Source organism: Myotis daubentonii, chromosome 14, assembly GCF_963259705.1.
Source record: "Myotis daubentonii chromosome 14, mMyoDau2.1, whole genome shotgun sequence".
Classification (NCBI taxonomy): Eukaryota; Metazoa; Chordata; class Mammalia; order Chiroptera; family Vespertilionidae; genus Myotis; species Myotis daubentonii.
The window spans coordinates 37573974-37718152 of record NC_081853.1 but is presented as its reverse complement, the minus strand read 5'-3'; the positions used below and the strand labels follow the sequence as shown (position 1 = coordinate 37718152).

General features: G+C 38.6%; 1 protein-coding gene and 1 long non-coding RNA gene across 7 annotated transcripts; one reads left to right on the top strand and one right to left on the bottom strand.

Moving 5' to 3' along the window:
* Positions 1 to 29188: 29188 nt before the first annotated feature.
* Positions 29189 to 31093, bottom strand: LOC132215153 (uncharacterized). Its single transcript, XR_009448460.1, has 2 exons — positions 30615 to 31093; positions 29189 to 30205 (listed from the first exon to the last, which is right to left on the bottom strand). It is a non-coding gene; the product is annotated as an uncharacterized LOC132215153 (long non-coding RNA).
* A 96-nt stretch (positions 31094 to 31189) lies between these two features.
* On the top strand, positions 31190 to 132918 carry SATB1 (SATB homeobox 1). 6 transcript variants are annotated; one of them, XM_059664057.1, is made up of 12 exons: positions 31190 to 31424; positions 54860 to 55094; positions 58806 to 58982; positions 59755 to 59881; positions 60643 to 60766; positions 79457 to 79568; positions 81895 to 82349; positions 90012 to 90224; positions 98422 to 98577; positions 127541 to 127744; positions 128562 to 128657; positions 130253 to 132918. In XM_059664057.1, the coding sequence occupies exons 2-12, from the start codon at positions 54884 to 54886 to the stop codon at positions 130748 to 130750; spliced, it is 2373 nt and encodes a 790-aa protein (XP_059520040.1). In that variant the 5' UTR covers positions 31190 to 31424; positions 54860 to 54883; the 3' UTR covers positions 130751 to 132918. The 6 variants fall into 6 exon arrangements, with proteins under 6 accessions (XP_059520040.1, XP_059520042.1, XP_059520039.1 ...); XM_059664056.1 differs by lacking the exon at positions 31190 to 31424 and adding an exon at positions 50343 to 52194; XM_059664055.1 differs by lacking the exon at positions 31190 to 31424 and adding an exon at positions 50344 to 52183.
* Positions 132919 to 144179: the final 11261 nt, after the last annotated feature.

The window sequence follows — 144179 nt, the reverse complement described above, 5'->3', positions numbered from 1 at the left end:
ATCACCTATTGCCAACTTAGGCATTTTGCGTTTTTATTTTCAAACAAGAAATTCAGAGTTTGGTTACTAAACAATTTGTTATTCTTATCAAAAACAGTGGTAAGTTTTCACACAGAAATGCTGCTTGCAATGCTTCAATACTAAATTTCAACACTGTGAAATGGTCCCAAATTAAAAAAAAATGACTTCTGTGGGAAAGGAAAGAAGATATTTGCTTGCTATTGCTCCAGTTGCTGTATACATGCAAATAAATTGCAATCTACCGAGGAAAAGATCAAGATGATGGTTGCAGATGATTTTATTGTGTAGACACAGCTATATTCTTCAAATTAATTGTAATGACAGTAACTTTTATTGTTCATGCTCGTATAAAAATTGCCAAAATGCTACATGCTGAAAAAAAGAGTAGTTGAGGGAGATCAAAGAAGATCAAAAACAATTGAAACCTCTGGTGTCTTAACAGTTATCAAAGGAAATCACAAAGCCCTCAAGACATCCAATACTTATTTATTTCATTAAAAAGCATACAGATGAAGTCAGACTAGAGCAAATAAAGATTCCACAGTAAAATATTGTTTTTCTCTGTAGTTTCACCCAGGATCATTTCAAACATGTGAAGACCTGCATATCTTATTTACAAAACAATTACAAATCCTAAAACTAACCTTTGGATTTATCTATGGCTTCCCTAGCCACTGACCTATACCTTTCTTTCATTGCCAAGCTCCAATGACAAATATCCACATGAACTGTGTCTATTTCATTTATTCCCAGCCCAACTTTTTGTAATATATCAGCTCTATCAAAATATTAAGTTAGTAGTTTCAGTTGAGTTACCACATTAGAGCAAGGCCCTTTGACAAAGCGGTGCCAGACCGTATGAGAATTACAAAAGAGCCGTGCTGAACCATGGTGACACATTTCCTGGAACCCCTCACCCATCCCAAGGTTATAAAGGGGCCAGGTTTCGGAGATGAAGGAGGAATTCACGAAGGGGTCAACTTCATTTTTTAAAATATATTTTTATTGATTTTAGAGAGGAAGGGAGAGGGAGAGAAAGATAGAAACACTGGGGATTGATTCCATATCCCAGACCAGGAATCAAACTGTGACCTCGTGGTTCATAGGTCGATGCTCAACCGCTGAGCCACGCCAGCTGGGCAGGGAATAACTTTAAAGAGGTCACAAAGGAGAAGGGGAGACTCCACTGCTAACCCTTTCTCCAAACCCGATGAGAGGGGCTTCAATGGGACCCTTAGCTGCTACTTGACATGTGTTCCTTGCGGAAGACCCTTGCTTAACTCCCTTATGAGAAAGCTGTCGGAACCTGGGCAGCACAGTGGGAGGGGACAACAGGTAAAAGGTGCCTAAATCCCAGAGGAGGAGAGCCAGACTGGAGTAAAATTCTAGCCAAGAGGACCCCAGAGAGAGTCTGTGGGGAGCCTGGGAAGCAGATTGTCAGAGAACCAAGGGCTGCAGGCGGTGTGGCTGCCAAAAGAGACCTTGCCACATCAAGGGAGTTTGAGTGAGGAGGCCCAGCAGAGGAAACTCTAAGGCACCCAACGCAGTGTCTGTGAGAGAGTCAGTTGGAAATAAATGTCTGCCAGCCACACAGACATTGGGGCCTGTCCAGTGGGTTTTCTGCTTCTCTTCCTCCGCTGCCTCTGTTCTTCAGCCGCTGGCGGGTCCTGTGCTGCAATCAGCAAGCTGGAGGGAGAAGAGTGGGGAAAAGAAGTCATTTTAATCAGGTTGGACCCATATCAGAGCTGCACACGCTGATTTCTGATAGGAGATTGGGACTGAAAGTGACCAGGGGACTCTCAGATGTAGGAGAAGAACCAGAAGGGTCAATGAGCCCCTCCAGGGCTTCCACCAGGAGCGAGGGAAGCCGACACCTGAGCAGGTGTAAAGGGCACCTGAGAAACAAACATTGTTTATTGTCATTTTTATTCAATGAATCCTAAATGCTCCATTGCTCTTTGGGACCATTTTCTTAAAAAAAAAATTGCCAGTGATATTTAAAAGGTAACCTAATATAGTAAAAAAAAAATGAATGGATTTGTAGTCAAGAGAACTGAAATTGAATTCTGAATTCACAGCTTAAGAGGTGAGTGGCTTTGGCTAAGTCATATAACCTCTCTGAATCTCACTGTTTAATCTCTAAATTTAAGTGGTTGGAATAGTTAATCTCTAAACGACTTTTTTTTCTTAGGTTCTTAATGCTATTTGTCTTGGTTTGGGTTATCTGGAGACAAACCATGAGACAAGAATTCTAATGCAACCTAGGAGGTAATCCCAGGAAACTGAGAAGCAGGAAAATGAGACAGAGACGGAAGCCGATAAAGTGTGTTATCCAGCCAGTTAGCACCATGGGCAGCAGGAGTTCAATTCCTCCGCGGAACCCAGGGAGGCTGCGCAGCCCAGCACTGTCTGCCAGAAATACCATGTAAGCTAAACCAGTGGCTTTACATTTTCTAGTATACACAGTAAAAAAGGTAAAAAGAAACAGGTGATATAACGTTAATAATTTATTCAACCCAGTAAACCCAAAATATTACACGTCAATATGTAAAAATTATTCATGAGATATTTAAAAAAATTTTTTAACTAAGTTTTCAAAATCCGGTGGGTTTTTAACACTGAAAAGACAATTCCATTTGGGAACTAAACTGTCACCTTTAGATGTGTGTTTCGATTTTGTAAAATTTACAGTTGGAAGAGTAGGTTTGCATAGTCAAGCTTTTCCACATATGATTAAAGATTTTCCAATGACTAAAGAGTATCATTTTTTAAAATAATTTTTAAGATCCTCACCAGAGGATATGTTTTCATTGATTTTTTTTTAGAGAGAGAAGAAGTTAAGAGAGAGAGAGAGAAACTTCTATGTGAGATAAACATTGAACGGTTGCCTCCCATAAACACCCTGACTGGGGATTGAACCCCCAACCTTTTGGTGTACAGGACAACGCACCCACCAATTGATCTGAGGCTGAAGAATATCATTTTTAACTATTAAAATAAAATCAAGCTGAAAATTTAGTTCCTCAGTCACAATGCTACATTCTATATGCTCAATAGCTACGTAGCTTGTGGCTGTGGTAGTGGACAGCACAGATGTTGAACACGCCTCACAGTTAGTCTACCTGAGGGACAAACAAGCCGGGGCCTTAACCCACCTCGTGGGCCATCATTGGTTAATGGCTGCTTCTGGGCCGTTGACAGCTGTGCTCATGACTGAGCTTGCTTACCACCAGAGCAGAGCTTCTTGCCCAAGTGCAGGTGTTCACAGTAGGAACCCTTCTGAATGTAGAGATGAATGCCAAGGGGATGTGGGCAGAGCCCTGCCGGTGCCTGCTGCACTAGCAAACCCCCATGTTGTCATAGATTGTCATTTGTATCAAGTTTCTTCTTGATTTCTTAGACCAATTTGACAAATCATTTGTTTCAAATATCTCTCACCATCAACTCTTTCCTTCCATTGCCAGTGATGGTGTTCTGTCTGTCAGAGGCCCTACATTACCTAGCAGAGTTCGCCACGTTTTCAGCAATTTGTAGCATATGTTCAGTAATTCAGGCATGAAGGTGGATGCTGCATGTTTGGGGAGCTTATGTGGCCATCCCTATTCTACTTCCTAGAAGTAAATCTGATTTGGGGTAGAAAAAACTTAAGACCTAACATAACACTCTAGATGAAGCACTTAAATACTGCTACACCTAGTTCTGCGAAAAACTTGATCCTGAGACCCTTGTACCCATATGACCCATTCAAACTTGATAGTTTAAATACTTGATTCTCTAGTTTCTCCCCCGAAACCCAAGCTTGGCTAATGTCTCTATTTCTTAACCTCAGGTATGCAGTCCAGCCAGCTGATGTCCCTGCTAACTGTGCCCTCCCCGCTTGCCCTGTGGGCCTCTAGATGCCTTGTGGCTTTGTCTCCTTCCCCTTTAATCTTCAGTACTCTTTGGCCTCTGTTGCCCAATGCTTTCAGGGTTATGTGAGGCTAAAGCCTCTGGAAACTATGTTCTGTCTGCCAGACTGAATCTCCTCTCATTTTCTCCCTCCTGGCCTGTGCCACCTAATTGGCAGGATTTTATTCCAGATCCCTGCCTCTACCAACCTACTCCATACACTGCACTTACCCAGGGCACATAATACCACAACCCCCAACTAGGACAACATCTGCCTTCAAGTCTAAACATTAGCTATTATTGTTCCTCTTTCTTTCGAATCTATTCTGCACTACGAAGTCACATTCATCTCTTAAAATCCTGCACATGACATGCCAAAATTCGCTAAAGAAAATCCATAACTATCCTAGATGGAATCAGATGTTGGGGAGACAAAAGAATATATGACAATGTTCCTAACTTAAGTAGTTTCCAGGTAAACTTGAGAGGCAAGATTTTTATGTATGATAGAATTAGGAAATCATGTAGAACAGAGATTGGCAAACTTCATCTGTTTTAAAGGTCAGAAAGTTAACAATTCAGTTCATTCATTGTGGGCTCTATGTTCTTTGTGGCAACTACTCTGTCTTAGCATCATGGAAACAGCTACAGACAATACATAAATTAAAGGGCATGGCTGTGTCCCAATACAAATTTATTGGGATACTAAAAGGAACACTAAAATTTGCACTGTCTATATTCTGTGAAACATTCATGTTTGGATTTTTCCCCAACCATTCTTAGCTTTCAGACTATCAAAAGCAAGCAGTGGGCAAAATGTCCTTAGCTGTCATAGTTTCCCAACCCATAGTGCAGAGCATAACTGATTACTTAGGTCATTCAAATCCAATGATGTAGAAGTTTAAGGAAGAGAGAGTAATCATTGAGATTCCTTTATAGAAAAATCAAAACAAATTGAACCTAGGAGGTAGTAAAATAATTTGGATGATGGAGAAAAGGAAGAAAATATTTTCACTCAGCAATGCATAATTTAAGAGAGATAAGTTGAGTATGGGACTAAATTACAAACTGAATTCAGATTTTAAATTTTCCTTCTAATGTCCTTTTTCTGTTCCAAGGTCCAACCCAGGATTCCACAGGGTATTTAGTGGGTGTGTCTTTTTAGTCTTCTCCAATCTGCAACCGTTCTTTAGTTTACCATTGTCTTTCCTGACCTTGACACTCTCGATGAGTACTGGTCAGATAATCTGTAAAATGTTCCTCAGTGTTCATTTGTTTGGTGATTTCTCATGATCAGATAGAGGCTGTGCATTAATGGGAATGACATCACAGAGGTGAGGCGACTTCTCAGTGCGTGATATCAAAGGTACATGTCTTATTCCAGTGACATTACCCTTGATCCCTTAGTTAAGGTGATGTCTAGGTGTATTTCCTTATTTCTTGAAATTAAGATCCTCCAGGCTCAAGAAGAGAAGGGTCAGGAGACAGAGAAGGAACCACCAAGTAGTGGTTCAGCATGGTGTCAGAGAAACTAAGAAAAAACAACCCTCAGCTTTAAATGGAGGGTCCCCCATAAAGCATCCTACCTGTTCCCTGCCACCTTACCTCAACAGTCCCTCTTCAGAAACACAGGAATCTCTCAGCCAGATAGCCTTATTGCCCTGGTCCACCCAAATCCCTAACGTACCACACTGCACTGAACACAGCTACAACTAAAAAGCTCAGCCCCATGGATGTTAGACCTGCATTCCTCTAACTGCAATGTTTCCCCACTCTGATGAACAAAATAGGTTCAGAGCCCAGTCAGCATGGCTCAGTGGCTGAGCATCGACCTACGAACCAGGAGGTCATGGTTCAATTCCAACTGGGGCACAAGCCTGGGTTACAGGCTCAACCCCCAGTGTGGGGCATGCAGGAGGCAGCCAATCAATGATTATCTCTCATTATTGATGTTTCTATCTCTCTTTCCCTTTCCCTTCCTCTCTGAAATCAATAAAAATATACTTTAAAAAATAGGTCTAGAGACATGGAAGCATAGAGGAAACTGACAGATCTCAGAGGGAAGGGGGAACAGGAGCGGGAAGAGATTAACCAGAGAACTTATATGCACACATGTATAAGCCGAGGTCACAGACAATAGTGCCTTAAAGACCTGGGGTGAGCAGGAGCCCTGTGGAGGGGAGCAAAGGGGGGAAATGGGAGATCTGTAATACTCTCAATAAGAAAGGTACATTTAAAAAAATCTTTTCCCCCTCCCCTCTCAGGCCCAAATCCCACTCAACTTTCTCAAGTCAGGGCAAGTCTTATCTTTTCCTTAAACCTTTTCCCAAACTCTCAGCCTACATTTCTCATGGTATTGGTTTTTATCAATACCATGCATGGTTTTTTATCCCTTCAGTTAATTTAGTGTTTGGATTATATTCTTTAAATTTTTTTCTGTTTCTTTCATATCATTTGTTCCCTAGCAATACTGTAGCCCCTTTAGGTCAGAGGCCATATCTCATACTCTGGTATGCTCAGTAGTTAGTAATATCTAAACACCTAATAGACATTTAATAAATGTATGTCAGTTTAACATTCATATCAACAAATCAACCACTATAGTGAGTCATCAAAGAAATAGTTGAGCACTGGGAAGATTCCAGGAGATATCTTATCTAAGCAGGAATGTTAAAAAACTACTTCTTACAATACAAAGTTAGGATAGCTGTGCAAATTGCTTATGACTTTGATGGTATTCCAATAAAATGTAACCCTGAACCAGGGCAATCTTATATCTCACCCAGAAATAATTCATCAGAATATTTGTGGTTTAACTATTAATAAAGTAAGTCACTATAATATTTTATACCACCCTTTCGGGCTTTGTTTTAGAGAAACTATCTGATCTATTTCCATTTTAAAAATTAACTTCCTTTTACAGAATTATTAATATATAAAGTTATCAGATTTTCAAAAGTTAAATGGGAGAGTATTAATAGAATTTATTGATTTTTTTAAATAAAGAAAATATAGATAAAAAAGAAAATAATCCCATAAGCCCAACACACAGAAATAGATGCTTTTAACATGTTTTCAGCTTTATTGAGATATAACATTTTATTGTATAAAATATCATATATATATGTGCATATATATATATATATATATATATATATATATATATACACACAACACACACATACAGGGGTAAGTGGACTTACTTTTTTCATTTAATGTTTCATATTTCTCATACCATTAAATATTTTCTGCATTTCTTTGTGACAGTAAATTAATTTCTTTGTGACAAATATAATTTATTAAATTAGTGTCTATGTTTGGACATCAGGGTATTTCTAATTTTCCCTCAATAAATGCCATGCCACCATGAATATTCTTGTATTTAATTGTAAACATAAAATTTTTCAGCATAAGTTTCTAAAAGTCACTGTCTCTATATGAATCACTATGTACATTTTAAGGGTTTTATTTCTGTGTTTCAAAACTCAAAGTCCATTGCCCAACTGTTGTGTCAATTTACTATCTCAATTAGTAGTAATCAAAACAACTTTCAAACAATCATTTTATGTTTTTAAAGGTACCATGCTCACCTTTAGAGATGATAAAGCTATATTTTCTCTTCGTTAGTACTCTTTTTTTCTGCAACATTGGTCAATTTTTAAATATTGTGCTTCCTGATATAAAAAATGCAAAACAACACACTTATTTAGTGTGAGTTGTAAAAAAAGCACATTTGAAAATGAAAAAGTCCAAGAGAACATAGCTGAAGCTAATAAAATAATAGTAATAAATAACAAAGTTTATTAATTAGGATCCTCTTTAAAAATTTCTTGTCAAAAACAAATATTTTAAGTACATTTACTTGCTTTCTTTAGTATTATTAATATATGTGCATGAAAGATAATTTTTGCACTTTATTCAGATTCACCAGGTTTTTTTTTTATAAAAAAGACTCAGACTCAGCCAAAATTTGTACATGCATAAACAATTGAGAAATAGTTGCCACATGTAAAATAAGAAATTTCCCCATAGAAATCTGATCATTAGTTATTTAAATGGACTTACCTGTACACTCACCTCTGCACAAAAAAATATGAGATAAATATATTTATATTTTAAATGACAACAATAACAAATAAAATTAAAAACAGACCAGTAGGGCCAAGGAAAGACATGAACATAACAGCCCTGTTTGAACTTCAAGTTTGCTTTCATGACTTGTTCTTTCCTGTTTGAGACAGAAGTCTTTGTTGTCAATACACATATCAGATTTATTTCATGTGAAACATTAAAATGACAATCCAATAATTTCTAATGATTAATATTCATTTCAAGACAAAAATGAACACAAGTACTTAAAAAGGTAGCTGATATGTACGCTTTCTCATTTCTGTAGATACACATCAGGAGAGCAATGTAGGCTAAGATTACTTTCAAACAATTGAACAGTTTTAAAAACCATTTTTCTTTCCCTTTCAAAGATCTGAAAGGCAGAGGATAAAATCAACATACTTTTTATTTTCTACTCGCCTAACATCAATCAGGGGTGACTAAATCTCTACAAGGTTGCTTTAAACAACGGAATAGTCCTTTAAGCTAAGACTGTATTATTGAAGTATTCTTCAACTAATACTGTATTCTTAAAGTATGAAGAGGTGAAGTTGGCATCCAGGAAAAAAGAAACACTCTATTGATCCCCAAAGAGATATTTAAAAAGCCAGAGATCGCATAAGCAGTTTGGTTGGCAGTGGTGATAGTGCAAGAAAAATGCTATCACTACACAGGACTGTGGCCGCCAGGATGCAGGGATCACAGAGGATTTCATTTTGCTAGTTGCCATATTATTTATATATTTTTTGCAAGTTGGATAATATATATCAGCAAGATAAGCAATGTTGCTACTGAAATAGTGGGTAAAAGAACTAATTAAGAGATTAGCAAAGTCAGGTCTACTTCGGTCAATTATATCACAGAGTTTATAAATCACATATAGGATTGCCAGCGTGCCTCTGGGATTACTGAGCCAAGTCTAGAAAAATGCCTCAAGGTTTAAACTCTAAGAAAGGTGGTTCTGCAGTTACAATTTGGAAGCTCCTAATAATGTGGGTGTAAAGACATGCACATATTCATGCATGATGCTTTATTCTCATTGTAATGTTCGAAATTCTAAAAAACTATGTCCCCCCCCCCCCCCCCCCGCATGAATTGTCTCTATGGTACAAGCAAATTAGCTGTTTTTCTAGTTTAAAATTTTGGAAGTGCTTTTTTTTTTTTTTTTTTTTTTTTTTTTTTAGGCCAAGGGTATGCAATGAAAACATAATATATTGTTTTCCAGAAACCATAATTATTAGAAACTTTAGAAGAAGGGAAGAGATTCATGTAAATTAGCCCTGTACAGCTCAGAAATTCTGAGAGCTTTAGCTCCTCCTTAATAGAAAATGCTGATGTTTTCCTCTCTAGTGAAAGGGTGTGACTAGTTACAATGACTCTTATTTGAGGCTTTAAATTAAACTTCAAAAGCAGCTTCACTTATATCCAGTGAATGCTTGGAGAGTCCATCCTTCACTCCATCTCAATGTGTAGAATAATGTCATATTTTGATTAATGTGTTTCTTTGTTTAACTTGTTTATTTGATTTCTACTGTGCATTTCCCATGTCTGTAAGCCCCTGGCCGAGAAGAGGCAATACCTAAGAAAGTGCCCTCTGCTCTAAGAATAGCAGCAAGACATCATTGGGGAACTTGTTAGAAAAATCAGAATATGGTCCTCGCCCCAAACCTACTGAATCGGAATCTGCATTTTATTTTATTTTATTATTTATTTTATTATTTATTTTATTATTTATTTTATTTTATTATTGAAAATATTGGGGTGACACTGGTTCACAAAACCATGCCGGTTTCAAGTGTACCACTCAATAAAACATCATTTGCACACCACATCCTGCACCCATAGCCCCAAGCAAAGTCTCTTTCCATCCCCATTCCCTCCCCCTCCCCCCACCTCCACCTCCATTTCCCCCGGGCTCTTTCCCTCTGGCTATCATCTAGTCCCCCAAACCCCTCCCTCTGACATCTGTCAGTCTCTTTTCATGCATCCATGCTTCTGTTTCTATTTTGTTCATCAGTTTATTTTGTTCATTAGATTCCATTTTATAAGTGAGATGGTATGGTACTTGTCTTTCTCTGACTGGCTTATTTCACTTAGCATAATACTCTCCAGGTTCATCCATGGACTCTGCACTTGAACAGGCTCCCCCAAGAGATGCAAAAACCAATGAAAGGTTAAGAAGCATTGCCCTAGAGCACATTTGCTCTTTCTTATTCAGGGATTCTACTTCCTGGCTGTTTTTCCATTTAGAAAAAGGCATAGCTCTCAGAACAGCCCATTTTCAGATAGACATGAAGTAAAGGTAACATTTTAAATTTATATTAATCTACTTTCTATGTATATGACCTCTTTCATGTGTGAAGACATTCACTCTCAGGGTAGGGGATTCATTTTGTTAAACAAGACTGTAAAGATGCCCTAACTGGTTTGGCTCAGTAGATAGAGGGTCAGCCTGAGGACTCAAGGATCCCAGGTTCGATTCCGGTCAAGGGCATGTACCTTGGTTGCGGGCACATCCCCAGTAGGGAGCAGCTGATTGATGTTTCTCTCTCATCGATGTTTCTAATTCTCTATCCCTCTCCCTTCCTCTCTGTAAAAACAAAAATCAATAAAATATATTTTTTTTAAAAAAAGACTGTAAAGAAAGAGTTAATGTTCAGACTAAAACATCCAAAATAAAAGTTTTTATTCTGTAAAAGATAAAAGACTTGGAAGTCAAGTTCTGTTAAGAGAAAATGGTTTCCCACCAGTTCTGGAGGCTGGGAAATTCAAGATCAAGGTCCCAGTAGTTTCTGTTCTCGGTGAGGGTGCTCTCCTTGGCCACCTTCTCACTGTATCTTCACATGGAGAGAGGAAGTACTGGTATCTCTTACTATCCTTGTAAGGCAGTGGTTCTCAACCTTGGTTGCACATTAGAATCACCTGGTAATCTTTTTAAAATCCTGATTTCCGGGTTTATATACTTCATCAAACTTTTTTTAAAGACCAACAGGACTGGCTTTTTCAAGTGTTCTCATGAAGTTTATGATATGATGGAGGAGATAAAAAATATATCCTTTTCATTTACAGTTTGTCTTCATGGTCTTTAAAGGGCTTCCATATTCAAGCTCCCATTTGATCTTCTCCAGAGCCCTGAAAGAAAAGATTGAAGGCCAGGTGGAAGTGGTTCATCCAAGGAAATGCTGACCCAGGTCGTTTCAGTTCCAGGTCAATGTTTTTGTCCATCCAATCATGCTACTTCGGTCTTGGCTCTCTTTCTGCTGTCCAAATTGTATCCCTTCTTTAAAACCCAATCCAATAATACCTCCTCCATAAAGCCTTCCCTGATAATCCTAGTTAAAATAATTCCTACTTCTTTATAAATGACTGTCATACTTTATTTTGCCTCTCTACTGGCATATAAAAATATATAACCTCCCTTTTTAGACCCCAATCTCTTTGAGAATAGGATCAATATTTCACTCTCCTTTTTTTCTCCCAGTACTACTCAGTACTTAGCTCATAGTAGATGCTCATCGAAGCACCAAGATTGAATAAAGATGGAGGAATGAACATTTCACCTAATCTGAGTCAATGATTATATTCATAAGATAATCAATGAAGAATATAATGAAGATGAAAGCAGAGTTGTGTTTTATCTCTTTGCTTTTGATATCCATGAAAAGGGGTGGGGAGAACTAACATTAATTAAAGTGATTGCTGGGTACCAGATGTTTTATGTTATGGCATTTTGCCTTCATAGGTTATAGAAAAATACTGTTCCTCCCATTTTTAAGTGGAGACACTGAAGCCGAGAATTGTTTAGACACTTGCCCAACTTCAGAAATTGATGGTATGTTAGAGAGGCGACTAAACCCAATTTCATTTAACTTCATGTGGCAACATGAACACATGAAATCATCTCCAATTATACTATTATAATAAGTAATTGTCCAGCATTTGTCTACATAAAAATTAGTTAATTGTGTAGTAATAATCTTGAGATGATCATTGCACAGTAATAATCTTGAGATTATCTTTTAGTAACATAGTTTCTCACTTTATTATTGATTTGTCATTGATTCACCATTTCCTGGTTGAATCGTTTGACTCATTTTTCCAAAAGGAGAAAGGAATTTCACTATTACCATACTCTTTCCGTATTCTTCATGTGACTAGTCATCACTAATTGTGAAATGCTAGCCTGTAACATAGATACTAAGTCTTGTCTTAACAAGTGGTATTGTGTTAGAACAAGGCTATTAGAAAAGAAAGTGTGAACGGTTGGAGCTAAATCCTGGAACAAAGGAGGGTTGAGAGTGGGTAAACCCAGAGATGTTTTCATGAATAACCTCAAAAGAAATAACAGCTTTAGCAAAAAAGGAAAACTCAGGCATGAAAGCAATTAGTTAGACATCTACCCTATTACAGAGCTGAGAATTATTAGGGAGTTTAACCAAAAAAACATTGGAAATGAATGTCATAGAATTATTTTTTATTTTAATTCTTTATTGTTAATGTATTACATATGTCTCTTCCCCCCCCCAACATTGACCTCTTCCCAGCTACTCCCACCCCCAGCACATGCTCTCACCCCCTTACTCTCTGTGTCCATTGATTATGCTTATATGCATGCATACAAGTCCTTTGGTTGATCTCTTACCCACTCCCCCCTCAATCTTCATAGAGGCAGATACCAGATAGACAGCATTAAAGAAATGGCAAACTCATGTAGGAGGGTTCATGTCTTGTTTCTGCAGCTGAAGCCTTACCAGAGCAGGGTCCTGCAGCATCCTGAAAGCCAAATAGATTCATCAAAGGTGACTGTTCTCACCCGTTTATAAAATACCGATTTGTATCCTTTCCTCTTTCAGGGACTGCAATATTCTACCTGGTAAACATCTGTCAGTTTAATTGGCAGGCGTTTTTACAAGGTAGTTATCATTTCATTAGCAATTAAGACAGCTAACAATAAATCTTGGCATATTAACAGATTTTTTTGTTGTGGTGGTGGTGGTTATTGTTGTTTACAATTTCAATGAAACTGTTTCAAGTAATTAGAAAATTCTACCAAAATCTTCCCAAACTCTTTGGATTGGCCAGGTTGGGGGAAAAGAAATCTGAAAGCTCTTTTTCCGGCCTCCAGAGGTGTTTAGTTCAGAAAAATCAAGTCACAATAAAAGTCCTATTTCTTGAACAGCTTTCTATTGTTCCTAACCTGCCAGATCAGGGAGCTGGTAAAAAAAAATCATGCATCTGGAGAAGGGTGAAAATTGGGAAAGTAGATAAGTATTTTTCTAATTTAGTGCTGATGATGTTAATGTGACATAGGCTTCTATGGGCATTTTCAATCACTCATGGGCATGTCCTCAGAGATGTGACACAAACAGAGAGACTGAGTTTCCTAAAAATAAAAACATATCAGACATTTGATTTTTGTCATTGCTACTTGGAATGAGTTCAGAAGTGCCTACAACCAATGGTAAGTAGGTTCCTAGAAATCTCTGCATGGGGGAATTCATAGTTAGAACAAAAGAAGACCTATATATAGCAACAAAACTTGTTAGTAATGGATGGACCTGCTGGAGGGCATTGCCTTTTTTTTTTCTCTAGTCACTAAGGGGCTCTAAAATAATGAGATTTGTTTGTAAAATAACAATACTAAATCATGTTTACCTATTTTCTAAGTTACAGACACTGTTCTAATACACTTTAAACATATTTAATCCTTACAATGACCCTATGAAGTAGGTCTTATGTTATCCTCATTTTACAGAATAAACTTAGAAACAGACATTCAACAACTTGTTCAAAGCCATACACTAATAAGTGGAGATACAAGCATTCTGGTTCTGGAATCCATGCTCTTACCCAATATACTCTACTGTTTGTTTTTTTTCATATATAGATAATGGTATATTTTTTTCAATATAAGAAACACATATTCAGTTTGGGAAAATGAGAAAGAGAAGAAATGATACCATATTATTTATAACCTCAAATAACTGTTAGCCTTTGAGGATATTTGCTTTCAATCATATTTACTTGTATATTTTTAAATTTATTATAGTTCTATGATTTTGATTTCTTTCTCTTCACTTTGTATCTGAAGTATTTCCTATGTTAGGAAAACTGTTCATGATGCTCACTTTTAATACCTGCATAATATTAAATGGACTCAGTATACATTAGCAAGTCTCCAGTTGTTAGCTGTCCAGGTTACTTCCAACAGCCTAGAGCAGGTTCAGGCTCCTCTACTCACTAGCTATAGAATCTTGAGTTAAGTTATTTGACCTCTCAATATTTCAGTTTTCTCATATGTTGTTGGGTTTTTGAGAGAATTCACTGAAATAATTGAAGTAAAACACTTAAAATTGTCTACAAATAGTTATTACTATCATAAATAAGTCTGTAGTGAACATCTTTATACATAAAGAAATTCACATTTTTTAAAAAGAGTGTTTTCTTATCATATATATGCCCAGAGAGAATATTATTGGGTCAAAAGATATAAACCATTTTTGTCTAGTTTCTGATTGATGTTACCAAAGTATTTCCAAATAGTGTTATATAGATTTATATGCCACCACTTATGTAAGAAGAAACCATTTTTTTTTATCTACCCTTGATGACTTTGGGTATTAACATTAAATGTTCTTTAGCTTTGTCTTCCATTTCATTAATTTGTTCTTCAACTTTTCTAATCTGTTCTTAAACCATCTACTGAGGAGGGGTTGTTTTTTAATTTCTATCAGTTCATTTCTCAGTTCTGGAATTTCCATTTGATTTTTATCATAGTTTCCAGTAATCTGCTGAAATTCTCTATCTTCTCATCTAAAGCCTGTTACTTCTATACCTGGATCTCCTGAGGGTCTGTGTTTGGTCATTTTATCTTGTCTGCTGTATGCCTGGTCATTACTGAATGCCAGACATGCCTACAAAAAATGATAGACCTAATTTGGGCCTTTGTATGATCACATCCCTGTCAAGTGATGTTTTACTTTAACTCTTGACAGGCATGTGAGGAGTTAGGGAAGTGAGATCTCTCTCGAATTTTCTGCTCTCTGGGTTCTTGGCATCTCAAGCCCTCTCCACCTTGAAGCCCTCTAATTCCTTTGAACCAATATTTGTTAGATATTTTATTCAGCTTTTCTATCCACTCTTGGAGGATGAATTGATCTAAATGAAAATAAACTGTAACAGCTGGAGTATAAGTCATTGACACTAATTTAAAAATAATGAATTCAACCTAAATATAACTTATATTTGTGTTAATGGATATTCACTTGATTATTAGTAAGGCTAAATGTTTTTATATGTTTGCAAATGTGTTATACTTCATCTTTTGTAAAATGTGATTTTAGTCTTATCTCATATATCAGATAAATGTTATTCTATTCTTATTTCCTGTATTAGTTTTCAGTTGCAGTGTTATTATGAGTTTGTATGAGCATCTGTGATAATCCTATTAACCCTTTCTGTTACTACATCCAAATAATTATACTTAGGCTACTGTTTGCTTATTTTATTGTTGTTTTAATATAATCAAGCCTATTTTATCTTTCACCATGCAATTATAGTATTCTAAGCCTATAAAAACAAGTCCCTTTACATACCTATGGTTTGAATTTTGATAATTTATTACGTGTACAATAAGTTCTTACTGATTTTTTTCAAACTGTTAATCAGTCTATGTATTGCAAAGATTTTCCATTTCCATTGATTTATGTCCTGCTATTACCAAACATTTCATTCTTATATAAAATATAATTTATTTTGATCACATATTTGCCTCGTTAATCTATGTGGTGCCAGTATCACATGGTTTTAATTATTATAACTTTATAATGTATTTTAATATTTGATAAGACTAGTCTCTTCTCATTATTCTTTTTTCTTAAAACTGATTTTTGCTTGCTACTCATATTTATTTTATTTTACAGATTTATGTCAAAATCAAGTTCCCCTCACCCTAACTTCAAAATGTGGAAAACAAAAGAACAATTGATATTAGCCTTTCATTAAATCTGTATGCTGGAAAGAAATAACAATTAAAATTATATGTTATGTTTTAAAGCAGAAGCCAGTCTTTTAACTATTTAACCTAATATTTTTGTAGCTCCCAAAAAGTATTTTAGGAGAACTTCAGCTACATTAAAAGAATCAAGTAAAAAAGCACACAGTCTTTTGATTATTGAATTTAATAATTTTTGGCTCCCAATAATTTTTGTTCAAAATCAATCATAGAGCTTAATATATTTTGCCGCTCTTATAAAATGAATCTTTTAAAAGTTTATGTTGAGTTAGTGGCTTATAATATTTAGAAATACTACTAATTTACATAAATTTTTATCTGACTGCTAACATTTTAATAATTTGTTAAGTCTATTCAAATTTTCATTGACCTTTTTGGATTTTCAAGGTATGAAACCATTTTTCAGTATATAATGATAATGTTGTATCTTTTTTACTCTTTATAACTCTACTTTCTTTAATATGTTTTATTAGATTAATCAGGTCTTTTAATATAACATTTAATGACATTATTATGGCAAACTATTATACCAACTTCTTTCCCCACCCCTGGTTTTAAACAAGTACATTTCTAGTATTTTTGCATTAATTTTACTGTTGACTATTGTTTAAAAATATTCATCATCATGTTGAGGAAATATTTTATTTCTCCTTTTCTTGTTTACCATTTTATCAAGAACAGGTATTAAATTTTATCCAATGCTTTTAAAAATAATCCATTAAAATAACAACTGTTTTTTATTTAACTTACTAATACCACATATTTTATTAGTATAATTCCTAACTTTATAAACTTTTGCTTTGCTTAATATACATAATTTTAATTATTTTGCTGTAGTGAGTTTTAATGCATTTAAAGTATATCATTATAAATTATGTTTTGTTTAGAGTTTACTGCATAATCTTTCAATACCATTGTTTCTTCACTAACATTACACTGTTAATGATTATAAAGTACTCCCTTTGTCTTATTTACTATTTTTGACAAAAATTCCTTTTTGTTTAATATTCATATTGCTTTATTTGATCTAGATATGTGAGCAGATTAGGTCAGAAAAAAATCTTTGCCATTTAAAAACATACTTCTATGGTATTTTTTTAAAGCATGACTCTTGTAAGCACCTCCAAATCATAAGGTTTTTATCTTAATTTAATGTGAAGATATTTCTATTTGAATAGGGAAATTTAAGGCATTTATAGTTTTCGTAATTTTTAGGCTTAATTGGAAATATTTTACACTTTGTTCTTTTCAATAGTTCCTTATTGTTTCCTTTCTACTTGGTCTTTTACATGAACTATGCTTTTTTATTTTTATCTTCTACAATTATTTATAAAATATATATTTTGTTTCCAATTCATCCAGTGCCTACATTAAATTGTTCACAACTATCTTTAACTGTGTTCTTACCTAACAATTTAAAAATAGCCCTAACCGGTTTGGCTCAGTGGATAGAGTGTTGGCCTGCGGACTGAAGTGTCCCAAGTTCGATTCTGGTCAAGGGCATGTACCTTAGTTGCAGGCACATCCCCAGTAGGAGGTGTGCAGGAGGCAGCTGATCCGTGGTTCTCACTCATCGATGTTTCTAACTCTCTATCCCTCTCCCTTCCTCTCTGAAAAAATCAATAAAATATATAAAAAAATAAAAATAAAGCAACAACTTGTAATGTTTTTGTTTTCTCCAATCTTCTTTCCACATTGTGAACATGAGTTATAGACTCTTCCTTTAAAAATTTAAAACACTCCTTTTCAAAATTATTTTATTGAAAACATTGCTCCATTAGTAAAAAAAATATCTAGCTGTCAGCATCAATTCTTAATTCACTTCAGTTTTCATTACACTTCATTCATGTATTACTTTGTCTTTATTTTCAATGCTTAGCACTAGTCTTTTTTCCCCAGAAATTTCCTTTTCTTGAGTTTTTATATTGCCTCACCTCTCAGTGATCAGGAAACTATCTCTGCAACTTTTGCAAAAAATATTCGTAGCTGCCGAAACCGGTTTGGCTCAGTGGATAGAGCGTCGGCCTGCGGACTGAGGGGTCCCAGGTTCGATTCCGGTCAAAGGCATGTACCTGGGTTGCGGGCACATCCCCAGTGGGAGATGTGCAGGAGGCGGCTGATCGATGTTTCTCTCCCATCGATGTTTCTAACTCTCTATCTCTCTCCCTTCCTCTCTGTAAAAAATCAATAAAATATATTAAAAAAAATATTCGTAGCTATTATATGTTCTGGAATCTTGCATATTTTACGATAGTCTTCTGTTGCTTTTACACAGAAGTCAATAATTAAGTAGGCATAAAACTTGCAAAAATCAAACTTGTTTCTCATAAACTTATGTAGAAATTTACCTGTGGTCTTAAAAAAGTTCCTGTTCAATATAAGAATATAAGGATAATCTACAAAAATATATATATTTTTTTCTCAACTAATTGCAAGATTGTTTGTCCTAGAAATATTAAAATTGATCAGCCTATGACTAAGCATTTAGTTCTCCTCCTAAATTTTGCTCAAAAGAAAACGTATAATGTTGGTTCAACTTTTTCTTCAGAAAGTTTCCCTATGTTATAACTTTAATTTTTACTTCTGATTCATATGCTTTATATTCAGGGGAACACTAATTATTTTATTCATAAATTTAAGAAATGTTTATTTAATACCAGTAGAATATATTATGGGTTAAGCACTCTGTTAGGAATAGGGTTACAATAATAGATGTTTATTGTTCTCAAAGAGATTATATTCTAAGTGAGAACTCCATAATTTGTCTTTCAAATTTCCTGTCCTCTTTTAATATTTACTCATTTTCTCCGGATGTTTAGACTATTTATAAACTTTTTCTTTTGTGTCCCTGTTTTTGTTTCTGCAAAACAAAATTTTTACCTACTGAATTTTTTATTTAGTCACAATTTTTCTTATTTGTACCTGTTCTTGTTTAATTAAAAACAATATAGTCTCTCCTACTATATTGTTATAATTGCATTTCTAAGAAACCTCATATTATCAAAAGGTTATTATAAAAACAATTATTTCAAGAAGAGAAGGGACTAGAGGCTAAAAAGTTTCAAATACACAATACAATAATATTTACTATAGTAATTTCAATAATAAATGTTTTTATATCTGTTTTTAATTCAAATTACCGCTAATCAATTAGCCTATCAAAACCAGTAAGTATAATTCTTAACATTACTGATCAAGTAATGTAAGACTTACAGTGTAAAGTAAGACCAGATCTTAGACAAGGAGTTTCTAGGATCATAAAATAAATAAAATTACAATTTTCAACTATCCAAGGTAAAGAAAAGACTATAACAGCAATTGAGCAACCAACCAGCCATTCAAACAAATTTATTCCAAATATTTTTATAGAATAACTTCATTTCTGCATGATTAACTTTAGTCCTAAATGTGCCATTATGTTGAAACTACTAATAGCCAGTACAATGCAAATGATGTATCTTAATGTATCAAGGATGTTATTTCCAACTCCATCTATAGAATCATGGGAAGTAAGAGAAATGATTGATGTCTTATATGGAAACAATCAGGGTTTCTGGTGCACTTCATGCACTGGGATATGTTCCTTGCTCCATCTCCAAAAACTGAAGACCCAAGAGGAAAAACACCTATGCCTTCATTGTGCTTCCACAAAATCCCCTTTTCCTGTAAGCTTGCAGAGTCAGCTTCTAGCACTTACAAGGAGAGCAAAGGAAAAAAAAAACCCAGAAAACAAAGGAGAACATTTTTGTGTTGCTAATATATTTCAAGTTCTGATGCACAAGGCCCAAGAAGTCATCAAAGGGAAGATTTTTATGTTTGAACACTAAAATGCAGAAATGCAATTCTGGCCAGGATTAACTTTCACTCTGCTAAGCATAGGAAATGCCCAAGGTATGTCAGGGCCAGCAACACAGAAGGCCACAGGAGCATGTTAGAGAACCAGTTGGAATTCTAGAAGCAGACCCTTCGTTCCTTTCAATATTGAGAATATGCTTATTTCCTATGTTCTTATTGTTGATGTATAAAATTCTTTTTCAGGTGTTTCTAAAGCTTTTCAAAAACAAATTCAGTAGAAGAGTGTTCATATACTGCAACTCATTTGGTGTCTTCCCAGAAGTTGCCCAAATTGGAATCTTAAAATATGCACATTGGGATGAAAACACAGCTTAAAAGCAGTTTTGTTAAATGTCTGTGTTTTTAATTCAATGAATGATTTTAAAAATTAGCTTCATTGTTTTTTAATTCACCATCTGTTAACTCAATAAATATGAGTTCTTAAAGTTAACCTAATTGTCTTGGAATTTGCTGTTTTCGAAGCTGATTAAAGTTATTTAAATTAATTTTATTGTATATTCAGATTAGGACAAAGCTTGTCTGCATTTGGATAGATCTTGGCTAATAATTTACAAATAAATATGCCCATTTTTAAAATGGACTAATTTTCTTTTTATGGCTCCTACTACATATCAGTCAACTTATAAAGAGTCAGAGATGCTGATATGAGATAATTAAAGAGATAGTGTATCAATACACTAAAACTTATAGCCTTTATAAACTGTGACCATGTACAAAATTTTTATCTACTCTGTCTCTTGTCTAATGAAGATAAATGTAGAGTAAATATTAAAGGGAATGCAAGTACTTTTATTCTACACTCCCATGGTTAAAAGGAGCTGCTATGTTTTTTTAAAAATATTGTCCTGCCTCTGGTCATAGTGTATTGGACTAAGAGTGGTCTCTGGACTCAAGTGAGCCAATTAGTCTCTTCCGTGAGGGTTGTGAAAGACAGAAGGATGGGTCTTTCTCTGGGTGGCTTGACCAGAACATCTATGGCTCAAGAACAACTGGCAACCATGATCTGCTATGTAACTGAGGAGAGGAAGGAGCTGGGCTGCTTTGAAAAAGAAACACAAAGAAGACATATAGAGAGAGAAGATTGATGGATTTCCTATAGCACTTTATATACTTTTTCTACTCCTGAGGCCCCATTGCATTGACTATGAATTCCATAAAAAGCCCCAGTGTGCTTTTCCTTTTTTGTTTAAACTCAGAGTCAGCTTCTATCACTCACATGTCAAAATAACAAACTACTGCACTAGAGAGGAAATCCCCCTGGTGGTAATGATTTGTTTAATCAGGGATTTCTAGATTTTACTCCTCCCCCTGCTCTTCTTTAGATGAGAAGTTGTTAAATATTAATACATATTTAATTTTTTGTTTTATAGTTATTGCTTTTATGGTTTATCTTAGAATCTTTTGTCTATCTTCAAGTTACATTATGTTTTCTTCTAAAAGCTGTATGGTTTTAGCTTTTGCATTTAGATCTACAATCCTTTGCAAATGAATTTTGAATATGGTGTGAGGTAGGGATCAGTTTTTTTTGTTGTTGTTCTGTTTTGTTTCTATATGATATCTAGTTATTCTAGCACCATTTGTTGAAAATGCTTTATTTTTCACATTGGGTTGCTATGTTGGTGAAAGTGGGAGCACAAATGGAGAGGCCATCTGAAACTAAACTAATGACAATACTAAAATGAAGAAGTAGACACATTTTATTTTATTCATTGTACTAATGAATTTAAGAAAATGACAGTAACTTTTTTACTTAACAAAGGAATGGGTTAATAATTCTTTCATCAGAATGCACTTCTTCCATGAATTCACATGTAATGTACCTAAAACATATCACATGACTAAATATTCCACTCTGTTTTCTGTTCCATGCTGTTACCAGCTCACCCCTTCCCATTATCTGTGTAATGTGCATCCACTTTTGCTCCAAACATTAAAAGGGGACCAGACATGCTGAGATCCAGACTGGGACTGTATCCATTAGATGGAACAGACTACATTTGCCCCCAAACATCAAATAAAACCATAGTGATATCCAAGTCAAAATAGGATTCCACTGTTGGCCCTGTTTATTTGTTCTACTTCTTTGTACCATAATTGGAGTTTTTGTTATCCTTTCAATTGCTTAAACCAGCTTCCAAGTTATCTCCTGAAGATCCCAGAATACATCATTACATGTTTGAGATGACCTCAAAGTGTGAATGATTCTCAAAATCCAGTGATTCCCAATGTGCAAGTCACATAACCTGCATATTTATCTCTGTCATGGCACACATAGCAAATGCTTAATACGTGCCAAGAACATTGGGGGAAGTGAATGAGGTAACTGGCTCAGGGACTCTGACCACCCTAGGCCCTTTCCAGGCCCTGCTGAGTCACCTTGAAGATTAAAGGCCTTAATATCTTGGCATACTGGTTATCCTTTTGTAACATAGAAGTTGGCTCAATCATATGTAAATATTTCTTTAAAAATATATAGTAGTTGAGTGAAAATATATAGTCTTGGCTAATAAGGCCCCATTTTTCCTATTTCTGGAAAAATTATTCCCCAATTTATCTGGAAGGACCATACCTTCCCCACTCCCAAACTACATGATTTTTGTAGGGTGGCTGCACTTCACATCCAAGGTGGACATTTGACCAAGGCTGGTGAGTTAAACAACCACAGCCCTTGACCAGAGTGATGAGGGCAAGTATGGGTAGATGATACAATTTGATCTAGTGTCAGTCAGTGGTAACAGCTAGATCTCATTATGACTAAAGCAGTCCTTACACTGTATTTTCCAGTTTATAAGTATGTTTGGTTAGGGGTGGAGGAATAAAAATGAAATAAAGCCAAAAACAAAACTTTTAGTTTTGAGTTGGATTACTACCCCTCACAAACCAAATCCCCTAAATCCACAGGGATTTCTGGATCCCAGCTTATTTCTATCAAATCTGAATTTATGGACATGCAGCCAGTATTCTGTATTGTTTTTTAAAAAAAATTTTTTTAGAGAGAGTGAGGAAGGAAGGAGAGAAAATATAGGTGCAAGAGCAACACATCTATCAGCTGCCTCCTGCTCGCCCCGCTACCTGGGATCAAGTCCACAACCCAGTCATGTGTTCTGACCAGGAATTGAACCAGCAACCCTTCAGTGCACAGGAAGATACCCAACCAACTGAGCCACACTGGTCAGGACTAGCATCTCTATTTTTAATATGCATTCCGTTTCATTCCTATTCACACTAATGGTTGAGATCTACTGATTTAACCCCTTTACTTTATGGCTCTGGAAACTGACACTAATGAAGACTAGGTATTTTTCCCAAGATCATTCCACAATATGTATTTATTCTAGGTATGTGGGAATTAAGAGTGAAAAGAACAAAGACCTTGGCAATGTCCTTCAAGGACATTGGCAAACTAGCTGGTTAGTTCCAGAATCAGAACTAGAATTCAGTTCCACTGTTTTCTTCCTGGTGACTTGATTTCCCCAAGGTCTTGCTCTCATACTGTCCTTCCCTACTCCAGCACATTTTTGATCTAAAATGTGCACTTTTATTAAAAGCAATGATTCTACATTTGGGCAGCATTCATAGCATATAAAATAATTGGAGGTGCTTTAACAAGTTTAAGGTAAATGTTACTACTGTGTATGGTCTGGAATTTGCAAACATTTTCACCAAAGCAACAGAAAACAGAAAGCAGCAGAAGGAAACATATGAAGTACCCACCCTTCCCCTCAAAGGCACAGGTAGCCCAAAAGTCTTTGAAGACTTGTGTGTGTTTTTTGTTAAAAAATCATGCAAAATGCTGCATTCAATCCCATTGTATGTGTAAATGTTTTAATAGAAAAATAATTTCTTCCAAAATCTTTAAGTAGAAAATAAATATTCCAGAAATAGAGACCATAATTGTTCTCTGGCTTTGTGTACCCCTGGCACACCAGCAAGTCACCCAGGAGGGACTTGTTCCTACTCCATTTACATTCCAGTCATTTCATTTTCTATTCTTGTTTAGATTCCAGAATTTCTTCTCTATTAGAATACTAATGACAACAATAACATTAACACAATAAGCAATTGTTAGTTTGTATTGCACATTAACTGTGTTGAAGCACTGTGCATCTATTAGCTCCAGGAGGTGGGCACAATTATCACCCCCATAATATGGATGAGTAAATTGAGGCAGAAAATTAGGAGACATGCTCAAGGTCATGCAGGTAGTAACTAGTTGAATCAGGATTACAATTCAGGCAGGCTGACACCCAAGGTGTCTTTGCCTATATATATTAATTTACTCTGAAATTCACTTAAAATATTATAATTTGCTCACACTGCTCCTTTGTACTCAAAATCCCTGGAACATAGAAAATGGGTGAATTTTATAGTATATAAATTATACCTCAACACAGTTGAATTAAAAAAAAGTATAATTTGTAGAGCCGAGTTGTTAAGACTTTAAAGTCTTGCTTGTTCAGTGAATTGAGTAGCTTTAAGAATATGGATGTGTCCATGGGAGCATAACCTACAAGAAACCAATCAGCAGCAAACCTTATGAAAGAACACCTAGTATTTTGACTATTTTATGGGAGCTGATGGTAGAATGTGGGGTGTTCTTACAGGTCACAGGCTGTGGAGTGGCTGGCAAATATGGTTTCAAAACAAGAGAGGAGCTGAGAAGAATTGTCTCCTGAACTCAGTTTTGTGAGAAATTGAAAAATTAAACCTTGTAAAGACAGTCTTAGGCCCATGGCTATGGGACAGACTGTGCTATAATATATTCTGATTGGTAGCAATAAAGAGGTTAGCCTTCACTAGAAACATACATGAACTATACAAATGGGTTTAGTATAGCCCTAGCCGGTTTGGCTCAGTGGATAGAGTGTCAGCCTGTGGACTGAAGGGTCCCAGGTTCAATTCTGGTCAAGGGCACATGCCCAGGTTACAGGCTTGATCCCTAGGAGGGGGCTTGCAGGGGGCAGCTGATCAAAGATTCACTCTCATCATTGACGTTTCTCTCTCTCTCTCCCTCTCCCTTCCTCTCTGAAATCAATTAAAAATATATTAAAGAACAAAACAAACAAACAAATGGGTCTAGTGTAGTGGTACAGAGCCTGAGAGTTCAGGGTTTTAGGGCCTGGTACAAGGACCATCTGGTTAGCCAGCATTCCTCATGGCAGGCCCAGTAAGCTTAGTCCTAGAGTCTAGGGACCTAGACAATAGGTTTTCTGATGCTGTGCAGATCTTTGTGTCCTGTACTGAATGACTTATGCATTTCTTAGAACCAATAATCTTTATCATAGACACAGAAAAGTACATTGATCAATATTAAGATCATTGTGCTCTTGAAAAATAAACAATCTAGCAAAGGAAGCGTATGGCATAAGGAACACTCAAAAATGTGTCCTTTTCTTTCATTCATTAGCTCTACAAATATTTGACACCCCCTATATACTATATGGAGAGTTGTGTACTATAAAAAGGGCAGTATTATAAAGGGTGTTGCCTTATCCTTCAAATGAGTAGAGTATCAACTATAGCCTCCCAGGATTGGCTTTTTAAAAAATATATTTTTATTGATTTCAGAGAGGAAGGGAAAGGGAGAGACAGAAACATCAATGATGAGAAAATCATCGATTGGCTGCCTCCTGCACATCCCACCCTAGGGGTTGGGCCCACCACCAGGACATGTGCCCTGACCAGGAATTGAACCAGGACCTCCTTGTTCATAGGTTGATGCTCAACCCCTGAACCATGCTGGCTGGGCAGGATTGACTTTTCCTGTCTACTTTGCCACCAGAGTTATCTTCTTTCTGGAGAGATTTGATGGTATTGCTCTCATCCTTACAATCTTTAATGACTCTCTATCTCATCGTGAGACACCTAATATCTCCAGTAGGACATATTGACCGGTAGTGCTTAACCTCTATTTGACCATTAGACATGCCTCCTTCCCCAATCTGTACTTTGAAATATGAGTAAGTTCTCAACATTTAATATTTCAATTTTCCATATAAGCTGAATTTCTAGCATCTCTGTAGAAGTTGAAGAATGGACATTCCACATCATTGGCATTGACTACCCCATTTTGGCAGAGAATATATTCTCCAGGTTGCCACAGCTCCCACCACTGCTCATGGTCGCAACTTGGTCTGCTTTGCTCCCTTAGATCCATGCTTGGCCCAAGGTATACATAATCGTTTGCAGTCCTTCATGGATCGGATCATGACTAAACTCAAGAGCATGTCTGCAAGGCCCTTCATAATTTGGAACTGCTTGGTTTCATCCTTCACAAAGACTCCATGTTCTAGCCACCCTGAATTCCTAAACAAGCTTTGTCCTCCTTAGTGCCTTTTCTTGTGCTGGTCTCTCTGCTTGGCATATCCTTCTTCCATCTTCTATTTCTGCCTAGAGGAGTCTCACTTATTCCCAAGACTTAGTTCAATCCTCTATGGAACTTTTCGGAATCCTGCCAGAGGGTTATTTGCTTCTTCCTAAGTGTTCTCATAGCACTTTGTGCCTCTATTAGCATTGCAATGACTTTTTCTGTCTGTCCAATTGGAAAATGTGTTTCTAGAAGAGAACTCTTAATCATCTCCATATCACCCTTACGAGAGTGCCTACATCTAGTAGATACACAGGAATATTTATTGAATGAACAAAAAGATGGATAAATGAATGAATGAATGAATACTTCCAGGAGAAACTTTTTGTTGTAAGGTTTTCAGGTTTACAATAAGAAAACTAACTACTCAAGCCGAGACCGGTTTGGCTCAGTGGATGGAGCGTCGGCTTGCGGACTGAAGGGTCCCAGGTTCGATTCCGGTCAAGGGCGTGTGCCTGGGTTGCGGGCACATCCCCAGTGGGAAGTGTGCAGGGGGCAGCTGGTTGATGTTTCTCTCTCATTGATGTTTCTGGCTCTCTATCTCTCTCCCTTCCTCTCTGTAAAAAATCAATAAAATATATTTAAAAAAAGAAAAGAAAAGTAACTACTCAAGATTAAATCTCAAATTTTGATAATGATAATGACATCTTCAGATAACAGTTCTTAAAAGCTCCTGTTCATTGTATCCTTTCCAGAAAGTAAGTCTAGAGAAAATAAAAAAATATATATATAGTATTAGTAAATATATAGTGACTTAAAATTGTTAATAGCATCACTGTGGGAGTGATTAGGGTGGTGCTGCAAAGAGAGAATAGATGGTGAAAAGACATCACAACATATCTCCCTATAAGGCTAGTGGTCTCTCTGGCAATGTTCACCTGGAAGAATGGCACATTTGGGCCACAAAGTGGCAGAAAATGATCATGTAGCTGCAGGCTATCCTGTGGAAAAGGGTCAGCATGGTAGTCCTTAGAGATGTGCACCATAGCTCTCTCTGGGCACAAGGGACGCTACACTATCTGGCCTTATTGTAATGATTCCATGGAGCCAATGCAACTAGTCCTTGTCAATAGTTATGAGTCCAAATAACACACACAGGTCACTTCTGGCCATAGCATTTAAATGTCAACATGAGCCTCTTCAGAGTGATCTTTATTGTCATAGCCACATGAAACATTCAAGAGGGCAATTGTCCCATCAGCCTGGGTCCCTGAATAAGGAGACGCGGAACAGTTCAGCTGATGTGCAATGGACTAATAGTATGACCAAGAAAACAACTTTGGCTGCTATAGGCCACTAGAACTTGGAATTGTTTGTTACTCTGGCATAATATAGCCTATCCTAATTAATAAAATAGATTTGCTCTGTTTTCCTGCAAATGACAGAAAAAGACTAATGGTTGTATGTTTTAGGAAGACGAATTCTGTGCAATTTAAGAAAATGTAATATTGAAGTGTGCAAAAATGAAATAAATTGCTTAGGATTTTATGCTTTAATTCACACAATATACGTTGAACTCTACAGTGTGTTAAATATTCTCTACCTAAAACCTCTGCCTTTATGGAAGTAAGTGGTGAGCTCCTTTTCACCTAAGATGTTTGCATTGATGGCCCCTAAAGTTTTGCCTGGACAAATTAATTTAAAAAATACCCTCCAATCCAGAGTTTCAGGATGTCTATGTCCTCTGGTCTAAAAAAGAAAAAAAAATCTATTTTCTCTAGCATTCCTTTGATTCAAACCATTTATTGATTTATCGAGTTGTCTTTTCAAATTTTAATGTCATTTTCCCAGCAAATAAGTTCTTTGAAGGCCAATACTGTTTTATCTCTCCTTTGCATCTTTCTCATACTATTTAGTAGGCAATATTTTATTGTCTATTCTCTGAGGAATATAATCAGCTTTTGATACTAGTTATTATTTGATCGGTTTCAGATTTGTCTTTCAACTATTTGTTAGATTTGGACTTATAAAAAAAAGTCTAGGAATACAAATGTATTACCTTAATAACTTTCAGGAAAAAATGCCTTCTTTTTCTGAAAAAAGAAAAAAAAAAAGCCTTAGCTCAGTACTATTGAATTTGTGGCCAATTAGAATATTTCATTAACATCTTAATTCAGTAAGCATTTAATGTATTCCTACTATGTGCCAGGGGGCAAGGTTTATTCAAGATTATCAAGATAATGTTACTTAATACCCTTTACCCATCATTACACACTTCTATATTTTAATAGAGTCTATGATCTCTCTGTACAAAGCCATTTGGAGGGAAGCAAATGCAAAAGGTTGGGACAAAATATTCCCTTGGTTTAATTCAGGGGAGCACCTTGAATTCTGAGGGCTTAATGGATAACTTGGGGGGATAGACCAATATAATATGTAAGTGTGTGCAAGGGAGAAAAAAAAACCCTTTTATTTTTTTGTATTTCAGTTTCTGTTAAGGTTCATTTCAGGCTTTTAAAATTGGAGAATCAGCTGCCTGCTACAAGAAATTGCTAATAAGCAGTAATTAAAGACTGAGGATTTATTTATTCTTTCCATTCCAAACCTGATGTCATTCCCAGATGGAAATATTGGTACTGGTTAGGCAATTCAGCATTTTCGGAAACTAAGGCAGGATTTGGTGTCTCCTGGGCCCTGCAGGGGAAGAAAGTGATCCAGGAAAGAAAACTTGTGTTTTATTTTGTTTTTTCGCATCACAATCATTTTACACATTTTTTTTTTTTTGCCATGCTTTACAGAACCAGGAACTGCAGTGGGCACCTGTGTCTTAAAAAAAAAAGAGGGCTATTTCTCTAAAATAAACTTTTCATATTCTTATGTCTTTGGAATTGTTGCCTCCACCTAAAATGACAATCAGCTGGAAAAAAGACGGATACATTCCAGTGAATTCAATACCCATTGATAGAAAAGAACTGGCAGATGAGAAAGCAGCATGAATACATGGGCGACTCTCCTTTATTTAGAAAACCCACACCAAAATACAGCACAGTTGACGTATTTGTTACCAGGGCTTGAAAGTAGAATCCGCCACTGTGTAAGATAAAATAAGACTGCACGGATGTCAGGATTTTCCCAGTGTGCTTTATTCATAGACATTTGACAGGGAGGACCTAACAGAGCTTTTAGGAAAAAGCTGAATTCTCAGCCCACAGTCACTTTCCAGGAACTTCACTGTAAAGTGTGTTCCAGGCTAGCGAGATGGAGATCTTAGCAATCGCCCTCCTGCTACCATAGTTCCCTTCTTTGTAAATACAATTATTTATGGGGGCTTAATGAGAGAGCAAGCCTTGTGTGAAAGGAACTCAAGAAAGTGCAGCTTCTAAAAATACACCGAGGCGGCTCTGCAATTCTTATTGTTACAAACGGAGGTTTTGCAGTTCAAGCCCTGAACCTAACAACTACACACACACACACACACACACACACACACACACACACACACACACACGAGGAGAAAAAGTAAAGACTATATTGTTGTTGGTTTTTTTTCCCTTTCTGCAGTCCCCTTACACTTTGAGTAAACAGTAGTAATTTTCTGTTGTCATACTCAATGCAAATTTTCCAAAGGCGACACAACACAAAAACAAAAGACCTGTTAGCTTCCTTAGAGTTGGGGGTGGGGGTGGGGACGGATGGCAAGAGGAGAGGGGCAAAGTTGAATTTCCGTTTCACCTTAGCTGGGGTCCTGAACCTCCAGTCACCCCTGTTCTTGCAGAGGTTTTTCGAGTTTCAGGCCCCTTTGGGGTACATCCCCTCGCCCCCTCATCACTGGCCCTCTTTGCTTCCAGCTTTTGGAGAAATTGGACCTCAGCTTAGGCGTCTTGCTTCCAGCGAGTAGAAAAGTACAGCTGCCGATGGGAGGATAAATAGTAAACAAATGGCCAGGGGTCCACTCCTCTTCCTTCCGCCACGTGCTCCTCAGTTGGGGTGCAGCGCTCCTGTATGGGCTCCTAAGAGGGGCGAGGGTGGGGTGAAGGGAGATGGACAGAACAGGATGTGAAGGAAGGAGGCCCTCTAGGAAAAGATCGTCTTCACTGAACATCGAAGAGAAAAAAATTGGCCCACATGCCCCTAGTGGGGAGTGATACATCCCACGCAGGCTGGGGGGGGGGGGCGGCGGCGAGCGTCGGGGCCTCTCACCTGACTTCCTCCTCCGCTGGCACACTCTGCAATCACCCCCCTGTTCCCCCTCAAAAAAAAAAAAAAAAAAAAAAAGCCCAGCCAAACAACGAACAACAAGAGGAAGCCGCAGGCGGCAAGAGGAGGGGGTGCGCGAGGTGGGGGCCCGGGAGAGGTGAGAGGGGAGGGTTGGCGGGCGTCGAGAACCGCGCCGCGCCCCCCCAAGGCGCCCACACTTACCCCTCGCGGCTGAGGGTCCGATCTTCGGTGCCAATCCCCGTGCGCGCCCCTCGCCCGCCCTCGCCCCTCCGGCCCGCCGCCCCCCGACACCCCGGCCGGCGCGCAGGGAGGGAGCCTGGGAGCCGCGCGCGGCGGCAGCGGCTCGGGCTCGGCTCGGCTCGGGCTCCAGCGCGCCCGGTGTGGCCGGCGGCCGCCGAGGCTCCGCCGCCAGGGGGAGAAGCCGGGGCGGGCGCAGGGGAGGCGGGCCGGGCCCTCGCCTCGCCGCCCCGCCGGCCAGCCCGCGCTGCACCAGCTCCGAATCAGCGGCGACGCAGGGTCCGCGGAGCCCCGGGGCGCAGCGTGCGGGGCGGAGGAGCGCGGCTGGATGCGCGCGGCGGGTGGCTGCGGGCTCCCGCGGGGGGCGCCCGGCCGCTCCTGGGCGCCTCCAGACTGCGGGCGCGGCGACCGCCGAGCCCAGAGCAGCTCCCGCCGGCCCCTTCCCCCTCCCGCCCCCGCCCCCGCCCCCTCCCCCCCCCCCCCCGTTAACATCTCCTCCCTCCCCCCTTCCCTTCCTTCCCTCGGCCCCGCGCGCTCGCTAGCTCGCTCCTCGCCTCGCTCTCCCCTTTAAACGCCCACTTCGGATGGGGAAAGAAGACAACTTGAAGTCAAGTTGCAATTAACTTCCGCGGCAGCCGCAGCTCCGGCGGCGGCGGCACCAGAGGCAGAAGCCGCCGCCTCGGAAGTCCGACGCCGGTGCGCCTGCCCGGGGAGCCGTTCCCGGTCTCCGGCCCGCACTCGACAGCCACCGCCGCCCCCAGCGCCCATGCCTGAGTGAGTTCTGCTCCTTTGCCTCTCTTCTCCTCCCGACTCTTGCTCTTTCATCTCTGTCTCTTTTTTTTTTTTCCGGGATCGATCCAAACTTCTTTGTAGCACCCACTCATGGCGCCCCTGGTTGGGGCGGCTCGGCTCCCCTCTCGTGGGCGCTGGCGGCAGGGGTCTGTCGAGCCCCTTCTCGCCCGCGCTGCCGGATCCAGGCGTGGGCCGGTAGAGTGGGGGAGAGCACGCGGGATGGGGGACTCGGGGATGCCCGTCGTCCTCTCCCAGGGTGTGGGCACACCTGCCCGACAGACCCTGGCTGAACAAACTCCTTCGGGTCATCAGCGCGACCCCTTTTGGAAGAGGAAAGGGGAGTAGAAAAGACCGAAGGAAGCCTGCGGAGACAGGGAGAGCCTCCCGGTGCCCCTCCGAGCCCGGCTGGCAGAAAGGTGCCCCGAGGAGGACGCTGGGGAGTGGGAACGCTCCCCGCCGGCTCGCCCGTCAGCTCAGCATCCTTCCCCGGTCCCTCTCCGCCTTCCTCCGCCCCCCGCCCGCGCGGCTGGCCGGGAGCGGCGGCGGCGGACAGGGACCTGGGAAGTTTGTGGCAACTTCTCCTTCCCGGGAACCACCCGGGCGCCGGGGCGCTCAAGTTGGAGCCGGGAGTTTGAAAGCCGCGGCACTCGGCGTTGGCAGCCCTCGCTGGCTGTAGTGAGGCCGGTCCTGAAGAGACTCCTGGAGTGAACGTGGGCTTGGAGACGGGCTGGAGGAAGGGAGAGGTGCTGCCCTCCCTGCAGGGACGGAGACATCACTGAGCAGCCACCACGGGGTCTCCCTCCTGCGGTCCCGACCCGAGCGTGGCGGCTCTCTCGGTGCGCCCCGCTGCCGAGGCTCCCCGGGCGGCGGAACGTGGGTTTGGGCAGCCACCGTGAGAGGGACGATGCAGGCAGGTGGCAGGTCCAGGAGTGACACGCGCGTAGCGGGGAAACGCACAGAGCAGGACTCTTGGGTGACTCCAGAATACCGAGAGGGAGGAGGGCTCTTGCTGGAGGTTTTGGCACGGACCTCCGCTAGGGCATTGCAAATTCCACTTCCAAGTGTCAACCACAGGGCCCCTTCCCAAAGTGCCCTCGCTGGCAACTTTGACCTCTGGGCCCTAACTCCGTGAACTTTCTCAGCGGCATTCCGCATTTCCAGGCGAACGGTGTAACGCTTGGACTTCACGTGGTTGTAAAAGAGGGAAAACAGAAAGACGTCCGGTTTTCAGGACCGAACCTGGGGTTCCATGCGTGCATCCTTGGAGGCCAGGCCACCTGACTTTCCCTAGAGGACAGAGTAGGGGGTAAGAATGAGTAAAACTACACTGCTTGGTGCCAGGTTCTGTTCGGAGCAGTTCCTGAAACCTACAGGGTTTGTGCTGATGACCCAGTCACTCATCCCGCCGAAACTTTATTGAAATTTACACCCTGTCTAAAGTGGATTTTTCTGCGATATCAGGAATGGAAGATTTATTCTATAGTCAAATGTAGCTGCAACACCCCCCCCCCTCCCTCCCTACTAAGACTGGAGAAAACCAAGGTTGAGGTGTTTGCTCTACAAACCTTTAATCTGCTATGTGGTACTGGTGCTATGATTTAGTAGCAGTTCTTTATTTCTATTGCATATTATTTTAGTAGAACAGTAGTACATTCATATACTGGCTGCTCCAGTCTGCTGGCAAACATTAGCATTCAAGCTTACATTTTTGACAAATGTGCAGACAGGAATAGCATGAATAGGCATCTTAAATATTAACAACCTAAGCATCTGTTGTGAAACAAATTTAATATATTTACTCTGTTTTTCTCACATTGTTAGAAAAGGTTATAATAAGTGCATAATTTCAACTTTAGTTTGCAGAAGTAACTGGCTGCATCTTTCACTACCTCTCCAAGTGTTTAACACAATCACCAGACATAAATACTTTAATTAACTTGGTTAGGCACATTATTAAATAGACTTTAAACAATGTGCATACTATGTAACAGTAGCAAAATATGTATCGCATTTCTGCATATTTTAAATGACTATGCATTTTATAAATATACCAGGCATGTTTATTCTTCATCTCCATTTGACACTTATTACTTCATGTTTTTTTCTAATGGAAACAATATTTTAAATGTAGAGTTGTTCAGTCATATGCAATACATAATATGTAAACAGTAGCTATAAAATACAAAGCACTGTTAAATTTGAGCATGGCTACATGTAACAAGATCGTACAAGAGAAATAAAAATCACTGCTCAATTTTGTATTCCTTTCTGAATAATGAATACAAATGATGTCTAATAAAGAACAAATAGGGATTTCCCTCCTAAAGTACTAGTGCCTTAAAATGTGTGGGGGGTAGGAGGGATGGAAGGGAGGGGGAAGATAAAGAAAACATAAAGAACTTCCCAAAGTCTGAATAGTTATTTCCAGAATCAATGCATTCCTCATTTTCCCACAAGCTGAAATATGTAATAAATAATAGTTCTTTGTATGTAAAAGTATTCAAAAGGAATGCCTTTTGTTTAGTTGTTGTAATAAATTAATATATTCTTTGGTTGATAATCTACAAAAGTGGGTCTTTTGTTTCTCAGCATCTTAAACAAGAACAACCACAAAATGAATATTGCCTTATTTCTGCAAAGAAGTCTGTTGCCAGCTATGTGAACCTGCGAATTAATAAGATATGGTATGCTGAGTGATGGTTAAGAAAGACTACATTAAGTTGGCAAAGACGGAACTATCTGGAGGAGGTTTTGAATTATTTTTTTCAGGTGACAGGTTGTGGATTGTAAATTAGGCCTAAAAGGTCAGGTGACAGGCACCTGTTCCTCATTATTGTAAAAATCTTCTGGTTACAAACTCTATTAAGCTAAAGACAACATGGATATACAGTAGGGACTCTATAAAGCACTCTAGTGGCTTGTCATCTGCTCTGTAAATTTCCAAAAGGGCCATACATAGATATGCCCTGTACACAAACACATCATTTCTTTCAAGATGTGTTGTCTTGGATGACTCTTACTAGTACTTGGGATTGGCGAAGTATGTAAAATAAATACATGTCACTGAATCAATCTTCAGACCATATCTAGACATGTTGTAGTCCAATGCAAACATATTTTTAAACCCTTCTTTTCTCTTTACAGTCCATTGATGAATTATCAGAATTTCTTCATGTTTTAAAGAACAGCCTCCCCAAATTGCCTTGTATAGTTTTTAGATCAGATGTGTTCCCATTTTAAATGATGCCATGAAATATTTTGCTCAGTACTTGTATGTAAGGAGAAAATTAGTTGCTATCTACTGTCATAGCGTTGTGGCATATAGAAAATGGGAAGAAAACCACATTTTACATGAATGCTGTTAGGAAGCGCATTGTCATCGGATCCTCAAGCTTGCCACTCCTCTCAGTCGAGCTCAGTAATGTTTCTGTTAGAATTAAAGAGTACGGTCTGATTTGCATGAATGGCTTACCTTTAGATATTTCAGGGGGCAGAAGAAGCATACATATTGGATGGACCTAAATAGCACAAGGTGACGACAAAAGTAAAGGTGCCAGTTGCTTTTAATGAGCCAAGGAGGAGGATTTTGAGTAAATTCTGTAATTCAGATGATTAAATTCTATATTTAATTTTGTTCTTTTCTCTCTCTTTTTTGGTTTTGTACAGTTACTGCTTATTCTATTAAGTATTTGGCTTTAGTATTTGTGGTCAGATTACAGAGCAGTCATTACCCTTGCTTTTCAAATTGATTTGGTTTCCAAACTCCAAAAGTCTGGGATGATTTTAACAAATTGGTTTACATTTTGACAGAACAGAGTTAAGTTAATTAATAGATCAGGCACGAAAAATCCTCCATGGTAGGGTGTATTTTCTGGTAAAATGAAAGTTATGTTTCAGTATGATGAGCATCAGGCTTCAGTAATCTGTTCCTCGTGTGGAATGAACACTTCCTACTTCGAGCTAGCAGGCACCTACTGTTTATTTACGCTGCATTAAACTGACAGCTCAGCAATCAGAGGAAAAATATTACTTACCTTCCTGAAGTAAGTACCAGTTTATAGGTTAGTGCACGTATTTATATTCCTGTCACCACTAAATAACGGCTCTGTCTCCATTTTAATATCTACCTGTGCTCTAATCCAGGGCCTCAGACTCTTCCCGGTTGGGGGTAGGGGTCGAAAGCAGGTTTTCTTATCATTTCCCAATGGTATAACCTTACAGAAAAGTATTTTCATCTCTGTCGTGTGAGAACCAGCTGGAAGAAATGTTACTTTACATACCTCAGCTATAACATCAGAACCCCCAAAGAATCTGCATGCCACTTAAAATAGTCATCTGTTAGAGCAACCTCAGGACAAATACGTTCAAACACATTCAAGTGTGTGTTTTCTAAATTGACTTTCTACCAAGTTCCAAATAGGTTACTTAAACGCTTTGATTACTTAGATAATAACTTTGATAAAGTGTCTTCCCTCCCAAGTCTTAGATGGAATGTCTCAGTTTTTACTGGAAATCTTCAAATATAAGTACAAAGTAGGGCTCATTGATTGCTCGATACTGTTGGCTTCTCTCTGAGAATATTCTTGCCTCCTTTCTTGTTATTCTGTCAATCTTAAGATATGGGTGATTTCAACTTCCTTGTAATAGTAAATGAATTTGTTGTTTTCTTTTACAATTAAAATCCCTTCTCTTTCAAACTCCTGGAAACATCAAAACACTGCTAAAGTTGAATTCTAAAACTTATGGTTAACTTGAGAAAATGCTTATTTTCACTTATATTCTATTAAGTCCCTCTTATACTCATCGTCTACACATTGTCAATCTCTCATCACATATCTCATTGACATCAGAGCAGAATGTGGTCTTAATACAGCATATAAATCAAATTTGTTACACAAGGTTCTTCTGCTTCTATATACCAAAGAAAGAGTGTCTACTATGGTAATTTATATATCGTTCCTAAGTGCTATTCTCAATGGTAAGTCTATTTAAACTTGTTTTCATAGAATGTGATCAGCACATTAACACACATTATTTAATACTTTTGAACTTATGCCCGTGGTACCTTTTGCTGTTTATTTCTTTTAAAGTCTTTTTAAGATCAGATATTTCATTTCAGAGTAAATAGATAAAGATTGCGTGTCTATATATTCAGGGTGAGATTTAGTAGCATAGCATTTCTCCAGCATATTGGCCTATTTTTTAATTCTTTCAAGTTATTCTTTATCACTTCCACTGATGTTGCTGTCTGAGGCTTGGTTCGTAATAGCAATTCTAATCATCTCTTTCAATGGACTTTCAAACATGTAGTTCAGCTGAGGCAGTGATCTAGTTAGGTTATGCGAGATGGAAATGAGTTAGCTGCTACCCTGGCACTTATGTCCCTAGATTCTCCTGAAATTTCAGTCCCGTTATTTGACTTTGGGTTGTGAAGTGTCTTGTAATCGAAAATTAAGACGTGGTTCAGTTTCCAGTGGAGGGAAGATCTTTGCTGGATAAAACGTTGAACTGTGCAATCTTTTATGATGCTCGCCACTTGTCCTAGAACCTGCCTGTGATTGCACACATTTTGAGTACCTCTGGCTGCAGGTACTCAAATGAAGCTGAAATGCTTGTAGAAGAAGCGCATGCCAGGCTGCACCTGGTTGTGCCTTTATAAGAATGTCTGTAGATCTGCATCGCCACCCCCCCTTTCTCTACCCCTCCCCCCCAGGTGTGCAGGAAGTGGAGGGCGTTGTACAGGGTGAAGTGGGTGGACTCTACCCAGAGCTATGACCTGATTTGTGACGCACCCTCAGAACTGCAGTTAATGGTCCAACTGCTTCACAGGCAACTGGTAACCATCTCATTTGGGGATGCTTCTGCCTTGCTAGCACTGCCAGACAGAACTTCCCTCACTGGTCACCTCACCAGAGCCTATTTTTTGACAGCTCTCTTGTAGGGCTAGATTCAGAGAGCAGCTTCTGATACCTGGAGGGTAAGTGCCAGAAACGTTCGGTCCATTCCATGTGGAGAAGCAGGGCTACAGGCGTTGAGTGTCTCGGGGGAGGTCTCTGTGTTGGATTGTCGCTTTTTCTCAGCTAGAGATGATTTGAGACCAGATACCAACACAAATTTTTCAGTGGGCTTTTTTTGGGGGGGTGGTGGTGGGGGTGGCAAAATAGGGTAGGAAGCTCCCACGGGAAGTTGCTAGACTGATCTTTCCTTGAGATATTTAAAGAAAAGGGAATTCTTGAGATGCAGTTTTTTCCAGGAAGCCAGGCATAGAGTAAACTCGATTGCTAGATGTTCCTTTCTAAGTCTTCCTCAATGGTTTCTGTAATGCTGTTAAGAGCATGTAAATGAGAATTTGGCCTTTTAACGTTTATAATGTTAAGGACTTTAAGGTAAAAGAGGTTTTATGTTATGAATATTTTATTGTAATAATTATTATAAATAAAATAGAACCCCGTGTACACGGATATCCTTTGACATGGAGATAGTCTTGAATATAGCAAATCCATAATTAGCTGTTTGATGTTGGATGCAATTGAGTTTTCCTGTTCCAGTGAACCAGACAATGGAAATCATTGGGAATTAACAACGCGGCTATGTGATTCTTGATAAAGCTAACCTTCTGTCCCCATTCAAGTATTTTATCAGTGAATGAGGGGGCTAAACTAAAATGCTTATTATACTTGTAAATTTTAAGAGGATGTACGGAATTGGTAAAAGAATCCCAGTGTTTCCCATTGTGTCTTTGCCCACTGAAGTGATGCCTAGGTATCCTATTTAACGTTAGTTAGACAGATTTCTCCAGACTCTGGGAGGAAATAACAATATTGCAATCGCTGTGCTTTATAAAACAAATCTTAGAGGTGGGCTCTTTTGGGCGGTTGAAAAAGACTCAAAAACAATTTAGAACATTATCTCAAAAGTCAAAAAATGACAGCCTTACTTTGTATGCAGTCATTGTATTTTAATAATACTGTACGCTTATTAGTGTTATTAGAGCAGTAGACAGTTAATTACAGCCTTTTCTGAGACATGTTAACTCTATATTAACAGCCATGTAAAAAAAAAGAAAGAATGATGTATATATGCTTACCTACAAGCTGCTGCTTGCTAAACTCTTGAAAATATCCTTTGAGAATGTATGCAGTCACATTGTGGTCCAGAATCATCAAAATGGTTTCTACTAAAACAACTGAATTTTAGAACTTTTCACTGGGATACAAAATTTTCTCCCCTTCCCCCCCCCCCCTTTTCTTGTAATGGGTATTGGTTGGATCACTTTTGCCAGTAGCAGAAATTGCTGTCCCTCAGCAGTTTTTATCTTTCCCACATTATATTTTGAGATGCCTGTGTTTTCTTGTTTTCTGATGACTTTGGCCAGCCCACACCATGAAAAGCTTATGGAGTTGATTGAGTCCCTCTTAATACTTGTATTTTGTGGAATCATTTTAGTCACTGTTCCTTGATCCAAGTTACGTTTGCTTCAAATGCTCCAAAACCTGATACTTAAGATACATGTGAGCAGTTGATCACAGCAGTAGTTCTAAGACTATTTTATTTTCCAGATTTCAAACCTGGGTTTTTGCTTTGGCTTTTGGCATGGCAGAACAATGGGGGACTACCCAGAGGAGTTTGAAGCGGAACTTCGCCTTACTTAGACAATTGTATCAAATTGGTTAACTCTGTGAATTCCCTTGGTTAATCTGGAAACGTAGACCTTGTAGCCATGTAAGATAGCACTTAAAATGGCACTAGTATTCCCACCTTGGTGATTTTTTAGGTGCTGCTTATATTTACTTCAAGAAGACATTAAACTACAAAAAAGAAATTCTCTGTAAGGTGTATGTCTCTGTTATATAAAATAGGAAAAAGTTCACAGTCAGTGTCCTGTGCCTTGCATAGTGAGCACTCATTAAATATTTGCTAAATTAATAATAAAACAGAGAATTTAGCTTGTGCTGCAATAATGATTTAATGGGGGAGGGACCTTTCTCTGTAATTTTCTGTTTTTACTGGGGTTATCTGAACACTTAATCTGCACATGTCCGGCTTTCTGGATAATTGAATGTTTTTCTTCTTTAACTATGTGCTCTGTCATTTTTTTTGACAGTAGCACTGGGGTCTGTTTCATCCTCATTGTCTGACCTCAAGGATTAGGAGAAGTATCTCTGTTCAGGTCTGTGGTCCCTTGGTGTTTGGTTGTGGTAACAAATTGTATTAGAGTCAACACAGAGCCATCCCCTAGGTGTATACAGTTAGGCCACAATGGACTTGCTGATATTCTGGGGCCCAAAATACTATTTACCAGTGGCCCGAGGCTGACGGGCCTCTCCCTAATCTTTCCTACAATAATGATTTTGTCCAGGGTCCCATTGCAAAAATATGAGCCATGGTTGCTGCATACAAATATATTTTTCATTGTAACTCTATGTATTGCACTTTTAAATGTTTTAAGATTTAGGGTATTTATATTAATGGAAATTTCACTCTATTCCTTTAAATTGATACTAGAGTTCCAATGGGGTTGTATTAGCTGCATCTAAAACATTCTGAAAAGTTCTGGGCATTCTAAGAAAGTTATCTAAAAAACACACTTCCTCTTTAAATTTATTTTCTTTTAAAAACGTGTGGGGCTATTTTGCAAGACAGTCCTATTTAGTTACAGAAAGGAAAGTATTCTTAAGCGGTACACTGCTGTGTGACCTATTCCATTATCATGCACATTCTGTCTCTTTAAAAACAGTCTCCTCTATTTGCCCTATTAATTGTTGATATGTTGCCATCCACGAGACAAAAATTAGAGCTGTAATTAAATAATCATGTGATGCTCCTTAGTGCCAGTGAGAGCAAACTCATTTTTCCAGGCCCTGATGGTCACTGATTATTGTATTACTACTGGCTTGCCTTATTTTTTTCTTCATGATTCTCTATCTGTAGATTACCTAACTGCTGTCCTTCTCTTCAAAATTAAAGAAAGTAGAGAACATGCAGCCAGTTAATTGGCTAGACGTCCTCAGAGATGTAAGGTAGACATACCTTTTTTTTTTGCTTTTGGTCACCTGGCAGGTTCTTTTGGGAGGCTACATCAGTGGTGTGGTTGCCTGCCATTTAATTTACACTGGTGTTTTGGCTGGGATGGAGGCATATGGGGAATGCCAGGAGAATTACAAAAGGAGCTGGGTATTAAAATTCAGAAATGATTAAAATTGAAATAAAAGGATGCTGCTTCTTTGCCAGTACTCTGGCAGTCATAATGACACATAGAGATTAGTTTCCACCTTCATCTTTTCCTTCTTTCTCATTTCCTCTTGTTTATTGTTGACACATTTTCCTTATGTCTGCCTCCCGTCTCTGTATCTTTTCGCACCATTATGCATTCCTACTTCTCTCTCTTTCCTTAAGCAGGGAGAAGCCTACTTAACCTTATTATAACAATAACAGAATAGGTTATTAATATTTAATATGCACATGATTAAAATTTCTCTCCCTTAAACATAGGTCAGCTGTATTATTATTAACCAGCATGTAATTTTTCATTTAAAATATTCTTCTTCTGCCCTTGCTGTTTCTGAAATGTGGTCTACTTTAGTAGTGATTTAATACCTAATGTTTGGAAAACTGTGGTGGGCTAGTGAGAAAAGAACTTACCAGTCATGGACAATCAATTATGCATGAATTCAAATGTAACAGATGGAATCTGGTGAGTTAAAGTTTCTCTTTGCCTTAATGTGTTTTTTTTTTATTTGTTTGTTTGACACCTGTCTCCTATATAGCTAAACATCTCATGTAACAAGTGCGAAATTTTCTTATATATTTATATTCTCTTTAAAGTGAACTTGATTTTTTAAAGAGCAGAGAATTTTTTATGTGGCCTTAAAGATGATCAGATTCTTCTCCATCATTTTATAGGTACAGAACCTGATCCTGTTTGACCTATGAAGGTTCACTCAGCTAGCTAGTAGAGGAAGGAGCAAGCCCCAGTCCAGGCTCTCTGCCTTCTGTCCACTACTTTGCCCACTGTCACTTAACCTCTTTTGTGGGAGTTGCTCAATAATAGAGGAGCTACACTAACTCTGGGTCTTAAAGAATTTCTAATGAAGACTGTGGTAGACTAATTTCAAATTGTGTAATCTTCTGTCTGAAGACACGCAAACAGTACCTGTGAACATATATCATATTATGTTCAATGCATGTTATATCCACATTTATTCATACCTGGATATTGGCCAAACAATTGAATTTCCCAAATCTATAGAGAATGCCCCAACATTTGGTTTATATCCTAACCTGCCGCACATGCCTTTACACTTGTAATGTTGTAAATTTTTAGTGACAAAACCCCTTTGTGCAAAGCAAACTAATTTTTGAAGCCTTGTATCTTCATAGAGATATAAATTTAATTTTAAGTATAGTGTGAATGTATAGTGTTTTTTTTTTTTCAGTTGTAGAAATAATACAACGATAGGGATCGTCCATCTTTAAAGCAATACAGTCACAAAACAGTTTCAAGCTGGTCCCCATCAAGATTTTTTTCATAAATATGCTGTTTGTTTCTCTCAAGTGTATTCATGTGTATATATTTTTAAAATACAAATGAAAATAGTCTTTACAGAATAAAAATAAATGATTAAAAAATAGCCTAAAGGCTCACTTGTTCTGTTTTTATAGTTATACAGAAGCATTATTTATCAACTTTTTGCTTCATATCAGCTGGAAATTTGCATATTTATAGTTCGTGTTAGTTACTTAATGAATTAAATTCCACAATAAACACACTAATAAATAGACACCTGAAAAATAGGTAACTTGATATGTCTAGCTACAGCTATACTGTGAAACTATGTTTGTAGTATTTTATTTATGCTTTTATACATAATAAATAATTTTAGTTTGGCTTTCCTATGTATTAATGTCTCTTAATCTTGAATCAAAAATATATAAGTAGGTATGAACTTCTATAAGATATAATTTACATATGAATTTCCAATACATTAAAAACTCATTCATAAAGAAGTTCCCTAATGTAAAATAAATATGAAATCAGTAAGAATAGATGATAGGAAACAGAATACAGGACAATATGTTATAGAAAAAGATAATATAAATTATTGCATGCTGAATACTTTAATCCTAATTATCATCACTAAAAAGTGACTGGAAATTAAATGTGAAAGACTTTTAGGCTTTTTTTTAAAAACAAAATCATATTCTTATTTAAAATTTGAATTTAAAGTCTTTATACAGAGACCTTTTATAAATTATTACATAGACTAAATTCATACAATTGTTACACATCTGGGGCTGTACTGCATAGAAATGTTCATCACTCTTAAGTACTGTTAATTGGAAGGGTCTACTATTTTAGGAATATAGTTAATTTTTACTCATTTGAAAAACATCCAAAAAGAATTTTTGGACTTTAGGTACTCTTGTTTGTTTATGTTTCATTCTCATCTTTTGCAAAAATACAATAGTACAGAATAAAATCTGAAAAGAGAACAGTTTTCTTGCATTATAGGACCATCAAATTACCTACTTTGGGTGGGATCTTGGTCTCTAATTACAAATCCATGTTAATTATCCTTGGGTCAGGTATTCATCATAGGAATTAATTATCTTGCATAGGCTGGACTGTGGCTGTTGGCGGGTAAGGACAAAGCAATGGAAGGTTGTCGGTGAACACAGGGTTGTTTAGTATGTTGTAGCTCGTTGTTCTCCTTGGCATGATATTTTCATGATAATATATATATCTGCCAAACTTAGGAATAGGTAAAAGATTGGTTTGTTTTAGTTTTTTTGTTAACGTTTTCTAAATTGGGGTAAGAGATGTATAACATAAAATATGCCATTTTGACAATTTTTAAGTGCACAATTCAGTGGCATTAATTCTATTCGCACTGTTGTGGAACCATCAACACAATCTGCTTCCAAATCTTTTCCATCATCCCCAATAGAATGTGCTTTACTTCTGAATTAACGTCTCCCTTGCTTCAACAAATTTCAAGTATTGCGGTGGAAGGTAGTCCCAGTCCAGGTGTGATACAGTTGTTTCTGGTGGTGGCTTTGCTTCCTGATGGACAACTCCTGTCCATTGCCTTGTGGTGACGGGCACAGCAGTACAATATCAGAAACTCCCTTTGACTGATACTCCTCCCACAGATCTGAACTAGGATTCAGGTGCATCAGATCCTCAAACTGTTTCTCCTCCAGTTAAGCCAGGAAAGATTAGTGATGACATTCGCCTCACTAAGAAGATTTGGTTATGTCTTGGCTAAACCAGTTGATTGGGAATAGGCTGCTGTTTGACTTTGTTGGAATTAAAATCCCCTGAGCTTCCCCAGAGTATTACATGGCAGCTAGCGCTGTGAGGACCTGTCACTGGCTCTTGGGAATGGACGACGTGAATACTTCAGTTCTGCTTAAGTGCAGCGACTTAGTCTGGAAATAAGTGGAACAGTTTTCAGCTGTTCCAGGAGAATCTCACTCCAGGTTGAAGTTTTTTTCGGGAGAAAACTCATGCTCAACTATGTTGACAAAAGAAATAGAGGAAACTGGGATGCTTCTGGCTCCAGTAAATAATAGGCTGGTTTTAGAACTTTACTTCCATGTGTAATTTTGTGGTTAGTCACTTCTGTCTGTGATGGTAAATCACATACTCTTACAGGATTTCTGGCACCTTAGTAAATCTCAAGCAAGTGCAAAATGCTAATTTATCTTGGTTCCTCAAATGGCATTTCTTTAATTGACAAATCAATGACCTAATAGCTTGCCCCCCTCCACTCCTTTTTTTTAATTTAGTGGCTTGCCTACACATATATTTCTTAAATTTTGGAGAGAGTGCTGGTTCCTAGCACAACTTTAACTTTTCCAAGTGAACTCAGGTTGGGTTAAAAACTTCACTTGAGGATGCCCTAGCAGGTATATTTGATTTTCTATCTTCAAAATATTACCTAACCCAGTGGATGCCAATCTGGGCTGTAATTGGAATCACCCTGGGAGCTCTCAACAACTGAATGCCTGGCCATTGCAGTGGGGTGGAGCGTGGACATCTGGCTTATGGAAGGAGCTCCTCAGGTGATGTTAACCTGAAGCCCATTTTGGGAGCCACTGAGCTAACTTCTGATCCTGGCACCTGGCTTTACTTTCTAAGACAGGCAAGACTCTTCCTAAGACTGCATAGGAGGTGTAGACATGTAAATATGGAATGTCACACTGAAGGACAGGTGGTATGATGGAACATCAAGAAGGATGTAAGGAAAGCTGGAGAAGGCTTTGGACAGAAGAGTGGAATCAAGCTTCATACTAAGAATATGGCAGAAGGGAGGCCCCAGGTGAGAAGCGGGAGGAAGGGCACTCCAGCAGCAATTCGGGGGGGGGGGAAAATGAGGCAAGATGAAACTGTAAGCATTCTGGTGGTGACATCTCCACTAGAGGACTCAACGGCCCTCACAGGAATCCTTCCCTCTACCTACTCAATTTTCGGATCTAAGTCTAGATAGAGATACCAGTTTTGATGGAGTTATTACCGTTGTGTCTTAAGGTTATGATCCATACTGATATCTATGGAAAGGAAGATAGCTTTCAAAAATTTTTCCCAATACATTTTTGCTAAAAAAAAAATAAAAAAATTGGGAGTGAGGGTTGTAATATTTCTGGGTAAAAGGCCCAAATAGTTTGTCAGGTTCTAGAAGCCAACTACAATGGTTGTTCTTTTCCCTTACCCAGTTTTCCTAAAATTAGCATTAAACATTGGCCTCCCTTTGCTCGGCTTTCATAATGACCTTTTTCTATTAAAACCATATCACAAATTACCGGTGGGTATTTACATCCACCCCAATGTAATTAGGAAACAACTCTTGATCACTATCAGTCTGGCTATAATGGAAACCCCACCTATTAGGGGAAAAAACACAAAGAAAAAAACCTTGCCCCATATTTAGAGTTGATTATCATTGCTCTGTTATCTCCCCTGAAACATATTCAAGCTTCTTGCTGTTATTTTCTGCGGTATACCATTATTTGTTTGGTATCTGGATGCCTCCCAGTTTGAGTAGGTACCTACATTAAAGCTTCCAAAAGACCCATTTCTAATGGCAACTATGCTTATGTAATGTGGGGGTAGAAGCGAGGAAGGGGAATGACTTTGTGACTTTTTTACTTCGCCTATGAGCTGTTGAAATGCTCATGGAAAGCAGCATTTAGGGTAAATGCATATTATTCCAAATGTACTACAGGACCCTTTCAAGTACAGACGGGTCGACTTAAATTCATGTGCAGTGGCACACAAACCTCATTGCATGCAACTTTACAGATCTATGGGCTAATTCTAAAATGGAAAATGATTTCCATTTGGACATTATAGGAGGTCTAAAAGCCACTCAGCACCTCTGAGACTCCTGACCAGGCCCTGGATTTACTTCGTCATCTTTAGAGAAGTTCACTAGGTAAGTGCTGTCCAATAGATCCTTCCGCAATGGTGGAAGTGTTTTATATCCTACACTGCCCAAGACCCACCTAGAGCTATTAAACACTTGAAATGTGGGACTCAAACTGTCAGTTTTGTTTCATCTCAGGGAATTCAAATTTAAGTGATATAGCCACCTTCCCCACCATTACTTCCTTTTGCAATTCTCTAGAAGGAATTGTGACTGCAATTAGCAGCAGGAGTTGGTTGCTAGTGACACTGAGCTTTTTGCTCTCATTTATTTATTCACAATGTAAATATTGCAAGGGCCGTCTATGAGTTCCTGGTAATGTGGCAGTGAGCAAGACGCATGGTCTCTGTTCTCAGAGGGCTTACAGTCTAGTGTGGGAGACATTTATTAACCCAATAACTACCCAGCTCGTTAATTGATTAAGACTGTGATGACTTACAAGAGAGAAATGCTAGAGGCTATGAGAGTATAAAATGGGGGCTATACTTTCTTGTCAGATTAGTCAGAAAGTTTAATCAGAGTTTCGTTTGTTCACTAAAACAAGAAAAGCATGAGACAGCTTCCCTTCCCCAAGTTCAAGGCTGGGTCAAGCTGGCTGCAGGAACCAGGGCTCTCAGAGTAGAAATGTGCCTTGCCATGTGGGCCACACCTTCAAAGATGTGGGGTCTGTCTGATTAAGCTGCGTGCATAGCCACACTGCAAACTTCTGAACTTGAGCAAGCAGAGTCTGTCTTAAACTATGCAGTTGTGATGATGTCAGTCACAGATAAGATGTGAGAAGAAGGGTGCAAATGTTTACAGGATATTGCATTTCCTCTCTAATATATGTTTTGACAGTGCTGTTTGGGCTCCAGCCCCAGCTTTTTCCTCTCTGCTCTTACAAATTTGTATTTGGTCTATTCAAGCAACGGTGTGGAAATCAGTCCTGACATCCCAGACAGACAAAATGAGACACATGACAGCAAAACATATGGCTCAAATAGACATCCCTATATGGCCAACACAGACCATATTCCCAGAAATTCATAGATGGAAAACACCACCTGCAGCTAATGCCAAAAAACAAAGAGTTGACACGACAAAAAGAGCAATATGCTACGTAAATGGTGCTGCTTTAAAAATGTAGGGAGATAGCCAACTGTATTTGAATTTAAAAAGATGGGGGAAAAATGTCCTTAGAAAGTGCTATGGCGGTAAGCATTGCTTTGCTAACACAGTCACTGGCGGAGTTGCCATATCTTAAAAGCGTTCAAATTCTAAATGCTTTCTCTGTTTATTACAAATGTATGTGCTATTCAGAACTCTGAATGTGTTTTAATGCTTTCGGATATCTGCCTGCATATTTATCTTAATACGGTGCCATCTGAAAACATGCAGTAGTCCTTTCATTATTAAGTTAAAAGAATCTTGTATATCTGTTACAATATTTTATCTTTGCTACTGTTTTTGTAGCCAGTCTGAATGCCTTCTTTACGGGATAAAAAATTGATGTGCTGTTTTACCTGTACATCACACATGAAATAGTTCATGTATTGCGCTTGTACTATTTCATGTTCCTGAGGTTGACTGTTTTGATATCTAGATTTATAAAGTTTACTTTGTTTTAACTTCTTCCAATACTTGCTTGCATCTTTATCTCCAGATATAAGATGCCTGTGTAGAATCAAATGTTTTCCCCCTAGGTAATTTATCCTCATACATGTCCTGAGTAGTGTCATTTTTCGAACTTTCTTTTTTTCTTCTTTTATTTAAACCTGGATTTACACTGACCAGTGTTCAGTGGCTATAATGAGTATTCTAAGGGGAAGATAATTTATAGTAATTAAGTTTATCATTGTCCTATTTGACTTGGAGGGCATAAACCTTTGTGTATCACTTATGTCATTTCTTACAATCATACAGTTCTAATATAAAGGATGGGCTTGAGGGGAAATGAGTATGTATTTGTGAATAATAGATTCATAATTGTACTACATCATTATTCTTTATAATAAAGTCATTATTAGATATTTTATGCTCATTTATTCTGTTTATCATTTTCCAAGTCCATGTTCTTCCTTATTACACACTTTTGTTTTGTGTTTGAGAATTACTTTGTAATTCACGAATAAAAGATGCTATTCAAGTTTAAAGATTACTGTTTTAATTCCCACATTTCATTAGCATTGGCCAAGTCATTAGGAGCCTAAGGCAATCAGGAAGCAGTTTCTGTCTTATTTACTGTGTAAATGATGGGATAAACTTATTTACAATATTTTATTCTAATGTGTCTTCATATTGATATTTTCAGTAACCATTTTTTGGTCTTCTCTTTGCTCAAATTTTGTTTTTGCTCAAAAACTATTTTTCTTCTTTTTAAAACACTCAACTTCAGATGAAGTTGCATGGATAATTTTTTTTGTAGTCTAGAATTTTTCTTAGTTTTTTTTTATGTTGCTATTTTTGTAAATTTGTCAGTGTGACACTAGAATGCACTGTCCCTACTGAAAACCAGGCAGGAAAGCATGTCAGGCATCACCAGTTTGAAGCAACTAGTCACACATTCATCTTGGAAATTCCTAACTTAACCTATCATGTTGCAAAAATCATTATTGAAATAATTCATTGCTCTCTGCTTTTCTTTTAAATATTTCCTTATTTGTTATATTTCTTATACTTCAATTAAAATATTCTCCATATTTCCCATTTCAACTTTTAAAAATGTGATCTCATTTTTTTTTCTTGTTTTGTGATGCTGTCATTTATTATCACATGTTCTTTCTTTTGCTCAAGGCTTGGGTTTATATGTGCCAAGATTCATGGTTGCCTTCCTTGATTTTGACTAACCTTTCTGGTTTGTGGGTGAAACTTGGGGGCCATTAGAGTGATATATTTTCATTGTATCTCTCCTAAACTTGTCCTCCCCAGGAGGCCATTATTTCTTATACTTTATCTTCTACTTTACCTTCTGCTTTTCTTAGATTTCTAATGTAAACAGTGCCTCTAAGTGTGTATTGGTAGCTTTAAAGAGCTTAATTTGCATATTTCCCTCTTATCTCAGTACTTGTGTTAACTTGTTGCTTTTTTATGAGTAACAAAATGTTTATCTGACTGATTTTTTTCTCTCTTCCTTACTAGTATATACTGAAAAAATAATTCTTACATTTTTGTTTTTAATGATTAACTGCCTTCAGGGACTGAGATGTTCGTGTTCAAACCTAAGCGATAAACACTGCATCTCTATTTGGGTGAGATTGTAATGTTATTCATTTTTTTTAATAGGAATTGCATTTAATAGATTATCTCAATAAGAGGATCTTACGAATGAGCTAATGACCATTTATTTAACTGGGTAACTTACCCAGATTGCAGAAGTATTTATTGCAACAACAGATGTATTTACCCACCCAAACTTTCTTGTCTTTCGCTGGTGTGAAATTAGTTTAAGGATGGTGGCATCTTTCCCTTTTTAATAACAAGTCAGGTCTCTTTTATTAAGTGACCCAAATTTTGTTGAACGCGGCCACTACAGGCCACGTATTTCTCCCTCCAACGTGATTTCTGGCTCAGAAGCGAGGGAGTTTTGAACCTACCTCTGACTTGTGTAGAAAGCTCTTACCCTTGTGGCTTTAACGTTGGCTCAATACTTTAGGACTCGTCCTCTTTGAGGGTCAATATTCGCGAGACCGTTTTAAGGATCTTGGCCTTTATTCCTTCGCGAATGTGGCTGAACCCGCCGCGCTTCTCGGGAGAGCTCTCCCTCCGGAGGGTCCCCTCCAGTCCCTTCCTCAGTCCCCCCATCTCAGTAACCTACGCCCGTCACCTGCGGGTCCGGGCCCCTCTCCCGCGGGGCCGGTGCGCCCTCCCCTCCCCGCCTCGTCTGTGCCTGGGGTGCCCGCCTGCGGCGCTCCGGACCGACTCCTTTTTGTGGCTTTGGTGGCGCGTGGGCGGGTGGTGAGCTTTCCCCTGGCCCTCGCCCCCTCCTCCCCATCACTTTCACCCCCCCCCCCCCGCCGGCGCTGCCCCTCCTCCCTCGGCTCCCTCGCGCACACCTGCCCCTGCCGCCCGCGCGGCGCGCGCTCCCCTCCCCTCCCCGCCGGCGGCCGCTGCCAGGGAAGCCCCCCGCCTCCTCCCGCTGCGCCCGCCCTGGCGCGCCTGGCGGCGGCCGGCGCTGGCCCTCGCGCGGCGCCCTGTTATTCTGGGTATTGTGTGTAATAAATGTCGGGCCGCCTCACTCTAATCAAGCTCATTACAAATTCTTGCGCGCCCGGGGCCGGAAATCGTGCGCTCCCCCCGCCCCTTCCCTCACTCATTCACTAGTTACTTGTCTTTCTGCTTTTTAACTCGCCGCCCCCGCCCCCTCCCCCCGATCCCGGCCCTCCAGCCCGGGTTTTAATCCCCATCCCTTTTCCGCCTTCTCCTTGCACCCTACCCCCCCCCCCCCGCCGCCTTCCTCCTCCGCTCCGCACCCCCTTCCTCCTCCTCTCCCTCCCCGCTCCTCCTCCTCCTCCTCCGCCGCCGCCGCCGCCGCCACTTTCTCGCTCGCTCCCGCTCCCCGGACGCGGCGGCTGAGCCGGCCCCGCTGGGGAAGGGCTCGGGGCGGCGGCGGGCGGCCGGGAGGAGGCTGCGTGCTCGGGGCTGGGGCTGCGAGCGGGGTGATTTTGTATTAAAATGAGGAGGAGGAAGAAGAGGCAGCCACAGCGGCGGCGGCGGCGGCAGGCGCAGCAGCAGGAGCAGCGGCGTGGAGGGCTGCAGCCCGGGCGGACGCGCGGAGCCGAGCTGGGCACGGCGGCGGCGGCGACAGCGGCCGGGATGAGTCAACTAATAATTTAATGGGGGCAGAGACGGCAGCGAGGGGGAGAGCGAGAGCGAGCGAGCGAGGGGGGGCAGAGAGAGAGAGAGGAGAGGGAGAAACAGCCCCGTCCGGGGACTGGCGCTCACACGCACACAGACGCGCACACACCTCTCCCTGTGCCACCCAGCAACCACCGGCCTCGCCACCACAACAGCAGCCACGGCCGCCCTCTAGCCCGCCCGGGGACCGAGCCGAGAGCCGGGGCGACTCCCGAGGACGCTTCCCACCCCCCTCTCGCATTTTGGGAAACTCCTCCTCAGTTTTGTTGGGGTTCCTGCGTTTCTCCCCCCCGCCCCCCAAGTCCCAGTGCCATTGTGGTGCTCCTTGTTTACCTCGGACTCTGGCCGAGTGAGAGCGTGGCGACTTTTTTGGGGGGGAGGAGGGGGCGGGGAGTGTGTCGCTGCTGAGGCGGTGGAGGTGGCTGGGGGTGCCCTTCCCCTCTCTCCTGCCCCCCCAAACCCTCTCTCTCTCTCTCTCTCTCTCTCTCTCTCTCTCTCCCTCTCCCCCCCCCCCCCGCACTCACTCGGCTCCCCAGACGCTCGCAGCCCCGCGTCCCCATATGGGCAGGGAGAGGGTCCTCGGGGCTGTCGTCAGCGAGGGCCGAATCAAAAGTGGCGTTTTAGTGCCTTTCCGGGCTTTTTTCGCGACCTCCTGCCCCCCACCCTCGCTGTGCCCCGGTAGATGCCCCCGGTGAGGGTGCGAGGCGGTGGGAAGAAAGTTTAAGGTTTGTTCCTATCAGTCGCAATTGCTGGGGAGGGCGGCGGGGGCGAGGGGAAGGGAGGCGCGGTGGCCTCCCCCTCGCCGCGTTCTCCGGGGTCAGTGGGGAGCGGGGTTGCAAGTGACAGCCCGAGTGGACTTTGTGGCCTCGCACCGCGAACCCTGCGCGAGCCGAGGGAGGGGGCCCCTCGGGGGGGACCTCCTTCCCCTTCCCGGAGACCTTGTCCGCAGTGAATTCCTCCTCCTCTTTTTAAAAGACTCCTCAGCCGCCAACCTCGCCTCCCCAGCTCCACCACAGTGCGCAGGGTTTGCTTTGTTTTTACGATTCTTCCCCCCAACGAATCACTTGTCAGATCAATTTTATCTTCGCCCTCCTCCCTACTGCCCACTCTCCCCTCCTCCCCCTTCGAAAACCCCGTTCTCTGAGGTTAGACATTTTACAAACCATATATGTTGTTTTTCGAATTGTGATTTTTTTTTTTTTTTATAACACTCTCCCCCTCCACCCCTCATGGCTAATCTTCTAGGCCTTTATTTCTGCCCTTCCCCCGCTTAGGGGGGCGGGGGTAGGGGAAGAGAAAATAATACAATTTCAGGGGAAGTCGCCTTCAGGTCTGCTGCTTTTTTTTTTTTTTTAATTACAAAAAAAAAAAAAAAAAAAAAGACAGAAAACATCAGTCTTGAACTTCTCTTCAAGAACCCGGGCTGCAAAGGAAATCTCCTTTGTTTTTGTTATTTATATGCTGTCAAGTTTTGAAGTGGTGAGTTTCAGGTCGGTTTTGCTAATTTCACTCAGTAAAACTGCAGTGTTTCTGTTTCTAGATAGTACTTTGCTTCTTTGTCTCTTTAAAAGGTCACAGTGAAAGCTTGGCCTGGATCGTGCCGGCCATGTGGAATGGATAAGGGCATAATCTCTTAAAATGGGATGACGGGGTTCGGTGGGGGCGAGGGAGGCCGTTTAGCAAGGAACTCCCTGAAAGGATCCCACATTGCTAAAACAAGAAATCAGAAAAACGCAAAAAGGTTCTTGAAACCGGAATTTCGTGCTTTTCTTTTTTCGTGTAAAGGGAAATAATTGCTGGGTCTGAGTTCACTGTGTTCCTCAGTAGCGATCACATATGGCCTTAGTTGATGGACTGGGAAGTGGGGTTCTGAGAAAGTAGCCTGCTTTCTGGGTGCCAACCAAACGTTACACGAAAATGGACTTTAAAATGTGTAACTCACAAGAAACTCTTGAGCCTGGCGTCTGTTGAGACCCGAGTTAGTTCCTGGGCTGCCAGTCCAGCAGGCCCAGTGGAGACTGCTCTGTGCAATCCCAAACGGAGGTTTGGTGAACTTTAGCCTTGGGCATAGAGTTTAAATGAGTAAATTGGGTGTTTTATGTGCATGTAATTTTGCTTTATAATGTAAAGCTTTTTACAAGATGACTGAGTGTTTAATTGACGCTTATGGGTGGGTGTTGGGAGGACAATTGTGCATGACCTATATGATGTTTTGATTATCAATACATTAACTAAATTAGCATCTATCAGTTTCACTTGCTGTATACTTTATAATGCTGCTAAGCCTCAAGACTGCTGAATATGTTTTCTTAGCATTCATTCTGATGCTGATGTTCCCCTTTTTCTTAAAATTGCCCCCCGGGTGAAGTATTTTCAAATCATATGTTTTAAAATTCATTTTCTGCTCTAGGGTAAGGCAACCACTTTCAAAAAAAAAAAAAGCAGCTCTGTATTACAATCCACATGTAACATTACAAAGAGTGTTTTGAATAAGTTAATAACTATTGCTCTCTAATTTTGGCTTTAGTTTAATATAATGGAGAAGAGTAATCTTGATAAAAAGCGGTTAAAAGAGGCACATTTATTGTTAATGAACCTCATAACCAAAAACAGATGGGACCTCGATCAATGGTAAACCTTAGTTCTCAGCGTGCCACCCTGGAGTACAAGGATAAATAGCCATTATTTCTCAAACTTTAGAGTTCTTCAATTGGCATTCTTAAGGTTGCTTTTAAGCCTACAAATTACCATTGCTCCCTCCTCCCCATTCACCTCTTTTCTTGATTAAATTGGACAGAGTAATCTATGGTTAAACAGAAGAAAAACATGCCTCTAGAAAAGCCATGCTAATATAAGCTGGCTTTCAATTAATCGGATCTAAATAGCTTTTCCGGTGTAATAATTTTTTAAAAGTACAAGAGATGTTAAATTACTAGACAGCTGGAGGAAAGTAATAATTATCATATTTTGATTTTTGAAATATGATCCCTTCCCCCCTTAGTATTGGTAAGCTCAGTATTTCAAGTACTGTGAAAGTTCATAATTCCACTCACCTGTTCTTATCAATTCTAGTTGCAACTATTTTAGAAGTGACTTGGATATTGTACTCATTGTTTTATCATAAACCGTATGAAAATTAATGTGCATTGTGTAATTGAAAATAATTATAAATTTTTTTGAAGTCAACCAAGAGGTTAACTTCAATGCATACTGAGATTATTTTTGAAAACTGGCAATTGTGTTTTACCTAAATCAAGATTTTTTTTTTTAAAGCCAGTTTGGCACTTGGATCTAATGCTAATATCACAAAGTATTTTCACGTTTTTTGCTACTTAAGTTAAGAGCATTCTGTTACTAAAGTACTCCTAAATGTTAACTCTAAACACGTGAGTTGTAATGCGTCAGTACTTGGAATATTTGAAGAAATCCTCCACCTAACATCCATTTGCTTAGGGGTGAGATGATCCAATCACACATTTGAGCCAAGACTTAACTAGATATTTAACAGGACACTCTTGAAACTTTCATAGTAGAAAACTTTTTCTACAAATTTACCTGCAAAGCCAATGGGGAGTGTAAAAATTAGATGTTTGCTACCTTCTTTTGAGGTGGTATGTATATACATGTATAGTTTTTTTTTTCTCAAAAATTAAGCTATATGTAAAAATATATATACAACAGATTTAACTAATATATTGGACTGTAATTATTTTTCCATTCTTGTTTAAAGTGTTACTGTTTTATTTTGTAATGAGTTTCTAATTTTTAAAAATTGGGACTTTATAAATATAATTTATTTTTCTTTTTGGCTCTATTGTGGTGATTCTTGTTTTAGAAGTAAAGCCCATTTCCCCCCACTTAGTTTTGGTGGTAGGTCACAAATTACCTTTTATTCATGTGTGTTAATACAGTTTTCACAAATTATTCTGTTAACTTGAATGGACATATGCTGTCATCTAGAAATATAGTAACATATACATTATGTTATCTATCTAGCTGAGTAATCTTACAAATTATATTTTTGAAGAGAAATATCTAGGGGTAAAACATTTACATGATGTATGTATGTAAATACAGAGAGAGAGAGAGGGGGGGGGGAAGAAACACCCCCCACCCACCCAATTCTAACTGCATCTTCTTTTTAAATTCTGGCAGGTGATCTTTAGAGAGTAACTGAGTATGGATCATTTGAACGAGGCAACTCAGGGGAAAGAACATTCAGAAATGTCTAACAATGTGAGCGATACGAAGGGTCCACCAGCCAAGATTGCCCGCCTGGAGCAGAACGGGAGCCCACTGGGAAGAGGAAGGCTTGGGAGTACAGGTGGAAAAATGCAGGGAGTGCCTTTAAAACACTCGGGTCATCTGATGAAAACCAACCTTAGGAAAGGTAAATACTTTCAAGCCAAATCCTGGAAAGCTGTGAGCCCTGTGCCTACCCAAGGCTACTCTGTGTGGGTGTGGAGAGGCAGAGCACTCTTTGCAGGTTCTTTGCCTTGATTCTCTTTCTGCTCTGAAATTAGTTCCATCCCTGGCTGCAGTGTCAGTCACGTTTTGAACGTGGAGGCTCTGTGTTTGAGTGGAGCATCTTACTCTGCTACTACAGACTGGAATTGTTGGACATTTAGGTTGATAAGGACTGAATTCAATATAATGGTCTTTAGCTACCCAAGGCTTCCATGGATAAGGTGTAATGGAAGTAGAGGATACATGCGTGGCTATTGCTTGTACTTGCCCTGCTTAAGAATAAGACACTGGCTTTTCCATAAGATTCGCTAGTTGTAAAAGACAGGTTCAGAGGTAATGGAAATCTTGTGTGCTATGATGTAAAAGTTTTGTGATGTCATTTTTGTGGCTTGTTTTCTTAAGAGCAAATGCATTATTTAGCAATGAAAAAACCTGATAATTCTAGTTTTTATGTGTGCTATAACTGGGTATTTTTAATAAAAGGAAGGGCAGATTTAGGCACGTTTACAAGGGGAGGATGTGTAACTGACTCCTTTCTACCCATTTCATGTTAAGTTGATGAAGTTGGACAACTTTGTGTTCAACACTTGTTTATGTAAAGCAGTGCCTGTGCTGGTTACAATGTGTGTGCCTCATAATGGTCTTTATTTTGTCTCTGAATAAATGTGTATAGGATTCAGATTTCCCTTACATTTGCTAAGCAAAGGATAAAAATGCCATCTTTTAGCAACCGAGAATATTAAGTAGATAAAGTTAGAAGGCAGAGGAATTTCATTGTGTTTGATGCATAACATTTATCATACAATCATTTATTTTTTCCTTGGTTTGGCGAAAACAAAGAATATATTGATCCTGAAATGAACAGACACAGCAGACCGTATTGTTAGATCTTTATCTATTAAAAATGGAAAAACAGCACTTCAGCAAATTCTTTGGCCTCTACTCATGATTACCCTATTTATTGATTGTTTGCCAAGAATGTATGCATCTTAAGAAAGCCAGGGTAAGAGCATTAAAAATATAATTTATTACGGCTTTTCAAACAGAGTGCATTAATATTGTACTGTGAAGCACTGGGGCTCTATAAAAAAGACTTTCTGACGCCTGCAAACATATAAGTTCCATAAATTCCTAAATAGGAGATTTCAGCTGTCTCTGGTATTATGTGATATTTGCACAGCAAACTTCTAATGCCAGGACAGTTTTAGACAAGGATTCTACAGACTTCACTGCTCCTTATGGCAGACGTGCTGTTTACACAGGCTCATAAACCTTCAGCAAAAGCTTCTAAGACTGCCTCCAGGTTTAAATCATGCGGTATTTTTAGCAGTCGGCAGTGGCCAGTGCACTCCCCCTTTAATGCTGGAAGGTTATGAAGTTGCTGTAGTTGGAAGTCTCGCCAAACACTCGCACAAATAATCAGACAGTTCAGAGAAGGCTCCTGTTCAGCATTACTCCCAATAGCAGGAGGGCAACCGTGACAGTTTGCTGGAAGATTTAGCGGCTAGGCTTGTAATTAAATGATACTGTTGTCACTTTATCAGTAGCCACCTTTCATTACCTACGGGGTCCCGCTAAATAAAGCCGAAGAGATATATCCAATATATTTCAGTCGTTTGAAAAACCCACAGTGATGTCATAGGTCTAAGGAGAACAGCATGTAGTAGGACAAGTCAGTCTCCTCCTTGGAGAGGAGAAATCAATGCAAATGTTTTTGTTGTACTAACCCAACTCTTTGAAGACATCAGGACAGGGGGAGGAGAAACCAAACTACAGTAATTTCACTTCCTGCTCAAAAGATTTTTTTTCCCCTTACAGCATTGCCTTGATAGTGACTTATTTTGTTTAATTGAAGAAGGTTCTGTGCTTATTTCAAACAACAAAAATCACTGAAGTCTTTTAGTGGTGGTGGTGGTGTGTGTGTGTGTGTGTGTGTGTGTTTAATTTTATTTTTTGTGTCTGGTTTCTGTTTGACAGGTGCTAGATAAAAAATGTGGCTGAGATGTGGCTTAAGAAAAAGGGGTTGGATGTTTTTGTTTATTTGTTGAGGAGATTTTGCCAAAGTACCTCCAAGCCAAGAAAGAAATCACCAGTTTGTATATTGCTGTTTTTGCTGTGGTCTCCCCAAATCTTCTGATCCCTGGCGGATTCTCTCTCTGGTATAAAACAGCCGAATGAATGACAAGAATATTGGCAAGCTTCACGGCTTGCTTTTGTATGCCTCGCCTGTTGGATATCTCCGAATGAGTTTGTGAGCTTTTTTCTAAGTCAACCTAAAGGTTTTGGTGCGCTTTTTTTTTTTTTTTTTCTTTTTCAGAGCTAGAATCTCTTGTGAACAGTTCACTGAGGCTTTGGTGAAGAGGCATGTGTAGAAAAATGTAGCTGTTTTACTGCCAGCTTTTGTTTGCAGAATAGAGCACTTTTAAAGGGCATCTCCGGTGTCAGTAGAAAATCCCGATTTTTTAGCTCTGGTTGGCATGCGCTGGACATCTTCAGAAGTTGGTAGGATTCTGCGAGTCCAGAGGGCAGAGCTTAAAGAGGCATTAATGTTACAGGACTAATTGAGGATCCTGGGTGCCCTGTTAAAGTAACCCTTGCCATCATTTATGGTAAAGATGATACCCTCCTGGCAGTTTGCCACAGCGCAGTTCAGATGCATCTGCTTTTAACCCTTCTGCTTATCCCTGGGAGTCTGACAGCGCGCTCGCCGCGTGAACACCTTGAGTGCTACAGCATTCCCTGATTTCCGTTTCCAGAAGCCTTTTTTCTAACCCCGCGGTGGCCTGTGCCGATTCATCATCTGGCTACTGAGTTATTACGTTGGATTAAAGTAAATAGAGAGAGAACATCGAATCTACGCAGATTCCTTGATCCTAATATGTCCTGATGAGGCCAGTTTCCTTTTCCCGCTCTCATTTTCATCCCATTTACTACAACAAGACTGTTCATTTTAAAGACATACGGCTACTGTGATATCTTCTTAGGTAGATTAAATGAGGAGCCCTCAGAATAAAAATCTTATTTACCTACATTATGCACATATTGAAATCATATATTTTGAGCATCAGTTTGGTTAAGTTTTGCGTTCCTTTTATGGAAGCATTATGAAGTAAAATCTCTAAAAAGGAAGTAAAAGGCTAATCACTTTATGGCCAAAGGTAATTTGTTTGGGCACAAACAAGGGATAGTTTAATATTAACAAAAGCCTGTAGGCCACGTGAAGTTGGTTCTTGGGAAGACAACTGGAGTGAGTCAGGTTTGCACACTGTCCATATTACCACTCACAACAGATCAGACAAGACACCTACTTCTCTCTCGTCAGCAGTATCATTTGATCAGAAAGGTAATTCTGCATTCACTCATCTTCATGGCAGCAGAGCCCCACTTACCCTCGGAGCAGGTTCACATACTGTTTCCATATTTCTCTCTCAACTCTGAAACAGAAAAGGTTGTATATGTTGGTGTGTGCGTGCCTGTGTGTTTCTGTGCCCTGTCTGCCTGGGAAACAGTCTCTCCCCTTCTCTCACTGTTGTGAAGATTTATTTTCATGGCTTCGTGTGTTTTTTTTCCCTCCCCCAGACTGTATTTCTGAAGATTGTTGGTTTGCATCTCTTCCTCCCTGTCTCTTCGATAGGAACTATGCTACCGGTGTTTTGCGTGGTGGAACATTATGAAAACGCCATTGAATACGATTGCAAGGAGGAGCATGCGGAATTTGTGTTGGTGAGAAAGGACATGCTTTTCAACCAGCTGATAGAAATGGCACTGCTGTCTCTGGGTTACTCGCACAGCTCTGCTGCCCAGGCCAAAGGTAAATGACGCACGTGCGGGGCCGGGGAAATTGCTTGGCATCCTTTGTTTACCTCCCAGGGAAAGCACTGAATATTTTTTTTATTCAAAGAACTGTAAGCTGTGTATGATGACACTGGTTCCTTATAGACTGTGGCTTTAAAAAATTGGCTTAATTCAGTTTGGTTTAGTTAACACACATTTTGATCATGTGGAATGTCGAGGTAGATTTTTTTTTTTTAAATTACTTCAGCTGAATCATTAGTATGCTTATTGACCTTAATAATCTGCTCCACTGAGGACCCACAAGGAAGTGAGGAGCGTATTTGAGCAGATGGACTGTTGAGAGTCAATTTGCATTTATGACTGAATATCTAGTTCTGTTTCTTTTATTCTGTTTCTGATGGTTTTATGGGCTGTAAAGTATTTTTCAATGCTGATTCCCTTTGCAGTAGAGAATCTTATCTGAATCGTAAAGCCATTTAGAACTGGTTCAGCTATGTCTTATTAGAACTTCCTGTAAGTTAGGAAAACGTGGCCAGGGCATCGGTTTTATTGATGGGGTTTGATTTCCAAAATAATAAAACAACCCTACAGTCATTTACATAATTTCACAATTTGGAAAGCTGAGCTATGAATATTTTCACTGACCTGCCTTTTAGAGGGAAGGGAATCATTCAGACAGAAATAACAATATTGCTTGTGGTGGGGGCCATGAAAGAGAGAAAAAACCTACCAGATGCATTATCTGAAGGGTAAAACCTGTAGTGACATATTCTCTTTATCTGGAATAGGGCTAATCCAGGTTGGAAAGTGGAATCCAGTTCCACTGTCTTATGTGACAGATGCCCCTGATGCTACGGTAGCAGATATGCTTCAAGACGTGTATCATGTGGTCACGTTGAAAATTCAGTTACACAGGTGAGTCAGGACAGCGTTCTAGGGGAAAACATTCTAGTTACCTGATATTTTTAACTAAAGCATCTCTGGTCAACCTTTTTATTTCAATACTCTGTGTTTCAGATGGGTTAATTAAAATTGATTTTGTTACCTTACCCTTTCTGCTTTATTTTCCTAACTTCAGTGTAGAATTTAAAAGCATCCCCCCCCACCCCCCAAATCTGTAGGTTTGTGCAGGTTATCAAAAGACGAGACTTTTTATATTTAGTCAATGAAATGATGCATTACAAGAAGGCATTTTACATAAAGTTTACTTAAGAGAAAAATATTTTTGCATATCATGAACAGTGCCATCTGTGTACATTTTGTGAAAGAATGCCTTGTTCGCTCTTGCCGCGGCCTTGTTTATTTATATAGATTTTTACCATTTTAATTCGTATGAACGGAGTCACGAAAGGAAAATGGTTAATACATTCATGCTTCTCCCTGCTTGCTCGTGAGAAAGCAGTACACCTTAAATTGTCTTCCCAAGCGCATCAGAGCAGGAAGGTAGAAGTAACATGAAAAAATAGCCACCACAGGCAGCTGATGTATAATTCATGCATCGATACAGCAGATGTGTTGTATAAAGTAATTAACTAATCGGAACAATCAGGAGACCGAGAGCAATCTCCAGATGCATCTGTTTGATGCGCAAAATGAAATCTGTCTGTCTTAAAGGAATGTTTTGCAGCGGGATGCAATCTTGTAATAATCCCCTTTCTAATCTCTGTCTCACATAGTTGCCCCAAACTCGAAGACTTGCCTCCTGAACAATGGTCGCACACCACAGTGAGGAATGCTCTGAAGGACCTCCTGAAAGATATGAATCAGAGTTCGCTGGCCAAGGAGTGCCCCCTTTCACAGGTACTGAGCAGAGCGTGGAATAAATAATAAGACATCCCGGGCAGCCCTGATGTGAGGTTCCATGGGGCTCCGTAGTCTTAAGCAACCGATATCGGAAGCGAGAATCTGCCAGAAATGCAAAGTGGCTTGACCACTGGTGACTTTTAAAAATACGCCTGATTCATTCTGAACAGAGCCTTTACACTTTTTCTCCCTTGGGAAAAGAGCGAAGGAAAAACGGCTCAGCAGACTCTGCTGGCTTGCTTTCCCATTCCTCTTCTGAGCATGGAAGCTCCATTCTCCCCAGTGCTCTGATGTAGGGAAGAGTAAAGGCAGTAACACTTCCAGGAGCCTGCAGTGAATGGCTTTGTAAGTGTTAACGTGGAAAACTTCATCATGCTGCCTGAATTAAATAAGAGTTCAGTTGTCTAATACTTAGCTCATTATAAAAATAAAGAGCATTATAAACTACAAAGAGCATTTGTAGTAATAATTATAAAAGTAAGAATAGAAATCTCCTGTAACTAAAGGTTGAGTAGCTATAGTTCGTTAGGAGTTTCTCACTAGTTTGGGGCATTGTTGTACCTTTTTCCCCCCTCTGAGGTGCCTGTCATACCAATAGGAATTTTTGGAATAAGACAAAGATCCATTTTTATTGTGCTTGATTTTTTTAGAATGAATTTTGATGCAGAGTTACTAAAAATGTAGAGAGAGAGAGACCGCCCCTGTTTTCAAATGTAAAAACCAAACATCGTGTTGGATAGTGCTCAGCTAATTTCAGATTAAAAACAAAACAAAACAAAGATGCTATGAACCTGCTTTTCATGGGCTGCCTGTGGGGTCACTACATAAATGTGGTAGAAAGCCAGCCTTCAGTGCCCAAATGCAGCGCTAGGTCATTCTGTGACATAGCATAATTAAAGTGCTGATAGAACTAGATGTTTAAGGTTTTCTTTTAGTTCAAGTTTAAAATGTAATTCTGAATGTCAGTCTGTCAGTCATGTGAACTTGAACTATACGATTCTGCTACAAACATTTCTGCAGTTGAGGGAGCCTTTAAATGTGTGTCTAATGTGATGCTCATGAAGATACAGGGCACCTTTGGAAGGAAGCTTGTGGGCTTCTGTGCTACCTTTTCGTGGAACCTCCATGCATTGCAGGTTTGCTGCAATATAGCCCATCAGTATTCCTTTGATATTTATTAGCAGTTATAGGAGCAAAGCAAATGAATTAAGTTGATAGATAATGATGACTTGCTATGTTCTTTTAAGGTGAGCTCTAGCCACAGGTAAAATATTATCTGTGTTGTTAAATGTTAGTTTCTTGAAATTCAGAGCAACTCAAGCTCATTTCCTTCTATCCTTCCTCTTTCACCCGTGGAGTAGAAAGGATATGACTTTATACCCCTCCAAAATAATTTAAATTAATGAAACACGGAAATCTATAGGATGATAGAATGAAGCAGGTGACTCTTAACCTCTGGACTTCGGGTTTTCCAGATAACGTGCCACTTGGTTACTAGCATTTGAAAATTGGAAATGTCCTCGAAATAAACTTCACTTTTTTTTTTTAATTCAGAGGTAATACATGTAGCAACACCCAGAATAGGAACCTCAAGTATCTTCATGTTACTAAGTGTCCCATTGATTTTGGAAGTAAATTCAGGCAAAGATTTAACACATGTATTGTGAACTGGAGGAGGAGGATGCAAGTACAGTATTTATCAATATAGGCAGTGAGAACTCATTATTAAATGACATCAACATTCGGCCAGTAAACTCCACCTCACTGTAGCTTATAAATATAATTGTGAATTTACTTAATGTTATCATGGGAAATGAATTGAATACAGGCAGTTATAACATTAAACCGAATGACAAAATGAAATTCGGGACTTGGTTTTAGAGTCATATATTGGTGAATTCCTATAGAGAGGCCTTTAGAAGATCGTGCGCACACGTGTGTGTGTGTGTGTGTGTGTGTGTGTGTGTGTGTGTGTGTAGACTTTGCAGTAATCATTCAGTGGTGAAACTAGGCTGCATCTTCAACATCAGTTGTAATTACAGTCATCTTTTCTTTAAAGAAATCTATTGAAAAAATGCATAGTTGAGCAGTGGCAGCAAATATTTGAAATTAATTTAATATTTAATACTATGAAGAAAGTGCAGTCTGTTGTCTAAATGAGGGACTTATTCTATATTCTGTTACATCATCTTCTATCCTTTCTGTAAAATAAACTCCATGAATCTGATACTCAATTCAGAATGTTTTAATAATGAACTATTTTCCATTTTTCTTCTATTTTATTTGCTGTCATAAGTTATTAAAGACGAGAAATTCAGGCTCTCTAAGGAGTAAGCCAAAAATATATGCTGAGTTTGGCAAAACTGACCTTTTCTTTCTCCTGTGGCTAAGATTTGGTGATGAAGATGCTATGGTAAAATAAATAAATAAAAATAAATAAAAAAGCCGAGCAAATAAATATTGTCTCGGTCTTGTATATTACGGGACCCAACACCAAGAAATCCTGTATTAAGACCTTTTGACCCCCTGTGGAGATTTGATTCATTCACTTAAGAACTTTCAGCATACAATTCAGTGTTCATGTTTTGCTGTACAGTAAGAGTTGTTTAATATGATAAAATAACCTTGTAGCCACTTAGGGCTACAGGATCCCCTAATACTATGTTTAGCAGATGTCTACCCTGTGGGCAATAGACTCCCTTTACCGAGCAGAGGCCAGGAAGGAATGGGAAGGGGAGCCAGCAGGAATTTGCCTCCTGGTGTCTGATAAGCCTGCCTCCGATTCTCTTTGGAGGACTGTCTCAATCTTGCTAAAGCAGAAGTCCATTTGGGACTTGGAATCATAGAACTAGGACATGTTACTTTCCCAGACTTCTCCTTGGACAGATAGAGGAGCCAATGTCCCCAGAGAATAAAGTCAAAATGCTGGTTACTGACTGACCCAAAAGTCCTTTCCCAATGATACATTTTAACGTAAGTGCTGATTTTAAAATGCATACTTAACATTTTGGTGCAGTAATATTTTCTTTGATAATATTTGCAAAGTTTTCTCCAGCTGCAGAGGTTCCATAAGTGTGCATGTGGTTTCATTTATAACTCATAGCTTTCGTTATTTGCAGTACTGCTTTCCTATCATAAATCTGCCCAAATAGATTGACACCCCTTTATTAAGTTTTGGTCCCACATGTTTGTTTATTTTTGTAAAATGTTCTAAGACATAAGAAATGCCTCGCTTGTTACAGATCTGAGGTTGGGCGTTGTATCGTTACTCTTGCTTTTTTTTTCAGTGGAATGTGGTTAGATAAGTTGGATGTTGAATTCTGAACTCCCAGTAATGCAGAGAATGAAGTTTGACTCGGGGACCAGAAAACCTGTGGTCATGAGAACTTTGAGATTGTAGATTCGGGAGTTGAAAAAATAAACATTTTGCCTTTCATTTTGATTTTAGTTTTCCCTGAAGTTTTAGAAATGGAACTTAAATACTGGAGATGATATATATATATATTTTCCAATACAAGGATAGATTTATTTTGTTGAAAGTATCATAAGTAAACATCAGTTATTACTTCTACCAGCCTAATGCTTTCCTTCTGAAAATGTTTAAGTCAGATATTTCTGAGAGATTCTCATGTGATAGGAGCATTATTACCACCCATGCACACCCCACACCGGGGTGCGTGCGGGACACACACACACACACACACACACACACACACACACACAATCACCGCCTTCACATTTGAAGGCACTGCGTTATTTTCTGTTTCTCACCTGGGGAAAAGTAGCTCCAAGCTCAGGCCCTACATAACCTAAGTAGGAGTTGACATTTTTATTTTCAAGTAGCAAAGGCTATAGAAAATGAATTCAAATGTGAACATTCCATTTAGAAGTAATATTGAGAAAAAGGATTTTTGGGTTTTCATTTTCCTGCCAGCATCAGGGTCTAATATGTGTTAGATTTTTTTTTTATTATGTATTGGCAAAACAGATTTTTTTTTTTAAAAAAGGAAACTGTGCTGCCCTCCTGGAGCTTAGCATTTAAAATTTAACTCTGCTGATTCCCTGGAACTTAGACATTTAATAAACCCGTGTTCAGTTTATTTTCATTCTGTATTATAAATAACACTGGAGCAACAATTTTAAAAGCCCTGTTTGTTACATATTTTTAACTGCCCTTTGTAATTTTTTTCATAACTTTGGCACTGAAGTGACATTTTAAAATATTTTTTGGGAAACACTGATAATCACATTCTCTCAAAGGAACAGGCAGCATCAGTATTCATATATTGTATTTCATGTGAGAGCCTAACCTATGACATTCATTCACATATTTACATATTTATACACTCAGAAATTTCCAGTGAAATAATAAGGGTGACACACCTTAATAGTTGAAGTAATAATAGTTAATTTTGATTTAGTGCTTTAGTATCAAGAGCACTTCTATCATCCCTGTTTTATATTTTGCCATTTTCAGTTCGGGAACCTGAGGCATATAATGTTTAAATAAATGCCCATGGTTACATTGCTAGGTGAGGGGCAAGAATTCATACCTGGAGCTTGTGAGCTTAACCAGGATTCCTTCTTGCTCACATATATAGTAAAGGACTATTTTTAAAAAGGCGTTCTCAAATTAATTTGATGTTTTTATAAGATAGTTAGATTTCTAGGAAGTACTGATAACTACTTACAGTTTTCCAGTTGTCTTTATTCTCACTATTGAAATTTTTCTTTAACATGTGTTTTTAGATCTTTGATTTTGTTGTTTGTATAATAACTTGCTTTTTAAAAGAACCATCATCTCGTACCCCTAATTTTGAGCATGAGAGGGTGATTCAGCCCACAGGGGCTGACTTCTGGAATGATGTGGTATATTGAGGTTCCAGAAGATTTGAATGTCACAGCTCTGTGGCAGTCACTTCTCCCCCCCCATCCTCACATCCATCTTGATCAGTAGGTATAATGGAGCGAATAGCCCTTTGTTTTGAACCCCAAGACCATGTCAGACATTTCATTGGAAACAGTGAGCAGTTCTTGAGTCTATCTGAAAGTATAAACCAGTGATGGAGAACCTATGACATGCGAACTCATTTTTTGGTTGATTTTTCTTTGTTAAATGGCATTTAAATATATAAAATAAATATCAAAAATATAAGTCTTTGTTTTACTATGGTTGCAAATACCAAAAAATTTCTATATGTGACACGGCACCAGAGTTAAGTTAGGGTTTTTCAAATTGCTGACACGCCGAGCTCAAAAGGTTCGCCATCACTGGTCTAGACCTTAGTCATCCATTGGACTGACTTTAAGGATGAGGATATAACTGGCAACTCCACTTAAAACTAGAAAGTTTCCTGCCCTGGCCAGTGTTGCTCAGTCGGTGGGAGCATCATTGGTGTACTGGAAGGTCTCGGGGTTTGATTTCAGGTCAGGGCACATACCTGGGTTGCAGGCTCTATCCCAGATGCCTATGGGAGACAACCGATTGATGTAACTCTCTCTGTCTCCCCTCTCCTTCTCTCTCTCTCTCTCTCTCTCTCTCTCTCTCTCTCTCTCTCTCCCCCTCTCCCCCTCTCCCTCCCCCTCTCCCTCTCCCTCCCTCCCTCCCTCCCTCCCTCCCTCTCTCTCTCTCCTTCTCTCTCTCCTTCCTCTAAAATAATCCACACCAAACAAACTAGAAATTTCCTGTTTGAAGTGTGCTTGTAGGATTTTGTGCCTGCATCTTCCTAGGGTAATATTATAAATCTTGTTGCTAATTACCATGTATTTTGGGAAATAGCTGTATTCTTTCCTTTTTTTAAAATTAAAAAAAACATCCCAGTCCTTACCCTACTGACCATGGGAATTCCAGCTTGTGAATATCTGCTTTTCCAGGCACTGAAGTACTTGATACTAATTGGATTTTATTACCACTTTCAGCAATTGTATTAATGGCAAGGTCCATAATGGAAATAGTAACCAGTCTTATAGGCATAATTGTGTGTGAATTGCTAAACTTACACCAAATAATTTTTTCTGCCTCCTTTTTTAAACCAGTTATTACTTCATTCTCACTGTTCTTGGGAAAATATTGCAACACAACATATTTCAGACAGTGAGATACCTGCCCGTGTTAATATTATAATACATAGAGTCTACTGTAGAAGTGTCCTCTAAATTGCAAGTTTTACTTTTTGAATCTCATTTTTAGCTGCTTTAGACACATAAAATTTTTACTGTAGCTTGATGTTAGTTCTCTATAACCTTTTAGAAATATTAATCAAAACTGGCTGAACTTAATAAAGCACCTAACTTCCAGTGGATTGATCTCAAATATTTTATGGCCACTATCTTTTCACAATAGTACAACATAAAAGAGTTTAAGCCATGCCAATTTTGGGATGCTTAACAATGTGTAAGTACTTCATTTTCACTTAATAGGTTTTTTACCTCTGCTTTGTTTTAGATCTTGAACAGGTTTCCTTTGACCTCAAAATCACTAATGCAAGAAAAATTACCATATCATGAGAGGATTTCCCTTATTTTTTTTTTCTGGTTTGTAGAATAATAAATACTTCCAAGGCTTAGGAGTAGACATGGCCTGGGTGAAAGCCTATTAAATGCTATGTTCTAATTGTGTGTGTGTGTTTAAGTTAACTGGTACATGCTAATTAATCTGGTTTTCCTGCTAAAACAGAGCTAGCTTTAGAGTGCTTTTTGAGTGTCTTTTTTTTACAATTATGACTTGAAATTTCAAGCTGGGCTCTATCTGGATTTGCTTTTTAAACCTGCTTTATTTCATGTCAAATTTGGGCCCCGTACAAACTCGTACACAAACAAACAAACAAAAAACAACCCTAAGTTCAGGATAATCCAAACAAACAGATACACCCAATTTTTTGTTTTTCTTTTTCATTGGAAACCATTTGATCATCTCAGGCTCTGAGCATAGAAAACATAAGAGAGCCTTTAACATAACAGGGGAGAGCTCAGCCGGGCTCTGCAGCTCATTGCCAATTGAAGTAAGGAACGTTCTGGCTGTTGGGACTTTTAAATCTAGACTTAAAAGTTATTTGTTCTGTTTAGCATTTTTAAAATGATTCTATTAGGAATTGTATGTGCTTCAGTTTTAATTTTAACTCATAATGATTGTAAAGCACCCTGGGATGCTTGCGCGAAGGGCACCACAGAAATACAAGATTGTGTTGTGTTCTAATGTGCAGCGTTATTATGGGGTGCTGGAGTTTCATCGTGGACAATTCCTAAGGTTGCAGAATCCCTCCTCGCAGGAAGGTGGCTGACTTCCTTTAACAGCCTTTTTTTTTTTCTTTCTCTCATTCTTATTCTAAAACTTTATCCTCTTCAGTCATCCTCTTTACTTCTTTAAAAAAGAAATCTTGTATTGCAGTATTTTCCCATGAACATGCTAATCTAATTTAATTTACTCAGAGGAGTTAAAGATGCAAACCAGATGATAGGGTGAAAGTGAAGAAAGAATGAAGCTTTAATTGTTAGCATTATTTGAGATCACATTCGTATCCAGATGACAAGACAGGGAGGGTACTTCCTCATTGGGTACCACTGACTGTCCTGGGCTTGTCCTGTTTTACTGTCAATTCAGCATTTACTCCCAGGCAATTAAAAAATATGGAGCAAACGGAAACAAGTGTTAACTATTTGAAACCTCACTATTTCCCAAAACATATTAAAACTCTCCAGGATTATGTTAACCGAGGACAGAGCTTGATTGTGCTTTCTTTTTATTTCTTAATGGAACTATTTCTTGAAGTAATACATTTCTTCAGAAGCTTCATTCTGTTGCTCGTATGTGAGTATTTGTGTGTCATTGGTCTTTGTCATCGCTGATTCGTGAGCTATTAGCTTTCATTCCATGAGGTCTGTGAGCTTGGGCAAATGACTGCCCATGCCTCAGTTTCCCCATCTGAAAAGTGGGAAGATCGTAGTACTAATTTTGCAGGACTGTTATGAGAATGACACGAGTTAATACTTGCACAACATTTAGAACAACACTCAGTTCTAAAGTGTTCAGTAACCTGAGTTGTTTTTCTAAGACATGGGATGGAGAGTTTGAAATTGCATTTGTGGGTGCTGCATAGCCTAGGAAACTTTGCTGGTACGTAGAAGATTTGATGTAAACTTCCTTTTTATAGAAACAACCAAGAACTTTCCATTTGTGAAGAAATTAGAGGACTGTGTTATAACTCATTCTCACTTCTTGAGGGATCCTTTTAGCATCGTTCGTAGGACCATTAAAAAGTTTCGATGTATTTTAAAATGGAAGTGGGGGAAGACTTGAGCCTTGTGCTCTAAATAAGCACATTGGCAAGTTAAGTAAATATGACACTTTAGATGCACAATGTCAAAAATATGAAGAGGCCTCATGGGAATATCTTCTGGATGTGAGTTCCCCCAGTGTCCTTTCCTTTAACTTTCCCCACCCCACTCCCCATTCTCAGACTCTTACTCCCTTTCTGTACGCATCAGAGTGCTTTCTTCGTTGTTCTGATATTAACTGGACTAACTGGTCTCCCTGTGTACACTGTAATTGTCTGTGTACAAAAGGGATTGTTTTATTCATCATCACAGTCATAAATGCTGGCACATGGTAGGATCTCAAAAATATGTGTAAAACTGAAATATCCTCATAGGATTTTCACCATGTTAATTTCATGAACCAATAAATTGTGTCAGTAGTTTTATTAATTGTATTTTATCTGTAGTATCCTAGCTTACAAAATATTTTCCTGTTAGACTTCATTTTGAATTTTCATACCCAAGAGCAAATTGCTTCTGGATTTTTTTCTAAGAAAACCTGCTTACATTACAAGCTGTTACATATTTTTACTTATATGTAATATTCTTAAATATATATGTAATGGAACTTACATGTTTGTAACCTGAACATAGTTTTGACTGAGTACAGGGGACCCAGAATTCTAAACAAATGCTATAAAAGACCTAATTATACATCACTATTAAGCACAATCTTTAGCACCATATTTCTCTGCATTTTAAATTTTTCATAATTGAACATATATTTCAGTGTGACTAATACTTTTCCTTTTGTCTCAATTGTGCTATAGTTGAAATCCACATTTTCTTTTACTGAATCTAAAATCTCTCTTAGTTAGAAAAATCTCTTCACTAATATTTTTAGTCCCAATTGTCCATTTCTCATATTTAAAAATAAAATTAAGAGGGAAAACTTCAATAACACAGTCTAAATGATTTATAGACAAAGATGCTGATGCTGCCAACACAGAAATGCTAACAGCCAGGACCACCCTGTGTGAGTTCACAATGTCCATTCCTCAATTGATGTGCACAAGTCCACAGTTGGCCTTGAAGACTCTGGTTAAGCCTGTAAACTTATAATGTATATGTCAGCTATAAAGGTCCTGGATCACCTGAGTTTAGAGAGAGCTGCAAGTGTAGATAACTGTTCAGTCATTCCAGAACGCGCCTCAGGGACTTCGCTTTCCCACCCCCCTCACCAGCTCTGCCGAGAGCACACACCTCCAGTGATGGACGGGCTCGTTAATTCACGATGTCTAACCCGTCCACCATTTGTGAGGTTTTTTTGTTTGTTTGTTTGTTTGTTTTTGCCATTTCACCACAACAAAATCGGTGATTATTAGCGTATGACATTTTCCCCAAATGAAGCATTTTTGTAATATTGATAGAGATGAATCTGATTAGTTTGGTTTTTCTTTATGACCTGATCCAGAGGTGACATTGACTTATATTTATCCAGTGGATGTGGGAAGTCTTAGTGGATAGCTAACAATAAAACACAGAAATCAACAACATGATTTAGCCCTTAGTCTCCTGTAAAATCTTGGATCAGGTCTGAGTGGGGTCCACAGACCCTGCGATGGGCTTCCTAGGGTTTGTGCAGACCTGGAGGTTATTTATAAGGAACCTTTGGGAGCCCCTGTGGGGAGAGCTTCCCTAGGATTTAGGAGACTCCCAGAGTTCTGGAGTCTCCATCAAAAGCTAAAAGCCAGACTGTTTTTTCCTCCCCAATTTTTAGGTGATGTAGCTTAAACTCTAATAGTGTTCATGTAAAGAAGGAATGCAAAGAAGGCATGTAAAATCCGTGAAGAGTTACAGAACCTAATTCTAGTGTTTACTTTTAGAATAATGGATTTTTCAGACTACTTCCCCCCGCCCCTACTCTGTGGCTTAAAGCTTTTCAGTGTGCTCTATTTAGGACCCCTGGAACTTAACACAAATTTGGTATTCTTTTTTTCTGCTATTTCTAAGCACAGATACTAGAAAATTTGATCTCCCTAGAGGATGGGAGATTTAACCACACAAGGATCATCAGAGTAAGAGTAAGCAAGCATTCTGCAAATGTGTCAGTTGATGGAGATTTGGAATTTTAGGAAACAGTTTTTGTTATAAAATCAAACTCATTGGATTTAGATCTATCTAATAAAAAACTTGTACAAATCCTATTTGGAGTAGCATAATGTTTAACTTAGTGATGAGTAAATTTTTTGTAATCGTATATAAGCAAGATACCAAGGGGCTTTAACCATTCTGAAAATAAACTCCAGTTTGGGGATGTTTGCATAGTGAATGCCTAAGAATGGATGGTGTGCATGACAGTTGCATCTTCTTTAGTCACTAAAGGAGACCTTCTAGGACCTCTATTTGGGAAGACATAGATTTCATACAATCTTAAAGCTGTTAGAAGGGGCCTTGGAGAATACTTCAATTCCCTTCATACTGCAGATGAACAATTGCAAGCCTCTGTGCAGTTAATTTGAAATATTATATGCCCTTGGTAATAATACACCTTTTAACCAATATTTTCTAATTTAAGGTCTTTACTAACATATTCAATTAGTTTGAGTAAGAAGGTTTCAGTGTAATAAGAAAAATCTAGACAGGTACTTACACAAAAGAACTGAATAGAGAATCTGGTCAAAGATATTATCTGGGTCTTAGTAAAATTACTTTAATTATGTGAAAAAAGCCATATGAACTGTGAACCAACGTTTTCTTTTTAAAAAAATTATGAATTGTATATTTAAATAATTAAATAAAATGTATGTGTTTGAAATGATCGCATTTTCATCTCTAGGAGATATGCTAAGAAAATTAAAACCAAATTGGATGTGTTCTCTGTGTGTGCTTCCTTTTGTATTCCTTTAGAGCTTTGTATTGAGTTTCCCTTTTTAGTGCATCTTAGTAACCCTTGTGTGAAAATGCCATTTTTCAGGCACTGGGATTGATCAAGATGGCAAGAGCCATAACTATGACAATTGGAGTTTAAGTAAAATTTAGACGTGATTAGCCTCCTCTCAACAAATTGAGATTCTGAATATGCCCCAGTTGTATCTCCCAAGAGGATAGCTTAGAAAGCAATAGAGGATCCAGAGGGAAAGATTTGGGGAACATAAGCTAACATGCACAAACAGAATATTACACTTAGAAATCCTGCCATTTGCTTCTCATAAATTGAAGCCCATTTCCCTTCCTTCCCACCCCCAAATACCAGATGGGGACTACCTGTTCATTTTCAACAAATTCGTTCCATGACACTATCTCACATGATGCCTTTTGGAGCTTGTTTGCAGTATTAGCTATCCTTTGGAATTAAAAGAAAACCCAATTTTGTGAAAATTCCTATTAAAATTGTATTTGAATGAGAGCTGGTTCTGTTTGATCTGAAATTTAAGTTTGACCTTTGAGTTTTCCGCATGCATACATGAAGACTGCTGTAAAAATTCGGGCCATAGGCAGACAGGACTTGGAGAAATGAGAGGAACATTGGAGTGTATGATGTTGCACTTCTCAAAAAAAAAACGTAAAAGAATAGAGAGCCAGCAGTTTGACAGATTGTTCAGTAAATGCTCATTTTATTGAAAATTATAAAAAGGTGCTTAATGCCTCTGTGCCATTAATACAATACATAAAAAGGTTACTGTCAAGATTAGTGTTCCAGTTCTGAAAATTAACTGTAGAGCTTTATGCATCTCTCTACATCGACTTAAAAGTTAAAGGCTTCTGTGTGTGTGTGTGTGTGTGTGTGTGTGTGTGTGTGTGTGTGTGTATATATATATATATATATTTATATATATACACATCTGCAGACATTTATCTTGTAAAACAATTATTTTAGACTTTATGCCAGAGACATTAGCAGTGATATGCTTTCATTTAAAGCATGGACATAATTGATACATATATATGTATGGATCAGACAGGGTAGAACCATGAAAATTGCCTTATAGAATTAAACCTGTGCAAGTTGATTTCTCTTGCTGCCTCTCCAGAGTATTCCAATTCAAAACATACATTCCTCCTACAGAAAAAGATATTCAGATTCCTTAGTTGAAATTAATTAGCATTCAGAAACCAGATAGCATGTTTTTGGGTATTCATGAGATCTCTGTTTGAAAAAAATGTTTTTAACTTGTAGAAATGTGTTGCAACACACAGATGGGAAGAAAAAGAAAAAAAAAATCTCTTTAGCAAGCACTGTGTGTAAAAGGAATATTACATTTTGCACGCTCCTGATTGCTCTGTGTAAACAGTTTTTGACATCTGTCTTTATAGTTTTCGAGGAGAGGAAGACTTTGTTAAAAGAATCATTTTTATACAGCAGTCACCATTTCAGTCTTGCTTTACCTGTATTATGAAAGCAGATGGTCTGCATGTCTTTTGAATATTTATAACTATCAAAAACAATCTCTTGCTATTCACCCTTAGGCTTATGAGATGTCAGGACTGTTCTGGTTGAAAAAAATCATCTTGGGTGTTTACAGAAAGAGGATTACATTAAGCTGAAATGACTATACATTTTCCAGTTTAATATTTGTCCATCAGCTGTTTAATCGTATTTAGATAATTGTGTAAATAAGACGTGGTAGCCTTTGCCCTCTTTGCTGATGGAGCCTGAAAGCTTTAAACCTGGTGAACCACCATTTTGTAGATTTTTCCTGCTACCTTCTCTGCCTCAGTTAAACCATCAGCAAGTCTTCAGTAAGTTTGGATCATGATATTGCAGTCCTGTTTAAAACAAAACAAACAAACAAACAAAACCCCAACAGCGCACAAAACGCCAGTATGGAGATCACATGCAATGCTAGGGAGTTGCTGGCTTCCGGTACAGGCTGTTTAGTGTATTAGAGTATATTGTCATATGCAAATAGGGTACCACACTCCAATTACCCTTTAAAGATGACATGGCTTTCTCTTTTTTTCTCCCTGAGCATGCAGAGCTCTGAGGGTATTTTAGAAAACTTTTGGTACAGTGGGGGTTAACTGTTTTTTGACTGGAAGCTGAGCAATCAGAGATAACAGATTTTGCTGTGGTTGGTTGATTTGGCAGAAAAGCATGAACAGTTTTGGTTTAAATGATTGAATAACCTGATTAGCATTGTTTTGGGGTGGGTTTTTTGTTGTTGTTAAAGGCACAACAAAGCAATTTTAAGGGTAATCAGATCACTGCCTTTCCCCAGTTGATGAACCTCTTTTTCAGAAGGCTTCACCTCTCCCTAAAACCTCTTGCTTGGCTACTTAAGTCGAAAAATAAAACCGTCTTTCCTTAGTTTCTGAACGCGTTATAAATGTACACCTCCGGTGAATGTCCCGTTCTAGTAGGGATTTGGAAGGATATAACATTTTGAAAAATTATGTAACCTCCACTGATTCCTTGTGGGTGTTCTGTTTGTTGTTTGCTTTTTTGTGTTTCAAATTTAGAGACCTGCAGTATTTTTTTGAGCCAAGGTCCAGAAGGTTCTCACTATATCTACGTCAGGCTTTAGAAAAATTCCACCCTTACCTTTTCACAATTAGAAAGGTTATAAATAATGTATGTGGCTGCGAAGGAAGCTCAGCCTGTGGCAGATGGCATCATTCTAGAGTGCCGGGGTTTCTGCGAAGATGGCATTCTTTCAGATCGGAACTTCAGCAGACTCCCAGAAAGAACCGAAGCCCCTCCTAGGGCGTAGACATGTGCTTTATGGATCTTAGAAAAGCTTACAACTTGGCTCCCAGGACGAGAGTATCGTGTCACACTGAGGTTGTGAGACCCACGGCCAATTTCAGCTGACTTTCAAATTCTGTTTCCCAGCATAGGAAAGCCACGGCCGATTCACTGGTCGGTGCTGTGTGTAGCATTTGAACTGGGGATCTAAACCGACTGAGTTTTGTCAGCCTGAGTCCTTTCTTCCCTGAACGTTCATCTTTTACACACACTGGCCACCGGGTGGGAAAACTTGCGATAACAGTGTGTCTTTCTCCAAGTGCCCTGGTGTGTCTTTCTCCGAGTGCTCTGGAGAGCTCGTATAAATAGACATGGGAGAGGACTGGTTCTGGAATGACATACCCAGCAAGCACGGTGACTTCTGAGACATCTGTGCCGTTGCATTTTGGAAAAACTCGGGCAGGAAAAACTCTTGCAAACGAGTGAACAAAGATTTTTTAAACTACGAGTTTTATTGTAACTGCCAAAAGTGATGATTTTAAGAGTCTCATTTAACAAGTAAGCTGCCATTACCTTTAAGTATTAAGGACAAGAGAGAGAGATTGATTGATTGATTGATTTTCTGGTAGTCTGCAGTAATGGCTTATTTCAGTGTCCTTTTGTTGATCAACTAATATGTTCCCAGCCCTGAATGTGATGAGTGCACACTATTTAGAGATGAGAACCAAGGCTCTAGGAGAAAATCCACAGCATGACAAGTGCTATCGTGGTACCATGTGTGGGATGTTTGGGAAGTCAGGAAAGGCAGAGCAGAGATACCTGAAATACATCCTCAGGGATGAACAGCTGTTAGCTAGAAATTGGAGAGGGCACTGGTCGATCATCCAAGTCAGAGAAGCGGTGCATGTCTTCCTGACGTCAGCTACCAGGTGCAGGCCAACTTTAGAAGTTACCACCAAATTTGAATATCGCAACAAATGGAAACACCGTTTTCCTTGGTGTTTTCCCTTGTTCTTACTTTACCTGTAACTCAATTTAATGAGTACAATCTACATTCTTCATAAGAAAATGTATTTGACTTGAAATATATCATTTGAAATTTTACCTGATGCCTTTGTTATTCACAGAGTAGTCTTTGGACTGATCTGAAATGTGAGCCTATAATAGGAGCCCAATGAGGAGGTGGTGGCAGAGGGTTGTCGTAGTCATTAACACCTCTTAAGTCCAGACTTGGTATGTTCCAGGCACTGTGCTAATTGTATCACATTCATTATTTTATTAATTGTCTGTCCAAGGGCAGATAAGTAATGGCGTGAAGAGCCGTACTTCCTAGTCACTTGCCCCGTGCTTGGCACATCATAGGAGTTCAGTAAATACATAGTGAATGAATGAATGAAAAAAAAAATGCCGGAATGAATGGAGTCACAGAACAACCCCATGGGGTGAGTGCCACTATCGTTGTCATTTAGTATGGGGAATTGTTTTAGAGTACTTAATTTGACTGGGGTCGCACTAGTAGTGTGCAGCACATCTTGGACTTGAATGCAGATTTAGCTGATTCTGTTTCATCAAAGAACATTTAGTGTGTGTTTAATTCGTGCCAGGCATTTGGGCTAGAAAGTAATATGGAACCCAGATCTGCATGAACTGACAGCCTACTGTAATATTTTTAAACCAGTGTCTCCTTTTGGTTGACATGAACCCCAAGCCCCTCTCCTGAAAATCATGGCTCTTGGTGTACCCTTTGTACATCCATCCCTACCACCTATGAAAATATTGTCAATCTTTACTTTCTGTCATTTGTATTTTCAAAACAGTAGGTGCTTCTTTATGACTTTCCAAATTGAAGATTACGATACTGGATATGATCTTTCAAATGCCATGGGCCCCTTAAGATCCTGAATTCTCTCTTCCCTGCCCTTGAAACTCGCTAGTGTAGTCAGATGCCATGCCCGAGATTTCAATAAGGATTTTACTAGAAGAAAAACAGCATCTTGCTGTGGCTACATGCGAAATTTACTGTATATTGTTCCAATATAAAGTGAAGTGACCCTGAGTTACCTGAATTATGGAATATTTCCCAGCCCCAAAAAGCATAGAAAGATAGAGAATCTAAAAAGTTGTCTTGGCATACGTCATAACTTGTGGGTTAGCCTTTTGATTATGTCCTGCTTAGGCTAATATTTACATTAATCAGAGTTCCCTGAGCACACACCACTCCACAGAGCAGAACAGTGCCTAGAAAGTCACTTAAGGACAGAAGCTACCAATGTAGGGTTAAACAAGGGCAGGGGGAAGCGTTGATGATCGTGCGCATATGGATATTACTTTTCACATATGGATAATAATGAACTGCATAGCACTATTACATATGGGCTCTAGTTGTGTAAAAATATTTCAGACTTTTTCCCCCCACACACTATGTATCTTCTTTCTTTTTTTCTCCCATATACATATATTTCACGGTTGATATACTGAACACATTAAATTGAAATGATCTGTTTACCTATCTGTCTTCCTAATAGATTGCAAGCTTCCTTTTAGGCAGAGGCTCTGTCTTGTCTGCCCGAGTACCGGCCAGGCACATAGTAGGTGTACAGCAAAGAGCAAATTTCACATATAGAACTATTGGCAAATTAAAGTAGATTGGATATCTGTCAGAAACCTTAAGAAAACTTAGATATTCCAAATATTTCGGAAAATTAAGACATAAAGCTACAGCTAAAATTTATATGGGCTATTATAGTAACATTTAAGAAACTGCCAGAATGTCTAGGTATAAGAGTAATAATTTTTAAAAAATTGAACCAAAGTGGAAGAACATCAACTGCCATCCATTTTCAGAATCACCGTTATCCATCAGCAGTCTCAATAGTTTTATTAGTGTCTGACTTTATTGATCCATTATTACGATAGAGTAAGGGTGATTGAAGCTGACGGATTGTTAACCGGATCAGGTAATCTGGCTCTGGTTCTGGCACCCTTGCTAAGTATCTTTTTGTACTCTGGACTAAGGGAGGCTCTTAGTAAGATTGCAAGCTACTAGATTAATGGCAGGGCATCATGAGCCCATTAAGGATGTCTTTTTAGAGAAATAAAATGAGGAAAGGACTATAAAGTAGAAAGTGTCAAAAAATAAAAAAAAGGATGTCACAGTTCTTAAGAAAGATCACCGTGCTTTACATAAATAATGCAATTCTAGCTTGTCCTCCTCACTATAAGTTCTTCAAAGATCCCCAAGATTTGCATATTACTGGAATGTGTTCCTATTATAGAATTACCACTGCTAATGGATGTTAGGAGAGTCAATAATAACCAAAAGAGCTTTAAATTAGAAGTCGCTTAAAGGAGATAATTATATAAAAATACTTTTGTTCCCAAACTGGCTTTTCTGGTTGTGCACTGCTCCCAAACAATGCTGCCCTCTGTAAACTCTGTCACCATAGACCAACTGAAGTCTGAAGTGGAAGTTCTCAGGTTTCTACACAGAGGAGTGGCGGCAGGGGGGCGGGTGGGGAGTGGGTTGGTGCTGCAAAGTCTTAATTATTCCTGAGATGCAATTGGAAATTAATTTAGCTGCTACTAGAGAATAGGGATGGTATGGTTAAAAATAACATGGATTAAGTCACTGAAATTACCGTAACTAAAATTTGCTGGGAAGAAAACACTTTTCTTTGTTAAAAATGAGTTTAACTCTCCCCCCAAACTCCTAATACATCAAAATCATGATTTCCATCTTCATTTTTCTGTTAACACTGTTGGCTGTTTTCAGGATGAAGGCAAGTGACAGAATAGGTCGTTTTATTTTTTGTGGTATCTTTGAGAAATTGCGTAAGCATGAAATGTATATATTTAAGTGTTTCATGGTTGCGTTGAAATTCAGAACTCAAGCTTTACTGTAGATGAAGCTAGCAATACAACTGTAGAAATTTTTTTTTTCTTCTGATAGAGGATCTCTGAGTAGTTTATTTTCTCCTTAAATGTGGTCAGTGTTAAGGCAGTTAATGCATCTCCAGTGGGAAACCAAATAATAGAAGAGGAAAGCGAAGCTGTGTATCCCAAACTTTAATGCACACCCAAAGACCCCGGGGATCTTGGTCATATGCAGTTGCCCATTGACTAGGTCTGGGGTGGGGCTGAAGATGATGCATTTTTAATAAGCTTCTAGGTGATGCTGGTATTGCTGATCCCTGGGGCCTACTTTGAGAAGCAAGGATGTAGAGTTACTAAAACTCAAAAGTAGCTACGCAGAACCCATGGATACAGGGGAGGCCTGGGGAGGGAGTAGGAGCGGGATGAAGGGGGTCATTAGGGTTGATACAGGGGGACATCTATAATGCTTTCAACCATAAAGACACATGTTTAAAAAAACAAACTCGAAGTAGCATTTATTTACAAACAGTCATAAAGTCATCTTCACAGAATTGGGTTTATGGGGATCAGGGTAAGTTTGTCGCCCTAGAACGGATGACATTGATGGAAGTTCCATACATACTGGAGCAAAGCCTGTGGGTTTGATAAGCTTTATACTGGTCTCAGTGGGCGGTTGTTTTCTATTTAAATAAGCGTTTGATGATCTCCTTAATGAATTTTAAGAAGCTGAGGCTTTAGGTTAAGTGTGAAACAAAAATGTATTGGTACTCAGTTGATTTAAAAAAAAAAAATAACAGTTTGCACAATTGAAAACGTCTCTGTGTTCCATCTTGTGCCACTATGTGTTACAACTGTTTCCCCTCTTCACGCAGAGTATGATTTCTTCCATTGTGAACAGCACTTACTATGCAAATGTCTCGGCAGCAAAATGTCAAGAATTTGGAAGGTGGTACAAACATTTCAAGAAGACAAAAGATATGATGGGTAAGCAAAAACCGTCGCCTCGGTGGCTACATACCATTACGTGTCATTCGGGGGTTTATCAAAGTCACATCTCAAGCCAGGTCTTTTGATTGCCCAATTAGAGATCAATTTAGAATGTTTCTTTGAGGGTGGGGAGTGGGTATGAGTATAATGAGATAATTAAATTCAATAAATGTTTGTGTTTAAATCAGCCAAACTGACTTGGTTGTCAGACATGCAGGAACTCGAGGGGTGAGGAGGGAGCTGTCATTTTTTAACATCTCAGTGAAGACCTTGAAAGCTAATATTAGCTGTGATTTCTCTCAGAGATAAAACATGCTTTTATGCTTTTTGTTTTTGTTCAAGAGAAAGAGCCTATTTTTTTCCACCCAGTTTTAAAGGAAATTAATGGATTTCTAGTTTTCACAACTGAGATCAAGTGATTTTTATATCTCTAATCCCCCACCCTGCCTCTAGGTGCTTAGGTGAACATACTGCTTTGCCGTCCACACCAGAAAAATCATTGCATCATCCCTGAACTTTTAATTCCAGTAGAGCATCCTATCTTAACATAGAACTTTAGGTCAATATTTGTTACTAAGGAAATACATTAAAATTATCTTCAGTGTAAAATGACAGATAAAAGCTGTGTGTTGTACCTAAGCATTTAGATTATGACATTTTCTCCCTATTGAGTTTGTTAGTGTTTGCCAAGGCAAACACTGTGATTGAGGTTAATGTTTTAATTTCTATTAATGTTTTCTTTCATATACTTGGGCCCTCCAAATAATATACTTAAAATAATATAAGAATGGGATATTTCATGTGCATGGCGTTATGCCCTGTTTTACATCTATTTCTGTTTACTTCTATTACATTTATTTTATGATGACAACAACAGTAACTTTTCCTAAAGATTTTAAGAGACGAGAGAACCTGAATTTTGAGCATGTTTTACTTTTAATATTTGAAGCAAAACCATCCATCTACCCAAACAGATTCTTTGCCTTTTATAGCTTAGAGCTATAATGAAGACAATGCATCATTTTTGGAATAATTGCTTGAATTACTATTCCCTGTGAATGGCCCACTTGGGCTGATATCACTGGTAGAAATGGAAGGTTTCTTCCCCAATTCTTAGTTATATTCGGCATGTATTTAGTGATTATAGAAATAGGATAAATTCCTCTAAATATATAAAACCTGAATATTTAATGAAGAGAGAAATGATGATTAAAGTCCAACCAGAGTCTGTACGTGGAAAGGAGGATGTTGTGCTATTTGGAAAGTCTCACCAGTGTCCATACAGCATCATGCTCAGCTTTTTCAGTCAGGGGCATCACACCAGTCTCCTCCTCGCAGCAGCAAAGCATTTGACGCACTTTGAGCTCACTCTCAGCCAAGGGAGAAGCATCCATCTTGGGTAGGTGGCAATAAATTGCAAAACCATGACAGTATCACCATTGCACCAGAACAACTCCCCGCCCCTTCCTTGAAAGATTGTCTTCAGCATCTGGTGATAGCCATAGCTTCTTCAAGACACATTTGGGTCTTCGCAACACTGGGTAGACTGGCTTGGAATACTATAAATCTTTTGCCTCATTCCAAGAAATAGTTGCAGACGATGGTTAGACTTAAGTAAAGCGAACTGTGTATGATACTCAGCCCCGTGTTCAATACGCACTCAGTTATTATTACTTGTCATGATGACCGCTTTCATTATTTATTATATTGATTACTTCTTTATATTCATGTCTGGGTAAGAATTGAACGTTGACAACATTTATGTTAATCTATTTTTCTTTCAGACCTTTTGCCTAGAGTAATAACAATTTATATAGATAGATAGATAGATAGATAGATATAGATATAGATATAGATATATCCCATAAGAAAATACTTGTGTATTTCTTTTTTGTTTATTGCCTATGATGTCTTTTTCTTAGCTCAACTCATTCTTTCTAGATGCTGTTAAGCAAACATCATTCTTCTAGAAACAATCTTAAAGTAAACAATGCTTATCAGCCTTCTTGGGGTGATGAGAATGAGTAACAGTTTGACCCCAAAACTAGTGATGTAGAATATGAAAATAATTGATTTCATGCTTTAAGTCTAAACCACGTTATAAAATAGATCAGCAGTATTGTCCCACTTTTAAAGTTTGTGGAATTGTGCAGAGGAGGAAAGTAAAAACACAGCAGGTTGAATTCTATCTTGAAATGCTCTTATTTTCATTGGATCTTTGAAGTGCCCTGTGCCTACTATCTCTATTTAGGACGTGATCGGAAATGCTTACCAACGCCCATCCTTGTTGACTGAGCATGGTTTTACCTTTTATCTGTTTCAGTCGAAATGGATAGTCTTTCTGAACTCTCCCAGCAAGGTGCCAACCATGTCAACTTCGGCCAGCAGCCGGTCCCAGGGAACACGGCCGAGCAGCCTCCATCCCCTGCGCAGCTCTCCCACGGCGGCCAGCCTTCTGTCCGGACCCCTCTTCCGAATCTGCATCCTGGGCTTGTGTCAACGCCCATCAGTCCTCAGTTGGTCAACCAGCAGCTGGTGATGGCTCAGCTGCTGAACCAGCAGTATGCAGTGAATAGACTTTTAGCCCAGCAGTCCTTAAACCAACAATACTTGAACCACCCTCCCCCTGTCAGTAGATCTATGAATAAGCCTTTGGAGCAACAGGTTTCAACCAACACAGAGGTGTCTTCCGAAATCTACCAGTGGGTACGCGATGAACTGAAACGAGCAGGAATCTCCCAGGCAGTATTTGCACGTGTGGCTTTTAACAGAACTCAGGTCAGTTTTATTTATTAATGATTTTTGTATCTTTTTCTCTCTCTCTTCAGTCCCATCTACACCTAATGTTTATTCTTTTACTTTGTACTAACATTTTATCCTCTTCATGTAGTCGTATTGTCTGGTGCTGGGGATGCCTAAATATAATCATTATTTTCCCTCTCTTGAAACTCCTGTGCCAAGAGGAAGCTATGCACAGCATGATCCGGATTCAGGGGCCTTGAAAGAATAAATGAAATATGAAATATGTTTCACACTGATTATCTGCGCTCTTAGATAATGGAGTTATAGACAGCAGTAGCAGGTTGAGAAAAGTTTCATGACTTGGCTAAGGCCACTGGTAGTCCCCCAGGCTTCTAGCCTAGGGTCTTTAGTATATTACCACCCATACCAGACATGAGTATATAAATGGGCTCTATTGAAATTCCTTTACAACTTAAAAAAAAAACACACAAAAAACGTCTTGGGACTCAATCACAATTTTTGCCATTTAATTCTAAGAAGCCATTTAGAAAAAAATATATGATTTATTAGCAGAAGGTATTTCTCTCCCCTCTTCACATGATTGTTAATGTTCCTCCCAAGTTCACTAAGAGGCCTCTGGGGTAGGTTTGAGCTGCAGGCCTCAGTCTGCCTGTCCCCCTCATGTCCACACCTTTGTCCTCCTGGGAAATTCCTCTGAAGATGTTATCATCCTGGAAGAAGTTTCAGAAGGACAGGGAGAAAGGGTGATATAAGAGAAAGAAGTCTTAAGATAAAAAAATCCTAAACTAATTGATTCTACTAAACTGTGAGAGTATTTTTAATTCCTTTTATTGGAAACTAGTATATATGGTGTTTATTTTTGGCCCCCGCGCGCGCACACACACACACACACACACACACACACGCGCGCGCGCGCAAACACACACACACACACACACACACACACACACGCAAACACAAACCCTCAAAAGAACATGTAACTCTGATTAGAATGAGGACATTATGTCCTTTCAGTGTTCTTGTTTTACCACTGTTCTTTCTTTTGTCAACTTTTTTGGGGACCTGACTCATACTTTCCTCTCATATATAAGTTATTTTGTTTATTACATGATTATAAGAATAAAATTCTGGTACAAAAATAATCTAGTATTAATTCCTTGTTGGCAGAGTGTCTATACCTAGGAGGATCCCAGCTGTGGCTTATTTTTGGCTTGCCTTAAGTTAGGAGGCCTGAGAAAGCCTTTAACTCGGTTTATTTTCGGTTTCTTTATCTGTTTTGTTTTTTTTTGTACATCATTTGTCTGTTTTTAAAAGGGTGATTGCAGAAGGTTTTGTCTCAGTTTAAAATTGTATGGTTTCGCCTAGTTGGATATTTTAACAACTTGAAACGTGTTTATCATTAGCTTGTAAATTTAATACGGCATCTATGTTCAGTTGGGGGGGGGGTGATTATTTAAAAAAAAAATGAAATGAATGAGTGAATGAATCAGAAGGCAGCCATCTAGCTAGATACTCCTGCTTCTGGCAGCATTTTTGTTTTGTTTTGTTTTTGTAAATAGCAGTGACTGCTAGAAGTTGTCAGTACTGGGCAAAAAATAGATAGGGTTGTTGAATTGAATTAAAAGCCCACAGACAAAGAGAACATTGATGTAGACACAAATGACATGCAGATTTACAGATAAGCATTTTAAAAACGGAGCAAATTGTTATTTCTTAAAGCACCGAGGAAAGAGCATTTTACATGGGGAAGAATGACAAGAGAGTCCAGCTGAGTGAGATGAGGGCGAAGTCACCACCTCTTGGTATATAGTTCAGTGGTTCTCAACCTTGGCTGCACATTAGAATCACCTGGGAATCTTTTTAAAATCCTGATTTCTGGGCCTCATCCTCCTCCGCAATTCTGTTTCTTTGTTACTAATGTTGTGACCCCACCCCATAACAAAGAAACAGAATTTCCGGAGGATGAAGCCCAGAAGTCAGGGTTTTTAAAAGATTCCCAGGTGATTCTAATGTGCAGCCAAGGTTGAGAACCACTGGTCTAGTTTTTCTTCTCTTGGGTTATGATGCCCCTGCTACATTTGTTCTGCCTTTGGTTCTAATATCGACAGTGTCCACAAATATCTGTAGAACTTGTTACTGTAAGGAAGGCAGAATTCTCTTTTTATGCCATATTAATCTCTTTGAAAAGATAAACAGTGACTTTATTTTTCTGAGAGTGAGAGAATGAAAACCTGGTACAGCCAGGGTCTCTCTATTAATAATAGCCAATTTAGAAAAAGTCATTACCAAAATACTATTTGGAGCTCAGGTTGGCAGAGAGGTTTGGTTTTATACCTTTGCATCGGTAATTGGCACTCCTCTGTCAAAGTGGATGTTGGGCCCTATTTGAAGCTGTCTGATGTAACTGAGAGTAATTTTCTATGTACAGTGAAGTGTTCACTTTTTGGGAACTAGCTTTTGAACACGCAAGCAAGCATGCATGTATTTTTGGTGTCATACTTAAAAACCATCACACACATGCATGCCACGCACACACACAGCTGCATTTATTTTTAATGATTATACATTCATATGAATGCATGTAGTGTGTTTATTTCAAAGTGTATGCGTTTCAATAAAAGCAGGTGCAGAGTGAGGGTGTATGGTGTGAGTGTGGAGTACGAAAATACGCATGCTAATGCATATGTATAGGCGGAGGAGCTCTGCAGAGTTAAATCACACATCACACATTGTGTGCACTTACTGCAATGTGCACTTATTCCAACCCCAAGTTTAAAAAATTAATGTAAAATATGTACGTACAAATGCAGTTATATGACATGATCAGATAAAGACATTGGTACCCTGTACACAGTGTGGTAAAACATTAGTATAATAGATAATGCTGTTAAGACGCGAGAAAATTTTAGTCATTGACAGCTCTGTATAACTTTAAAATCCTGAGTTTCATGTTTTAGCTCTTAATTGGAGAATTTTCTCATCATCTTAATTGGGTCTCCTAAATGAAATCATACCCCTTTCTCTCTCAAGACTTTCCCACATGACTATTTTTTTTAAGTCTACCTTTTCTGAAAATTTATGGAGAATTTATATAATTACTTGTTTTAAGTACTTTTTCCCCTTTTGAATTAATGGGCATATGTTCTTTAATTGCTACGGAAGACACCAGCTTTTAGCATATGTCATTCATTCAGTTATTCCTACTTGATGTCTTTTTAATGGAAACCTATGGCTAAAAATAATTGCCAGAGCTTCTAGATTTATAATTTCCAGTTCACTTCTCTGTGTTATTGCCCTTTAAAGGCGGCAATAGAAGAAAATATATCCTTTAGTGCCTTTTTAGAAATAAAACCCAGAGTTTAACTCTGATCCCACCCTGTGGCTTTTTTTCCTTTTTTCTCCCCCCTCCTCTTATCTTTGGCACACTTTATTTTCCAGTAAAATAAAGAATGAAGATGGATTATTCAAAACTGATAACAGTAATGGACCATCATGTAATGTTTTATTGAATTTGAGTTCTGTAAATTATGTGGTGGAGAGAAATTTGCCTGCTTTTAAGTATAAGAGAGATTGCTGCTGTGTTTCTCTAATTCTTCACAGTGTAATTTAAGAAAAGTCCACTATCCATATCACTATTGAATAAAAGGTAAGAAGGTGCTATTACCCCAGCGTGACAGCTCTCCTGTAGCCTCCCCAAATGACAGAGATGAATGTGTCTGCTTATAACTTACTTGGCATAAGTCCAGAGTAGGAGGTGGAGTTTGAAAATGGTCTTTCACCTGGACATGTGTTTAAAAATTCACCAAACCACAGAGGCAGGTAGCCTTGAAGAATATTCTACATATTTTCTTTTTAGTAAGGAGTTTTTATCAAGTCATATTTTCCTTCTGAGGCTTTGAAGTTCCATGAAACTGATAAAATCTATTTGAATCAGTGATTATGTTCAAAGAGGAGACAAACGGGAGGCCAGACCGGCTTTTTGTTCAGATTGGCAGTCTCTTTCGCTTATCTGCTGTTTTAAAGAATTCATAATTAGCATTTGGAAGTACTGATAATATTTATTGAGGGTTTTTTCTTTCTTTTACAATTACTAATGAATTTTACTTGTAATAACTTGTAAACTCTTTGTGGAATGTAAAAAAGGCTTAGGAATTCATCAGTAAGTTTGCTCTTTAATTGAAAAAAAAATTAAAATTCTCGTTAAACCACTATGTAAAGACAATACAGAACCATTTTATGTTTTCATATATAGAGAACATATGAGTTATTTGAAGATGTGGAAGTCCCAATGAAAAGCAGCTTGTCATTTCCAATAAAATTAATATTCATGAGGTGCTGGTAACTTACGGCATAACATACAAATTCTCAAGTTCTTTTCAGAAACAAGAATGGCTAATGATTTTTGTTTAGTTTTCTTAAACAAATTTATTGAGCACCTATGGTGCACAGTATTGAAGAGAGATTTTCGTCCTGCTGTTTCAGCATATTCGCTGAGATAGCGAATAAAGTACAGGACATTATTTTTTAGCATGAAGAAGAATTTTTGGTAGGAGATCCCTCTTACTGTCCCCCATGAGGAATTACCACAAGTGACATTGACCTAACTTGGCAAGTCTGCACTGTATTTTTGACTATGGGCAAATGGAAACAGGCCACATACATCTTGAATCCATAAATGCAACTAACTATTCAAGTAACAACATCCTGAACAGGACCGAACATTCATTCCCATATCCGGATTCTTATAGCAGTCATTTTGCATCCAGAATTATTCTCAAGTGGCATGATTATTTATTTATTTATTTTTGGTAATTAACACATTCTAATCAAAACATTTCCTAACAATATTTTCAAGCATTTCCACCAGGGGGCACTCCCCTCATTGAAAGCTTGGGCCAAAAAAAAAAAAAAAAAAAAAAAAGAAAGAAAGAAAAGAAAAGAAAAAAAGAAAACCCCAAAGGTTTCTAAAACACCCGAGATGTCTACACTGGCTGCTTTAGAGCTCTGTATGTTCCAGGGTTTGAAATAATCGCTTTAGACCTTCAACATATTACAAGCAGAAAAACTACACTTGCTCTAGCCAAATAATGAAATGGAAATAAAATGTTTTGCCCCTGAAACACTTTACTTGCTCAAATGGGAAGTCATGCCAGCATCAAAATATGGGTAGAGAAATGTCTAAATCCTCTCCCAAGTGACCTGCTGCCTTCTACGTAAGCCATACAGGAATGCCTTGGTGTTATGTTAGCAAGACTTGGTAGAGAGCAATATTAGGTATTTTTTCAGGTGTTTGCTTTTCTCACCATAGTTCTCTGCTGTCAGGGGAAACATTTTTTTTAATAGAGATGATATATTATTTTATTTGAGATTTATAAATGTCTAATTTCAAATTTTCCAGTTCTCAGTATTTATAGGATCCCTTTTAACCTAATCTATTTTTTTTTTAAATTACTGAACATTTAGTGTAGGTAAACATCTTACAAAGCGCCACAGTAAACTTTTCATTGAAGGCTCACCTTGAGTAAATTAATAATTACCATCAGAATTTACCCTTGGGTAGCATATCTTGTTTCTAAGTTTCAGTCACCCATTTTCAATGTTGTTCCTTTTGTGGTCTGAATACACATAATTTATCCACTTAGTAAATATATATCAAACACTTACAGAGTAGGCATTGTGTTGGGATAACAAAAATGAATATTAGAATATTCAAGGAATTACAACATTTTATTTATTATGCTGTATTTTTCTATCTTTCTATTTCTGTATAGTTGATGTATATTACTTTGCCAAGCACATCTTGTAAAACATAACATTTGGTAGGGAAGCGTGGAGAACATGGATTATTTTTTTACACCTATTTTCAAACGTTCTTAAGGCCTGTATTTTTCGGTTTTAATGTGACACATCAACACAGTCAATCTAATTAGTTGGCCTTGTGCAAATTAAATAGCTGGATGATTGACTGCCTGTTTGACTGAATTTTAGTTAAACTGACTGGATGTTTTACTCTTGTGTAAACTCGGTTGCAGCATTACTTGTCAGTATTAGCAATGAAAGGACGCATTCCCTTCGTTCTTCCTTTACGTGTCTCATGGTGAAACTTAAAGTTTGGGTCCAGGTTTCTGACTTCCGTTGCAAAGACCAAGGGAGAGATTAAAATTTACTCTCTAGCCCCCTGAGCCTATTGGAGGTTCTTTTTTCACAGCAGCCCATACATCATTTTAATAGTGGACAGTGCTTTTATACTGTCTGCGTCTATTTGAGCATTTTGGGCATTATCCCCGAAGAACCAAAAACTGGGTTTGCACTTCTAGGAAACCATGAAAAAACGCAAATGTTATAATCTTGGGGCTTAATTATTTTGACATGACACTTTATCTCCCCTTTCCCAAATGTATCCTTTCACCCTTTCTGCAGAGTTGTTGGAAAGTGAAATTTGCGAACTATACCGAGATCTGGACATTTTATTCTGAGCTATATTGTGTTAAACTGATATTCTGGCTAAATGTAGAAACCAGGCATTATTTCATGTAGAAGATTGAAGTGGTAAGAGCTGCTCAGCCCCTATCAAATGGACAGAAAAATTTTCTAATCCTTCAATTTCATATAATCCCTTAAAGAAAATTGGGGAAAACCACCCATTTTTGAAAGCATTCTTCCAAAAATTAATAAAATGGGGGGGGGGCTCTATTACTTGGGGAAAGAGACACTTTAAAGGACTTCACTAATGGTTTGTAAATTGCTTCTATTAGAAAGACATATTGTTATTCCTCAAGAAATTGAGGAATTGGATAATACTCTTTTCCGTGGCATGCTATCATGGATTTTTGAAATGTGGAGAGGGGTTTATGTATTTCAGATTTAATCTATGGTTTCTGAAGTTCATAATTTCAACCTGTTCCCAAGAGATACAGCATAGCAAGATACTCTAACAATTTTCAAATAAAGGACTAACTTAAAATATTGTCTGTGAAAACATAGCCTTAATCTTAGACGATGCTTTTGTAAAATTCTTTTTTTTATTATTTAATCCTCACCAGAAGACATGCTTAGAGAGAGGAAGAGAAAGAGAAAAACATCGATGTGATAGATAAACATAGATCATTTGCCTTCTGTAGGTGTCCCGACTGGGGATTGAACCCACAACCCAGGTACATGCCCTGATGATGCTCAACCAATTGAGCCACTGTGGCTGGGCCATAACATTCTTTTTTTCTAATAAGTTGTAGTTCATTTTCTATGAAAGTTCTGTTTCTCGTGAAATAGCTTTGTATCTTTACATATTAGGCTGTTGGCATTCCACCGTCTTTGTCTAGGCAGCTTGAGAACTCTACCGTTCAGTGCTGTTGTATTATGAGCATTTCATTTATTCTTAACTTCCCTGGATCGTCTCTCTCTGAAAGATTTCATGGCAAGTTAAGCTACTCAAAGGAAGGAGACCAATTAGGCAGTTTCAGTTTATGGTATATGTAAAGCAGATGCTTAATAAAATTAAGAATACAATTGAGGCTCTCTTCTCTACCACGTCAGTTGTAACTAATATATTCCTACGTAGAATTAATGCTTCTGACTGTTCCTTTTCTAAACAGAGTGGAAAAGAAAAGGGAAGGATCGCCACTGGCTGGGCAGAGCCCGGAGCAGGCTCACTCACTCTGTGCCTTTCATTCCCTGCAGGGCTTGCTTTCAGAAATTCTCCGAAAGGAAGAGGACCCCAAGACTGCATCCCAGTCTTTGCTGGTAAATCTTCGGGCTATGCAGAATTTCTTGCAGTTACCAGAAGCTGAAAGAGATCGAATTTACCAGGATGAAAGGGAAAGGAGCTTGAATGCAGCCTCGGCCATGGGTCCTGCCCCCCTGATAAGCACACCACCCAGCCGCCCTCCCCAGGTGAAGTCTACTTTTTCTCCTTAAGCCTTTTCCTTTGGCTTTGTTTTTTAAATGCCTGATGAAGACTCTCAACAAGGAATTAGAAAGATAGGTGGACAGATTTAAACACACACACACACACACACACACACACACACACACACACACACACACACATGTATGGAGTGGCTTGGGGGAAATTTTGTCCCCAAGCACTAATAATGGTATAAAAACAATAAGCTACTAATTAGGGGAAAGAAACTTGCTTTGTATTGCTGCTGCTTTGGGGTTCTTTGGGGGATGAAAAGTAGTCTGTAAATGGGATATTTATCTCTATGACTTATGTAAAGAAGTATTTTAAACTTAATGGGGGTGGGGGGTAATACAGTCCGTTTTATTCCCTGCAAGTTTTAGAACCGCCATTTGAATAGTAAATAAATATAAATAAATAAGTAATTCTATTTGTATTTGTGCTTTTCCAATACGAACTGCAGCTGGTGCCAATTACACATCATCACGTTTGTAATCTTTCATAATTAAGTTTAATACAATCCTGGAAGGCAGCTTGAAATGGAGCTGATAAGGAATTCCATCCATATTCCCAGAAATGGGCACATTTTCTGTTTTCCAAAATTTTACACTTTTTTAGGAAAGACCAAAGTCACCTTCCAGGTAACTTTGTGTATGTGCATCTACATTGTTTGCTTTTTAATCGAGTTTAAAAGGTAGCCTCATAACTATTAGAATACAAGTTAATTTTCAATACCAACTATTAGATACAAGTTTAATAGTGGATTAGATTTATAATCCACTAGCAAATATATTTCTTTCACATATAATTTATAGCATGTACAGTTCTTAAAAATATCAATAAAACTGGATAAAATTGAATATAGAGTAGAAATTTAAAGTATTTATGTAACCTCATGTTATAATGAAATTATATCTTGATGTTCATTTCTTTTCATTAATAGTAAGAAACAATAATACATTTCCAAGTGTAGAATTATAGAAAAAGCTCATTTAACACTAAATATGAAACTGCTACAGATACTCCATAAATTGGGAATAGCTATTATATTTAGCCACCTGTTGAGGATCTTAAACTGTATGTTGTAATGTTTGAAATGATTATTTTTTAGAAATGTCACAAAGGTCCATTTTCTCTGCTTCATTTAATGAAAATTAATTAGGTCTTGATGTCTATAGGAGCAGACTGTAAGGGAGTCATTACTGTCATTGTGAACAAGAAAGCCATGCTTCTCTAGCAGAATGGAAAGGATGATAGAGCTCACCTGCATACACACACACATAGCTATTGAATTTGGTCTGCAAAGACTTCTGTAAAATATTTCTTAAGAAATGCTATACCTCTGGATTTTTCTTAAGCAAAAGAATGAGGAACTCTTTATATAGATACATAACTTTTATTATAAGAGTGACTAAACAAAAAATTACTATACTTAGACTCGGTTTAATACTTGGTGTGTGGTGTTCAGAGTTAATACACACATGGTTATTAGTTAACTTTGTTCCTGTGATCACCACAGAAAGGCCCCCTGTTCAGAGAGCTGTCTTACTTATCACTGAATCTGCAAGACCGACAAAAGAATGACTTACTTGAGACAAGTATGAACTTTAAAAATGTATCCAAATATTTAAGTTAGTGATTCTTAATACAGCTTTTGTTTTTAATATTTCTGGGATTTTAATGCTTCTGTTTTTCAAATGGGATTCTGCTGTCCTTAGTCATCAAGTTTTTTTCTTTAGGCAAAATTACATTAATTGGTAAGAGTTATTTCTTTCCATATACTATTAAGATACTCTTCAGTAGCTTTCTGATATATATGTCTAAAGACTGTATCTGCTGATAAGTTGGGATAGGAAATAAAATTTACTTGGCTTGAATTATTGATTAACTGATTGAGCCACCCTTAGCTGCATTCGTTCTCAAGAAGGATTGAGACCAAGCCCTTATCCAGATTGTTCAGACAATGTTGAACATATAAAGTATGTAGATACTGTGGATTCTTAGTGAAACTCTTTCAGAGGAGAAAAAAACATTGTTTCTATTAATCAAATTCTGAAATGATTATCTGATATATATGTATAATTTTATTTCATTGCTATAATAGAAATCTTTATGGTATCTTACGTATTTGCCCCACTGAGAATCCCTTTGCATTATTTAATCCTATATAATAAAGAGCTAATATGCTAATTAGACTGAACAGCAGAACGACTGTCTAAACGACTCCCAGACGAAGCCAGGGCTGCGAGGGCTGAGCCCCTTGCACGGATTTCGTGCACCCAGCCTCTAGTATTATTATAATAGAGCTCACAATCATTTTGTTCACCTTTTATTCTGTAATAATGATTCAGTGAATTAAATTTTAAGAAATTTTTAATGGATTAAAAGCATTACCAATGTCAAACAAGTACTTTAGATTTGGAAAAATGTGTTATAGAACAGTTGAATTAGTACTTCGTTACAGCAGTTGAAACCTAGTGCCTACACTGGAACCAGACAGCAAAATTTTGTCTTTTTTAATTTTATATTTTGCCAAGGAGGAGTCTGTGTGAAATCACTATGCATTTCATTTCCCCAAAAATGAGGAGATTTTAAATGTACAGTGAGACAAGTGGTGGGTTTGGGTTAAAACGCAACTCTGATTTCTTTCCAAAGAACTGCATGCTGTAGACACAGGTCCCCTTGTGACTCACAGAAGACCCCGCCCACTTTCAGGCCTGAGAAATTGGGTTTTTTTCCAGTCCCTCAGTAGACTTTAGGTCATACTGAAGATGATTTGGATGTTTCTGGTTCAAACCAGATCGAGGACCTAAACTATTGAGGAACTCAACAGATTCTAAATCATCTTCAAGAAGGGACTTCATTGGTTTGAGTCAAACTCTAGGTTTTATTCATAGGAACACCGTCCCTGGATAAACCCAGACTAGCCTCAGGAATCACCGAGGCTCTTGGCAGGCCCTGCCTAGGTGAGGTGCATCGTGTGCACACCTGTCCCTTGTGCTGCAGTAGGGGCAGCCATGCTGTGAGCTGCTTGTCACTGGGGTAGTAGGCTCTGGCCCAGACCTGTTTAATGATAGTATATTTTCACAGCTTTACCTGCTAATTCAAGAAACAGGATTACCTTGCACTTGATAATGGTTCACAGTTTTCTCAGCACCTTGATGTATATTAATTCACTGAATCTTCAGGCCAACTTTTCCGTGGGAGAAAAATGATAAAACCAAGTCTGAGGTTTAGTCAGAGTTTTCCAATCCTCTGTGAATTCTGTTGCTCCTCCCCCTACCTCAGGCTCCACCTGCTCAAAAATATAAATGAACATGATAGAAAAGGGAAAAAGAAACTTGGGGACTTTTTCTGTTTGTTATAGATAGGAAGTTTTATTGTTAGATTAGGAAGATGTACAAGAATGTGATCTGGATAGATGATCCCTGGGTATTTCTGAGATTGTGGAGGTCATTGCCCCCCCCCCCTTAATGTTTTGTTGTTGATAGTATTACAGATGTCTCCCATTTTATCTCCTTTTCTCTCCCCATCTGCCCAGTCCCTATTTCTCCCCCCCCCCAACCCCCAGTTCTTCCATCACCCTATTGTCTGTGTCCATGGGCTATGCATATACATATATAAGTTCTTTGGTTTCTCTCTCCTAGTACCTCCACCCCCACAAAGGATATTGCCCCTTAATTTTGGTTGTTTGAAAATATCTGAAAGAACCCAACTCCTCCAAAACTGCCTGGTCTTAAAGGCTTCTTTTTCTGAATCTACTTGGCAGATTGAGTTTAAACCAGATGAGTTTATTAGAGGGATTTTATTAATAATAATTAAAGATTATTTTGTGGGAATTGTTCCACAGAACAGGTCAGTTTTAAGTTGATTTCTCTTTAGGTGTGTGGTTACTCTGGTTTTATTTGTGTGTTTTAATATGTGTGACTTTTGGAGGTAAATTAGCAATTTCTGTTTTCATAGTCTATACTTACCAAATTATAACTTCCATATTAGTTATATAATTTTCTCCTTTTTCATAGCTCCTTAGTAATTCTTTAGTTTCTTCTAAAGGAAGATGTGATATTTTATGCTTTAGAAAATGTATGAAGTTCATAAAGGAATTTATCATTAATTTAACCTGGTAGCTGCACCCTCTGTCTCTTTATAACAGCTTCTTCTATAATGTAATGAAACAGAGGTCCAGTTATGGGCAGGAGCTTAATACATGATTAAAATTTTATTTGTTATAAATTCATTGACCAGCATTATTATCAGATCTTATTTATGTGCTTGTAAAATGTTTCCCATTAACAGTCATCTTTGAAAAGTTAGAGGACTTGGAAAATAATATTGTTTCTATAACCATAACCCTCCAGATGGTGTTAATATGGACTATATTTCATCACCAATAAAAATACCTTAAATAGTACATTTCTTACATAATGTTACAAAAAAAATTATGATTTATATGCCTTGAAAAATAAATTCAGATTGGATTTGTAAAATTAATGATAAAGTCATTTACTACTAAAAATTAGATATTAATGAATTAGATTTAGCAAAGGGCCACCAAAAAACAGGTCTAGCCTGCCTTCAAAAATAAGAATTTTTCCAAGTAAAGAAGTTGCATGGTTTCTAAGATAAGCATTGGCATCAGACAGACTGCAGTTTAGCTCTCAGCCTTGCCTGTGGACAAATGACTTAAATATTTGTCTTTGTTTCAAGAGCATTTCCTCAAATTTTAAATGGGGCAGTAATAGTAACTACTCAGGGCATTGTGCAGGTTAGAGTTGATGTGTGTTAACACTATACACAGCACATAAGCAACTAATAAATGTTAGTGTTTATTTTCATAATTATTAGTAAAATGACATCAAACTTTATGTGTGTGCACACACACATGTGCTATGAGCTTGTGCTCCTGCCTCAAGGAATAGTGCATATTCACCCATGAAGACCACAGTGGAGTTCATTTAGTGCACTGTGCATGTAATCTGTAGCACATATGTAGTGTGTATAGTTCATTTTGTAGTATGACTTGATGCATTCAGCAATACATGAAGGAACAAAAATAGGATTTAATGGCATGATTTTAGTGAAATAAAAGATCTAAATCATCTTAGGGCTGTGCCCTATCCCCACATGGGTAGGTACATGGTAGAAGCTTCAATTCTTAACTACTTCTTGGCGCCGCCGTAATGATGGAGTAGTACACGCTACCTTGATAAAAGCTATTCAGAAAGCAACTGCATTTATTTTACCTCCTGTGCTATTTGCAGAGAAGAGCTGAAGAGTAGTTTGTTTTGCCTGGAATGAACTACTTTATGAATTTTAATGTGTGATATAATATTAAAAGCTAAACCAGGATTAAAGAAGATTTTTTTTGTACTAAGCTAAAATAGTACTTAGTAGAGTGAGGTATAAAAGATTTTTGTTTCCATTTTTACCTGGGGAAAAATTCAGCCCTCGTATTTTTGAAAAGCTGTCCAAGTCAGTTCGCCTTAAGCAATAGCTTGTGTTTAGGAAAAAATGTGATTCCAGAATTGTAATAGCTTATTTATGATAAGATGCAGATCTAAGCCAACAAGATGATAAAGAACTTTCCTAAATCTTTTTAAAATGAGTAATGCGGTTTCTTTATATTTTTAAAAGTTGTTGCTCTCACTTTTTTTAAAAAAAATTTTTTTAAATGTTTCATGTGCACTTATTTCCCACTTTTATTTTGTGTTGGCTACCAGGAAACGATTATTTGATTCTCCCCCCCCCCCCCATGATTTAAAAATCTTGCTTTTTTGATTCAAATTGTAATTGCTTTAAAAAATATTACACCAAATAAATTTTTAGAGACAAAATCACAGTGTTGAGACAAATGATTATAGGCTACCTGCAGGATAAATTCTTAAACAGCATTTTTACAAAAGAATGCAAATTATTTTCAAAAACATGAAACACGGAGTTTCCAAAGACTGCTCTCTCTCAGCTATTGCTACGCAGATTGCTACCCGGGAACTACTTCTTCCAATGCACTGGACTTCGTGCCCCCATTTCTATAACATTCAATTTTCAAAGCGATTGAAATGGCTTTTCTTTTCTCTTTCATTTAAGCAGTGAGAAAAGTAGGTATTAAAAGGGACCCCATAGGGTGATCAACTCTATTCTTTTGCCTCAAAGCAAGACCACCCCAGAGCAAAGTTGTGAATCTCACCAAAGCAACTTTGTAGGCAATTTATGGTAATGCGTTAACTCTTCTGGCTCCTAAAGTGGTGTTTAGCAGATTATTGCTTCAAAGCCCGGTGTATGTGCTCAGTGGCCTCCAGTCCTGAATATACCTCTGTGAGTGCCCTTGCTTACTGGAGTCACAGAGCCGCAAGGGGGACTCTGGAAAGCTGGCTTCCACCCCTGTCTCCAGTTTACAGTGCAGGAGAGGCCAATGAGACCCAGCCCGTTGGACACCTGTCCTGCCTGCCTCACCTTCCGTGTCCTCACTTAGGGCCTGTGGTCCAACCAGTTCACAGCATCGTCCTTTTAGTGCTTAGGTAGTATCAGGGTGGAAGAGTCCAGCTGTCTCTCTACGACAAGCCAGAGTGAGTTATTTCGCTAACTGGCTAGAAGTTCAAAGGATTCAGAAGGCACCCTTAAAAGGGGCTCATATTGCCCTGGCTCGTTTTGCCTGTGGACTGAAAGGTCCCGGGTTCGATTCTGGTCAAGGGCACGTGCTCGGGTTGCAGGCTCAAGCCCCAGTAGGGGGTGTGCAGAAGGCAGCTGGTCAGTGATTCTCTCTCATCATTGATGTTTCTATCTCTGTCTCCCTCTCCCTTTATGAAATCAATAAAAAGTATTTTTTTAAAAATAAAAGGGGCTCATATTTACTAAGAGCAGAGAATTGAGTAGCCTAGGATTACCTTTGTCCCACTTTTGATGCCAAATATTTTGGGACAGTGTGAAATAAACCTGGAAGACTTGCAGCCCAAAAATTCCTTCGTTTATTCTAAAATGCATTTCATTTCCTAGTGTTTATAGTGTATGTGAGAAATGGTCCAAGATGCTAAATTTCTAGAGAACAAAAACCTGGGTTCTGTAAAGGACCCAAAGAAATCAGGCCCCTAATGAATCACGTTGCCAGGAAAAACATGGTCCTGCATCCTTGGTAACTTTCATTTACATTTTTATCAGTCCCCAAGTTTTTTGTTGTTTTTCTTTAAAAAGCAGCTACATGGTTCAGATGTAAATTTTCTAGACTGGTCAACATAACTGCGTAATAAAAAATTAAATTTGCACTTTTAAAGATTAATAATAGTATTAATAAATTTTGAGAGTGTGATTTAATTTTCCCCCTAAAATTCTGTGGCATTTTTCTGCTGGCACCTGTTTATCGTTATTTCGAACAGCACTGATGCTAATCTTTCATTCAGGATTATACACTTTGGATATATTTTTTAAGCCACTGATTATATATTTTGTGTAACTCGCAGCAATGTTCTGTTAAATATTGTGGAACATTTTCTTATAGTCTGGTTCCACAAGTCAAAAAGAAATAGTTATATACAGGGGTGCCAGGAAAAGATGAAATAATTACACAGAACAGCTTGGACATGCACGTGTAAAATGCAACCAGCCTTTATGATAATTAAGCAAGGCACTCTACCTGTTTCATGGATGGATAGAAGATTTAAATATGCAGCTCCGCAAATGGCTTTGTTATGGAAGATTTTTTAAATGAAACATGAGGAAAGGGTATTAAAAAAGAGCCTAAAATTAAAAAGGCCATAGTATATAATAGCTATTAGTGATGCCATTGTCTGTTAGGCACAGGCACCCAGTGAAGATACAGCACTGTGCCTTATGACTTTAATGGTGAATTTCCTTTGTTAGAAGTGCAATGGGAGGTAATTGGGAAACAATTAGCTTAGGGTTTTCAAGTCTTTGAAACTATTTAGCTTTCCAGAAAACTTACTTTATGGCATTGTAATTCCTTGTTGTCTGCTGGCAGTGGCTGTCATATTACAGATGCAATCACCTGTGACAGTGTGACTTCCTTAACTTAAGCAATCTGATCTCAGGGTAATAACTGAAGTTGAATGACTGCACTGTTGATCATCTTGATCATCAGAGGAGCAGCAGTGTCTAGTTTGGATGCTGAGCCTGGGAAGCTTCAAGACAATTTGACCAATGAAAAATGACAGTCATGTTCAAAATGTTTTGTAGGTGAAAACAGCTACTATTGCCACTGAGAGGAATGGGAAACCAGAGAACAATACCATGAACATTAATGCTTCCATTTATGATGAGATTCAGCAGGAAATGAAGCGCGCTAAAGTGTCCCAAGCACTGTTTGCGAAGGTCGCAGCAACCAAGAGCCAGGTAGGAGCCTCGATTAGGCGTGGAGAATGTTTATCTATTTTCAGGATGTCTATTTTCAGTATGAATTCGCATCACTGAGAGGTCACAGTCTCCGGGATTATGTACAGAACTCTCTGGTGAGACAAAATGTTCAGATTCTGATACTAGACACTTGGGTCTTATTTCCTCCAATAGCCACTCTCCAGACCTTAGTAAATCCCTGAGCCAGTTTATAGTTGTTTTCAGAAGAGTAAGACTGTAACGTATAGGAAGTTTTTCAGTCTGGTCCATTGTAGTGGAACAAATAACTTGAATTGCTGTTGTTTCATTATTACTTAGATGACCTTGATTTCTGTCCTAAAATATTAGAAACATTATAGTTTCTTCTGTTCCAACTCTGGCACCTACAAATCGTAAGTGCAATTATTAGAACAAATTGACACACACACACGTATATCTTTGCATATGAATGATTTTAATTTTTCTATAGATAATAACACAAATTGAATTACAATGAGAAAAATTGTCCATATCTGATCAATTATAAAGAGAATTGAATTGGAGAAGGTACAAATTCCTACAAAACAAGACAAAAATATAACAAAATAATGCAGTTCTTCATCAGAGTAATTGTCATATATTGATAATTTACGTTCATCAAAAGCTGAGTCATCTAAATGCAGGAACTCAAAATTATCTATAAACCCTTGTTCAAAGCAAGACTACTTCTTATAAGACCCAAAGAATACTACACTGTCCCTTTGCAAAAAGCTTTGATAACACTATCAAGGGGAGAATTTAGAGGCAGTCAAAGGCTCAGGTAAGATTTCAACAACTTGAAATTTCAACCAAGTATATTTTTTATTATCATTAATGAACCCTCCTTTATAATAAACTTCTGTTAACTTCTGATAACCATATACAACCCTGAGAGTCTTTACAGTATACTACTTTGAGCTTTTCCTACAATTTCACTCTATCAGCATTAATAGTGGACCTAGATGGGAGTTTCGCTTTAGAAAAGGTTGTTCTTGTTTAAGTTATAGGCTGGATGAAATACTTAAGGGATATCTTGGAAATGTTATAGGAAAATGATTAAACTCAAGCTGTGGACTGTAAAAATTATAGCTTTATAGGCCACATGCCTGCCTACCCTTCAATCACTGTCAAAGTGATAATTTCTACAATAATATGTTTCTTTTATTGTGAGATTCTAAACATCAAGTGCTGTTTAAACATTAAACTGAATTGTTTATGTTAGTGCTATACTCAGCGTGTCATACATCAGGCCACCGTAATCTCTCATGGAATGTAAAAATCTGTCATGAATCATGGCTTGTATATCGGAAATTACTGTAATTTTGATTGGAAATTACAGGGCTCTTGAAATGTTTCTAATTATGATAGAATGTTAGAGCCGCTTCAAACCTGTGTGCTTCTTCAAATGTCTTCATTTACATGCCAAGACTATGCATTAAGGGGAAATGTCCTGTTCTCACTTTACCCCTCGCCCACCGCCCCTGCTTATTCTTGTTTGGGCTACTTAGTCTAATTATGGTGAGGATCTCATATTTAAATGTATATAATCTTGCTTTTCTTTCTCATACTACATCTTTTCTGACCTAGCCAATTAAATTAATTATCAAGGATGACAAGCTATATTCCTACAAGGCCAAATACTTTCCCCAAATCTCCAAAATAGACAAACTAGACATGTATTACTGTCAGGCTTAAAACAAACAAAAATACATTTTAAAACTTTTTTTTAATCGTTGATAGTATTACAGATACCTCCCACTCTCCCCACCCCCTTTTTCTCCCCTCCCTCAGGCCTTCACTACCCTATTGCCCATGACCATGGGCTAGTCTTTGGTTTAAAACTTTTTGATAACTGTCACTTACTTGCTTATAATATGTCATTTAATTTCATCTGGTCCCCCCTTTCCCATTTTCCTTTCTAACTACAGCAGGAATTTTGAACCTTTTTCGTTTCATGGCACACATAAACTAATTACTAAAATTCTGTGGCACACCAAAAAACATATTTGTTGATCTGACAAAAAATATAGTTATACTTTTGATTTGACTTATAGAAAATAATAATAGTGATTATTTTTTGCTCAAAAGTGCCATCCTTGTATATAAGGATTTTTGGTACCATGAATTCACCAATCAGAAGCAACCTTATTAAGATAGAACTCTATTATATGACCTACATATTTATGGTTTAAGACAGGGCATTCACACTGGACAACTATTGCTGTTTTGGCTATTCTCATTGTGGGTTGTTGTTGTTTTTTGGTGTTTTTTGTTTTTTTTTTACAATCTAAGTCAGGGGTCCTCAAACTTTTTAAACAGGGGGCCAGTTCACTGTCCCTCAGACCGTTGGAGGGCCGGACTATAGTTTAAAAAAAAAACTATGAACAAATTCCTATGCACACTGCACATATCTTATTTTGAAGTAAAAAAACAAAACGGGAACAAATACAATATTTGTATTTGCATGTGGCCCGCGGGCCGCAGTTTGAGGACCCCTGATCTAAGCGAAAAGAGGTTAGTACCCCTGACTACATAGTCAGGTATTGCATGTTTTAAAAATGCTTGCGGCACACCGGTTGAAAACAGTTGGACTATAGCATAGCCCCTTATGGTTAGCAGCGCCTTGCTACCTTCATTCTTTTCTTTTCAACGATAAGTTCAATCCTCCCTGCCAGGGCTGAGTCACTGATTTGGGACCTCTTCAGACAGTGGCAGCAATTGGTTGACAATGGCCCGTGAGTGATGCTCTGGGGAGGTTTTAAATGCTTTTGCTCTTTGCACCCTTGTCCTGCAAAGCGCCCCATGAGTCTCTTTCAGCAGTGTCGCTTGGCAGCTTCTCTGAGTCCGCCAAGATGGTGTTTCCCGAACCCCGCCAAGGCTGTTAGCTAATCTCTCATTCCTGGCTGAAAGAGAATCCAGGGGCCCGTTGGTGGCTGTGGAGTCACCACGTGAGTTAACCTGTTCACTTCATTCTCTTGGACAGTTATTCCTAACTCCTAACTTACTGTACCTTCCTGACAGAGCACTGTGGTTTTCTCTCAGTTGTATAGTTTGGTTGTCAGCACTACCCTGTTGATGAAAACAGGTAGATAGACTGATGGTTTCTTAAAAGGAAGACAGTCCCAAAACAGTGTGTAACCCTGAGGGAGGAGATCTGACTTCACAAGGAAGGGCATCGTCTACTTAACTTCTGTTCTCCTGCCATGATTTTTGTGATGGGAACAGAAAAACTAGCAAACAGATTTCTAAAAAAAATATCTTCAAATCAGACTGACCTTTTTCATGGTCAGAATTCAATTTCTATTTACACCTTGGAGATAATGTGGTAAGGATGGTCAGAATGAGGCGGAGGCCTGAACATGGGGGAGGGTGGGGTGCATGGACAAAGCAGGGACACCAGTCCCGTCCAGCTCCACCTGCTGCTGCATCTTGCCCCAGTTCTCCAGGTGGACTTAGCACCCGTCACCTTTTTTCTGCTAAACCCCATCGTGTATTCTCTATTATCTACATTTAATTCTCAGAGTTAACCCCGTGAGCTAGCGTAGTGTTCCCCAATGTTCACCTAAGACTCACCTGACTAGTAAACAGGAGAGCCAACCCCCAGTTCTCTGCATCTGTCCTACTATTTTAGTGTCTCCTCAGGGTTCCAGGCGGCATCAGTACCGAAGTTAAACCCAGCTCCAGGACAGATGAATTCGGGATATTGGACTAATGGATAGTGGAAATGGTGGGGCCTTTCCTTTCTTCACTGACAGATTCTTACCAATATAGGGCCAGAGTGCGCGCTTTTCCATGCCCGAGGGGAAAGCAGCGGGGGCGGGTGAGACAACTCAGGAGGCTGTGGTCCAGGCTGTGTGGTTGATATTATAATAGTGAGAAATTAGTTAACCTTTTTGAGCCCAAGATTCTTTTCATATGGGGAGGAGGTTACCTGGTAGGAAGAATACAGAAGAGCTTTAAGATGACACAGTGCTATACGCAAATGGAAAACGCCTTCCAGTGTGCCAAGCAAGAGGCTCAGCTCAGCCCCCCACACACAGAGCCATTTTTATTCTCCTTGTATTTCAAACAGCTTTCGTGTAAAAAGATAAAGCCTTGGGTAGGTACCCTGAATGACAGACAGCACAATTATTTTGACGTTCCTGCAGTCTCAGTATGTTATGGACCCAGACACATCATAGTTGTGCTAGGCCCTGACTAATGCACCAAGTATTTCCAGTCAAAGAAACCGACTCAGTGGATTCCACCATTCTCGTGTATTATCGCTCCTCTTCCATGAGTAACAGAAATTAGATTGTTTTAAACTCTAATAGAAATGTCTGAATAAAATATGCGGGTGCAACCTGGAAGGTAGGCGATTTTTGTGCTTGGATAGGAAAGCTGGCTAATGCCAACTTTAAAAAGATGATATGCTTTAAACATAATGTGAATAGCTACAAATGAATACACTTTATATTCTGGGTATTCAAATAAGCAGCAGTTTTTTTCAAGTGAATCATATTGGAATTTTATCAAACATTTAGTCTGATAACATTCAAATAATTATGAGAGCAGAATTCGCTAATTTTATTGTTTAAAAAAAATAGTTGATTTGGGTAATAACCATTACGGTATCAAGGTTCAGTTACTGTTCATTGGTTATAGTGTTTTCATATGGGAGATGGAAATGGAATTTTTTCCTTAATGGTGGCAGATGTTGGAATCTAATTTTATTCCACAGCAAAGCCCCCGAGAGCTCTGAGACTTAAGGTGTATGTCCAGCAAGGGGACATTAGCAGCGCTGTAGGCCTTGCCTTGTACATCGACTTGTTACATTGATTTTCATGTTTGCAGAGGTGGAGTTGGCAGATAGAGTAACGCGGTAGGAGTGAAGGGCTTTCACTGAGCGGCACTGCATCGCCACTTGTGTTTAGAAAATGATTTATCTCCTTTATTGAGCAGAGTATTTCTTTCAGGTAAAGCAACTAGATCAGTGGTTCTCAACCTGTGGGTCGCGACCCCTTTGGCGGCCGAACGACCCTTTCACAGGGGTCGCCTAAGACCATCCTGCATATCAGATATTTACATTATGATTCATAACAGTAGCAACATTACAGTTATGAAGTAGCAACGAAAATAATTTTATGGTTGGGTCACAACATGAGGAACTGTGTTTAAAGGGCCAGAAGGTGAGAACCACTGAACTAGATGATGAAAATTCTATTTAACAGAGCATGCTTTCAATATAATCTTCTGCATTCTGTACCTATCAGTCCTATAGAGTTAGAGGACTCTGGCTGCTAGAGCTTTGGCTGGTCGATAGGTACAGTTTTGAACACTAAAACAAGAGGATTTCCTCCTCTGTGAAGAGCACAAGCAGTTGAAGAGGCCAAATAATTCAAAGCCTTTCGCTTTCTTCCATCCTTTCAGACGCTTTTATCATTGAGATTGAAGGCCTCTAGCATGAGAGAGAGAGAAGGGAGGGCAGAAGAGAGAGAAAGGAAGAAAGCTTTAGAGCTCCTTGGGTTCATAGGTGGGTGTGAAAAAGCATCTTTTTTACCTTTGGATTTGGAGATGGTGATTGTAATTCTTAAACACAGTAAGATGTAGCATGTCACAAAATGGTCTTGATATAGGGCTAACCTGTAATTTTCATTGCTGGGAATAGCAATCTGTAGTGACAAAATCCAGGAAAAAAATCAGGGAACCATGATTGCATTCTGCATTCTAGCATGCGAGTGAAGGCGTCTTTTATTTTGTTAGAATTAAATTGCACTTCGCGGAAACTGCACCTTGAAGCTCTGTGCTGATTCACTCTTTCGGAATGTTCACGTGACACAGACTTTGCTGCCACACGATCTCACCTGTGCAGCCTCCCATCTGAGGCACACAGGAGGCCCCTGCAGATGAGAGTCATGCTTCTGTCAGTGCTGGGGCCACGCCCTTTGCCAGCAATCTGGGGGAGGATATTCACATTGTGTCCTCCTAGCACAGTGATTCTCAACCTTCTGGCCCCCAACCATAAAACTATTTTCATTGCCACTTCATAACTGTAATGTTGCTCCTGTTATGAATCGTAATGTAAATATCTGATATACAGGATGGTCTTAGGCGACCCCTGTGAAAGGGTCGTTCGACCGCCAAAGGGGTCGTGACCCACAGGTTGAGAACCGTTGTTAGCACTTCTTGGGCAAATAGAGTTTTCTTCAGCCAGGGTTTGCGGAGAGAACTGCCACTTTACATGTTCTCCATCTAGTGCTTTATGAAATATTATGTATGTTTACTGGGGAGAGGAGACCCTGGGGAAATACAGCTTAGGTTTCCCTGAATCATCTTCCTAGAGCAGGAAAGGACAGGATTGGGAGAGTGAGGAGAGAAGTTAAGACAACCTGGAGCGTAGCCATCTCAGCTGTCTTGCCCACGACTAGGTATTTTTGGTGGCTTGTGTTGAGTAAGAAGGATGTGGAGTTCCCGTGGTCTCCTGTTTAAGGTGTTCTGTGCTGGTAGCCGATCTTCAAAACTCTCATGTCTGAATACTGGGAAGCTATATTGGATTGAGTTTTCATAAATGTAGACCTAGCTTTATAGCTCTAGTTTTTTGTTAAGAAAGACTATTGAAATTAATAGCTTTAAATACATAGATATTGACATACTCTACTGGCTTGAAGGTACGTAGGTTGTATTTTTTAAGAGTTAAGTTTGTGGATATGAATATAAGCCCTTTTCATATTTCTGCATTATAAAAACAAGCATGTGTTTTAGTAAATCTAGGGTTTGATCAAGGAGGTCCAGAATTATCCAATAGAACACTTACTTATTTGCTCATTATATTTTTAGCTAAAAGTGTTGCAGAGAGGTGTTTTCCCCCAGGCACTTGGTGTTACTATTTTAAACAGGTTGAACAGGGGGTTTCTGGTTATCTTATTGCAACTTTCAAATCATTTAAAGTTTCACTCTTTTCCCCTAAATTAAAAATTAATTAACTAGAGTCATGTAAATACATTTTCCTCATTCACCCACTTAATAACTTAACTGTTGCAAATATAGTCATAACTCATTAAGCCCAGTTTCTCCATCTTTAGAAAATGTCCTAAGAATATTTTAGACAAGATTTGAAAATAATCAATTTATGAATATTGGGCCAACTCTTTAAAGTGGATCATGATGTGAGGAAGGCCAAGGAAGGTCACCACAGAGTGATCCACTTTAAAGCAGATCAGTGTGGTCCTAGTCGGGCAGTTCAGTTGGTTGGAGCGTCGTCCTGATATGCCAAGGTTGTGTGTTCAATTTGGTCGGGGTGCATACAAGAATCAACCGATGAATGCATGGATGGGTGGAACAATGGATGAATGTTTCTCTCTCTCTTCTTCCCTCCCCCCCCCTTCCTCTCTATCTTAAATCACTAAATTAATTTTAAAAATTAATTAAAGAGCAGGTCAGAGTGTACATACTAAAGCATGAGTATACCAATTATGTATTTGTAGACTCTGCTTTACTCTAAGGCCACCTTTTGTCCAAAAATGTTAGTATAGGTTGAAAAGTGTGGACTAAGAATATCCTATCAAAGTTCCTCTTCTTGGCAACTCCTCTGTAATCATCTTTTGACAGTTGAAGAGTTAGTGCGTTAGGACAAGGTCATGTATCTACAAAATGGAAGTAGGGAAGACACCAAACCGGTGGGGTTTAACTTTTTTAATAGCCATTCATCTTAAACCACAGTGTCATTCAGTTAAAAACTTAGCACACAACAGTAACACTCATATAATCCTTGAACAATGTACCAAGTTAAACGACAAAGTGTTTTCTCAGAAGTCTCAACAGTTATCTTTTATGTTTTTGGTAGTAAAGGGAGGTTTTATTTCAGCTTTATCTTCTTTCTTCCTCATATGAGAAATGAAAATAAAGGCCCTGTGAAATGAATGAGCAATGAAAATGCATTTATGCAAAATGACAATAGAAAAATAGTGCTGGAAGAAAAGGCATCCTTAAAGTTGCATGTCAGTGAGAGGTGCTCAGTGAGGGGTAGGAGAACTTATGTTGGGAAGATGAATCTAATAACGTGGAGTTTTTTCTGCCTTTCCAAAAGGATACCTTTAGTATCTTAAAAGTAACTTCTGAGATTATTCATTTTTTTTAAGTATAGTTGTTACGCTTTTACACATGCGATTGTTTTGCGTGAAAAAAAATGGCACAGCTAAATCACAGACCACCCATTTAAAAAGTATATAGGTACAGTATATATTTTAGAGATTAGTACGAAGATAGCCATTCTATACTTTATCATTAAATACCCTGTAAAAACATACGCTCCAGACCGCTTATGGAGTTGCCATACAGTTGTTATGTTGATGAAGCTGTCTGTTTTCTAGGTCTTAATCTACTTCTGTGGTATGTTAATAGAGGATCTAGTCTGCTTTGATTTCTTGATTCAGCAATTCCAGTTGTCTTTGTGTGTTTTTTAAAATAATTCCCTTTTCAACCAGTGTGCTTGAGGAATTGGGCTTAAACACACTGTTTCATAAACTGCCAGCCTCCTCGGCCGCCTCAGTGCCTCTGATTCTGTAAATCAGATCATAGACAGCATGCTGTCATATAATAAGGTGTCTGATCCTTATTACCAGTTTGTTGATGCACAGACTCCTTCAAATTGACCATTGCAACACATGGTTTCCCCTGAAACTAGCTGTGATAATTAGCGTGGTTCTAATGAGACAGAATGTCACTGATCTTGTGCTGAACTGTCGAGTATCGACGCTACGGATGGGAACTGTCAGAGCCTGCCATCTGTGACAGCGCTTGGCATATTCCAGTGGCAAGGTGGAGCATGCTCAATAGAGTCTTTTCAAACAAATGGCCCTTTTTCTTGACGAGGGGGTCTGTGTTCTGTTCCACTGGAAGAATGTTTGCCCCAACTTTGGTCTACGCCAAATCCATTTTGACATCCAAATGCGAATAAATATTTAAATCTCTGTTGTGTGTTACATAAGAGAGGGATCTTTTGTTTAGTAGGTGTATTTTAAGTGGCTTTCCTTCCCATGTTTTAAAAAAAAATTTTTTTTTTACCTCTTTCAATTGCCCCATATTGTGCGTCAACAGTAATGCAGTCATTTAAGATACTTTCCCCCAATTTTAAAATCGCCTTGTTTAAAAGAGATTTGTTGGGGTGGCTCATTTAGTGAGAAAGCAGTCTGGTTGAACACAGAGAAAGGGGAAATGAGAGAAATCGTTCCGATGCATATAGGAATACAAAAGTTGAATGGAAGAATTAAAATGGACAGGACAGTTAGATCTTTAGGCTCCGGAGAGGAAAAGAGATTTTTTTTTTTTTTTTTTGCGGTAGAGTGAAAGTCCAGTGCTGCTTATCATTCCAAAATATGCTTTGTTGCTTTTTATTTCCTCCTCTCTGGCAGACCACACAGGGCTTGTTCTGAAGAACATTTTCACTAATCTGATCAGGCAGCCAAATACGCCGGGAAAACTGCTTTAATGATCCCACTAATTACCTCAAGTCAATATGAACTGTATTATTAGACTGAGGGAAAATATTCCATTAGGTCTCCCCCTTGGGAGTTTCTCCGCTTTGTGATGTCACTGAAGCCTTCACCCTCTCGCTTGTAATTAATTTTATTTACACACGCAGGCACGCACAAGGTCACACCTGCACAACCGGCGCTGGCCAGGGAGCGTGTGGCTCTCCGGCTTAATCAGATCTGTCATAATTACCATTCTGCATGTTTCTGACACACGCTGTGAAATATTTCAATTTAACTGCCGCTACCAGCACAACCAGATGTAGTGCGAGTGTGGCTGCATTGGAAATATTATTCCTCAGGATAAACTCTCTCCTCCTCCTTTTTCCAACCCCCCCCCCCTCCCTTTTACAGCTAATGTGGCACAGAAGCTGATGTATCCTGTAAATCTTGAATGCAGCGCTAGATTGATAACAGGCGATTAGACAGTTTAACCACTAACAGCTTGTTCATTTTTCACAAATGAAAACCACATGTAGTGTAACTAAAATTTCAGGCTCTTTTTTTTTTTTTTTTAAGAGTTGGGGTATGTGTGTTGATGATGTGCTTAAATAAAAATGGAATGCAGTGAAAAGAAGTGTTTAGAAAAATAGAGAAGTGGCCTAGTGTTTTCTAGGTTATTTTTATCAAAATCTTCAGCAAATCCCATTTTTTTTCTACTGTCATCAAAACTTGAACAGAAAAAAAAAATTATTCTCCTTTGGGCTTTTCTTTTTTTTTTGTATGATTTTTTTTTTTAATGGGAGGGACATATCCCTTCGAGCTATACCTTTTTTATTGTTTCAGTGTTAAACCTTTTATTTGAACATAAATTATGAAAGAATTGCTATGGTTGAGCATATGGAGTTTTTTAAAGGACAGTTTCCCTTTTATTTATTTATTTATTTTTTAAGTGAAAAGTTGTTGGTTTAGGCTTTCTGGTCATATCCCAAATAATTCAAAACCAAAAAATGGACCCAGTCAGAAAAATGTAGATTTTAGAAATGATTATGGATTTGCAGAACCATTTTGGAAGGCAGAACTGAAAAGTCAGTGCATCTGTCTCTCTGGAAATATGGGAGATAATGTGGCCCAAAGTGCGGGCACAGTAGGTAAGCATAGAAGGCCAAGGTTATCCCCATTCTCGGAAGAACCCAGCCATAAAAAAAAAAAAAAATAAAGTATTGGAGCCAGAAGAAGGTAAAGAAGCTGGTGGATGGATAAAATTAAGGGATGAGAAAGCGATAGGAGCAGTGGTGAATTAGTCCGGCCTCCAGAGAAGGTTCACAGCAATCCACGTTAGAGAACATTTAAAACATAGATGTAGCCTAGTGACATGGCTTTTAATTCCAAGTAAAATACGCTTTCTTTTTATCTTTGCTTTACTCCTTCAGTTATGAGCCTCACATAGATGCTCCCTAGGATGCTGGGGTGAGTCCCATTATCTAACAGATAAGAGGTGCCGTTTCCCATAACATAGTGGCCTTTTTTAGCCTTTTGTTCCCTTTATCCATTTTCCCTCTGACTTAGTTATTTTCTCAAATTAAAACCCTTTACTTCCCCCACTTTTTTACTGGAACTTTCCCCCCTCTTACCCTGGCGATTTTCTTTGTGTTTTGTGTTTGCTCCATCATATCTTCCATCTTTAAAATTGAAAAATTTTATGGCTATTTATACTTTCTTTACTTTAGAGCAGGGGTGGGGAACGTCCGGCCTGCAGGCAATGTAAGGCCTGCGAAATCATTTGGTCTGGCCCTGCCAAGGCATTAGGGGTGAGTTAATTAAATGTTTGACCAAATATAGCAGGCTCATTTTTAAGCTGATAATTTTGTAACGGCCGGAGAATGATGTTATAGATACCCAAATGGCCCTTGGCAAAAAAGAGCTTCCCCACCCCTGCTTTAGAGAGAAGAAAAAAACATTTGCCTTCTTCCATCTCAGCTGCTAAGACATTCACATGGTTAATATGAAATCATTAGGTCAGTTTCTTCACACGGTCTTAATCTAGCGGTGTAGTCATTTTGCAAGATGCAGTTCTTGTGGAAGGTTTGTTTCAATCCCCACATCATGGATCTGTCACAACACTATTTCCTGTTGAGTAGAGATCATGCCTCAGAATCCTGTTTAACACAGAGGTGAAGGCACCCATTGCTAGTTAGTGAGGCCAGCTCACTGCTGCTATCATCACTTGCATTTTAGGTTTCCAAAGAAGAGGTTTGATATATAGTTGCATGGGTGTAAGTAAAAAAAAAAAAAAAAAAAAAAAAAAAATGGAGGTTAAAAAAATAAAGATTATGACTTCATTGCTACTGCCCTTGCTTTAATAACCCTGAAGTTTTTGCACAGCTCTTTCAAGATATGTTAGAGATAAGCCAGCATGCAAATTGAATCGCATTTTATAATCACTGGTAGAACTACACCCCTTACGGGAACCTTGCATTGTTCCTTTTAAGTGAAAATTTTCATTTACAATCTGTAAAATCGTCCCCAGTTTTCCATATTTGCAAACTTTAGTTTTTGTGTGTTAGGATTTCTTTGTGCCTAAGCACACCTGTTGACACAAAACGGGAAAGAGAGCAAACAAAGAGCTGTTGTTTAGGAATGCTCTGGTATAGATGGAGTCTGAGAATATTCAGTATGTTTGGTAGGTGTGAGGGAAGAGCATGTCTTTCCATTGAACTTAATTAGACTACAATAACCCCATTGTCAAGGAAAATCTTTAAATTTTACTTATGGGCCCTGCTTGGTCCCGATCTAATAAAAGGACAGTTTTCATGCATCTGTTAGCAGAAGTATAGTTAACAAACTTTATCCTGCCCCACCTCGGTCCGCCATTCTGCAGTTGCTCTTTTTCAGTGCTCTCAAATCCTCATGAAAATGTGCAGGGAGGAGATTGGGTTCCTTTGAATGCTGTTTGCTGTTTCCTCTTGGGATGCATTGTCTGCATTTTTCATGATCATTGTTGAGGTCATCAGTATCGTTTGCAGCATAGTTCACGTTTTCATTCTGAGCTGAAAGAAATGAGAGGGTGTGGTTCCTGATTATCTGCGTCAGCTAGAAATAGGGTAAATTTGCAGACTAACAGACTGTTGATGTAACTCCTTGTCCATCAAATTCATCTTTCAGAGAAAGCATTGAGGATTGTAAGCAGTGGGAGCCTGATACCACTGCTCCCAGGCAAGTTGCATACCCTCTCAGGCTTTGAACTTCCCTTAAGGTAAAATAGGTTGGGTCAGATTATGTCTAATGTCCTTGCAGTTCCAGGTTCTGTGAGTTTGTTGTAGACTAACACGTGCACAGGAGGGGAAGAGGATGCTATTTTGATTGAAGGTACTGCCGACAGGTGTGCTAGTCTGAGAATGAATCACAGAGGAGGTGGTAAGCTTTTGAATAATGGAAGGGCTCAGTTTGGGGGACAAAGTGCTATCTTGGGGTTTGTGGCCAAAAGGAATTACTTATGAGTGCCATAGAGTGAGGAAAATTGATTGTTTGGAACCCAGTGTATGAACTCCATGGTATCTGGTGTGCCGTGAGCTCAAGATTGATATAATCTGAGTGCTGCTATTAGAAAACCGGAAGCTCTCCCTCTCCTTACCAGGGACCTAGCAGAGTCAGCACAGCATGGAGAGATGAGCTCAGATTGGTTGGGGAATGGACTTGGCTTAGTATGAGGTGGGTTAGTGGTTGCCAACATGAGATGACTTAAAGTTTGCTGAAGCGTTTCCTCCTTAAATATATCTTTTTGTTTTTTTTAATTGATGCCTGAAAATCTACCTTTAACTTCTCTCTCTCTTTTTAATTGATGTAAGTTTTGCTGGGAAGACTAGCACATTATAGAGGGAAAATTATATGAAGTCCCTGAGAAATCACAGGTTTGGAAGAGATTTGTGAAATAGGGAGTAAAAGGAAAAAGAGGCAGGGAGTGACAGCTGATTGGAGGGAATATTTTGATGCCCATATTTGCAAATTCATAAATTGGTACCTGCACCATTTAATAGCTGCTGAGGGGTGCCCATCCCCAAATGCCTCCTTTAAATGTTTACCCATTTTACTTGTGGAACCAACAGAAATGCTAGTTGTCATGGGTGCTACTTAGCTGGTTCATTGATGGAGTATTTGGTGGTGTAAATGAAATGCAGATTAGGTAAAAATAAATTACTTTCAATAAGGTCAAGGAAGTGAAGGCTGTAAATAAAATATACATTTGCCAATAGACAAATGCCATTAGGAAACCCAGCTCAGTCCATGCCAAGCTGTTACTGTCTAAATTGCCTTATTTCTTCCTGGCTTGCAATTAATTTTTGCTTGTGTGTTTGGAGATTGGGGGAAGGGTAATAGCCTAATGGGTAATAATTTTATTTTAGTATTTTGATTAAAGAGACTAAATAAGTTGGGCCCTAGATAACCATAAGGACTAAAGCCTTATCCATCAAGCCTAATTTCTAGAAAGTTGTATTTATATTTCTGGAAAAAATTAACATCGACCTACATATAATATGAAGTTTTGAGATGGTTATGTGCTCAGTTATTTTCTACCTATTTCCCCACCTCACTCCACCGCACTTTATCATCATCTTTCTACTCATTTTCTTCTCTGTCTTTAATCCTCTCTTTGACTAGCTTCCTTCTGCCCTCAAATATTAAAGGCAAATACTTTATAACCACCCACTCTTTGAAAAGTGGTGGCGAGGGCAGGATCTTTATTTGATTACTGCTGGCTTCCTAGCATTTGCATTAGCTGCCCCCTCCCTGCACCCCAATAGCATGCCAGGCCACCACTCCTTCCTTCTTTCCCTCCTCTACCTGCCCTGCTGCCTTTCTCCCTTCTATTTGAGAATCCAGGTGTCTGTGGAAAAACTTGTTAGTGCACCTCTCCTGGCAGACAGACATTTCTCAGAGGACACTCAGCTAATCTCATATACCTTTATAGTTATGTGGATGGTGTGAAGTTAACTAAGTTAGAATATTGAGGCTTTACTCAGAGGTTGTAAAGCCTTTTGTGAGTTTGTAACAGAACCAGGAAAAAACAGTGAGGTGTATATATGTTAGTGTGATTGGCAGCCAAAAATGTTAAGTTAGGAAACTGTTGTTTTATGAATGAAATCTCATCCAGGACTGAAATATATAAATCTTCCCCCATATTGATTGACTTGATGGTTGGGTTAGGGTGGGCCATTCTCATCAACACAAACCAAGGCACGGCTGAAACACCCCTGATTGGAACCTGGGTCTCCTCCAGACACTCTGAGAATTATCGGACTAGTGATTTAAGTATTTTCTTCCAACACTTAAGGTCTCTAAGAGGAATGGTCCTTTCATAGCAAAGAAAAACAAAACAAAACAAAAAAAGCCATGTTAAGGAAATCTTCTAGACCAGTGGTCGGCAAACTCATTAGTCAACAGAGCCAAATATCAACAGTACAACGACTGAAATTTCTTTTGAGAGCCAAATTTTTCAAACTTAAACTATATAGGTAGGTACATTGTTATTAACTTAATTAGGGTACTCCTAAGGCTTAGGCAGAGCCACACTCAAGGGGCCAAAGAGCCACATGTGGCTCGCGAGCCGCAGTTTGCCGACCACTGTTCTAGACCACTAGGAACTTATATAAGATAGTTCCAGAAAAATGTGCATATATATACACACATGTATAAGTCATGTGGAGGGAGGCACCTTATTCAGCAGTTCTTAACCTGTGTCTTATCTTTTCCCAATATGTTCATGAACTTGGATAGAAAAAACATTTTTTCATTAAGGTATAACTAAAATTTGACATTTTATTTAATTATCAATATAGGCAACAAATCACAGTAGTATTAGCAATACCTATGAATTTATCACCAATAAAAATCATAAGTATTTTCATATCATATTAAGTTATTACAGTATCTCAAAATATTATTTAGGCTCATCACTATAAAATTGTAATAGTTTAGTTATTAGATTTGTCCCTAGATCTTATTTAGTGTGTTAATAAAGGAGCACATATTACTATGCCAGGAATTTTTGATAACTGTATTTCATAATTGGTTTTTTTTCATATTAGGTATTTTATTTCAGGCACATAAAAACATTTTTCAGTAAAGACATCATCCCTAGGCTTACCCAGGTTGCCAGAGGGTTCATGACACAAAAGAGATGAGATCATTGATTAAATAAAGTTTGTGTAGGAAAAAATATATCTATTTTTAAAGGCAATAGCTGGGCAACATTTTTCTGTTATGTATTACTTTTTAGTATGCTTATTTCTCAAGTACCCTTCACTCCCATGTAAGCAGGGGTTATAAACACTGCAGTAACGTTTAAAACAACAACGACAAAAACCAACCGTATGGGCGGGCAGCCTTTCCAACATTCTGATGCCACAGACGGTGCAGCACTTTATGAAGGAGCTCCTTTGCCCTGAGGCTAGAAATGTTTGCCAGTTGAAAGACACCTTTAATATCACCTTACACCTGAAGTTTAAGCTGTTCTTACCTCGCTGGACAGTAAGTGAAATAATTCCCTATTATGTTCATCCCCCAATTTCCTCTTATCCTGCACCATTGGTAGCACATAGATAGCACTTAGTAATTATTTGTGGAAGGATGGAATGCTTCAGAAACAGATTTCATCTGCTCCCAGTTTTGCCATCATAAAGGCCAGCATATTCTTAAGGGAGTCCAGGTGAGAAGGGTAGGTAGGGCCTCTGAGCTCAGACAGACACTCTGGCCAGACTCCACTCCTGTCCACCTGGGGCCCTCCAGGAGCCTGCTTTCCCCAGGTATGGAACAGGAGCAGTGGTCGTGAGGAACAACTGAGGTGGCCTGTGCAGCTTCCCCTGTCTCCTTTCACTGATAAAATTATAACCTGGCCATTGTCACTGGGACTCCCATGATGTTTCCAGAAATATTTATGCTTTTTTTTTTTTTTAATGCTTCCTTGTAAATCACAAGATTTGAGTCCCTCATTAAGCCAACCTCTGATGAGTAGGTTTGCATAATGGATAAGATGATGTGGGTTTTGACCACAAAATAGGTGTTATTTTATCAGCAAAATCCTAAGCAGTTTGGGAGCTCATAATGAACACACCCACTTGATCGTTCCTTTCAGGATACAAGTACCTTAACTCCTATAATCCCGATTTGCCTTCCCCTGGTTTTAAACGTTTTTTTTGTTCCTAAAATATCATGGAAGGAAGGTTTAAAATTTTAATTTCAAGATCCTAAATATACATAATGGGGAGTATAGTTTATTTTAGGAAATGTCTGCATTGTTGAAAGGTTTTATATAAGTAAATATGCAGTGGCAGACATATTTGTTTAAAATAACATGGTAGTCAGTTATTTTTGTAAGCAAACTACTGTATCAGATAAATCATAACCTAAAATTTATTCATTTTGTAAGTTCACATTTTACTTTGTTTTTGCACTGGGCATCTATGGATATTCATTGATCTTTTTTTCACAGTGAGCTCATAATTTTGAATAGAAAAATAATGTAAAATTTTAATAGTGACTTTAGGATACAGCAGGGTAAGAAATTTGCTTCCTAACGTTACAGTATAAGAGCACATCTTTATCTGGGTTGAGGGCTTTGGAAAAAGTGAAGGTTTTCATTATGTATTTTTAAAATTGTTAATTCTCATCAGAGGATATTTTTTTCCAGAGAGTGGAGGGGGAGGGAGAGAAACTGTGTGAGAAGATACACATAGATTGGTTGCCTCCAGCACGTGCCCCGATGTGGGGAAAGAAAGGGGGTTGAGATAGCAACCCAGGTACGTGCCCTTGACTGGGAACCAAACCTGCAACCCTTCAGTGCTTTGGCTGATGCTCTAACCATTTAGAAACACTGACCAGGGCTAAGCTTCTCCTTTATTATTTTTTTAAAACATATTTTATTGATTTTTTACAGAGAGGAAGGGAGAGGGATAGAGAGAAACATTGATCAGCTGCCTCCTGCACACTCCCTACTGGGGATGTGCCCGCAACCAAGGTACATGGCCTTGGCCGGAATCGAACCTGGGACCCTTGAGTCCACAGGCTGATGCTCTATCCACTGAGCCAGACCAGTTAGGGCTAAGCTTCTCCTTTAAATAATTCAATATATTTGCCTTTGACAGAAGCTTTAATAGTGCTTCCCTGCCTCCTTACACCTTGTAAGCTGAGCTCAGTTTGAATCTTAGTTCTTTGACACACAACACCAGCATTATGAATGAGTTGTTGGACTTCGCTACTGTCCATGATATCCTCAGGAATTACAGAGGAGTATAGTTTATTGTCACTAAACTGGCCCAGATTGTGTCATTCTTACATCTTTCTCTGTCCCCCCAACTTACTGTCACTTTAGTGTTGCAGGAATCTTTTGTTACAATTTTAACACCCACTCATGGGAGTGTGAGCCTCAGGGGTCTCCCAGCCCCTTGGGTGAAGGAAAGTGAAGAGTGTGCCACTCAAAGGGCTTTTGTGTTGGCATGTGTTTGTACTGTAACTCAGATAGCTCACATGGGGGTGGAGTGAACTAAAAAAACCCCTCAGCATTGATTAGTTCATGGAAGAAATTCCCAGGGCCTGGACCAGAGCAGTAGGAATGGAAAAGAGGGAACACATGCAGGAGAGGTTCTGAAGGAGTAGAATTGACAGGAATTCATCATTGTTCCTTTATGGAGGAGATAGGAAAGAAAAATCAGACTTTTAATTGAAACTGTTTGCTATTTATTTATTTTCTAATCCTCACCTGAGGATATGTTTAGTGATTTTCTTTTTAGAGAGAAGCATCCATTGGTCACCTCTCATTCATGCCACAACTGCAGACCAAACCCTCAACCTAGGTATGTGCCCTGACCGGGAATCAAACCTGTAGCCTTTCTGTGTGTAGGACAACACTCCAACCCAGTGACCTACTCTGGCCAAGGTGGTTTCCTAGTTTTTAAAATTAAAAAACAGTATATGGTCACCATAGAAAAAAGTAAAATATGTCAAGCATAAGGAAGAATATAAAAATACCCCAAATCCCAATACTGAGAGAGAGCCTAATTTACGTTCCCTTCTCTATATGTAATGTATATATATATGTATATACATACACACACACATCTCAGAGATGGCTAAGGGGGTCAAGTAAGCTTAATTAAACCAGTATATTTACTGATCAAGAAGTTCGATAGGCTAAGTTAAACATGACTACATATATATGTGGTATATGCTTATAATATATGTCTTACATTCGTTAATTCATAAGATATACATACCTTTGAATTCCCAATTGAGGTGAATTTAAGTTACATTTAACTTTTGCTATCACAAATAATGCTAATGTGAGCATCATTATAGTTTAATAATTTGTATACATCTTTAATGATCATTTCTTTAGGATAAATTTTCAGAAGTTGAATTATTGGATCAAAAGAAAGGCATTTGTGTTTTTAAGGTGCTTGCCAGACATTTCTACATTCAACATTTTCACAGTGCCCTTCAGAAAGATTATACCAATTCGTACTTCAAATAACAGCCTTTCAGCACAGGTGACTGGGTGGGTGGTGATACTGTTAATTGAGTTAAACTACATAGGAGGAGAAACTAGTTTGTGGGAGGAAAATACTGGGTTCAGGTTGGGATGTGGTAATTGAATTAATTTTAATTCCGTAGGTATTCCAATTCCTTTGGATTATCTTTGTGATAAGGGCAAAAGTAGTAGAAATAATAATAGCTAACATTCATCAATGTTGTGCCAAGCCCTTTGCATGAATTATACCTTAATTCTCACAACCTTGTGTGACTGGTGGTAAAATTGTCCCCATTATATAGAGAAGAAAATTGAGGTCTAGAGAACTTGAGTAATTTGACCAAAGTTCAGGGGGCTTGTCAGTAGAATAGGAATTCAAATTAATACCCAGGCTTTCTTTACAAATAGAGTTGAGACATATAACATAGAGTAGGTAAGGTGGCAGTAATTAAGCTGTATTCTCAGGAAAGTATGGTAAAGAGCAATTGCAAAAGAGTTGTAGGCATAGTCAGTTCAAAACCAACTGGTCTATGTATTTTTCCTAGCAAATGCAAATTCATCTCACTCCTAGTTTCATTACTCTACCCACTCCAAATAGTGCCCTTTCTTCAAAGCCAAGCCAGTACCACTCTTTACCAGTAAGAACTTCCTTGACCACCCCAGCACATCTCTTTTCCCCTCCACGTGGGTCCCACTTAATGTCTCCCATCATTGATGCTTATCACATACTGCCTTGCACTAAATAGGTATTTTTTAATGTTAGGTCTTCCTGAAAAATAGAATCTCCCAAAACTGAATCAGGAAGAATCAGAAAACGTGAATAGGCTGATAACAACTGATGAAATAGAAGCAGTAATCAAAAAACTTCCAGCAAACAAAAACTCTGGTCTAGGTGGCTTCACAGAGGAGTTTTACCAAATATTCCAAGAACAACTAACACCTGTATTCCTCAAACTATTCCAAAAAAATCAGAAAAAAGGAACACTCCCAAGCTCTTTTTATGAGGCCAGCATTATCCTAAATCCAAAACCGGATAAAGACACTCCAAAGAAAGAATTACAGGCCAATATCCCTGATGAACATAGATGCTAAAATCCTCAACAAAATATTAGCAAATCACATCCGGCAATACATTAAAAAGATCATACACCATGATCAAGTGGGACTTATTCCAGGGATGCAAGGCTGGTACAATATTTGCAAATCAATAAATGTGATACATCACATAAACAAATTGAGAGACAAAAATGACATAATCATATCAACAGACGAACAAAAAGCATTCAACAAAATCCAACACCCATTTTTGATAAAAACTCTCAGCAAAGTGGGAATAGAGGGAGCCTCTCTCAACATAATAAAGGCCATAAGTGACAAACCTGCAACGAACATCATACTCAATGGGCAAAAACTAAAACCAGGTCTTCCCAAACATACTGTGAGCCATTTAAGGCAAGTGCTTCAGTTAAGCTCATCAACCCTTGTTGTGTATATCACGTATATCACGGACTAGGCCCTGGGGGTGAATGTATTGTTTCAGCCACAATCTTGAGATTAACAGTGAGATTGATACTGTTGTTATCCGCACTTTGTAGAGGAGGATCTAAAGCTCAGAAAGGAAATGTTCTCAAGTCCACAGACATCAATGCTCTACGGAGGTGACTGAGCAGGACTTGAAGGAGAAGGTAGTGTTTGGATGGGCAGAAAAAAAGGAGAAAGGGCTTTGCTGTTGAAGAGAATAGAATGTGGGGAGGTGTTGGGCACCAGCCAAGAAATAGGCCAGTAAATCAGAACACGAGTGTGATTGGGAGGAACTTGGGTGCAGCTCTAGGGACTATGCACGTGTTCTCTATAATGGGGTTCCTTCCTTGTGAGCAGCAGTTTGAGAGAAGACCAAAGCAGTGATTTTCATCCTAGCATCCATTTCCAAGGGCACCTCAAAGATGGCTAACAGAATCTAAAATTGCTGAGTTAAACCTGTGCCTGTCCCTATCAGGAAGTTCCAGAGACTAAATCAGACATCATATTTATGTGCTTTCTCTAGGAATCACAACTCTATATAATAGCACTTGTTCTCTCATTCTTCATCAAAGCTCCAGTCATCATTAGTGTATTTCCCCCCCTACATTAAGAGAGGAAAAGGAATGATTACTTAAACGTTTCTTGTTCAGAAATCAAAAGAATTATCCATGGGAAGCAATTTAAAAATGTGTGGTGCCGAAGAACATCTTTCAAGGGAGAGGTGCCCCAGCACGGACGAGACAGTGGTGAGCAGGGTGGAAAGAAGCAGACGATTATGATAGAAGTGGAGGCTAAAACTGATGAAAATATAGCATGAACCTTGGGAGTATTGAATTTTCTAATGACACCAGCTTTAAAGAATGAAGAGAGAATAAAATCTTAAGATTTTAAGGCCCAGTGTATAAATGTTAAATAAGACAGAATCATATCACTGAAATTTATGGAATGTCAAAAATACATCTCAGATTGAGAGAGAAAAAAACAAGCAATTCATTTGCAGAAACTATATTCAAGTTAAACATGTAAGCTAGAATCAGTTTTGGCTAAGCTTTGAATAAACCATCTCAAAATTAGGCTTGAAATATATGAAAAAAGTAAACTTTTAAGTTATTTTCCAAGGTGAATGTTTTAAAAATTTAAGGCTTTGGGGGGGAAGTTCTCTAGTTCAGTCAGATTAAGAGATTCTTTTCTTGCTAGCTAGTTTAATACGTTGTTGAGAATGTCATACTTTTATCTTCATTCACTTCTCAGATTCTCCCTCCTGAAAATATTCTTTAAACATGAGATTCTCCTTGCCTGAAAAATGTTTTAAGCAAGAACCATTTTTATCTACTCTGACCAGATTGTCATCTGATCATCTTGCTATGGCACAGTTTATAGCAAAAGAAAGCAAAGCCTCCATATTTATGTGTGCCCCAAAGTCAGTGGCTGTGAGAAGGTAGAAAAGAAAAACCATGGCAGATGAATGATTTTCTTCTTTTGGCTTCAATTTTAAGCAAAATTGAAAAACATACGATTTGCTAATGATTCTGAATATTCCTTCTAAATTCGCTAAATTTTAAAGGGAGCTTTCACCCAGATTGTATAAGCGTTTCTTTTTTATAACAAACCTCCAGAAACTCTGGTAGATATGTTTTTTAATCTATGAAAAACAAAATGGCAAAACTTTACTCAAATGAGAAATGTGTGGAGAGCCGTTTTATGTCCTCTTATTACCACAATATGGAAACCCACAGATTTTTGGCTAAGATATATAGTCCCTTACATAAACTGTGGAGTCTGGAGAGAGTTTAAAACAGAAATAGTTTAGAAGTTTAAAAACAGTAATAATTTAAGAGAGTACATGATTTTCTTTCTTTTTAGCAAATACAAGTATTAGAAACCATACTTTGAAAATAAATATATTTGAATATATATATATATATATATATATATATATATATATATATATATAATGTAATATATATGTGCTTTCTCTAGGAATCACATCTCTCTATGTATATGTGTGTGTGTGTGTATACATATACATATATATAACACACACACACACACACACACACATATATATATATATATTTATATTCTTTAAATACATTTTTTTTAAAACCCATCTTTGAATAATGGGGATGTTAATGTGCTACTTTCAGAATGGGAAATGCATTTACTAGTACTTCTCTGTTCAAATTTATTTCCCGGGTTTTCTGTAATAAGACCAGTGTTAACAAAGCAGAAAAAGTTGCTTGCAGACCTGCTGAAATTCTCTTTGCAATACACAGTGTAGAGTTATTAAACTGGAGAGAAAGATTCATGTATTTCCTGCTAATTCCACAGAGGAGAACATGTATCTTTATTAATGTTAATAGGTTGGCCTCTCATTATGTTATAGAATGATCTGCTTTTGCAAAGGTTTTCTTCTAAAGAACTTCATAGCATTTAAAGGTTAATATGTTAGGTAAAGAACAATATCTTAAGAGAAGCGTTTTTATTACGGGACATGATGGGATGGCTTTTATTAAATTACATGATGATTTGAATGGGGAAGAAGAAAAAGTGCATCGCTTCTTGCCCTCAACTTTAATGCCTTTAATCAAATAATGACCTTCTGGAAAATAGTTAATTTTAAGCATTTGGAAAGATCAATACCACTTTGCCACCAAAAAATGGCCTAGATGATGAAATTTGATGTATTTAAAGTATCATTTCACCCTTTTAACCTAGTAAATAATTTAAAATGCTTTCAGTATTGCTTTGCCACTGTTTTGTTTCTCACTGTTCAAAGTGTTATGATTGTTCTCCAAAACAGGTTAAAGTTCGTGTGTGAAGCCTCCGGGCCTTGGGCCTGGAAGTGGGGTTGTACCTCCATTAGGCCTTGTGTGTCTATGTTGGGGCCCCTGAAGAAGTTGTATATTTTAACACTACATTTGAGGCAGAGCGTGTATAAAGCATAAAAAGTGTGAAAATGGAATTCTTCTGGAATGTTAAAGGGGTGGCTTAAACATCATTGGTCCCTTTTGTGGTATCTTTAAACCTTTATTCTAAAGGTGAAAGAATTAGTAACTCTATTAGAACCCAGACCACCGCGCCACCCCCCCCCCCAAGCGTATAGAACATTGATATGAAATTACCCTTGAGTGCCGACAGCTTTGTAAAAAAAAAAAAAAATTGCCCTCTATTAGCATGTTTGTGGGCAGATTAAAAACTGTCTTCATTAGCATAAGTAACACTTACAGGTTCTTTTAAAAGTGGAACATTATTTGCTGAATGATAATTTGCTAGCTTTATAGTTAGTTGTTGTTCAGAATGTACTCATTCAAAATGCCTGGTGCAGTTTAGTCTACAATGCTGATTTTTTTGTGTGCTAGAAGTACTGTTTAATGGATTATGTACTTAATCCTTGTTCCTACTACTTGCTAAAATGTAATTCATGCTTTCCACTAAAATGTTTGTATCAAATACCTCCCTATTTAGATTGATTTCTTTTAATATCATATATTATTATGCGATGAACCCAAGAGATTGGAAAGAAATACTTCTGCAAATAACACATAAAAGATTGGGAGGGGGGAGTAAATACAGACTATAAAATGTTTTGCTTTTTAGAACTCAAATTACCATTCTGTTTTTTAAATGTATTTTCCTTCTTAGTTGTAGCAAGAATTATTTGTCATTTTCTTTCTCTTTTTAAAGCTCTTGGGTTCAAATGTATATGTATAGAATGATCATATAAACATATCTGTATATTGTATTAAATGACTTTTTTCCTCAGAGAATATGGGAAGTCTATTTTCCCCTGGAAAACTAACTGTGTTGCATGCTCCCAGCTTTATCACAGGCCAGGCCTTGAAAGGTTTCTCTTTTTATGTGTGGGATGCTATAGGTACAATAAATTCATTTGTGAAATGAGGTTCCTTTCCTGACTACATGAAAATCATCGTGCACCCCTTATCCGTTAAAATGTTAGAAGTGAATTGACTTGAAGTAACTGTTCTGACTAGAATGGAAATCAGAGGTTGAGTTTGGTTGGAAATTAGCAGCTGAGAGAGGAAGGTGCCAGGATTTTTATTTAAATGTGGTACAACAAGATTCTGTCAGTAAAGCACATCATTAGAATATTGAGTTTAGAACTGCTAATTTTTCCTTTAAAATGAGCATACAGTCGTGTGCTTCATGGACCATAATAAATTGCTATTGTGTTGTCATTGAGTTTGTTTTGCTTTTTTGCAGTACTGGTTTGGCAGTCACTCTGCATTTTCTCTCTTCCTTTTCTTCCTTTTTTCCCCCTTGATTTTATATTTCTTTAATAGACCCCTAACCAAATCCAGTCAAAAGAATGTTATTCCGTGCAGTCTTAGCATTAGCATCCATTGCACCATTTTCTTGCTTACGGTGGCTAGACATTTGCAGATGGTTCTTGGTTACTATAAAGTACATAACAGTATTTCCTTTGTGGCAGATGGATTTAAGACTTTTAGTTCTCAATAAATGTAGGTTTACAATACATAACTTTACAGGATTTGTGTTGTATATAACAGGTTTGAACATATTATCTCAGAATTCATCTGCATGGCATTTTCAGCTTATTCAGGGTCCATGCCAGTTTTTTTAAGTAATAGGGGGGAGCTCTGTGATTGATAGCAACAGCTCAAGGCGTGATTTTGAATAGAAACAAAGGGTTTAGAACAGAAGGTGTCAAATTAAACTTTGTCAGTTTGAAAAGTAGTAACATCCTGAAAGTTTTACTAATTTATTTACATGTGGCTACTGTTTATATTTTGCCCTTTTTATATGCAGTGTAATGTTGCTTGGCAAATTTACTACATTTAAAGTGTAGGTTGTTCCTTGTGCCATTTTGGTTTCCTGAGAATGGATCGGTATCATTATTTGAAGGCTTTTCATCTTCTCTCTTTTCCACTGTTTGGAACAGTTGTCATTGAATTTAATTTTGAGAGTAGTTTCCTACCCCGGCCTATGGTCTTTTAATATCTCAAGTCTCAGAGACTTCTCTTAAAAATGTAATTATGTTCACATTTTGCAACCTAGTGCTGCATTTCATTCCTTGTCTCCCCTCTACCAAGTAAATCTATAAATTTATCATTTAAAAACCTATATAGTGCTTAGGGGAATCAATATTTTTTATTTGCTAAATATTACAGATATTCTGACATGTTCATTTTCTTCCCAAATTTATATGCTCTAACAATAACACTTACGGAAAAGTGATCTAGAAAAAGGTTAGAAAGCATTTGGCTTTTTCAGCCACTTTCTGCAAAACACAGATTAGATTACTGTCATCATTAATAGAATCTCAATCCATAGATTTTGAGGTAGTCAGAATATTCCAAGGCATTTAAATAGTATTAGAAAACATTAATCTTACTTTGCCGGTGTGAATTGGGGATGAGCCAAATTATTTTCTCTGCTGACAGAGAACTGGCATGTCAGAATATCTGTTTTCCATTACTTTTTAAGAGATACGCACATCAAGGAAAGAACCCCCCCCCCCTTTGTTTTTTTGGAATATCCTTGTAGAACTAACAGTTCCCAGCTGCACTGTTAAATATTTTTCTAAGAAGCATCTGATTTCAGTCTCTTTAAATGACCGTGTTTCTTGAAAGGCTAGCAGAGACATGCTTCAGACTTATAATTCATCAAATTATTTTTAGATAAGGAATTAGAAGTATTATTTAAGGGCAGAGGTTAATAGCAAACTACTGGAAATGTTATGTTAGTCATAGGCAATTAATAAAAATAAGGGTCTGTCTCGTAAGTATAGAGACACACAAGTGACAATATGAGCAAATATTTGTTGAATGAGTCGGGGCTCTTTTTCTGAAATATTTGTGAAACCAGCGTGAATGTGATTGTTTAGGAATTAGCTATCATTATTAGCCATTTTAAAAGAACTAATGATTTTCTTTTCCAGAGAACATCTGTGATCCACATGTTTTTTTTTTCACATATATATGCAAGTGCTAACTGATCTCGGCATGAAAAAGTTTCTAAAGGATTTGAAAATTATTGGAGTTTTCAGCTCTCTCCAAGAAGCTTTTCTTACATGAATCGTTCTTAATTTAACTTTTAGCAATTTTTAGTTGCAAGCATTAGTGTGTGTTTTTTTAATTCTTAGAATCTCAATGTTGAGCACTTACTGCAATAATGTAAGACTAGCTACTAGTAAGTAAAAAAACCCAAAACAGCATCTTCATGAACCTTCTAACATCTCTTGAAAGATAAATAAAATTGTAGTATTTGCTGTGTTTAGGCATGGGGGCAGGTGTCAATTGACATAGCCAAAGAATGAACACAAGGAGGAGGAAAGTAGCATACTATATAATAAAAGCATAGTATGCAAATTGTCCCCGCGACCGTAGTTTGACCAGGGGGCGGGCCAGCCAGGGGAAGGGAGGAAGGCCCCGGCCGGCTAGGGATCCTACCAGTGCATGAATTTCATGCACCAGGCCTCTAGTAGTTAATATTCCAACTTACGGGAAGATACATCTAAAACCATCACAGCATGAAAACTTAGAGGTAAAGTGTAAAGAAATAGCTTAGATGTAGGAAAATATATTTTCGTGGCTTACTCTAGACAGCAAATATTTGCTAGGAAGCACTAAATAATCATCTTCAGGGTCTCAAATATTTCAAATACTGGAATATAGTTTTCTAGTCAATAATGTACAAACATAGAGCTAAAATATGACATACCGTATTATTCTGGAAATAAACATAGGATGGCGAAGGTTAGAAGAGAAGTGTGTTCAATGACACTGTTATCAGCATTCTTATTTTTCATTTAGCTAATATTCTTTTAGGCACATCTTCAGTTTACTGCCTACTCTTTTAGCCTGGAATTATTATGTGTTCGGTAGCATTGAATGAGTGCATGATTACATGACTGTCCCCATGTACATATTTGTTTAATTAAAAGACCTGTTGAGTAGAGAATCAAAGCTCTCTCAGAAAAATTGGTAGGTCTCCTGTGGGTTAGCAGCAGTCACCCTTGGCTGGTTCATAGATGGGCCTTGGGAAGCTAATGTCGCAGTTCTCTCTAAAATCTCTCAAATAGGCCATTTTGGGGAGAGTGTACCTTGCTTCTTCTCACTATATATTGCAATTGGAAAGGGAATTCTCTCCCCAGTGGTTCAGGCTGAGAAGAAAGGGAGGAAGAGCCATACCATTCTCACTCCAAAGGTAACATTAAAAACAAACAAACAACAACAACAAAAAAACACAACCAGCAAAACAAAAGACAAAAATACCTTCTCCTTGGCTAGTTCTAAAAATCAGATAATAAAGAAAATGTACTTGATCCATTCATATCGAACTGATTTAGTTGAAATTTTCAAGAAGCCCCTGTGTCTTACGCCGCATTCCCTAAAGCAGGACCTGAGGTGGGGAGTCGGGTGCACGTGATTTGGTGAGGGACTTGGAAGGAGCAAGGAGGATAGGGAAAAAGGGGTCACAAGTAAAGGGGAGATAAGGTCATCTCTAGAGAATAAATCCCTCTATGGAAAACAGCCGTAAATTGAAGGTACAGAGACTTTGAACCACTGGGGCAGCCAGGCATGGCCACCCTGGGCGAGGGGGCCAGGGAGGAAGTGGAGTAACTGTCCAGGCATCTCCAGGTGAGATGACTCCAAGACCTTTCTCCTTATGTCCATCATGGCAGCCCAGATAAAGGAGGTTTGAGATGGTGATTAGAAAATGTTGGACAATGGGCTGTGTTAGACCACTCAGTTCTTGATAATCTGATAGTTCACTCTTTGCTCAGGAAACCTGTTAAAATGGTTGCTTGACAAATCACACGTGTATCCTGCAGCAGGCAGAAAAGCAGGACTCCGCGCTATCTCTCTGGAAAGTTCTTCCTTGAGAATTCTCCGAATGCCCAGTGTATAATCATTTTGCTTTATATAGTGGACAACGTTCTTACACAGTTGCACACATCCCTTATCTATTTTACACACACACAAATATTCATACCTAAGTTCCTTTCTAATACAAAAATTCCAAACTTACGAAATCCTTTTTAAATAATTATTCTAAAAGTCTGTCCTACCTCTCCTTAAATACTCGCAGGACCGCAGGTGGTCACACTCATCAGACAAGAAGGTTGGGCAAGGCTCAGGCGCACCCAGTTTGGCTTTTCTCCTGTTTCTCACATATCACAAAGCCCCGGGTAAATGGGTCTTGCCCTTGGAGTCTGAAAAATATTACCCTCTTTTAAGATGCCAGTCTGAACGTTTATTGGAAACAGAGCCTGTCTTTTTGACAACCACAGCTCTTCTCAGAGGCTTAACAAAATTGTTTAAAGCAGATTGGAGTATTTTGAGCTTATGAAAAAAATTAACTTCACAGGGTCTTTCCATTTTAAGCTCCTAATGGAAATTGTCAGTCTCCCCCCCCCCCCCCCGCCCGCCCACATGAGCTGACCTATTATTCCCTTGTCTCTAAGGGGTGGTTGTGTGAGCTGTTACGCTGGAAAGAAGATCCTTCTCCAGAAAACAGGACCCTGTGGGAGAACCTCTCCATGATCCGAAGGTTCCTCAGTCTTCCCCAGCAAGAACGCGATGCCATATATGAACAGGAGAGCAACGCGGTACATCACCATGGCGACAGGCCGCCCCACATCATCCACGTTCCAGCAGAGCAGATTCAGGTTCGTTTACCTTGGCCAATTCAAGATAGCACTAAGTAAACAGAGCTTTAAACTTAGCAGGGAAATTAGCGTTTCTCTCCTTCCCAGCAGTCTACACCCGGGCTTTTTAGCAAGCGATAGTGATACACTGCTGTCTTGCTCAGGGGGATGAGAGGAAAATTAACACTTTTTCCAACATGTGTTTTGTGTTCCTCTTCCTTCACTCCCCACCCCCAAAGTGGCAGGAACCCCCTTTTACACTTCCTGTTTGGCAAGTGAGTCTTTGTTAGAATTGGGTTGTTTTGTGTGTATGAGCTTCATAATTTTCTTTTTTAAATCAGAATTTAAAACACACCACCTTAAAAAAAAAAAACATACAAAAAACTAATACCTGAACTGCACCCAAGGAAAGGAATGATTGCTGTTTTCTGTAGGGGGATTTTGTAGAATCACAATTTTATACATCGGCTTCTGTCCAAAAGGAAGTGGGGAGGCAAACCTAAACGGAATCTTGCTCCCGACTCCTTGGCCCTTCCTTCACCTTGCAGCTGTCTCCCTACACCAGCCGTGGGCAAACTACGGCCCGCGGGCCAGATCCGGCCCGTTTTGAAATGAATAAAACTATTGAAAAAAAAGACCGTACCCTTTTATGTAATGATGTTTACTTTGAATTTATAGTAGTTCACACAAACACTCCATCCATGCTTTTGTTCCGGCCCTCCTGTCCAGTTTAAGAACCCATTGTGGCCCTCGAGTCAAAAAGTTTGCCCACCCCATGCCCTACACCCTCACAGAGCACAGGTTAGGGGCGAGTCATGTCTGTTTGTCTTTCCTTTAGAGCCCCTCTCCCACCACCCTTGGGAAAGGAGAGTCTAGAGGCGTTTTCTTGCCAGGCCTGCTGACCCCTGCACCGTGGCTCAGTGCTGCTCCTCAGGTGAGCGGGCACAAGTTCCCTTTGCCAGAAAGAGAGGGACACAGACAGGGGGTGGCTTAAAGACCTGCTCCCTTGGTCGGGATATTCAGACTTTTAAAGGACAACCTGACCATGGTGGTGGGCTGAGACCACTGTGCCAACAGACTCAGCCTTGTACTTAGCTGCCATGTCATGGGACTCGTCTCCATTCACCCGACTGAGGGAACTCCCCTATGAATTGAGATTGGAAAACTCTGGGGTCAGGTGTTTTGTAGGCACTCGTAAGGCCTCAGTTGCGTAGGAAGTATGTTGAAATTGAACTTGAGCTGTATAACTTGTTTTTGTTGAATTTAAGGGGAACTTCTCCTTTAAGGAAAAATGCCGTTGCCTTCCAGAGTCCTAAAATCCTAATATCTTTGGTGAATCCACCTGCATTATTTCTGAGTATTGCTGGGGAAAAATACATATGTAGCTAAAAACAATAACAGGGTTATCCATCCACTAGGAAAAATATCCCTGAGTATGTATTCAAGATAAATTGAAAAAGAGAATCCCTGAGGATATCAAGCACTAAAATAATCCCGAAAGCCTGAAAAACTGTTTAGCGAAAACAAAAAAAGAGGAAGATATACATTAAGTAATAAGAGTAGGACTTGTTTGAAAATGTAAATCGTTTTTTAAAAAATTGCTTCTTAGGGGGTAAAAGGAACTGCGTAGGCACCGTATGAATGTTCTGATATTTTGCCGCTCACTCGGGCTGATTTGCTTTGCTGATAGGAGGTGTGGGGTAGCGAGTACAGTTACGTGCATGTATCGCACATTTGTAATGTATAATTGTGTAGGGAAATCACAGCACACATACAGGTACTAATCATGAAAAAGTGTCTGTGTACACTTTCAATCCTAATCACATCCAAATTCACCACAGACAAAACAATTCGCTAGCGGCGGATTGGACCTTTATTTTTCCGTAAGGAAAAAAAACTTGCAGTGTCAGCCTAGTGCCTTTTGGTAAGACATTGTGCATGAAGTCAGGACTGTCTGGTAGGAATTTCACAAACATCAGCCTCTCAAAAATTCTTAGGACTTCTAAGAGAGAATGCTGAAGAAGAGGGGAGGGCTAGCCATTTTGATTGCAATTTAAATACAACTTTCGAATCCTGCTCCATGTTTTACCTACGCGATGACATAGGCAAAACACATTTCTTGCATGGCTCTGTACCTCACCTTTCGAAAATGCCTTTGAAATCCTTCTCGATCTTCCTTTTAAATCTTAATTATTTATATCATAATTGGCTTTGCTTGCCTTCCCATAATGTGCAAACTCCTGGCGCAGACAGAAAATGAAAATCAAGGTTAGGGAGGCTCCGGTGACCTCTGAGAAGGAGGCCCAGTAGCCCCCCAAACCCAAGTCCTTCCTTCCTAGTGCCTATCATTTTGATATTTTTCCGAATGCTGTGGGTCCTTCCGCTGGCCTGCCTGTGGGCCTGAGCCCTTGTCCCCCTCCAAGAAGCCAGGCGTGGGCTCACCCCCAACCATGCGCTCCGTAGTTCTAGCTGCCTCGCGCGCACCCGGGAGGGCGCAGTCTGACTGTCCGCTTGTTCCTTCTCCCGCAGCCGCCGCAGCCGCAGCCCCAGCAGCCTGCGCCGCCACCCCCGCAGCCGCAGGCGCAGCAGCCCGCCGGCCCCCGGCTCCCCCCGCGGCAGCCCACCGTGGCCTCCCCGGCCGAGGCCGAGGACGACACCCGCCAGAAGACGCGGCCGCGCACAAAGATCTCCGTGGAGGCCCTGGGGATCCTCCAGAGTTTCATCCAAGACGTCGGCCTGTACCCGGACGAGGAGGCCATCCAGACTCTGTCCGCCCAGCTGGACCTGCCCAAGTTCACCATCATCAAGTTCTTTCAGAACCAGCGGTACTATCTCAAGCACCACGGCAAACTGAAGGACAACTCCGGCCTGGAGGTGGACGTGGCCGAATACAAAGAGGAGGAGCTGCTTAAGGATTTAGAAGAGGGTGTGCAAGACAAGAACGCGAACACCCTTTTCTCGGTGAAGCTGGAAGACGAGCTAGCGGTGGAAGGGAACACGGACATTAACGCCGACTTGAAAGACTGAGACATCAAGTGTTACTTTCCTTCAGCAGTGCCACTGGTATTTACTAACACAATGAAAACCCACCTGTATGCGCTCAGAAACCTTTGTTGTTCATGGTTTGGCCAATGAATCTTCAGAAACTTGCACAAACAGGAAAGTTGAGAAGGGATAATGCAGACTGCACTAAATGTTTTGCTCTGATTTACAAACTGCTCGGCAGCCCCAGGTGAAGCATTGAGGATTGTTTGGTATTAAAAGTTCAGATTTGTGTTCTCGGGAACGCACCGAGGTGTGTACCCCGTCAGCATGATACCAGTGATTTTTTTTTAAAAAAAAAATTATTATTATTCTGGAGCCTCAAACAAGCATTATAACTTCTGTGATTATGATTTCCTTCCTTTCATTATTTCTGTAACACTCCACACTGATCTTTGGAAACTCGCCCCTTATTTTAAAAGAAAAAAAAAAAAAGTTTGTTACTCTATTGTATGTTACAAAAGAACTATAGACTGTGGAATGCAGTTTAAAGATGACATATGCCAACAAATGCCTTGTATTATATGGCACTGCCGTAATTCAAATTTGTTTTTATTTTGGAAATAAAAGTTCACTGTAATTTTTTTTTTTCATTCTCATTGTTACATGATTTTTTTTTTTAAATGAAAAGAAAATGTGAAACACAGTTTAGTCCTCATTATTTATTTGTAGATCCTGCAGCATCATGTTGTAATTAATTTTTTGGAAGTTTCCGTTAAATGTAATATTGCTTCTCTTGTTACCATACTGATTCTTTTCTATTTATAAATGTATTTTGATGGGCAGTAAAACAAAGTGTCTTAAAAGTTTTAAATAGAGAAAATGTGCTTTACACAGTTGCCTATAAAAAGTGCTCTATGTTATCCAAGCAATTCATACTATAAGCTTCACTCTTATTGTTGTATGCAATTTTTACTATCATGCAAATAAGCTTAGGTAAATAAAACTAATAGATCACCTTAGAAAATTATGCAATTAATGTGAAAATAATTGATGTTTGCAATGTGTCTTCCTTTGGTTTACAATCAATTTTAAAGCTACATCTGTATAAAATTTCTGTATAAAGGTGTATTTCTTTTTTATGAGTTTATGGCTATGAAAACACCAGCTATTTTGTTACAGCTGGCTGTTTTTATAAGTGTATCACAATTTTCTTTATGCAGAAATATTCTGATTAGGAAGTGGTTATTGACTGTAACTACACAATTAAAATTGTTTGTATGGTATGACATGGTAGGGTTTGTCTGCTTATGTGGAGTAACTATCCAGAGTCAAAGGTGGTCCTCTTGGTTAGGTGCATCTTCATACTGATTCTTAAAAGAGCAATTGAAAAGAAAAGTCACTCGAAATGCTGTAAATTTAGATCACAAACACATGCTCTTTTTTAAAGTTTAACTATGAAGATCATAACCTGTTTGGGGTTAACATTTTGCTTAGTAAACAGCAGGACGGTCTAAAGACTCACTGGCAAAAACATAAATCCCGCCTCTAGCAGTTATGTGCTTAGAAAGTGGATTCATCTGCATTTATTCCACAGTACTTCACTTATGGCAACGCTTTTTTTAAGCTAATGTACACATATTTTTAAAGGCCATTAATAACAAAATAAGGAAAAAGGGACCTTTTGTATAAATATTCCTTAATAAGCAACGTATTTTTTAAAAGTTGTAAATGGAATATATGTTAACTCGGTTCATGCAGAAAATATGAATAAAACACCTGGAATTTAAACACAATTTCCAAGATACAAAATTAGGGTGTGCTAATGGTCATGGGAAGGTTGGAGGCCAGTGTTGCAGTTTCTGATTATTTTCTTTTTCTATTCACTTTATATCTTGCTTCCTTTTTTTAAGGTTTCCTCGATGTTAATAGGGGTATCCGAATTCCTTAAAACTTGGTTCTGAAATGGCCCATTCTTTTCCTGCCAGTGTCCTAGGCCATGGTAAGCTCATTGGTAGTCAACTGGGTTGCTTTAGCGTTTTGAGCTTCTACTTAGGATACTGTGAAATGGGATCACAGAAAACTCCGAATTCAGTTTTCAAAAGTACTATTTACTTTTAAAGCACAGCTGAACTACTATGAAGGCAGCAGGTTTGCTGCAGACTTAAAATTGATTGAAAAGTTTTCAGATATTTTATTAAGTGAGGAAACTTTTAAACATTCTTGTTCCCTAGAGTTTAGGGAAATAATTTGAGCAAAAGGAATTTGAATTAGAATAGACATAAGATTCATGTATTAAAAATAAGACAAATAGACACTAGTATGCTATGAAGTTTTTAAGAAAACTGTATCTTCCTCTTTTTTCATATGTTAAAGAAAATTTAGAACAGAGAGACTTCTTTTTTTTTTTTTTTAAACCAGCCCAACACAACAGATGTCAGAGGTATGAAATTTAATTTTGGGAGGGAAAGGAGAAATTGGATTGCAAATATGATTTTTCCCATTCCCAATAATCTAACTTACGCAATAACTTTCTCAAGGAATTGATGAGTGTGTGGAAGAAATCAACAATACTAACAAAATTCTTAGGCCCTTTAATCTTGGCAGCCCTAATTCTGCTAATAGGACATTTTAATACCCTCTCCACCCCCTAAAAATAGCACATGTCAGTACACAATCACGGTCATGATGGAGTGAGTACCATTGTTTTCAGGAAAGATGGCATGTCTTGGAAAAGATTTGTCTGGGTGATCTTCCACATGGCTCCCCCAATGCCACCCATCGCCCGCTCACACCAGTCCTATTGCTGGCGGCTATGGTAAAATTCCTTGAGCAAGCTTCATTGTGTCCAAGTTTATCAGAGACTTTAAAAGCGGGGCATGACATAGCGCTTCGTGCTGTGAAGACCTTAGCAGAGTCAGGTAGTTTACGGGTAATACTCAACCTTGCGCATCTGAATCTGTCATGGATTCCTCCCCCTCAGCACTTTGCCACTAATTTGTATTACACTCTGTGGCCATATAATACTTGCACATTATGCAAAAAATAATGTTGATAGTATCTCCTTGGCACAAAATATGCAGAGTTGACACGTAACCTTTGACAACCAAGGTAACTAATATGTATGCGTGCCCTAGTTGTGTGGCACTTGGTTACAAAGTCTGTTCATACTATGTATAAAGTGTGTATAGATTCACATTTAGCCCCAATGAATTCTGAGCTTAAAAGAAGTGTGTCTTTTTATAAGTAGTGCTATCTATATCTATGTTTATCTAAAATATATAGCTTGAGTAGAAAACATTTTCAAATGGTTCCAGATTGAGTAAAAATGACAATCCCATACATTCCATTATGAAAGTCTGCCCTATTCCCTATTGTTATCATCAGCCAATTTTAAGGTCCTTGAATGTCACGATGTTATCAATAAATGAGCTGTTCTGAACTGCCTGGTGATATTTTCAAAGAGAGCAATTAAAATGTATAAACCCTATTAAATAATCTATAGAGAAAGGTCTACTATGTTAAAACAAGCCAGCAATTTGCATGGTAGGTGGAAATCAATGGAGGTCCAAAAACATTAATCATATCTAAAATATCAGAAGATATTGATGCTATAGTTTACCTTACAAATAAATATTTTTTACTTTTGAAGGGGGTGTATTATGGATTTGGTGTTTCTTCTGGGGCAATCCTTTTCATGTAAATACTACTTGCATGTTTTTTGACAAAGGCTAAGCTACAATCTATTAACACACATTTTTGATGAAAATATACAGTGCCCTTATTTAAAAAATGTGGTGGAAGGTGTATGTCCAGAATACGATCCCTGTTTCTGATACCAAATGTTAAATAAAAATAGTTTGGAATTACGTTTAAAAGATGAGCAACATGTTTAAGCCTTTCTTACATTACCCTACTTATGTGGATTATGCATTTCTAACTTTAATTTTATCAAAATAATTCCACAATCCCATTATGGTTTCTTGCTTATATCAAGGTTATATATTGTCGTTTTCTTTTTTCAAAAATATAATTTCATTGATTTCAGAGAGGAAAGGAGAAGGAGAGAGAGAGAGAAACGTCAATGATGAGAGAGAATCATTGATCAGCTGCCTACTGCATGCCCCACACTGGGGAAATCAAACCACAACCCCCTGGTTCATAGGTCGATGCTCAACCACTGTACCACACCAGCCAGGGGGTGGGAGTGGGGGGGGGGGTTACTATATCGTCATTTCTTTCCATCCACTGTTTTCAACTGCTAATATCCCTACTGTGATCAAAGGCACATGACCTGGGCCCTGTTCTCCACAATAAGGTGGTTAATGAGGGAATGCCTTAGAGCAGTATGTTATATTTATTGCCTTGCAAAATAAACACAAAGAAACTCAAGTGATGTACCTTGCATTAGATTAAATGTTAAGCATTACTTCGTTACTGACAGTTGAACATTTTTCCTATTACTGAATATTTGCTTTTTATGGTACTCAAGCTTTCAGTCCAGTGACAGTCTCTAATTCATGCCCTTGGGCCCAAAAAAGAAACGATGTTCCACGTGCGGCTCTGATTTGCCACTTACAGTACCTGTTAGATGAAAATCTTGACAAGGTTCAAATATTTAAATACGTCCCTTGATTCGCTGAGTCTGTGGCAATGTGATGCAAAATGAGCGTTTGTCCAGAGCACAACCTGCCCAACAGCATCTTCATGTGGGGCCAGGTTTCAGCTACTCCCCCTTCGTTTCCAGTTTTAATTTCCAAATATTTGTTTTACCATCTCATACAAAGGCTTCCTACCTTCTGAGGACCCTTCCCTACCATCCTCAAATACGCTTAAAGTGATAATAGCAAAACGTGTGCTGAAGGCTTCATTTACTAGGCAGCGCCACAAACGTGTCTCCATTCCACTATGAAGTGTTGTCAGGTACTGGCATTCCCACTTCAAAGATGAGGGAAGAGAAACTCAGCGTAACTCCCTTGTTCAGCTAAGTGGTCACATTGGTCTTTAAACCCAGCTCTACTATCTACAAATTCTCTCTCTACTTTCTCCTTTAAAAAATAACTTCCTCAAATTTAGAAAATATAGGAAACTTAATTGCAATTCAAATTTTTTCAGAAATATAACATATTTTGCTAATGTAAAAAGTTCATCACTAAAGTAATTTGAAATCAAGTATATGAAATGTTTCATCATGAAATATCTATCCCCAAACTCTGCCATCCTGGTATAAGATTCATATATACCAAATTAAAAAAACAACCCACAACACTTTGTTATAGTAATTTTCAAATGCACATGAAAAAGAATAGAATAATGAACTCCCAAGGATTCATTACCCAGTTCAAAAACATGTTTTGTCAATAAATACTTTGTAAAACTTTTTAAAAATATATTTTATTGCCCTCACCGGTTTGGCTCAGTGGATAGAGCGTCGGCCTGCGGACTGAAAGGGGATGTGCCCACAACCAAGGTACATACATGCCCTCGACCAGAATCGAACCTGGGACCCTTCAGTCCGCAGGCTGATGCTCTATCCACTGAGCCAAACTGGCTAGGGCTGTAAAACTTTTTAAAATTAAGAAAATATCCAAACTGTTTGATGGCTCCTGCTCATTATCTTACTTTTTTTGGAAAGTAATGCATTTTCTTATTTCTAAAAAAAACCCCAAAAACTAAAACTTGAAGTTTTTCCCAGAGCTCTCAATCCTCAAAAAGCCACTTTTAGAAGGAGAACCTGTGAGAATTCCACAAATATTTGTACCACAAAAAAAAGAGAGACAAACCAGCCTCTCTTTATTTATAAACAATGCGTGCTTTCATATCATTGTTTAAACTAAAGTACATAATTTTCAGTTATGCATAATAAAATATGTAATTAAGCAACATTCCATGGTGGATTAAAGAATTAAAAGCTTCAGGTGCAGAAAAGAATTTGTTGGCATTTTCTTTTTTCAAGGTGGTATTTTGAGGTGTTACTTTTCATTTTCCTTTGACATCTTATACACAAATAAATAGACAGAAACAGGTGAGAAGCAGAGAAATGAAGGGCTGGCTCTACAATAGACCTGAAATATGTAGCGAGGCAGAATACTCGTCACATGCCCACAAAAGCTAAATTAAAAAGGACAAGAATCTTTTTAGTCTGGAGGGGGGAAAAAAACCACACGAAACTCTAAATAGGAGCATGTGCTTCAAGAAATAGAAGTAATATAGAAAGTTAACTGCATTAGGTTATGCTTAGATTTTAAACTACATTAAATTAATTCATAGTCCAATTGGTAGAGTCCAGTAAACTTATTTTTCAAATGAAGAACTAAGTTTAATTAATATTTCTGGACTAGAAACATCTAAGTTCATAGAGGCATTTGCAAGTTATTTCCTGCCAGTCTATGGCTTGTCTTTTCATTCTCTTAACAGTGTCCTTTAATGAACAGAAAGAAGTTCTTGATTTGGGTGAAGTCCTTTAATTTAACATTTTCTTTTCCTTTTAAAGGTCTTGCTTTCACTGATGTATCTAAGTAATATTTGCCTAATCCAAGGTCACAGAAATTTTCTCCTATCTTTTATAAGTTTTATAGTTTTAGGATTTACATTTAAATCCATGATCCATTTTAAGTTGATTTTTATATGTGACAAAGTACCAAGGTAGAGATCAAAATATTTTTTCTTCTGTTTTATTTTTGCATTTCTTCCAGTACCATCTGTTTAAAAGACTATTCTGTCTCCATTGAATTGCCTTTGCATCTTTGCAAAAAATAAATTGACCATATATATGTGTGTGTGTCACTTTCTATTTTGGTTTGTTGCTGCCTCCAAGATCTCATAGTCTTACTAGTAATTACTCTCCTATAAAACAAGAGGCTAATATGCAAATCAACCAAACGGCAGAACTACTGGTCGCTATGACAGTCACTGATCACCAGAGACAGATGCTCAATGCAGGAGCTGTCCCCTGGTGGTCAGTGTACTCACATAGGGGGAGCACTGCTCAACCAGAAGCTGGGCTCATGGCTGGTAGCACAGCAGCAATGGTGGGAGCCTCTCCTTCCTCCACATCAGTGGGACAACTCCTGAGGGCTCCCGGACTGCAAGGGGGCACAGGCCGGGCTGAGGGATCCTGCCCCCCACCCAGGTGCACAAATTTCATGCACCAGACCTCTAGTAGCTTATAATAAGCCTGCAGGTAATCTACATCTTTAAACTTTATTATTCTCTTCTTCGAACTTGTTTTGTTGCTTCTGGGTTTTTCACTTCCCTATGAATGTTAGACTCAGCTCATCATTTTACCCCAGAAAATATGCTGGATTTTTATTTGGTTGTTTAAACTGCATAGATCATTGGGAGAAGAACTGGCATTTTAACAATATTGAGTCTTCATGAACATGAGTTTTCTCTTCATTTATTTAACTCTTTGTTCATTTCTCTTAGCATTGTTCTATAGTTTTCAATGTACAGTTCTAACACATCTGGTCAGATTTATCCCCAAATTATTTTATACTTTTGATTCCATTGTACATATTTTTTAAAATTTTGATTTCCTGTTGTTTGCTCCTAGTATATAGAAACATAATTCATTGTTTTATATATTGATCTTTTATCCTGCAACCTAGTGTAAACTCATAATAGTTCTAGTAGCTTTTTTGTAGAATCCATCAGATTTTCTACATAAACAATCATGCCATCTACAAATAGTTTTATTTCTTCTTTCCAATCTAAATACCTTCCTTGCTTTAATTTTCTAGAATGTCTAGTACAACGTTAAATAGAAATGATGAGAGCAGATATCCTTGCCTCATTCCTGAACTTCTGTGCTAGCACTGTTCTAAACCCTTTACAATAAATTCATTTAATCCAAATAACCACTATATAAGGGAGGTATGTTATTATTATTTTATTATTAATAATGAAACTAGACACAGAGTTTTTATATATCTGCCCTCAGTGGATATGGCTCCCAACAAATCTTCCATCTCTCAAAATGCAACTATTGATTTTGCCTTGGCAATCATTCTTTATACTTATTTGCTATAAGGGTCATAGCTTTAACACTCAACTCTTGATTAGGTGTCAGGCTATGCCATAAAATTTTATTTGACCAAAATAAAGTTCAACTATAAAAAGATAGTCGGAAGAAAATTGTGCTAAAAAAAATAAACTAAGAGAAGAAGTGAAGGGAGCCAGGAGAAAGAACAGGGACACAGGAAGAGAAGAATGAAGATGTTGGGAGGAAATAGGAAGACTGGCTGGTAAATGAGATTACTCAAAGGAGAAGCATACCTTCTGCATATTTTTTATAAGTATGAAAAAAGAAAATCACATGGCTAACTGACCCCTTTTGATGATTTTGAAAACACTGTCTATTTTTAAATTTGGTGATTCCAATAAGTACCCTACTATCAATGTCTTAGATCAGTGATGGGCAAACTATGATCTATGGGCCAAATCCAGTCTGCTTCCTGTTATGTAAATAAAGTTTTACTGGAACACAACCACACCCATCCATTTACTTATTCTCTATGGCTGCTTTTGGGGTATAACAATAGAATTAGAATGGTTGTGTAAGAGGCCATCTGGCCACAAAGTCTAAAATATTCACTGTCTGGCACCTGTATAAAAAATGTTTGCCAACCTCTGCTCTAGACAATTAAGTTGTGCCTAGGTTTGCAAAGGTAGAAAACTAAAGCAATTTTCTAGATAACTTGTGTCAAAACAAAATAATCATTTCAACATTTTTCAGGAGAGTTGGAGCATATATTAGAAACTCTTTAATTCCCAAGTCCATGTTTCACTTGATGTGTATGAAGAACCTAGTGAGTTCATTGGCTTACACAAGAGCATTAGACCAGAGATCCTGCAACCTGTTGCTCACCAGTAACTAGTCTAAAAATTTAGAAAATTATTGGCTAGAAACTTCACCCCTTCTTGATAAACTCAAGAAGTGTTAATATTCTTGGCAAAATTGTTTTTGCACTAATTGCTGTACTCATCTGCTCTGTGAGATTGATGAGACTGAGAGAACATTTGTTCTCTACTAAAATCAATGCTTCCTAGCCCAGCAGAAAGCTAGATCTGCCTCATTCCCATCCTGAGAGGACATGTCACTGACAACTGTACGCTTTTCCTTTGAGGATTTGAGATTAAATTGGCACTCGGCTTGATGGCCCTTCAGGAAATGATTCTGCCTAGAGAGTCCTGTTGAAGTAAAGCAAGACCACAGAGACCCAAATGATTCCTTCTTACATAGAGAACCTGCATTAGGCCATCCGTCGGATATCCCTTTGGGATCCTGGACTGCTAGAGGGTGCAGGCCAGGCTGAGGGAACCACCCCCCCCCCCCGCCCCCGAGTGCACAAATTTCTTGCACCGGGCTTCTAGTGAGTAAATAAATCAAAACAACTGTTATTATTATGAACATTATTTCAACCTTGCAGACCTCTTCAAAGGTCTCAGGGACTCCCAGGTTTCCAGATGAACTTTGAGAGCCACTAAATAAGACCATTCTTCCTCTCAACCAGCTAAGGCTTTGTGACAGGTTGAGTAATTGGCTACAATACCCAATTCTCATGTGATTGGATTTACATCCCATCCTTGCCTTGGCCAAATACATTTTCTCACCCTTTGATCCTGGGCGTGGCCAGGTAACTTGCTTTTGCTGAATGTTAGCTGCCCGGAGGCAAGCAGATCCTTTAAATGGCTTGGGTAGCAACTTGCCCTTCAGGAGAAGGGCCACCATAAACACACATGGGGCTGAGCAGAGTCCAACTCACAGTGAGAAACCAGCTCTGACAAGTGCCCAGATAAAAGCAGAGCCCAGCTAAGCCCACCCTGGATCAGCTGATTCTACATGGGAACTGCAGACTCATGACGATAAGAATAAATAGATATTGCTGAATGCTACTGAGTCTCAGAGGCTGTGATAATGGCTGACTAACTGAGACCTAAATCCTGCCAGCTGAATAAAAAGAAACACATAAAGAAGCAGTTGGGACAAGAGTGAAGGAAGATGATGAAGTGAGACAGGGAAGGAAAAAAGCCGATGAAATGTGTGTTAATCATCAATTCCAAGAAGAGCAACTGGGGCTGAATCCCACTAGAGCCATGGTTCTCAACCTTCTGGCCCTTTAAACACAGTTCCTCATGTGGTGACCCAACCATAAAATTATTTTGGTTGCTACTTCATAACTGTAAGGTTGCTTGTAGGGAGCCGATATAGGGTTAAGCCTCGGACTGACCTGTTGGTAAAGTCACAAACAATTCCCAGCTTAGAGGGCACAGTCCTCTTAGCATAATTAGGCTTGACCTTGTAACACTCCCTAGATCTTATCTGGGAAGCTAATGGGCTGAGGAAGTGCAGGAAGTATAACCATGGTGTAAACAAGTGAAACTCACAAGAACAAAAACAAGTGAAACTCACAAGAACAGTGTAACTTTGGAAACCACTACCTTGTTTACCTCTCACTATAAAATAAAGGCTCAGCTTGCCTTGGGATCTCTTTCTCTGTGGCCTCAGCCAGGCGCAGGGAAGATCCACGGAGACTAAGGAAAGCTAGAGAGTTCTGAATGCTGTCTCCGTGTAAAACATTCTTCGCCGACTCCGTCCACACCTTTGGGAACCCCTGGACCCGCTGGGGCTGGACCCCAGCAGTTGCTACTGTTATGATTCATAATGTAGATATCTGATATGCAGGATGGTCTTAGGCGACCCTGTGAAAGGGTCGTTCGACCGCCAAAGGGGTCGCGACCCACAGGTTGAGAACCGCTGCACTAGAGACTCAGAGGAACCACATAGAATGAAACACGGAATTGCCCCCTAAGGGATGGAAAGGCTACTTATCCACTGGTTCCAACCTCTCACTGGTGCCAAGTTGCCTTTGAGTTTCTCAAATCTCCATCACTAGTAGTTATTCTTAACATAACTTTTTTGACAAAGAGTTTTCAAACACAGCAGAAAATCCCAGGACTACGAGAAGTGTGAATGGGGTGGAACAAGCTAACAGAACATTTCCCAGATAACTGCTTACCTGAGATAAACCACATACTGATTGAAGCTTTCTTATGTGGTCCAAAGAGGAATGCCCTTGGTGCTTTTAAAAAATGCGGATTCCTAAAACTCTGAGAGAGGCTCATATCCACGAAATGTCAGGGGATTCACTGATACTATTTAAGAGCTTGGATTGGGAAGCCAGAGCCTCTGAAGTGGGCTTCTGTTAACAGGGAAAGTAACATTGGAGAAAGATTTTTTTTCTACCTTTGAAAATGCCATATTAGAGGCTACCAATTTTCAGATTAAAGGCCCAACCCTTTAATTTTCAGATTAAAGGCATATTGTTATACCTTCCATACTGTGCTATTGCTCACTCCACAACTCAACAGGGTTTTGGAACAGTGTGGAGGCACAATCTAAGCAGAAGACATTGATCAAATAAACGTCTGTTTTGCTTCCTTTCTCCTGTCTTCAAACAGTTCTACTCATGTTCATTGAAGGTAGGCACCTTTTGGGGGAGCTGAGAAAGATCAGTGGGTATCATAACATATAAGAAACAGCGATTTAGAGAGCATTCACTGTTTCTGTTTTTTTTCAGTTGGTACTCAATGACCAGTCCATCTCACTCCTAGATACTCACCCAAGAGAAATGAAAACATATGTTCACACAAAGACATGTATGCAAATGTTCATAGCAGCTTTACTCATACTAGCCGTAAGCTTTAAACAACCTAAATGGCCATCAGCTGGTGATTGGATAAACAAATTATGGCCCATCTATACTATGGAATACTACACAGCAATAAAAAGGAATAAATCCCTGATATATACTACAGTGTGGATGAACTGCAAAAACATTATACTGAATGAAAGAAGCCAGATCCAAAAGAGTATAGACTGTATGATTCTATTTATATGTAATCCTGCAACAGGAAAAATCAGCCTATAGTGACAGAAAGCATATTAGTGGTTATTGAGGCAGTGGTTTGGGAGGAATTAAGTATAATGGGTATCAGGAATCTTTTTTTGGGTGACGAAAGTGTTCTATCAGCTGTGGTGATAGCCTCACAGGACATTTGGTCCTGTCTACAATATCCATAGAGACATGTGGTCCACACCCAAAGTTCCTTGATATTTGATTCTGTACCAGAATGTCCATGGTTAGGTCCATCTATCTAACCCCATGTGCCATTACCAGCTAAGCTACTGACACACAAAAGATTATTGGAAATACAGCCACATCACAATTATTGGACCAATACAATATTATTTGATGTATGAATCCTGAAATCCAAAGGTGTAAATAAACATTATGGACCATTGGAACCCAGAGCCATTTTCTAAGCATAGACATTTGGACAGAACCAAATTCAAGGACCTGTTGGTGTGAACCAAATGTTTTTGTGGATGTTCTGAACAAAACTAAATATCTACTGATCAGTAAATACACCGATAAATGAACTTGTCAAAACTCACTGAAATTGTTTCACTTAATGGGTGAATAATATGTAAAATATATCTCATTACTGTTCAGTAAAGAAAAAGACAATCTCTCTTCTTTACTACCTTCTATAAACCATCTGGCTTAGAATTCTCTCTCTTTCTCCCTTTCCCCCATCCCTGCCTTTTTCTTTCTCCCCTCCTCCTCCTCTTCCACCTCCTCCTTCTTCTTTCTCCTCCCATTTTGTTCCCAACTCAAATGTCCCTCAAACTGCAAATGGTTCCACTAACCTTGGAAAAATAAGGAACGCTGTATCTTCCAGACAACATTCTAGAACAGTGATGGCGAACCTTTTGAGCTCGGCGTGTCAGCATTTTGAAAAACCCTAACTTAACTCTGGTGCTGGGTCACATATAGAAATTTTTTGATATTTGCAACCATAGTAAAACAAAGACTTATATTTTTGATATTTATTTTATATATTTAAATGCCATTTAACAACGAAAAATCAACCAAAAAAATGAGTTCGCGTGTCACCTCTGACACGCGTGTCATAGGTTCGCCATCACTGGTCTAGAACATGGAAAAGGGTCTAACAGCATGCTGGAACTATTTGGAGCCAAGTGTAATAAAAATATATGCAGCAGCTGGTTAAAGGCATAAATTAGATCTATGCATGTATTTCTGAAATAAGATCAAACGTAGTATAAAAAAATGGTGGACGGACTCCCTACAGTGGCACTATTGGCAGAAGCAAGGTTCTTTTTTAAAATATATATATTTTATTGATTTTTTACAGAGAGGAAGGGAGAGGGATAGAGAGTTAGAAACATCGATGAGAGAGGAACATCGATCAGCTGCCTCCTGCACACCCCCCACTGGGGATGTGCCCGCAACCAAGACACATGCCCCTGACCGGAATCGAACCTGGGACCCTTCGGTCCGTAGGCCGACGCTCTATCCACTGAGCCAAACCGGTCAGGGCAGAAGCAAGGTTCTTAATGTCCAGAGACTGCAAGGGAAGAGAAATGGTTTGGAGGCAACATACT

Bases quoted from the DNA above. Each gene is read 5' to 3' on its own strand.
- SATB1 (XM_059664057.1), top strand. From the start codon at position 54,884: ATGGATCATTTGAACGAGGCAACTCAGGGGAAAGAACATTCAGAAATG. The intron at 82,350-90,011 runs GTCAGTTTTATT...CATTCCCTGCAG, and splicing joins TGGCTTTTAACAGAACTCAG to GGCTTGCTTTCAGAAATTCT. The intron at 98,578-127,540 runs GTAGGAGCCTCG...CTTGTCTCTAAG, and splicing joins TCGCAGCAACCAAGAGCCAG to GGGTGGTTGTGTGAGCTGTT.